The 144,179-nt window shown below is 34.6% G+C and overlaps 2 protein-coding genes and 1 long non-coding RNA gene across 5 annotated transcripts in view; 1 reads left to right on the forward strand and 2 right to left on the reverse strand.

Moving 5' to 3' along the window:
* Positions 1–3,940: 3,940 nt before the first annotated feature.
* LOC136025816 (uncharacterized) lies at positions 3,941–83,696 on the reverse strand. 2 transcript variants are annotated; one of them, XM_065701807.1, is made up of 13 exons: positions 83,521–83,696; positions 64,649–64,766; positions 59,711–59,752; positions 54,862–55,056; positions 53,235–53,371; positions 44,050–44,197; positions 41,151–41,411; positions 26,725–27,102; positions 17,415–23,267; positions 15,456–15,650; positions 12,978–13,172; positions 8,185–10,198; positions 3,941–5,279 (listed from the first exon to the last, which is right to left on the reverse strand). In XM_065701807.1, the coding sequence occupies exons 2-13, from the start codon at positions 64,758–64,760 to the stop codon at positions 5,111–5,113; spliced, it is 9,699 nt and encodes a 3,232-aa protein (XP_065557879.1). In that variant the 5' UTR covers positions 64,761–64,766; positions 83,521–83,696; the 3' UTR covers positions 3,941–5,110. The 2 variants fall into 2 exon arrangements, with proteins under 2 accessions (XP_065557879.1, XP_065557878.1); XM_065701806.1 differs by having other exon boundaries at positions 8,185–10,201.
* Positions 83,697–120,550: 36,854 nt separating this feature from the next.
* LOC136025819 (uncharacterized) lies at positions 120,551–129,875 on the forward strand. The gene is made up of 2 exons (XR_010617152.1): positions 120,551–121,271; positions 129,706–129,875. It is a non-coding gene; the product is annotated as an uncharacterized LOC136025819 (long non-coding RNA).
* Positions 123,115–144,179, reverse strand: part of LOC136025818 (telomerase-binding protein EST1A-like) — a 254,787-nt gene continuing 233,722 nt past the window's right edge. For both annotated transcript variants that reach the window (XM_065701809.1, XM_065701808.1), the window contains exons 24-25: positions 138,766–138,850; positions 123,115–126,842 (exon numbers count right to left, since the gene is read on the reverse strand). In XM_065701809.1, coding sequence (XP_065557881.1) covers positions 126,718–126,842; positions 138,766–138,850 — 210 coding nt within the window. In that variant the 3' untranslated portion in view covers positions 123,115–126,717. The remainder of the gene's footprint in view (positions 126,843–138,765; positions 138,851–144,179) is intronic.

Consider the following 144,179-nt stretch of genomic DNA (forward strand, 5'->3'; position numbering starts at 1 on the left):
TACACTATACATTTGATGAAAATCCCCGGGAGGAGTTTTCCGTGTGGGGGGGGGTATATTTCATGGAGATTGAGGCAGATTTACGGGTATTATTTGAAAAACGATCAAAAATTAAATAAATAAAACAAGATTTTTTTTTTACTGAAATTAAGCAGCAACACTAAAACTCAAACCGAACAGAAATTATTCTGTATATAAAGGGTTTCCCCCTTTTGAATGCAGCTATAACGTGCAGAGCAAGGTATTGAGGATAGGGCAATCCTTCATATATGGAATAATTTGTGCTCCCCAAATCACGCTCTTTACGTTAATGTTTGGATTTTATCCCAATTCATTAATAACGACTCCTAAAACACTTAATTAGTGATAAGGGTCACTTAATTAGACCATTAAAAAGATTTTTTAAGTAATAAATAATAATTTAGCATGAAGAGCATGGTGTTTAGGAGGGGGCAACAACCTTCATATAGCAGAAAGGGCTATAAGTTGCGGAATTTGCCCATATTGTTTTATACGTTGCATTAATAGCATTAAGTATAATTACATTTAAGTAACATTTGTATAAGTACATTAAGTACTAGGTAATAATCAAACAGTTCGTGGTAACGAACTGTAGTAAGGAGCGACCCGGCTCAATAGTAACCAAAACTCTAAAAAATGGAATTTTGATACCAATAGCTACATCAAAAGAATCGCATTTTAATGCTGGTTTTAAATATATAAGTTTCATCAAGTTTAGTCTTACCCATCAAAAGTTACGAGCCTGAGAAAATTTGCGTTATTTTAGAAAATAGGGGGAAACGCCCCCTAAAAGTCATAGAATCTTAACGAAAATCACACCATCAGATTCAGCGTATCAGAGAACCCTACTGTAGAAGTTTCGAGCTCCTATCTACAAAAATGTGGAATTCTGCATTTTTTGCCAGAAGGCAGATCACGGATGCGTGTTTATTTGTTTTTTTGTTTTTTTTTTGTTTTTTTTCCCAGGGGTGATCGTATCGACCCAGTTGTCCTAGAATGTTGCAAGAGGGTTCATTCTAACGGAAATGAAAAGTTCTAGTGCCCTTTTTAAGTGACCAAAAAAATTGGAGGGCACCTAGGCCCCCTCCCACGCTAATTATTTTCCCAAAGTCAACGGATCAAAATTCTGAGATAGCCATTTTATTCAGCGTAGTCGAAAAACCTTATAACTATGTCTTTGGGGACGACTTACTCCCCCACAGTCCCCGTGGGAGGGGCAACAAGTTACAAACTTTGACCTGTGCTTACATATAGTAATGGTTATTGGGAAGTATACAGGCGTTTTCAGGAGGATTTTTTTGGTTTGGGGGAGGGGTTGAGAAGAGGGAGATATGCTGGGCGAACTTTCCTTCGAGAATTTGTAATGGGAGAAGAAAATTTCCATGAAGGGAGAGCAGGATTTACTAGCATTATTTAAAAAAACAATTAAAAAAAAAGTGAAAAAGCTTTTTCAGCTCGAAGTAAGGAACAGCAATAAACTTAAAACAAACAGAAATTATTACCCATATGAGGGGCTCACCTCCTTCTAATACCTCGCTCTTTACGCTAAAGTATTTTCGGTAATTTCAACTACTTATTCTACGGCATTTGTGATTCAGGGGGTCATTCTTAATGAATTGGGATAAAATTTAAGCTTTATTGTAAAGAGCGAGGTACTGACGATGGGGCGAATCCCCTCATATATGTTATAAAAACATGAGAATACAAAAGTTCTTTACGTAAGCTAATTTATAAGTTACGTAAATCTTTTACCAATAAAAAGATTCGTAAAAAATTAAAAGTTCTAGTTGCCTTTTTAATTAACCAAAAAATCGGGGGGCAACTAGGCTTTGTCCCCCGCTCTTTTTTTCTCAAAATCATTCGATCAAAATTATGAGAAAGCCATTGAGCCAAAAAAAAAAAAATATGCAAATTTCGTTTTGATTATTCCTCTGCGGAGAGCCAAAATCAAAACATGCATTGATTCAAAAACGTTCAGAAATTAAATAAAAAAAACAAGTTTTTTCAACTGAAAGTAAGGAGTGACATCAAAACTTAAAACGCACAGAAATTACTTCGTATATGAAAGAGGCTGCTTCCTCATCAACGCCCCGCTCTTTACGCTAAAGTTTTTTACTGTTTTAGAAAGAAGAATTGAGAGAAAGAGTCAAACTTTAGCGTAAAGAGCGGGGCGTTGATGAGGAAGCAGCCTCTTTCATATACGAAGTAATTTCTGTGCGTTTTAAGTTTTGATGTCACTCCTTACTTTCAGTTGAAAAAACTTGTTTTTTTTATTTAATTTAGCGTGAAGAGCAAGGTGTTTAGGAAGGGGCAACACCCTTCATATACCAGCAAGACTTATAAATCGTGAAATTTGCCCATATCGCTTGTGCGTAGTATCAAAAATTTCGTGGTAACAAACTTGTACGTAAGGAGCGATCCGGCTCAATAGCAACCGAAACTCTAAAAAACGGAATTTGGATACCAATAGATACATTAAAAGAATCGGATTTTTATGCTGATTTTAAATATATAAATTTCATCAAGTTTAGTCTTACACATCAAAATAAAGATCACAGATGCGTGTTTAATTGTTTTTTTTTTGTTTTTTTTTTCTCCCAGGGGTGATCGTATCAACCCAGGTTTTTAGTGTTTTAAAAAGTAGAGTCGTGAGAAAGAGCCAAACTTTAGCGTAAAGAACGAGGCGTTGAGGAGGGGACAGCCCCTTTCATATACAGAATAATTTCTGTTCCGTTTTAAGTTTTAATGTCGCTCCTTACTTTCAGTTAAAAAAGACTTTTATTTGTTTATTTAATGAACAAGATAGGGCGATTCTTCAAGATATTAAATCCCCTTCAGTTAGTTCTGGATGCTGCTATGTGGCGAGCTTTACAATTAAGATCAATAAAAGCACTTTTGTATACTCTAGTGCCTTGTATCAATCCTTTCAGTCCTCTGTTTACAATAGAACTATCAATGAGCACGGCCATCTTACCATGATGCGAGTGTCATGTTAACCTAAGGGCCATTTAATGACCAAATTTCGTATCGGTTACAACCAAAATATAATTACACCTACAAAATTGTAGTAGTTTATTGACGCTGGTATTTTCCCTCCCGAATGTCAATTTACCTAAGCTAGGACATGACTTATTTCCTATTTGTACCACCCTGGGCACTAAAATCCTCCAATGAAAATGTAGTATTTCTGCCTGGGATTTGGCAATTTCATCATGTAGTGTAATATTAATCTCAGTTATTATCATCTCATCAGTGAGTTTTATAGGGAATTATAGCACCATGCACTGGTGTCAATTTGGGGGAGAGGCAGAAGAACAGGTGCCCCTGTATTTTTGCCTCTTCACTTAGATTAGAGAAATACATTTTTTTTGGAAAGTGTTTGCCCTGAAAAATGTATTTCTGGGGTATTTTTGTTTTAAGAAATCCAAGAAAAATTTCCACTCCTTGATTTGGAAAAATACATCCCCAAAAAATTTCGAACTGACGTCACTGCTACTATGACTGATACCTTACACTTTTTATACCTTCCCCTCCACTATTAATACCTTCCTAGTCTAAGCTAGACTTAAAAACTTTATTATTCTTTAAATACCCATTCCTTGTCCTCGAATTCCATCCTCCCAATCTGAACAAATAAATCTTGTATTAGTTTATGCTATATTTTCTAATCTTGAAAGATGGGTTTCTGAAACTCCTAAGAAGTCTAATTAAAAAAGTTCAAATTTGTCGGTCAAAATGTCAATACAATAGTTCTCTTTCAACGCCGTAACGTTATATGTCACAACTTTTATATTATTTAAACTACTGAAATTGTTATTGCCTCAAAAAACGATAGGATTTTTGAAAGGTTATTTTTTATTTCCTGATTAGAATCCTAGCAACGTATATCCTAGAAATTTTTTTTCTAAAATGCAAAAAATTATTTTTTATTTGATAACAAAATTTATTTGCTCTAAATATTGGCTACAGTAAAAATTGCACTAAAGAACATATATCACTGGTAATATTTAACAACAGACCTTCGTTTTGCGTCACTAATCAATCATCATAAAAGAAAATATTTCTAACATTCATCTTGATTCTACAATCCCACCGACAACCGTTACTACAGTCAGGTTTTCGCATTCGAATGACAGCAAATGACTAAGTTTACGGGGATTGTCAACCCTTGTCAATATGGCAAGGGTCAAGAAAAGGGAGTAAACTTAAACATTTGCTGCTTAAAGCTAACTTTGGTAGTTATTCAGGTTATTTGACATCTTGTTCTTCAGCAAGCACCCGCAAACCGGTGTTAACTTGCAAAAATTTGCAAACCGTTCATCAAAAGTCTAACAATACCTTTTTTTCTGTTTCTTCTTTATTCACGTTTTCAACTTTTTAATTTTGGCAGTTAGTCGCACCGTAGAGAAATAGAGAAATTAATTGTAAATAATGCTTTAGATTTTTCAAAAAAGAGCCAATCAAGTTTCAAAAAGGCACGGTTATTTGTCTCTCCAGAAAATGCAACCGTATTTGTCCTATTTTGTCGTTCAACAACCGTTCAACAATTAACCGTTGATGTTCAACAATTAACGTTCAACAAAAACGTTCAACAATTAACCGTTCAACAAAAACGTTCAATAAAAAAACGTTCAACAATTAACCGTTGATGGAAAAGCTAGCTGTTTTTTAATATGGCTATTGTAGATGGGTCACAAAAATATTTCGTATGAATTTACCACTAGAATTCAAGCACAACTTTAAACATGGAAATATGGGTCTGTAATCTCTCCATTTCTCTAGTTCTATATTCTTTCACAACAGTTAATGTAACACTTTCTAATTCAATCTTTTTTTGTTCAATCTGGTCAGAATTTGTCCCTTATTTTCACTGGTGTCATGGTGTAAAAACGGTTGAAAATCACTCTTGTAGCAAATGCTTTTTTTATATACTCTTAATTCCAGAACACTTTCTAAAAGCAGAATTTTCAAATTAAAAAATAATAAATACTGGGATTCATTCCACTCGTAAAAAATATCCGAACAAAAAATATGGCAAAATATCAACTATATAGACCGGGGCACTTTTTGATACTCAAGAAAAAACACACTATTCCATTATTAACCTATCACCGGATATGTGAAAGTGAATTTCCCTTCCTAGCCGCTTGCCCAGACTTCTTCTTCGACGTTTAACGGCAGCAGTCATCATTTTTCTTAACATCGGCTCAGGTTGACATGCCCTTGGGTCGCATTCCATCATACCATTCATACCACACCTAGAAGATATTTTATAAGTCAATAGCATATACGGAAAATATGACTAAGGGCCACTTTCTTGGATTAAGAAAAGCAAGATTAAGATGGTTACAGGGCCGTATACACAGGGGTTAGAAGATTTGCCCCCCCCCCCCACAAATGTTTGTAGGACTCGTAAAACATAATAAAAGTATATTAATATATTTTTATGCGTTTTTAGGTTTGATATACCCCCTCACTCCCCCTAAAAAAATCCTGGATAAAGCCTTGGGTGGTTAATTTATATGTTACGGATTAAAGTACCAATCACATAAAAAAAACACTCCCCCCCCTTCTCCCATCTTAGTTCTGTTAAAACCTGAAAATCAAGATTTTCTGAGATTTTTCTCTCTATTGTTTCAAAGTAATAAAGTTTTACGGAAGCGCCAAATTCTTGTCAATGTTGCCACGCTGACCCGTGAAAATAAATAAGCATAACTAATTAGCTAAGTTTGACAATGCCTTTCACCCACAAAAAAAAACAAACAATCATCTGATTCTAAAGACAGCTGCACCTCATAAAACAGCTACGCTTTTTTAAGCTGTTTGATATCATATATTTTTAGCCTTTTTACTGATTCTTTTACCGATTTTTTTTTCTTTTTTGTGCCCACTACAGCTAAAAACTGCATACCTGCATATAGATATCTTTTTTTTTCCAAAATTCAATTCCTGATTCCTCTAATTTTTAAGCATGATAACTTAAGTTTCCACTTAATCAATTAAAATAATAAAATTTCATTTTCTCCGGCCTTGGTACTTTAAGAATGGCAGGTTGCCAAAAAACTGTTTTATCGCAATTTAGCCGGGACGAAACATTAAGTAGCACCTCCTTGAATCTGTCACAGCAAAAAAAATTTAGTTAGTAAGAACTTCAATGGAAGGGGAAACGTATGAAGAAGAGTGGGATGGAGGAGGAATTCGCACAGGTGAGTGGGATTTGCACAGGGGGGATGGGACCTCTGACAGCACGGCACTTCAATGTAGTCTCGGTATTAATAGCAATAGGATCTTGTGTCGACGTAACAGTACTTTATGCATGGTGCATATATCCCCTTCAGCCGCTTGACAGGGATTAGAAATAAGTAACGATTTAAATCTAAAAAGAGAGTGTAAAAACTGTTTTGAAGAGTCGATTTCCTGAAGCAATAAGGTAAAATAAAAAATCCCAGAGTGAGTGTATAGTTCAATAGTAGCATACCTAAATCAAATTAGAAATTGATTGAAATTTTTAATAAATGGGCTGGATAAATCAAACAATATTACAACTTAATAAAAATAAATTAAATTAAATCGTACAATAAGATTAAAATATTAAATACATTAATATTAGAATCTAATGTTACATTGGCCAAGGATGAAAATTGAAAGTCAAACAAAATAAAAAAAAAAACAACAAAAGGAGCAAAATATCACAAATACTCTGAGATACACAAGAAAGAAAGGATTAGACCGTTCTCTTACGACAAAATACAAAATGTAGAAACATAAAATGGAAAAAATTTGGAAAGTAGAGAATAAAAATGAAAAGTCCATCCATGACAGACGAACTGATTTTCAAATGACAGAGAACAAACAAGAGAATTAACGAAGTGAAGACTTGTTAAAATCACAATTGAAACTTGGTATATAAACCTTATTTTCGACTTTTTTAAATATGTTTAATATTTCGGTTTTATATTGAATTTTAAACTTTCACTTCAACGTGATTAATTTTGAAATTTGTTTTGCAGCTTTCAAGGAAGCTTAGCAACCAAAACAATGATTACTTGATTATTAAATAGATATTGGAAAATAACATAAATTAATTGATAGCATTGAGATTGCCTTAGCATGATTATTAATTGAGATACAAATACTAAAGTTATTCGTAGAAACAAAAACGTCGGAAATGGATTAGAGGAACACACAAAAATTGGATATTGAAGAAAAAATGAAAATGTATATAAAATATAAAAAAAAACGTAAATCCAATGTAAAATAAAAAATAACAAATGTCACTAACAGCAGAGCGTTGCTTAGCTAAACAATACTAATTCACAATAAGCCGAATTTTAATTTATAAGAAATTGTATTTCAATTAAAATTCTAAATTCATTTAGATCTTGTCTGAAATTATATGAAACTATATTTTTACTTTTTTTAGATTATTTCTTATTCTAAAGTAGCCTATGTACGATCAGTATACATAATATAGACTGGTTTTATAAATGCAAATAATATATACATATATATATATATATATATATATATATATATATATATATATATATATATATATATATATATATATATATATATATATATATATATATATATATATATATATGTATATATATATATATATATATATATATATATATATATATATATATATATATATATATATATATATATATATGTACCTTTTTACTCATTTGTAAAAAGCTTATTTTCGGCCAAATATAAAGCAAGACTAAAAATTCATACCGTTATTATTTATACTCGGTACAAATATTGTATATATTGTTGTATATATTGTGAACGTTATCAATATTGTGAAAGCATATTGCAAAGTATTGTCCTACAATTATCTGTATTTATATTTATAGTCAGCTGCTATGTGTCACTGGATAGCATTGGCTGTTTCGTTTTTTCTCTCAAACGTAGACTTGAGTTTCCCCTCTTACAATATTCTCATGTTCTACGGTACAAAGTCTGATTTCTGTCAGCACAACAACGAATCACTGGTAAAACAGCAACATGTCTTCAAACCTGTGTTTTGTTATTCCCCTTAATATCGGCAAAAATTAAGCGATTTTTAAATTTCGGTATTTTAATACAAGATAAAAGTAACTATTATGAGTTATAAAGGGAAGACTAGAATAACATTGAATCAATACTCACTTGCACTCTAAGCACGGTCCAGACGCTCTTGGTATTATTTCACCTTGCTGGAAAAATTCTCCAAGAATTTCACAACCTTGAATCTGCACTTGGGTGAGCGGCAAGGCTATTGGCTGCGGGTTCCTCATGAGTACAGGCAGTGGAGGAATAGTAGGCTGAACTGTAATGTTTTGGAAAGCTTGTCTAACTGGACACTCGTATCTGGGGCAGCAGAATCCACCGATCGCCTCTTCAAAACAGCCTGGAATGGGGGGAGGACAGCTTTGCTGCAAGCATATAATGTCGCCTCGGAAGCAGAAACAGAAATCGCATGGATCATCGCGTGGGATTTGCTGCGCTGAGACAAATACTTTACCGTCAAATAAGCAAGCACCAGGACCAATTACAAGGTCTGGGGACTCTTCTTCGTCAAATTCTGAATCTTCATCAATTTCTTCAGGTTCTTGTGAATCTGAATCTAGTTCTTCTAGAAGGGAAACCTCAGCTGTACCAACTGCTGGGGTCAGATCTGAAGAGTCTAACTCTTCAATGGGTTGAATTTCAGTATCATCTGTCTCTGGTACAGGTTCTACTATAGTTTGTGGGTCTTCTCCAGATACACTAGGACCTTCAGCATTAGGGCTTTGAAGATCGGAGGATGCTTCTTCATCTTTGTCTTCTGCGTTTTCCCCTACTTCAGTCTCTTTATTTGGGCCTTGTTCAGTATCTTGAACAAAGTTTTCTTCAGCTGGTTTTTGTGCAATTTCCTCTTGAGGCAGAGTATCGAAGTCTTCAGAGTCAGGATCAAGTTTGTTGGTATCATTTTCATTCTCAGCTTGTTGTCCTTCAGTTTCAGCACCTATTTCTTCTTTGTTTTTTTCACTTGTGTTGTCTAATCCTACTTCTGGAGCCTGGGGCGAATCTCCTTCTTCTGCGCTATTATCAGATACCTCACTTTCACCCTCTATTTGTTCCGTCTGTTGTCCTGCATTTTCTTGAGATTCAGGCAGCTGAGAATCTTGGCCAGAAACTAGGTTATCAGTTGACTGTATTTCATTATTCCCTTGATCATTTTCATTTTTCTGTGTATTTTCTTGCGATTCCGACTGTCCGGGAGTTCCACTGTCTGGAAAACTGTTTTCAGTTTCGGTTTCATTTTCAGCTTCTGTTTCAAAATCTTCATCGTCTTTTCCTTCTTCGCCTTGTGATGGCTTATTATTACTTTCTGTCTCTTCAACCTGTTGTGCTTCAACATCACTGATTGACTCACCTTCTGGCTCTACATTGCTTTCTTCTCCTGGTTTTTCCTCATTCTCTGATTGTTCTTCTGGCATGTTAACAGATCCAATAGTTGTTTCTTTATTATCCACGATATTGTCTTCTACTTCTGAATTCTCTGGTGTTTCATTTTCAGGATTTGGGACGGATTCTAAGTCACTGTCAATTGCTAAGTTCTCAACATTAACTTCCTTTATTGGTTCTAAGGATTCGATTGTATCTTGATCATCAACTGCTTTCATATCTTCTCCCTTATCGCTACCATTGCTGTCTTTCTCAGATTCCACGTTCTCATTCGAGCCCGTGTCTCCCTCAGCTACTTCTTGAATTCCACTTCCATTGCTTTGGTTCGTCTCTTCGTCCATTACTTCTTCGTCAATTTTTTCCTCAAGAGAAACTGGCTTGTTGTTATTATCTTCTGCTGTCGTTTGAGGGGCGACAGTACTGTCACCAAGATTTGATGCAATGACTTGATGAGATCCTTGACCTTCACTCGTAACGTCATCTTTTCCAACTATTTCATCGAGATTTACAACCATACTATTTCCTCCTTGAAGGGGTTTCTGGGAATTCAAGGAAGAAGCAATATCTTCAGGGACTTCAGATTCCTGAGAAGGGGGGCCAGGGAATATTACAGCATCATCTGGTATGCTCTCTTGTTGAAGTTCACTAGTTTCTGGCAAGACTGTTGCTGATTGCTCCTCTTCACCAGCAAGCTGTGACTCAGATGGAGGGAAAACTGACCCACTTTCACCATCTTCTAAAATAGATAGACAAATTTAGGCATTGGGATTAATACAGTTATAATCATAGAGTTAATACATTTAAGCAGTTAATACATCAATATGATCAAGACGAAAAAGATCTATATAATATTGATTGAAGAAATCATACAAATATAATATTGTAATATAGTATTGATTTAAAAAATTAAACAAAAAACAATTAAGATATTTTGCTGCAAATTTCTGACTTTAAGCTTGAAAATACTATTTCTTTTTTCTCATTCAGCAACTAAATTAATGAAATACAGACATTGACTCCCATGAATAAATAAAGCTGTTTGTATAGCTAATGGTTTTTAAGCATTTCAACCGAAAAAAAATATGAATGGAATTTTAAAATTTAATTCGGCAAAGAATGCTGAAATATATAATTTTTAAACATAGCATTAAGTCTCAAATGTATATAAAACCTTCTGTTATTACGAATAATTGTCATAAGTGTCATTAATTTGGTTGTCACCAACTGTAAGCCAATGTCGTAATCATTTCAATTAAGGATCATTTACACGAAGTACAATAACCCGGATTTAAGCCGTAACTTTAACAGCTTGTATTTTAGGAACGATAGTCTAGCAACCGGACTAGGGGTATTCAGAAGGTGTTATGTTAAATATTCTGTTAAAGAAATAATTATGCTATAATATAATAATAATAATCTATCATTTTAACCTAATACGTTAGATCGACTGTTTGAACTGGCTTTCCTATTTCTTAATGGTTTCTCAGGCTCATTGGTGCACTGAATTTGGAATCCTCTGTTCGAAGTGCGAGGGTTCGAATCCTGGGATAGCCAATTATTTGGTTTAAGACGAGGGTCAATGGCGTGACTCTATAAGCTCAGGCAGAGTCGACCCAGCTCTAAATGGTTACCGAGAGAAATGTAGTGAAGGTATGCAGGAAGGGTGTGCAAAATCATAGGATGGCTGACCCCTATCCCCCCTATACACTTCCTGGCTGTAGGGCCTTACGACAGAGATCAATACTGCTGGTTTTGATCGGTTGGACTGCTGGTCTAGTGCCATATCCTTTACCTTTGCCTAACCTTACCTCAGGCTCATTAAAGATTTATATTTAAAGCTATGTTTTTCTATGTTTTATTCTCTATGTATATATATATATATATATATATATATATATATATATATATATATATATATATATATATATATATATATATATATATATATATGTATACATATTTACGTAATATTTTATGTCTTCAAAATTTAAGTATACCACATTAATATTACGATCGTATACTTTCAAAATTCGTTAAATTGGCTTTTCTAATATGCAAAAATAATTAGAATTTGGGATTTCTGACATCAGTCTCTTTTTTCTCAGGGAATTATTTGTTAATAACAATCCCAAAAAAGCCGAAATTTTTTTTCAGATTTTTCCTATCCTTTGAAGGTTGTGTTGGGTTTCCATTCTTAAAAGACTGCAGTAGCCAATGATGAGCCCAGAAATCTAACGTTCTGTATTTGTGAAATAAGGGTGGCTTTTGTAGCTCTCCTGTAGCGCACTTTATGATTAAGCATGAAAAGTTTATGATTAGCCTTTTGTTTCAAGAAAGGAATCAAAATCCTTATAATAGGGGTTTCTATCTATATAGGGGATTCTATCTTATATAGGGGTTCTAGGGGTTTCTTTATATAGGGGTTTCTATTTTTCCTTTATTGGTTCTATATAATAGGGCTTTCTATCACAAAGCAGAAAACTGTCCAACTCTGCTCTATCTAATCTAAGAGAGAATATCTTGGCAAATACACTACTCCAAATTAAAAATCTATTTATTTTTCTATTTTCTATTTAGCACATAAATAAGCAGACATAAATATTAAAATAAAGCCAACAGAGAGCTAAACTTGAATAAAAGGTCCACAGCCCAGGAAAAAAATTTTCAACCAATTTTTTTTTGTGAATCCAAGATTCCTCTTCTTGGAGCCGGGAATAACAACTATAGAGCGAGACTATCATATAAAAAAATCAGGTGACTCGCAAATACCAAAATGCTGCCAAGGCTGAAAGATTTGTAACCAAGGTTGCTGAAATTACCACTAAACTTCAACACCAAGGATAATCAAAATGAAGCTGATATTGGAGAGAAACACAACCCCATCAAGAATGGTAAATTTTATACCCTGTTTATTTTTTTTCTTTAAAAGAGAGTGGTAATTCAAATTTTTAAACTTAGTATTTAGTTCAAGCTTATTTGCTATCAAAGTGTTTCGCTTGAGCAGAAAATTTTACTTGTTCTTTGTTCAAAGAGGGGGTGACTACACAAGCACATTGTTCTCAACCCTTCCTATACTTTTTGAGACGTAATGACCAGACCTTCAACTTTTCATCCCAAAGAAATATTTTTGACGCATTGCAATTTACGTTGTATTTGAATTATTTACTAGGCATAAGCTGGTTATTTTAAAACTAAATATATAAAAGAAAAATGGCTTATTTACAGCTTTCTACGTAGAATGACTCAAAATAATTGGCTAAAAATAACTCCGTCAAAAATCAATGACAGGGTTTCAGCACGTAGCCCATGAAAGACGGGTATACAAAGTTTATAGACGAGCAACTATCGAAGACAAAAAGTATTTCAGAAAGGAAACCGTCTAGATAAGCCGTCTGTCAAAAATACTTTAAAATATTGTATTTTGTTACTAGAAAATAGCAAGAAACACTGCAGAGTACAACATTACTGACTGTTACGTCACCTGAAATCATAGCATACAGTAAGCTACTTACGCAAGCATTTCCAGCTTGGGCAACATTCACCAGGAACGTTAACCTTTACAAGGCGGCAGCCAAGTTCAGGTGGACGAGAGCACACAGGTGTGATGCATTCAAGTTGTGAGTTAATACAAAAACAGGATCGACATGAATCATTGGTGGGGACAGGTGAAAAGTTTTCATAAACTTCTCCTTCTACGAAACAAGATCCTGGAATTTGAGAAAAAAAATTTATTGACCTTGTTTCAACGACAAAATCGCATGCTAAACTGTTATGAAAGGAAGCTTTGGCATTAGGACATTTGGTTGTGACTTTAGTAGGATATAGCAAAATAAGATTTGACTTTAATTAAGCTACAAGTTTCAAGAATAATGCGTCGTTACAAAGCCAAACAAGACAAAGTCAAAACAACCTTAATGGCAAGTCATTCAAATTTTGGATTTCAATTAAAGGTATGAGTTCATTTGAATTCAAAATAAAATTTTCTTAATTTAGGAAGAGCCTCTTGCTATTAAACATTGACTATTGACTCATTGACTATTGACTATTGATATTGACGTTTACTCTTGTTGTTTTTATTGACTATGCCATGGTTAGATTGTAAATGGCATAATAGTTATTTTGAAATGACAAATATAGATATATCTATGGTGCTTTTCAGACAAAAATAGTTCTTTTGTCCTCAGGTGAATATAAAGCAAAAACATAAAAAAACTAATAAATCAATGCCCCTATTGCTTTCTTTTTTGTTTTTACTATGTAGTGTTAGATGGCATTGATAGTTTTTTCTCACAAACAAAATGAAATTTTGCCTTACCAGTTTCCCCCGTTCTCCATTAATGACCATCACGAGTAACCCCTCGCAAGACTTCAAATTTATTGGTGAGTTTAATTTAGTCCTAAATATCTTCAATCCCCTAAAAGCTAAGAAGGTAAAACCTAAATCATCTACTACTTTAGTTACTGCTAATAAGTCGCCGCAGAGCAAAGCCACACAGGCCACCGTGGTAAAAGCCTCATTAGTTTTTGACCATATTTACCTCAATTGTCGTCATTCCTTGAGGAGCAAGGACTTGTGACAGCAGTCCTCACGATTTTCAGGAGTGGCTTAAAAGAATTAGATTAAATGAATAATCTAAGTGAGTTAAAAATTAATTAAATGAAACTGAAAAGACAAATGAGAGCTAAATATCAGTCGGCTTTCCGAATCTTGTTTAGCACTGAAAACAATTCCATTTATTTTTGTTTTATTGATTTAAAGTACCGAGGACTGTGAAAAATGGAATCTGATTGTTGGGTTGGTTAAGTGGAAACTTACACTACCGTATAGATCTTCAGAAATAATTAAAAACTAAACACAAATTAATAGAATAGAATAAAACAGAATTAAAAAACTGTCCACTTAATTTAAAAAAAAATTGGGTGAATTGTGAAATCAGCCCAAAATTAGCTAAAATCACGTGGCACCAAACAGTGTGTCAAGTTATAACTTAATACATGTAATTATGTATATATAATATATAATGTAATATATAATACACAGTAATATATAATATATACAATATATAATAAATAGTAATATACAACATATACAATATATATGATATATAATATATGATATATATACATATATACTATATATATAATATATAGTTGGGAATCAACAAAATGCTAATGTTTAAACTTTTGCAGTCATTAAGCGTTTTAAGTTTTGTATTAGTTTTGTATTAGTATTAGTATTGTATTAGTATTAGTATTAGTATTTGTATAGTATTAGTTTTGTATTTTCACGGTTCATTGTAGCAACACTTGAAAAATGTCGTACTGTCACTATTACTGTCACTAAACCTCACCGTCACTAAACTTCAGTACTAAACTATACTTCAGTGCTGTCAGTACTGTCACTAAATTTCACTATTTTGTATCAGTCAAAAGGGAAATCTTAGAAAGTCACAATTTTTAAGCATAAACAAATCTAAGATGAGTCTAGGGGGGGGGGGGGGTAAATGTTTCGATATCTGCATTCTTAATCTATTTATGCATTAATCTTCCATATCTTTGGGTGACACATTTCTAGTATTTATTAGAAACCCTTTGAAAGTACTTATAGCAAATTTTGCTAAAACCAATATGGATATATAAAATTAATTAAATTATATATCAGTAGTATAATTTAGAATATAAGAAAGATAAAGGTTTTTTTAATAAAACTGGACATCCAAATCAGCTTTAGGAATGCTTAGATCTTGCCTTGAGAAACTGTTTTTCTGACTTTTACAATCACATTTATCGGTACACGTGCAATGTAGAGGGTAGTCTCCAAATTATTGCACTTGTCCTCAGCCCAATGGCTATTGTGGTGATGGGTATTTGGGGCCATGGTAGTTCCCGAATTCTTTTTACAGAGGAAAGAATATAAAGTCACTAGGTATCAGTTATATTTGTTACTATATTGGTTACCGGGTCACTTCTAAAAATACAGTTATATTTACCGGGACAAGCATACTGTGGACAACAGTCTCCAGATCTTTCCACCGGTGAGCAATTTAATGACTCTGGTGGAGACGGGCAGTTGGGGACAGAGCATGTTACAATAGAATCCTTGCAAACACAGTTAATCATACAGGAAGAGCTGCTTCTGACAAATCCTCCATTTGGGTACGTTATACCTTCCACAAAGCAGTTACCTAAGAAAAAAAGAATTTTCTTCATTTCAAAATATAGCTAAGAGTTTGTCTACTACTTTTTTCGGGGATTTGTGACAAAAGAGCTAGTTGTTTGATATACTTGTGATATTAATTTGTTACCAAACACTAAATCTTGTTATTTGACAATCTTACCAGATTTTAATTATAATGTATAGGCTTTACAAAATGGTCTTGTCTGCAAATTTACCAAATTTTGGTAATTTTACCGTGTTTTTATCTGTACTAAACCAAATTAAATATTACGAATTAAATTTTGTAAATCAAACAATAATCTTTGATGTATTTATTAAAATTGTAACAAGTTTGTTTTGCTAACGTTTAAGAAATCTTAGATATTACTATTGAGTTTGCAAAAAATTTAGGGGCCATGGTGACGCCAATTTTCTGTTTTAAAGTTACTATAAATTTATTGCAGAATATTTGACGTAAAGCTTACTTGGACATAAAATTGAAATAGAGCATAGGGGAATGCTTTCTTTTTTATTCATCAAAGGGCCCTTTTTGCAAGAAGTTCATATGAAAAAAAAATATTAAAAGATACGATATTCTAATATTTAAAAAAGCTGGAATAGATTCTATGATTCTCGATCAAAATTATTAGCTTTTTTCATTAAAGCAGCTTTTTGTATATTTAGGATATTAAATAATCAAACAATGGAAATGAATATTTACTCCCCATAGGTGTGATATCGTCCCCTCCCACCTACAGTTTCCCTTTCCAACCACCTATATTGTCATATTGTCATATCAATATCACATATGTGTGATATTGCCCCCTCACACCTACAGGTTTCTATGCAAATAATGGTTTGAATAATAGTCATAATGATTATGCGTCAGGTGAATCAAATAGTTTTAATTTTAAGGTAGGTTAAAAAATTAATACACATTAGTGTTTCAAAGATACAAGTAACATATATCAAGTCGCTTTCACACAGATTTTATTGCTAATTTAAAAATCATAAGTTAACCATAAGCGATGAGAAAATCGCAATTGAAGCCAAATAATGTGAGAAAATATAATTAATACAGACCCCAGGTTGTGTTTTCCAGTCTTTAAATTTTTTTTAAGTTTTTTTTAATTTTGGAAACGTTTAATTTTGATATGGACAAAGGATTTGACCAAAACAGAGCTTTTATTATTGCATAAACATTTAGAAGTGAACAGATGGAAATTTACAGTTAAAATTTGTTTCTGACATTAAAAATAATGGGTAATATCTGTCGCCTAATTTACCAATCTGGTGAATAAGCGTCAATCATCCTAATCCAAGACACATAATGCGAATAGCTGGTGGCTAGTTTGACTATAGTTGACTGTTGAAATAACAATATATTTTTCAGCCTTTCCCCGCTGTTTGGCCTTTACATTCTTCATTGTTTACCCCATTATGCACATTTTCTTACCGTTTAAAGCCCAATAAAGTGCCATCAAAAGTTTTCTTGAGCTTATTTCGCGAGGGAAATCTTGAGGAGGCCAAAATTTTGAAAAGACGACAAAACAGACGAAGAGTAGAGAAAATACACGAGATCGTGAAAAATCTATCAGAAAATCTGATTTTGGAGGTGCTAAGTCCGGAGATACCCCGCACCCTGTATCTGCTGGCAGTTTGGCATTTTCAAGCAAACCGTGATTGCTAAGATCAACTGTAAAGTCTTAGCAATTTAAATTTAGATGACTGATATGTAAATTAATAGTACCGAAAATTCAAGAAGTAAAGCTACGTAAGGAGTCTATCATACCTTCACCGGGTACTTCTTGAGGCAGCGTTTCAACAAGCGGGACTGACGTTGATGACATATCTACTTCTGCTTCTACAACAGTTGCTTCAAAAACAGGAGGTTTAGTTGCTTCCTCGTGTGGTGCAACATCTTCATTATCTGTGGTCAATAGCTCTTCTAGGGATTCGGGTGTTTTGTTGTCACTAGTTTCGGATATTTGCTGCTCACCTGTCGGAGAAACATCTTCAGGCACAGTATCACTGGTAGACGTGTTCTCAGAAGGCTCTTCAACTTTATCTTCAGCTGGTTTCTCAGTATCCACTGAGTTGCTCCCATCCGATTCTGTGCTATTGTCTAGTGATTCTTCTTGGGGAGAGCCTGTTGCTCCTGTTTCAGTGAGGGCCTCTCCAATGAACGACGGTGAAGTGCTTTCAGGTAAAGTATCTGATGATTTTGTAGTTACTTCAGTAAGGTCACTGTTATCCTCTAAATCTGAGTCAGTGCTTGTAATTGGAGTAATTTCTGTAGAATCTGCATCATAATCTAAACTGAACCCGTCTTGTGGGGATGTTTCTGATTCAGTTATCAAATTTGAAGATTCAGTAGCCGAAATATTGCTCAGATTCTCCGTGATTTCACTTCGATCTTTGTCTTCATTTAAGCTTAGCTCTGCAAGGGTTTCTTCAGTATTGTCTACAAAACTCTCATCAACTGACATAGCTGTTGCTTCCGCAACATCAGAATCGTCTGGACGGTCAGTATTGGAAGGAACCGGGGCAACATCACCAGTGTTAATTAGATTTTCTTCATCAGGTATGTTTACAATACTGTTTGCATTTTCATCAATCCTACGGGTTGTCATTTCATGAAGTGAAGGTTCAAAATTATCAGCTGTCAAATGAGTACTGCTTTCAACATTTTCACCAATTAAATCCTTGTCAGTAGTATCTGTTTCTTCAACAGCAGTGTCAACCTTGTCATCCGTTTCTTCAGTTAAAGAAATTCCAGTCAACATCTCCCCATTCGAAGTTGTTTCAAAAAGAGGGGTTGAAGTTGATAACATATCTGACTCAGTTTCTACGACAGTTGCTTCGAAGATAGGAGGTTTAGTCGCTTCCTCACTTTGTGCATCAGGTCTTTTATCTGTAGATAGTAGTTCTTCTAGAGATTCGGATGATCCTGAAACTTCAGATGTATTTTCAACATCTTCAGCTGATAGGGTTGTTTCGTTTTTTACTTCATCTGAAGGTGAATCTGTTGCTGTGGGTTCCAAAATTTGTATCTCTTCTTCAAGGATCTGAGAGCCTGAACCCATGTTTTCATCAACAGATATATCTGGAATAGTCCCTAATGGAACATCTGTAGAAATTTCTGAAGAATCAATTTCGTTGGTAATACTCTCTTCATCGGGGTTAATTGGTAACATACCAGAACCTTCTTCGCTGTTTAACTGAGATAATTCAGTTGTAATTTCAAGTCCCAAGCTTACGGTATTTTCGTCGTCTTCCATAACATTAGACTTTTCTGTATTGAAAAATTCTGCATTTTCAGGAACCTCAGTTATTTCAGAAGCTACATTTATATTATCTGTTAAACTTTCCAAGTTGAGCTCTTCGTCCTTGTTATTACTTTCTTCGGGCCCAGAAGCTGAAAGTTGATCGTTTGTATTAGATGGTAAACTTTCAGTTGGATCTTGGCCAATGATTTCATCTTTCTCTGTTGCAGCTTGATTTACTGTGTCTACAGCTTCATCTACAGTGACTTCCTGACCATTTTCAGTACTTTCTTGACCAAAGCTTTCTTCTTTTTCTGTGGCAGATTGAGTTTCATCATCTACGGTTGCATTTCCATTTTCATTCTCAGAGCCTTCTAAGATGCTTTCAGTTGACTCTTGCTCAATAGTTTCGCCATTCTCTGTAGTAACTTCCATTATTGTGCCTTTCTCTTCATTTCCAGGTTGATCCATGGAGCCTTCTTGTGCACTTTCAGTTGTCTGTGACTGGTCCATATCAGCTTTTTCTGTAGCTGTTTCTATTGAATTATCTACGACTTCATATTCACTTTCGTCTTTTGGTCCTCCTTCTTCGATTGAAGAGGATGGTTCAGAAGTTTGTGAAGATACAAGCTGATTCATGGGGGTAAGAGTTGCTTCTTCTATACCAGAATTGTCAGTCGATTCGGCTTCTGTTTGGCTAGAATCCTGATTTTCTTCTTCTTCGCCATTACTCAGAAGGGCGTCCCCATCTTCAGATTCGGGGGACTCAATTTCTGTGTTTCCAGCGTTTAGTTCAGTTTCAAAGCTACCAGATCCCTCTATAATTTGGCTTTCTTGAGTTTGAGGGAGAGAGTTGTCTCCAGATCCTTCAGAATCTATGCTATGTGAATTATCGGGTGTCAGTGTAGAATGACCAGAAAACTCCATCTCCTCCAGCCCTTCTAAGTCACTATCTATTTCTGAATGGCCAGATTGTTCAATTGATCCAACTGGCCACTCAGATTTCTCAGTAGAGCTGTCAGTTTCACTGCCTTGAGGAATTTCAGGATTTTGGGTTGGATCTTCAGTAAGTAAGAATCCAGAGCTTTCGAAATTGTTTTCTTCAGTACCCTCGGAAGTAGTAGAAAAAGGTGCACTGTCTTCCTTGTCTATTTGGTCATCGACTTTTTCATCAATTAATGGTTCACCAGAACTTTCAGGATCCTCAGCTCCCTCTTGGATTGGAATTATTGGACTTTCAGTTCCGAGAAGACTTCCTGGTTGATTTGTATTGATCTGAACCACTTCAGGCTTTGCAGACGTTACTATAATCTGCTGTTCAGTAACAATTTCTAGTACATCAGTCATAGCCAAATTATTTTCATTTTCTTCCTTTTCCAAATTTTCTCCACTGCCTAGGCCATCAGTGTCTTCATTACTAAGCTCTTCACCAGAACTTTCGACTTCCTCGGCTCCTTCTTGAATTGGAGCTATAGAACCTTGAGATCCCAGAAGGTTGCCTGGATCATTTGTGTTGATTTGAACCATTTCTGGTTTTGCAGAAGTCACTAAGACCTCTGACTCAGTTCCAATTTCAAGCACTTCAGTTACTGCTTCTATATTTTCCTTTTCTTCGTTATCTAATTTTTCTCCACTTCCTAGGCCATTGCTGCTTTCGTTAACTAGTCCTTCGCCCGAACTCTCAATATCCTCTGCTCCCTCTTGAATCGGAGCTACTGTGCTTTGAGCTTCAAGAAGATTTTCTGGTTTGTTAGTATTGATCAGAACCATTTCTGGTTTTGCAGATGCCACTAAAATCTCTGGCTCAAATGTGGCTTCAAGCAAATTAACCAAATCCTCATTATTTTCGTTGTCTTCCTTCTCTAAATTCTCTCCACTACCTAGATCATTATTACTTTCATTAATTTCTTGGCCAAGATCAATCATGGAAGTAGGAAATTCTGTCATGCCAGGAATATTATTATCTCCAATCAAGACAGGATCATCAGTAGATTCATCGAGATTATCCAACTTTTCTGAAGTTTCGGATTCAACATTTCCCACCTGTTCAGCGTTTACTGATCCAAAATCGTTTTCTTTTTCAGTTTCCATGACCTCTTTTTCTGTTAAATGAGTAGTCGTTTCAGATTCTGAAGTCTCGGTAACCGTTAACATGAAATCTAAATTTATCCCAGCACCTTCTGTATTTCCAACGACATCATTTTCAATAGAATTTACAGTTGTCACTTCAGGAGCTATGCTGTTGGCTTCATTAGTGTCTTCTTTACTGTTAAGTTCATTGTTGCCACTAAATTCATCTTCTATTTCTTGGACAATGCTAGGAACAAGAGATTCATCTCCAATTTGCCCGTCATTACCACTACTTTCAACCATAACAAGGCCAGAACCTTCCTCAAGGAGAATATTTGGCCGTGAAGTTCCTTCGGCACCAAATTGACTGACATTGTCGCCACTACCACTCTGGCTCTCTGGCTCCTTTTCACTTGTTAAATCAAGCATTTCTAAAAATACACCACTTCCTTGCTCATTAATATCTTGTTCTTTAATGGCATTGTCACTTGTAGATATCTCTTCTAAGGTACCAGAACCTTCATCAATATCTAATGAATTATTTTCCTCAGTTGATTGTTCAATTGGTGCTTCTGTCTGACTTTGATTTTCATCAATTTTTTCGCCAGAATCAGGGTTTTCAGCTCCAGTTTGTTCACTCGACCCTTCCTCATTGGAAGAAAACTCTTCCACATTTCCAGAACCTTCATCCATGTCTGTTAAGCTATTCTGCTCTATGAATTGTGAAGTTGTCATTTCAGGTTGGTTTTCTGTTTCATCATTTGTATCTATAGAATCAAGATTTTCAGCTTCAAGCTGTTCTCCAGACCCTACTTCATCTGTAGACGTCTCTCCTACACTACCAGAGCCATCTTCAATTTCTGTTGAACTATTATCCTCTACAAATTGTGTAGCTGGTGATTCAGTCTGGCTTTGCGCTATGTCATTTTCGTTTTTATTAACAGTGTCTGAATCTTCAGCTTCAAGTTGTTCTCCTGATCCTTCATTGTTTATAGATATTTCTTCACCGTCGCCAGAGACTGTTAAAGCATTCTGCTCAGTAGAATCTATAGTTGTAATTTCTGTCTGGCTTTGGATTTCTTCAGTTTTGTCAACAGAATCTAGATCTTCAACTTCAAGTTGTTCTCCGGACCCTTCATTTAACTCTGGTTCTTTGCCGGTTGTGATTTCTTCAGTTGATATGTTTCCAGAGCCCTCAGTCTCCAAAATATTGTCCTCTGTTATGGTCTCACTATTACCAGTACTATCAAATACTTCTCCAGATGCTTCTTTGATTTGGTCCACATCACTACCAGAATCCATTATTTGGACAGGAGTTGGATTAATTTCCATTGAATTTAAGGTTTCCGTTGAATGTTCCAATAGTTGATTATTTGTTTCAGAAATAGTGTCAGTTTTATCAGATAGACTATCCGAGGTTTCTGTTACACCTAATTCATGTTCAGATGAAAGAGAGCCACTTCCAGACTCAATCATCAAGTCAGTCGCGGGATTTTCATTTATTCCAGTAGCATTGTGATCCTCTGTAGATTGTATAGGCAGCAGATCATCATCTTTTTCATTACTCTGTTCATTTTCAACGTTATAATCTAAATTCAAAGAACTTTCTGTTACTGACTCTTCTCCTGAAAATTCAGCTGAGGAGCTAACAAGCCCTTGCATAAGAGATCCTTCGCCACTTCCAGTGTCTGTCTCTCCAGTCTGTTCAACTAAAAAGGCCCCAGATCCTAAATCTTGAGCTTCAGTTGTGGATTCCTCTTTCTCTGCTACTGATAAATCAGTTTCAAGAGAACTTTGCACTTCATTTTTATCACCTAGATCGGAAATGTCTTCAGGTATAGATGATTCAGTTTCTAAACCATCCGTGAAGTTACTCTGATCTTCCCCTTCAGAGAGGTTTGAGCCTGCTTGTGCTGATTCTTCCGCTAATTGTGCCAGAGTTGTTTCCTCTTCTTTTTCTGCCGTTGGCCCATTTTCCGCTGTTTCCGGAGTGCTTTCACCAAGACTTGAGGTAATTACTTGATGGGATCCTTGATCTTCACTTGTAATATCGTCTTTCCCAACAAGTTCATCGAGATTCACAGTCATGCTATTTTCTTCTTGAAGAGGCTTCTGAGAATCCAAGGAGGAAGCAATATCTTCAGGAACTTCTGATTCCTGAGAAGGTGGTCCTGGGAACACTACAGCATCATCGGGTATGGTTTCTGGTTGAGATTCACTTGTTTCTGGCAAGACTGTTACTAATTGATCCTCTTCGCCGGCAAGCTGTGACTCAGATGAGGGGAAGGTTGTTTCAGTCTCAACGTCTTCTAAAATAAAATGACGAATATAAGCAAAAGAATTAATCCACCTAATTACATAACAATATAATTAGCACATTTAAATACTTACTATCACATAACGAATTACGGAATATTTTTTTATGTTCTTCTATCGATGTTATTGAGTTAAATTTTTGCAAAAAACGGTTTTTACAAGTAACAATTCCATCGATACTCAAAAGATATACTATTATGTTATCTACATAATTTTATCGATTTTCTTAAGAAATTAGCAATCGGCATACTCGATCTTAGATGCCTGTAAATCTATTGGGTGCTAATGCTAACAAGCTGCTGTCCCAACTTTAAAACCATAGAGGCCCAAAGAACCATGGCACCAAAAAACCGACTTAGTTTTATTGACTGACCAAAAGCGTGATAAGACATCAGTGATGGTGAGTCAAAGATTGTCCAGTCTCTGAACCCAAAGAGGGCTATTTACACAAAATGAACAAAAGAATTCAAGCAGCTGTATTAGTATCACTTTTTACAGTAATATAATATAATCGTGATCAAGATATTGTTACGAGGTAACTTGTATTTTAACATACTACTTTTACTACTTACTATTTACTCGAGATAACTTGAACTTTATTCTAATGTATTATTTTTCATATTTGCATTAAAACATTTTAGACTAAAAGATTTTAAAATAAATAAATGTTATAATGTACAAATATATAATTAGAAAACAGTATAGAATTTGAACTGGGAAAAGAGAGGTTCTTGAGACCTGATTTCATCTTTTCTGACACCAAAAGAGGTGGCAGTAGCTAACGAGGGTTGATTCTCTCTATATATATTTACAATTTATGTAGTCACGATTAGTAGTTAATATACGCTAACAGAAAAACAAATAGGAGATTTTGAAAAAACTTAGCGAAGAGGCTGTTATTTCAATCAATAATGTTATTTCCTCTCCACTTTTCTTTCAGATGCTCATAGTAAGTTTAAGCAGTGTTGCGCAAGTTAAAACGTCATACAAGTCTCAAGGGCTATGTTTACACTGGCTTACGATTTCAAGAGCAACAATGCAAGGTGACGCAAGCACGAAAAATGTTTAGACTATTATACAATCGTTTGTTAATCAGACATTAAGTCATAAATTAGTAATATTAATGGTAAACCCTAACGATGTTACTACATTAATACATCACTGATTTTACTAATTAAGTCACTTGAAGATTAACAGCAATATCCTCTTGTGAATATACCTGCACACAAGGAAGAGGCATTTCCCTCAAGATAGCCTCAAAAGATATTCTAAGAAAAAGCTATGGCCGAAGAATCACTAATCTTTGTTTTTACACCCACCTCCTTGAGGCTCTGACTTAGGCGCATATATGGTCTAAATGTCTCCAATTATATTTTTTTTAAATAAAATATTTCGGCTGGGAACCATTTGTTAAAAAAGCTGAACTAAAGGTCATTACTTACAGGGCAGTATCAGGTATATACGCAGGAATTTTTTCAGAGGCAGGGGAGGGGGCAATAAAAAATTATTTAATCAGTGTATTAGTCAACATAGACTCAAAACCAGAGAAGAACTAAAAAGTGAAAAGTCATTGCATAAATACAGAAAGAGGGAACGACAGGGATTAGCTTTTTAATATTATTTATTAAAATTTATTTACATTTTACTTTACATTATATTTTTTAATTTATTTTATTTCAATCTTTATTATTTTATTTTTTTGTCAAAAGTGCGAGAGTATATTTCAAGTGACAGAAAATTCTGTTGATATATAGAAAGTGGGTCACTTTGGAAGAAGAACAATAAAAACATTGACCTTAATTCGTAGATGATCCGTGCTCCTTGCTCCACGGGATGAAAGTTACACTCTTTGGTTTAGTGCATACAGTCAAGGGATGTCAAGGGATGCATACAGTCAAGGGGTTTTGCATCCCTTAGTCAAGGGATGCAAATTTTTAATTTATTTGAACACTTGGAATATGAACAATATCCTAAAGACTGTTGAGCGTCAAATACTGTGTTAAAATTAGAAGTGACTGTCAAAGTTTGACAAAAAAAAATTAATGATGTAAGAGGAAAAAGGATAAATAAAGAAACAAAGATCTAATTGTAAAAGAGCAAAGACTGTTTTTTTAAGCGAAAGAAAAATCCAATAAGGGAATGGATTCCTTTTTAACAGTAAGCCTACTACAGCTAAATGTCATATTGATATAGTCCCAACACTTCCACTTTACTTATCCCTGCCCTTGCTCTATCTGTCTTGGGGATCCGTGAACCTTTAAATCGTAATTCAGAAAAGCTATTGACTACTCACTTTTGGCATAGGCTGAATCTTAAATAGTGACGAAGACCGCAATGCCTTTCCAGATCAAACCAACACAACTTAGAAACAATAAGGTAGCTTTCTCAAGACAGTGGAATTCAATTAAGTGAATATTTTGGCCCTAGGTCCAAGGGCCGTCTTAAGCACAACACCAAAAAAGAAATATATATATATATATATATATATATATATATATATATATATATATATATATATATATATATATATATATATAAATGTGTGTGTTGTGCTGAAGACGGCCCTTTGACATAGGGCTGAAACATTCACTGAATTAAATTCTACATTCTTGAGAAAATTTTCCCTATTGTTTCTAAGTTGTGTTGTTTTGAGGTTGAAGTTTGGGAAAAGGAAGACATAACAGAAATTTTTCTTGCGCTAAGGATAATATTGCAATTTCTCTCCCTATAACACATTCTCTGCTCTTCCTTTTTCTACAAAATTTATGTTGGGCAAAATGGCGCCTTGTGAGGTACCAAATCTAAAGCTCATCAGTAGATCGATATTACATATTAATAGTTTCAGTGTTTTAGCATATTAACATTATATGGAGAATATTATTATTAATATTTTATTATACAAGTATATATTAAGGCTATTGTATTTTTAACAAGTTATCAATATGTTTACATCAATATTACTTAAAGCATGATATTATTAATATAATATTAATACTACTTATAATTCTTTATTAATTTTGCTATTGCTATTCCTTACTAATAAATTGCCTACGGATTGTTCTGGGTACCCGGCCGACTGGCCGTATTTCAAACAGTAGGTTGTACAAAAAATGTGGCTCAATCCCGCTTTCTAGGGCTATAATGAAAGAAAGGTTGAGATTGCTAGGCCACGTTTTGCGGATGAAGGATGACAGATTGCCGAAGATTGTCATTTTTGGTCATCCGTCTGGGGCTAAACGGAAAGCAGGTCATCCTCGTCTGGGGTGGGAGGATGTCATAAATAAAGATTTAAAAGAAATGGGAACTTCCTGGGAGGTTGTAAAGAGAGAGGCACTTGAATAGATTGGGTTGGAGGAGCAGCGTGCGTAGCTTTGTCGGCCTCATGCGGCTTGGTGGTGCGGTGAGTTATTAATAGTAGCAGTAGTAATACTGCTAAACAATCTAACATACCTTCACTGTTTGTTTCCTGTGATAGACTCTCAACAGGTGGGGCCGAAGTTGATGACAAATCCTCTTCTGTTTCTACGACAGTTGCCTCAAAAACAGGAGGTCGAGTTGCCTCTTGTGATGTCACGGCTTCACTCTCTGTAGTAAGCAGCTCTTCTAGAGATTCGGGTGTTTTGTTGTCACTAGTTTCAGATAATTGCTGTTCACTTGTTGGAGGAACAACTTCAAGCACACTATCACCAGAAGACGTGTCTTCAGAGGACTCTTCAATTTTATCTTCAGCTGGTCTCTCAGTGTTCTGGGAATCACTTCCTTCGAAGTCACCATTTTCTTGCTGCTGCCCATCTGAAGGAACGATGTCTACCTCAGTGGATGTGGTGTCTAAAATAATCATGTTTTATATAAGAAAAAAAAAAAAAACAGATCATCTTGTCATTTAGTTCCAAGAACAATAAGTCACAAAGCAATAATTTTTATTTGCGTTAAGCTTTCAGAAAACAAAACGTCAGGAAAATGTAGCTATCCAATACTTTCCATTTATTTCTTCCGTACATGTATTAAGTGAGCTAAAGGAAAGGCCTTTTGGAAGAAAATACTTTCTGGAAAAATTAAATACAGCTAATTGAAGTTCGTTAACTCAGGTAAGACCACTATCAAACAGTTCATGGTAACGAACTGTAGTAAGGAGCGACCAGGCTCAGTAGTAACCGAAACTCTAAAAAACGGAATTTTAATACCAATAGTTACATCAAGAGAATTGCATTTTTATGCAGATTTTAAATATATAAGTTTTATCAAGTTTAGGCTTACCCATCAAAAGTTTCGAACTTGAGAAAATTTGCCTCATTTTAGAAAATAGGGGGAAATACCCCCTAAAAGTCCTTGAATCTTAACGAAAATCACACCATCACACTCTAAGTATCAGAGAACTCTACTGTAGAAGTTGCTCCTGTCTACAAAAATGGTTGTCCTCATTCTTTACGCTAAAGTTTTTTATTGTTTTAAAGAGAAGAATTGTGAGAAAGAGTCAAACTTTAGCGTAAAGACCCAGGCGTTGAGGAGGGACAACACCTTTCATATACGGAATAATTTCTGTTCGTTTTAAGTTTTAGTGTCGCTCCTACCTTGCAGTTAAAAAAACTTTTTTTTTTTATTTAATTGGATTAAGGGGCTATGTGTCGTTGCAGCGGCTGGTAAAGAGTTCTAGTCATTGGGAAGTAGGACTTCAAGTTAAAAAAGTACTTAGAGCTCAAAATAATCAAATTTTGAATCTGAATAATTAATGCCTCTTTTTATTTAACTTTATTTTTAGTCAAATTTTTATTTAGAGTCATTTTTATTTAAATAAGCTTCTCAGCAGAATTGGGGCATCGATACCATTGCCCGTGGTCCTTAGGACCTTAAATCGGATGAGCCTCTTGCAACCTTTTGGACCCAAAGGGATCTAAATGTGAGATAGCCACTTTTGACTTTTGATGCCCAAGAAAACACAATTAAGAAAAAAGATGGCATGGTAGTATGTGCCTACGTCTGAGGTAGAGTAACCATGGATTCTTTTTAGCAGAAATCAATCTTGCTCCATGATGACTTTTCATTTTTAGTTATCAGCTGATAGGGGGGGGGGGTTGTTTTTTTACAGTAATAGTTTGGTATGATCCCATTCTCTTTCAGGTTATAAACATTACTTTGTTAATATTTCTGAGAGCCCAAATTAGCAAACAGCATCCCCAACATTAGATGCATTTTAATTTAATGCTACCAAAATTAGCAATAAATATCCCAGCTGCAGATTCAAAGAGGCCCAACCCGGCACCAACAACCGAATTTTACCAGAAAAACAGAGCAAAAACAAATTTAAAGGGTTTGAAAGGGTTTCAATCTCCTTTTGTCTCTCATTCCTTTTATTAGTGCAGTGCCGGTGCCAGTTTTGTGCAGTGTAACAGATTTCAACACAACAAAGTCTGCAGTGATATAGACACAAATAAGGTGCAAAAAAGCAAAATAAATATTAAAAGACAAAACTCCCTTATGATAAATGTGCATTTGAAAAATAATTGATGTGCCTCGCTTTATGCGCATACGGGTAAAAAAAAATTGATATATGTTTCAACGTCATCATTTTTAATTTTAGAATATTGAGGTTAGGTTATGCTCAAAAGTATCAATGCAAACCCCTTCGAGAAACTTAGAACTGTTGCTCATACTTTGTAGTATGTTGTAGCTCTTGAGGATACCATGCCAGTCAGTGTCAATACATATTTTTTTTTTTTTTCTATATCAAGTTATGATCAAATTCAAGATTATCAGCTGAACCCCCTTCCGGAACACTTAAAAAAACCAAAGATAGAGATTCATCCCTATAGCCCTGTGCTGAAAAGGGCTCTTTAAGTCTAGTAGTTTATTTATATCATGTATTATTGTAAACCGTGTCATTACTCTTTACTTCTGGGGAGAGAGATTTCCCCGTCTCTTAAAAGCCTGATTAGTTTTAAAAATTCCTATTCAAAAATGCAGACGCTTCAGAAAGGTGGCTAATAGCATCAAACACGTTTCTTAGCTAATGTCATAGTTCGATCAATCCTGACTGTCTGTTTAATAGAGGAAAAAATTTGTGAGCCATAATGTTTTTTGCAAATAAACTCTCTATTTTTCTGTGCTAAAACTTGAGTCAGGGGCTCAAAATAACCTCAACAATTTCTTAGACCACATTGCCTTTCCATTTACAAAATTTCACAAAAAAAATATAGTGAAAACGGGTGTAATATTTTAACAAACCACTGGACAAAGTAAAGCAAAAAAGCAACAAAATTTAAATAATAAAGAAATCTGAATATTTTGGTTTCGCGTTTGGAACCCTTTATCAATGGGGCAAAATGATTTAGCTTAAACAACAGAATTTAAATTAATGAATTTTTTTGTTGTTTTTTTTTTGTTCTTATGTTGTTGTTTATTTTTCTTTTTTCGGACGGAAATTGAAATAGTCAGGTTTCTTTATTATTTAAATTTTGTGTTTTTGTTCTTATTTTATCCGCTATTTTGTTTAAAATATTATACCCGTCTTCACTATATTTTCATTTGTTAAATTCAGTCAAAATAACGTCCAAGTGCTATTCCTTAAAGTTTAAGCCGGACAAAAAAAATCAATATTATGAATTAAGTTTTAAGTGACACTTAATTTTATATAAATCTGGAAAGTTTTGTCTTTACCCGCCTAAGTTTGTACGATCAAGGTATTGCAACTTAATAAATTTTTACAAAAGATTAATTAAGAGTTAGAAAAATTTAACTATGAGGTTATACGAGAGTTTGAGCGTTTAAAATATTAATTAGTCTATTTCTACAAAAAATCACCCAATGCTAAACAAATTCTTAAAAATTCTATATTTTATAATTATGCCACATTAGTTCTAGTCCTTAAATATGAGGAACTGTGTTCTAAACTATTATGCCCTCCCCCCTATGGTGATACTCTCGAATAGTATGCATTACAAATCATTTAAAGGCTAACTATAAAAACCTTCGCATAATCGAGCATCAAAAGAACTTATTTCACGTGATCAAATATACGAAGTCTTAATAGCCCCAAATAGCACGAGAGTTATACCCTCCTACAATTCATGATTTTACCCGTAGCCCTTTATTTTTCACACAATTTTCCCATTTTTGTGCTTTTAATTTATCACTTCCGTAAAATATCCGCCTTCCATACCCATAGCAAATAACTGTGTAGGTGTCTATTATGCACATATAATCTTTCTATACTACTTAAACTGCAGAGACCCCCCGCCCCCCGTCCCAAGAAAAATTTGGCCCTTATTCAAATTCGGAGGACTGAAAGGAGGTTGTTTTTTTAACATTCTTGGGTACAATCTCGAAAAGCACATAAACACAAAGAAGTAGCCATGGGAGTTAAATCAGATCCCCCCCCCCGAAAATTTCAAAACCTATGAACAATTAAAGCACCTAGTGGTCCTGCCTTCAAAATTTATTCATGGTTTTTTTTAAACAGTCTTAGCATTTATGATATACAGCAAATAATAAAGAATTTTACCGAAGGTTACGTAAATCGTTAAATACAATTACAACTCTTAATTTATTTTGCAACTTTTATTTTCGACTGGTCGCTAAGCGGTATGGACCCTTTGCCACCGAAATACCCACAATTTTATCTACGGTTGAATTAATGAAATTTCTTAATAGATTAGTATTAAATTCTGCAGTCCCTATTCACATTCTCTCTAAGTGGCAAACTCAATCTTTGCCACCCTTAATACCCTTATGGCCACTTTTAAGCATACAGACAATAAACACATACACTTATCATATACCTTGGTTGTTGTCTCGTACTAGACTGCCCATTGTACGCTTTGATTTCTTTTTGGGAGCTAAAATAAATTAAACACGTCAATATTTAAAATTTAGTCAACAATATGTCTAACATATGGCATGTGAACTCCAACGTCACTATCCATTATTGTTACCATATTTACTCACTCTAAAACATGAAATCACACCTATGTTTGCTGGAGATACAGTTACTTATTTCGGAATGTTGGGAACCTGTTTGGGATGGAATCAAGGAGGCACACTCGTGCCTCTATAAAGAGGCGACACACGACAATGTTAAGCGATCTTCGGTTCCAGTGGTCGCAGAGGGATGCATTTCGTAGCCCGAGCTCCAACTAAGAAACCTGCAAAATTTCATCCCCCTCCAACTTTTCCTTCATGGGGAAAATCTGGCCGAAAGTTTCGACCAGTCAACCCCAGCCCCCCTTTAACGTTGTCTGATCGGGCTGAAATTCACAAGTTAAGGTCCCCTAGGGCCCAGGAGCTTATCCGCGAAATTTCAGCTTGATCCGATAACTCCTTCCCTGTTTTCCAGAAACCACGCATAGCCACTTAAAATTCATTTACTTTTTTTTCCTAGACGCCTACAGGTCACATCCGACATCGGATCTGGGTGTACGAAGACTCATTCGATGCGGAATTCTCCGAGTAATTTTCCTGGAAAGTTTCGTAGGAAAATCTTAACCCCCCGAAAGTTTCGACCCTCCAACCCCCCCCCCCCCTTTTAACGTTGTCCGATCGGGCTGAAATTCACAAGTTAAGGTCCCCTACGGCCCAGGAGCTTATCCGCGAAATTTCAGCTCGATCCGATAACTCCTTCCCTGTTTTCCAGAAACCACGCATTAGCTATTAATTAACGGATTTCTCTCCATAAGAGCCCATGTTAATTTGAAATTTTTAAAATTTATTGAGAAGTTATATTTACACACAAGCAAGTCATTAGCTCAGTTGGTAGAGCAGTGGACTTTTAATCCTCGGGTCAAGGGTTCAAGTCCCTTACGGGCGGTTTTTTTTCACAACATCAAAAAATTTTGATAACACCTGGACAGCTTATCATTTGAGAGATAACAGAATATTAGCTTCTTGTGAGCAACAATGATTTAAAAGCGGGGGGTTGGGGGGCGGCAGCCACCCAACTTCCTCTCCTAATTCCTCTACGAGGAGTACAGGAATTATTAAATTACATCCATCATGGATTGTAGAAAAACGTACAGAAATAATATGAAAAAAACTTCGTTTTCTTAAAGAGTTAAAGAGGCTGCGTCCCAAAGTCGAACCTTAAAAAGTACAGGAATTAGAAGAGGCAGTTGGGGGGCTGGCGCCCCCCAAACCCCCAGCTTTTAAAGACTCTTTTGTACAGGTTTTTTTTTATGGGGGGACTTCATTGTTACTAATTACTAGTTTCGGCGCAATGGTTCTCCTATCCTCTTGTGTTTAACATTTTTCGAAGTTATTCCATTATTCATTCATTTCAATTTTTTGTTAATTAAAAGAGGGCCTTTCCGAAGCCAAGAGCGGGGGGTTAGCAAAAAAACAAAAAACCTGTACAAAAGAGTCTTTAAAAGCTGGGGGTTTGGGGGGCGCCAGCCCCCCAACTGCCTCTTCTAATTCCTGTACGTTTTAAGGTTCGACTTTGGGACGCAGCCTCTTTAACTCTTTAAGAAAACGAAGTTTTTTTCATATTATTCAGTGAGCAATTATGTAGCTTTATAGATGCAGTGTTTATACTTTAAAACAAGGGTAAATACCCAAGGGGCGCCAATTCTTGAAAATGTAAGGATGGGGTAAGGATTTTTTAAGACAGATAAAAAAATCAAAATCCGGTGGAGGGGTAATTTCGTAGTTTTTTCTTTCCTTTTTTCATGAAATCTCCAAAGAAGATATTTGTCAAATCAGGGTGATCTAGGGGATATTTGTCATTCTCTATGAAATGGCGTTCCTGGTATGCTCTTCTGGGGGCACGAGACCGGATTTCTAGTTGGTGGAATAAGATATTATTCTTATAATATCATCTCATTTTACTTATATAACAGATGGCAGATTTACATCCGGGACTAGAAGAAAAGATAATCCCGAAGAAGAGGTCATAAGAAAGAAACTTAGTGGGAAGGGTAAAGGGTGAAGCTTTGAATAGATTGAGGTGGAGGAGGAGCATACTTAGCTCAGGTACCTTGGTACTGCAGCGAGCTGTTGGTATGCTGTTGTAGGTAGTAATAGTGTATTCGAGCAAAAATTGTAGCACTAATCATACATGTTTCTGCTAGTTCGAAGCAGTAATCTCGTTGAATTGTTTTTTTTTTATAAAAAAATATTTTTGGGAGGTTTTGCTTTTGGTTAAAATATTTGTGGAGGGAAAATCTCGAAATGGCGAGATACCATTATTTCTTATTATTTTCGCTACTAAATTCCACACAGTTACACGAATAAAGTTATATCGAAATATTTCTTCTTACACGTATAAAATACAACAAAACGATTGGCATAAGGTATTTCAATAGAGGAAAAGAACCAGGAATGGTAAAATGTATGCCTACTGGTAATAATAGAAGCAAATTCAGAATGCCTGAAATATTTTTTTTTTCTTTTATAAGTCTGCCTTCGGAATTAGCAAGTGATTTCCTGTCGTTCGAATTTAGATTTTGAGCAGCCAAGAACATCCCCCCCCCCTTGGATCCATCTTAGTTTTATTCATGCCTGAAAACCATGATTTTCTAAAATTTTAATTTTTTCAAAATTGTGAGTTTTAGAGGGAAATTTTGTGAAAGGAAATCGTGAAAGGAAACAAGCAAACTTTTTAGTTAAATTTGACCCACGTCTCCCCGTGAATCGCTACGATGAGCCATAAAAATAGGAAAGGGAACTAATTAGTTCAATTTGGCAACACTTTTCGTCAGTAAAATTCAATCGTTAGCAATTTGTTGATTTCCAGCAAATTCGAAACCCAACTGCACATTTAAACAATTTGTTGATTTCTAACAAATTGGAAATCCAACTACACATTTAAAGGAAAGCTACACTTTCTTAAAATGTTTGGAGTTATATGTCTTTAGCTTATTTATTTGTTATTAAATAAAAAAAACAAGTTTTTTCAACTTAAAGTAAGGAGTGACATCAAAACTTAAAACGCACAGAAATTACTTCGTATATGAAAGAGGCTGCTTCCTCATCAACGCCCCGCTCTTTACGCTAAAGTTTGACTCTTTCTCTCAATTCTTCTTTCTAAAACAGTAAAAAACTTTAGCGTAAAGAGCGGGGCGTTGATGAGGAAGCAGCCTCTTTCATATACGAAGTAATTTCTGTGCGTTTTAAGTTTTGATGTCACTCCTTACTTTCAGTTGAAAAAACTTGTTTTTTTTATTTAATTTCTGAACGTTTTTGAATCAATGCATGTTTTGATTTTGGCTCTCCGCAGAGGAATGATCAAAACGAAATTTGCATACTTTTTTTTTTGGCTCAATGTTTTTCTCATAATTTTGATCGAATGATTTTGAGAAAAAAAGAGCGGGGGACGAAGCCTAGTTGCCCCCCGATTTTTTGGTTAATTAAAAAGGCAACTAGAACTTTTAATTTTTACGAATCTTTTTATTGGTAAAAGATTTACGTAACTTATAAATTAGCTTACGTAAAGAACTTTTGTATTCTCATGTTTTTATTACATATATGAGGGGATTCGCCCCATCGTCAGTACCTCGCTCTTTACACTAAAGCTTAAATTTTATCCCAATTCATTAAGAATGACCCCCTGAATCACAAAAGCCGTAGAATAAGTAGTTGAAATTACCGAAAATACTTTAGCGTAAAGAGCGAGGTATTAGAAGGAGGTGAGCCCCTCATATGGGTAATAATTTCTGTTTGTTTTAAGTTTTATTGCTGTTCCTTACTTCCAGCTGAAAAAGCTTTTTCACTTTTATTTTTTAATTGTTTTTTTTTTTTTAATAATGCTAGTAAATCCTGCTCTCCCTTCATGGAAATTTTCTTCTCCCATTACAAATTCTCGAAGGAAAGTTCCCCCAGCATATCCCCCTCTTCTCAACCCCTCCCCAAAACCAAAAAAATCCTCCTGAAAACGCCTGTATACTTCCCAATAACCATTACTATATGTAAGCACAGGTCAAAGTTTGTAACTTGTTGCCCCTCCCACGGGGACTGTGGGGGAGTAAGTCGTCCCCAAAGACATAGTTATAAGGTTTTTCGACTACGCTGAATAAAATGGCTATCTCAGAATTTTGATCCGTAGACTTTGGGAAAATAATTAGCGTGGGAGGGGGCCTAGGTGCCCTCCAATTTTTTTGGTCACTTAAAAAGGGCACTAGAACTTTTCATTTCCGTTAGAATGAGCCCTCTTGCAACATTCTAGGACAACTGGGTCGATACGATCACCCCTGGGGAAAAAAAACAAACAAAAAAACAAAAAAACAAATAAACACGCATCCGTGATCTGCCTTCTGGCAAAAAATGCAAAATTCCACATTTTTGTAGATAGGAGCTCGAAACTTCTACAGTAGGGTTCTCTGATACGCTGAATCTGATGGTGTGATTTTCGTTAAGATTCTATGACTTTTAGGGGGCGTTTCCCCCTATTTTCTAAAATAACGCAAATTTTCTCAGGCTCGTAACTTTTGATGGGTAAGACTAAACTTGATGAAACTTATATATTTAAAACCAGCATTAAAATGCGATTCTTTTGATGAAGCTATTGGTATCAAAATTCCATTTTTTAGAGTTTTGGTTACTATTGAGCTGGGTCGCTCCTTACTACAGTTCGTTACCACGAACTGTTTGATTTTGTTGATTTTTTCCCCACATTTCTTTTTCTTTAAATTTGGCGGTCACTACTACCAAAAACTGCATAATCACATATGGGGATTTTTTTTTTTCATTAAAAATTAAATTCGCGATTTTTCCTATTTCTTAAGACATGTTTGGTATTGTAAGTTTCTACTTAACCAATTCAAACAACAAGATTTAATTTTCACTGATCTTGGTACTTTCAGCTGCCGTAAGCATTAAGCACTTGTCTCTTTCCAGCACTAAGAGGTGACCCCCTCCCTGTACGCGTGCCTTATTTACGTACTTTTGGTTCTGTCTAGCTTAATTTCAAGCTGAGGGGCTATACCAATTCCTTAACCTTTTGATTTTTTACAGTGCGCTAACTCTTGGGAAAGAAAAAGTTCATAGCTATGTTTTTAATCATTATACAAAAAATACAAATTACAAGCCAAACTCCTCCAAAACGGAAATTAAGCTTCCTAATTATTAGTTACTTAGTTTATTGAACTGAATAACCGTTTATAGTTCCTACAGGCGCGATTATTCTTCAACCTAAGTCAAGCCTTAAGGTTTGCAAGCGCTGTGCGGAAGCGATTTATTGACGCAACGATTTTCTCACGCAAGGACGTTAAATAACCTCTGGAATTTTCACCAAAATACTGTGAAAATCGATTGGTATTTTTTTAACCACAACCACGAATTTATTTCAGCTTCAAATCAGGACATACAGGAAGTGAAAAAAAATTCTAGAAAATATTTAGTTTATAACGCAATGTTTAATTAGTTAGAAAATAGGTTAACATTTAGACTGGACCACAAAATGACAAAATACGGACGCTTCCAACTATCAGTTCACTTGTATATCATAACATTGACACGCTTTTAAATTGGAAACTCAATGTTTTAGGCGTTATGCACTTACAGAACAAAAGTTTTACTTTTTTTAACTCTTCAAAATAATCATTAATGAGATTTATTATCTAATTTTTATGATATTACCTGCGGTGCACTGAGAATTTGGCGATATAAGGAGTCTCTGACACTAATTTAGTCAAATACTGGCCGACAGGAAGTGAAAATAAATTCTAGTAATGTTGAGTTTGAATGTGTATTTTAAATAGTTAGAAATTAGGTTAACTTTTAGGCTGGACCCCAAAAAGAGAAACCTAAACTATTCTTAAAATTCTAAAACATCACATCATTACATCATATTTTTTTTAATGACAATATTAGGAGACATTTAGAATGATAATTCCAGGATAATTTTTTTGACATTATAATTTTCTCAGAGTCTCTGACATTGACTTATTCAAATACTGGCCGACAGGAAGTGAAAATAAATTCTAGTAATGTTGAGTTTGTATGTGTATTTTAAATGGTTAGAAATTAGGTTAACTTTTAGGCTGGACCACAAAAAGAGAAACCTAAACTATTCTTAAAATTCTAAAACATCACATCATTACATCATATTTTTTAAATGACAATATTAGGAGACATTTAGAATGATAATTCCAGGATAATTTTTTTGACATTATAATTTTCTCAGAGTCTCTGACATTGACTTAGTCAAATACTGGCCGACAGGAAGTGAAAATAAATTCTAGTAATGTTGAGTTTGAATGTGTATTTTAAATATTTAGAAATTAGGTTAACTTTTAGGCTGGACCCCAAAAAGAGAAACCTAAACTATTCTTAAAATTCTAAAACATCACATCATTACATCATATTTTTTTTAATGACAATATTAGGAGACATTTAGAATGATAATTCCAGGATAATTTTTTTGACATTATAATTTTCTCAGAGTCTCTGACATTGACTTAGCCAAATACTGACCGGTAGTAAGTGAAAATAAATTCTAGTAATGTTGAGTTTGTATGTGTATTTTAAATGGTTAGAAATTAGGTTAATTTTTAGGCTAAACCCCAAAAAGAGAAACCTAAAGTATTCTTAAAATTCTAAAACATCATATCATTACATCATATTTTTTTTAATTACAAAATTAGGAGACATTTAGAATGATAATTCCAGGATAATTTTTTTGACATTATAGTTTCCTCAGAGTCTCTGACATTGACTTAGTCAAATACTGACCGGCAGGAAGTGAAAATAAATTCTAGTAATGTTGAGTTTGTATGTGTATTTTAAATGGTTAGAAATTAGGTTAACTTTTAGGCTGGACCACAAAAAGAGAAACCTAAACTATTCTTAAACTTCTAAAACATTTCATCATTACATCATATTTTTTAATTACAATATTAAGAGACATTTAGAATGATAATTCCATTATAATTTTGTTTCCGGCCTTACTATTAAATCAAAAAGAAAAAGAGCCAATCTTTGAATTGGTAGCAGTATTTAATGCCATCGCGGTTTTCCGCCACCTTTCAGGCTAGGTTACGTTAGGTTAAATTTGGTTACAAGTATCAGAAATGGGTGAAAAACCTAACCTATGCTAACCTAACCCCACCTACTCTTACTAAACTTAGTCTAACCTAATATTTGACCTTTTCGTACGACCAAAATAGTTCTCTTGATGATGCAAGATTTCCTGGGTGGCGGAAAACATACGGTGGCGGGAAAACCGCGGTGGCGTTAAAACACCCAATTCTTTGAATTTCTCTTCAATATTTGTCAATTCTAAAGCAAGTTTTAAATTGCACTTAAGATTAAGCTGTGAAAAAAAAACAACGAAAACGATACTAAGGCTAAAAGTAAAAACAATAATCGCAATATTGAGTTTAAACGATGGAATTAGCATTAGCAGCATTTACCGAGAAAACCATCATATTAGTTTCATTGCTAGCACAATATTATTGTTTACGCTGGTGATGCGAACAAAGAAAAAAAAAACTAATCGTAATTTTAATGTCGTTACCTGCGAAGAGTGAAAACCAGCATTAGTGTTGAAAAGAAAAATGAGTATCGCCATCTAGTATTTGGTGACTTTGTTTAGCCTTAAATTGTTGCGCTTCTCAGATAAGAATTGGATTTTTATGCTAATTTCAAATATATACGTTTCATCAAGTTTAGTCTTACCCATCAAAAGTTATGAGCCTGAGCCTTATTAGCATTATTTTTGAAAAACGGGAAAACCCCCCAAAAAGTCATAGAATTGTTTTATAAAAATAATTCTTAGAATGAAAATCACATGATCGGACTCAGCGTATCAGAATTTCTTACTGTAGAGGTTTCAAGCTCATACCTGCAAAAAATGTGGAATTTTGTATTTTTTTTCCAGAAGAAAGGTCACGGATGCGTGTTTATTTGTTTTTCCCCCAGGTGTGATCGTACCAACCCAGTAGTCCTATAATATCGCGAAAGGGCTTATTAAAATGGAAATTAAAGGCTCTAGTGCCCTTTTTAAATGACAAAAATTGGAGAGCAGCTAAGCCCCCTCCCAAGCTAATTTTTTCCCAAAGTAACCAAATAGGAATTTCGAGATAGCCATTTTGTTCAGCATAGTAAAAAAAGGTTATGAACTTTGCCCATTGTTTACATACAGTATTAGCTGTTTGGAGGTATATAGACAAGTTCAGGGGGATTTTTTTCTGGTAGGAGGGTCAGGGGAGTAGATTACGCGGGAGGATCTTTCCATAGAGGAATTTTACATGGGGGAAGAGAGTTTTCCACGAAGGGGGTGCCAGATTTCCATTAAACCATCAGAAATTAAATATAAAAAAACAAGTGTTTTCAACTCAAAGTAAGGAGCAACATTAAAACTTAAAACGAACAGCAATTATAACGTATATGAGGGGATTAGTCCCCTCGTTAATGCCTCGCTCTTTTCGCTAAAGTTATTTTTAGTTCTTTCAAAAGAGCTATCTATTCTAATTAGACGGCTTTTGTGATTCAGGGGTTATTCTTAAAAAATTCAAACTTTAGTGTACAGAGCGAGATAATACGAGGGGACGAACCCCCTCATATGCATAACAATTTCTATTCGTTTTAAATTTTAATGGTGCTCCTTACTTCAGTTGAAGCAACTGTTCTTTTTATATAATTATGAGTTATAGAGCAACAGGAGGTTCGGTCCTATAGCACTGTAGATTATATAATAATTAATCCATTTTTCCGTAAAATTACTTTCTTTCTGATGAAGTCGCTGTACGTTAAACTGTCAGTACCAGAAGTAGTTTTTAATCCTTATTGCTGGCGCTGGTGTCGTGGTTAGAAAATGATAAAAAAAAATCAGCAACGCCATCAAGCGTTAAGCAGCTTATTTTGAACCCTAAAAGTTTGAATACACAGGGTGTCCAGGGGGAGGGGGTCGGCTGAGGATTTGTCCACTTTAAATACATTTTTCTCTTTAATTCGCTTTTTTGCTTACATTTGATTTGGGGGAGAGATGCAGTAATTAATTTTTCCCTAGGCACCACCGACCCTAGTAACGGCTCTAAGAATACTTATCTTTTGATGCTCTTTAAATTGAAGGGGAGGTTGGAGAAATTTGAATTCCATCCTTTTTAGGTCTACCAGCTTCCTGTCAACTAGCCTACTCAGGCAATCGAGATTTTTCCAAAGCTAATCATGGCTTAATTTATGCAAACTGGATATTCCCTTAACTAATTCTTGAAAACAGAAAAATACTGATCAATTATCTCTCAAAGAGTAATTACCGCTTTAATGATATAACAATGCAGATTGACGATATCAGCTGACCAATTTTATGTCAAGTTGTCAAGTATTATATTCAGTCGTTAAAATATCAAAGATCTTGCTTTTACAGCTGTCAAAATCTCATTTGGTTTCTTGGAGCGTCGATTGTAAAAAAAAAAAAAAAAAAATCAGAAGAATTAGCCAAACTAAAGACCTTAGGGATCAGCGCGAACACTTACGAGGCCGAACCCTTAAGAGGCCTTCATAGACATCGGAGAAAATAGGACTCATGTTACTTGCAGATTACCACCCCAATGACCAATGGTATATCCAAATGGCAACTAAAAGTTTGTCAACTTATGACTGAGTTTGATCAGTATTGTCAAAAAATAAATTTATTTACAAGTAATAGTGCTAATACTTTATCTTTTTGTATAGAAAGGGAAGCTACTGCTGCAACCCGTTACGTTTTTTCTTTAAATAAAACTGCCTTTAATCTTCTCTCTTATGGGTTGGTCGTAACAAATGAACGTAGCACAACTCACCAAATTATATAAGACATGTTATGAAAGCCGTGTATATTCTTTTTTATGATCAAATATGAATGAAGCGTTGCATATACTTGCTTTACGCTATTATTGGTTTTAGCACGTAAAGTGTTCCTTGAAACTACAGGTTAAATGGACAAAAATATCAAATGCTTAACTACTTACAGCATTCGTAAGCTTCAGGACAACATTGCCCTTCCTTTGGAGCAATGGCAACACAGTTGTCCCCTAATGGCTGCATTGGTTTTCCACATTCTTGCACAGCGCAAACAATATCACCGTGCATGCAGTAACAATGCTCACAGGGGTCATCAGTAGGAACAAGCGCGCCATCTACAAAAGCTTCTCCATTTCTGAAACACATGCCACTGTTTGCAATTGCAGGGGGCTGGGTGGTTCCGATAACTTGCGGTATCTTATCTCGATCTAAAATAGATTTTATTTTGAAAATAAATAAAGGGTTTAAAAAATGACTGCACTATACCCCCTCTTCCCAACAAAAATCCTGGAGAGGCCTTTGGGTATTTATTTTGTATCATGCGATTGGGTAAATAAAACATTATAAAGTTTTACTGTATGCAAGATCAAAAACCAAAGTTTAAACAGTGTATATTTAGACAATATCTGTATAGATTCTATATTTTCCTTCTTGTTTTTCACCATGCATAGCATATTATTCCAGATTTCTGTTTAAATTTTAGAAGGATCAAAACGCTATTACGACTTAGTATTTCCAGGTTTCTGAAGAAACCGTCTTCAGTGACTTAAAAGAGTCATTCAAAGAGAAAAAGATAGATTACTTTATAGTAATTTCTCTTTAAGTTGTGTGTCTTAATTCCATTGGATCATTTATATGACGCGTTTCGTAAACCAATTACATTATTCCTTACTTTTGGAGAGACAAACAGCCCAGATAAAAGTCGAGCTCCCAGCTGAAGCTGATTTATTTCTTATTACCATTTTCATTATTAACGCTCAAGCAGCAATGATTTTAAAATTTCCTAGGTTCTTCTTACAGAGGATTAGGTACACTCAGCTTTTTTTCTTTTTTATTTTCTTTTTTTTTTTGATTCTGTAACGCCATAAATGTGTCGTGTCATCCATGTTTCATGTCACCTTTTGTCCATATTTGAATCCTAGACTCACCGCTAAATATAAACTTGAATATTTAGAGCTTTGATAAATGCCTTGGGATAGGGTTGCCATTTTGTAATCATCATCATCATTATTTTATTTAAAACCTATCACAAAAACTGGGCAGAAAGCCCAGAAAAAGACAGAGTAAAAATCTCGAAAAAAAAACAACAGAAATAAAAACACACATTGACAACTACAAATAAGGGACAAACAGAAATGACCAAAGATGAGAAGACTTCTGGAATTCAGTAGAGAAATCAGAAAAATCACAAATAATGTAAGGTGAGTTGAAGATAATGGAAGTTTTGGATTTGATTTCGGCATGCCACTTAAAAATATTTATTACGATCTTACGATACTTGAAGTAACAATATGTACTTTGCACCCACTACTACCAAAATCTGCACAGCTACATATGGAGGACTATTTTCATTTAAAACTGAATTACCATTTTTATTGATTTTTTTTACGGATAAATATGGTTTATAACCATGAGGGTCTTATAACCATTAGGATCCCCTGTGTAGCTTGATCAAAAATGACCCTTAAGCACGACGGCCACTAGGAATTTTCAATACTATAGCCCTCCCTCCTTTCCCCTCTTTCCACCCTGAATAGAAGGACATTATTACAGAAGAAAATCAATAGACTGAGGGGCAGATCTTCTGGCATATACATAGGAATTTTTTATATAACAGATCTTCTGGCATAAAATAACCGTGAGGGTTGTATAACCATGAGAATCCCCTTGTGTAGCTAGATTAAAAATGACCCTTAAGCACGACTGCCACTAGGAATTTTCCATACTTTAGCCCTCCCTCCTTTCCCCTCTTCAGTCCTGAATGGAAGGACATTATTACAGAAGAAACTCAATAGACTGAGGGGCAGATCTTCTGGCTTATACATAGGAATTTTTTATAACATTAAATTTAGACGTTATTTAAACTTATGGTTACTTTATTTTTAGGATTCCATTATTATCATTATATATAGTATTACATATGGCTATAATTGGTGGGCTATGGGCTATATGATGGGCTGTGCGAATATTTGAAGCTTTAAGTTAATCCGAACGAATTTTACTGAAAATTCGGTATCTCCCAATAGGATACTTGAGAGGTGGACGGGTTCATTGAAGGCTGAAGACCCTTGGCTTAGACAGCTATTCAAAATTCAATAATGAAAAATAATGAGAAATAAGAGAAGCTCATGGCTGCAATCTCAACTTAATCAATATAAAAGTTATTCATGAGAATCTTTAACATACAATGGCTAATCACTGATGTAATTTGATTTAAGTTTTTTCTTCAATTTTGGCATAGTCTCAGGTCTATTAAGATGGAAGCCAAATATTTTTAGCTGATGTCCGCACACAATCAAAATTTACAGAATAAAAACTCGATAGAGTGAAATTGGCACATTAACACGGGGCGAGTAGAATTGGAACTGCTAGCGCTACTGAAGGTGCAGTGTTAAGTGACAAAACTAAAAGGATTCCAAACAACCTTCTTCTAAGTTTAACTTTAATTCATTCGACTTAGACCAGATTATTACCAAAAATGTAAACTGGCAAGGTAAAGCCTAGTTAAATTAAGAAAACCACGAGCAACACAAAAGTAAAAAAGACGTTACGAAGGAATAAGAAAATCGATAAACAAAATAGACATAACTACTATATTTTTTTAACCGGCTTTATTTTTTGGCTCGGTAATGATTGACAGTAGTGGTCTATTTTCTCTTCATGACGAATTTGACTTCTTAAACTCAGTTTCCCTCACTTTTTGGCCTAAAGCCAACAAAGAGCAATCCAAAGATTTTGTCAACCCAAATTTAGCAGAAATACGGCTTATTTGGGACGTATGCTGACATTATCGAAGCGCAAAATAATTACTTTGTAATGTAAAGTTCAAACCAACTGTAAACTTACCACATTCGTATCGAACTGGGCAGCAAACACCCTCCTCAAAAACAGGGGCACATCCATCAACATAGAGGATACATTCTTGCATCACACAAGCAGTATGGTTCCTTATGCAATAGCACAAATCACATGGCTTACTGGGATCTGAAGGTACCTATAAAAATATACAAGTTCTAGATAAATCTTTACTCTTCAAGATTATTAAGATCGATTTAAATTGGTATAGTAAAGACAATAAGAATTTTAAAACTTAGGAAATTAATTCATTTACAAGACAACTAGAAGCCATCACGCCGGCTTTTCCTAATTATTCTCCACTTAGTAAATATAATACTATTGTAAGTAGTGACAGCATAACGCTTCCTACTGAAGTCCATCCACTTGAAATCGCGGTCAGGACACTCTTTTTAAACTTCTTCAAGACGGAGATGCTTGTTACGTAAATAGGGAATGTTTTCTAAAAGATGCAGGTGTTAACAACGTAATAGGGAGGTTTTTTTCTTTAATTACTCAAAACACTTCAGGGGTCCGCTAGTTGGAACATCCACGACTTCAGGCTCTAATGATCAATTCCACCAGGTCCCCTAGCAACAATTTCAACGGGGGTCCTAGACAGCAGTTCTAATAGGACCTCAGCAATCAATTTCACCATGCCGGCTATCCTAACCTAAGTACCGGTGTCCTAGAATCCAATTTCTATGGAGCCCCTAGTAACCTTTCTCCTCAGAGGGTCCCCTAGCCTAACCTAGCAACTTTTCCACCAGGAGACCTTAGCAGTCAATTCCACGGTAGGTCCCTAGCGAGCAATTCTAACGGTGGCCCCTAGCAAACAATTCCAGGGAGGCCCTAGCAGTCAATTCCAACGGGGGCCTAGCATCCAATTCCATTGGGGGGAAAGGGCATAGCAACCAATTTCATCGACAAGACGTTTTCCAAGACGTTTCAAGATTTCATTGGATGTTATGTAATAGGGGAATGTTTACTTGTCTTAAGGATGACGCAATCCCGCCTGGCATGCCATAATTTAAGGGACTGTGGGGATCGCCGATTGTAACTGAGGTGGGTGCACCCGAGGCGTAATTACAAAGCGCACGTGGGTTTTAACATAGCACTTTTACTTGGCAATACTTTGGTAATACTTTTTTGTAATACTTGGCAAGAATTGAAGAGTGTTGATTATAGCAGACATGATTTCATATTTCTACGTTAAAGTTTGGTAATAGTAGACATGATTTTGATGATACCATTTTAGATTTGGACAATACCAGAAACGTTTTGATAGTACCATAAAATATTTTGTTAATGCCAGGTTTGTTGATCATGTTAGATTTTGATAATTAGAATTGTGGAATCTTAAGGGAGCAGAAGTGGCGGAACCGGAACCGGAATCGAAATCTGGACTGGTGGGACTGGAATTGAATTCGGTGGAATCGTGAAATCAGGGACAGAAGTGGTGAAACCGGAACCGGACTGAGCCAGAATCGGCGGAACTGGGACTGGGACTGGTACTGATGGAGCTTGGAGTGGAATTGGTGGAACCAGAGCCGTGTTATCAGAGGACAGGGGTGGCAGAACTGGAACTGATAGTACCAGAACCGAAACTGGAACCGCTTGAGCCGGAGTGAAAGCCAGCAAAATAGGACATGGACCTGTTGTAACGGGGGAGGGCAGAAGTAGGAAAAGAGGAAACGGATATGCCTTTATTAAAAGAAAATAAATCTAAAAATGTTTTTAGAATGATGAGGGATGACAGAGGGAGCTTGAGGTTGAGCCATAGTGCGGCCTGGTGGGGTGAAATGACATGCTGTATCATTGAGGGTTGTCTTGCAAAGAATGAACCAAAGAATTTAGTACATGATTTTTAACGAAAAAATATCTGGAAAATGTCTTAAGAATGATGAGGGGTGCTGGAGGGTGCCAGAGGGCCAGTCATCGTGTGGCACGGTGGTGCGGAACGACATGGTGTATCACTTTGGGGGTTGCTTTCAAAAACATGAATCAATCGATTTTAAGCATGATTTTTTACAATAAAATTTCCAGATAAGGTCCTAGCAATTATGAGGAGTGCCAGAGGGTGCCAGTCATAGTGTGACACGGTGGTATGAATTGACATGGTTCATCACGGAGGGTTGCAAAAACATGAACCAATGGATTTAATGCATGACTTTTAGCAAGAAATTATATGAAAAATGTCTTAGGAATTATGAAAGGGCGCTAGAGCGTGCCAGAGGGCCAGTCATAGTGTGGCACAGTGGTGTGAATTGACATGGTGTATGACGTTGAGAGTGGCTTGAAAAAAAATGAATCAATGGATTTTAAGCATGATTTTTAACAAGAAAATACATCGAAAATGTCTTAGGAATGATGATTGATGTCAGTCATAATGTGACACGGTAGCATATGTTGAGATGGTTTATCCAAAGGAGGGGCCTTGTAGAAGCATGAACCAGTGGAGTCTAAGCATAATTTTATCAAGGAAATATCTTTAAAATGTCTTAGAGATGACGAGGGGTGTCCGAGGGTCAACCACATATTGCCATGGTGGCGTGAAGTGCCACGGGGTCTATTACGTTGGGGGTGGCATAGGAATGATTAGATTGTGCTACTGGGTGCCAAAGGGCCAGTCAGAGTTTGGCATGGTAGCATGAACTGAGATGGTGTATCACAAGGGAGGGGGCTTGTAAAAACACGAATCAGTGGGCTTTTTATCAAGTCAGAATCAGTTTTTTTATTAAATCAGTGGGCATAATTTTATCAAGAAAATATGTGAAAAGTCTCTATGAAATGATGAGGGGTTCCAGAAGGCCAACAAATATTGCCATGGTGGCTTGAATTGCCGTGGGGGCTACCACGATAGGGATTGCCTTGCAGGAACACGAATGCGTGGATTTTAAGCATAATTTTATCAAGAAAACATCCGGGAAACGTCTTAAAAATTATAACATGTACCGTAGGGATGTCACAAACCAACAACATATGTCATGGGGATGTGGATTGGCGTGGGGGATATCACGTGGGGGGGTTGGCTTGCAAAAACACGAACCAATGGACTTCAAGCATAATATTGTCAAGAAAATTTTTGAAAGTATCTTAGGAATGATGATATGTATCAAAGGGGTGGCTCAGGCCAGCCACATATTGCCAAGGTGGTGTGAATTGCTTAGACTAGCATGTTCTACAGCTTAAAGTTAAGGTGAGAGGAGTTAAAAGAATTTTTCGGTGAAGGGTGACTGAAATTCAACATCCAGTCAAAGAAACGAGGAATTTTCATTAAGACTTCTCTGAAACAGCTATTAATACTGTTTAAATTCATCTCTAATAGCTACCCTCATCTCCCCTCTGTAATCGCTTTCTAAGGGCTGGGCCAGCCACATATTGTCAGAGTGGCATGAAACAACATAGGCTTGGCAAAAGAATTGTATTTTCAGTAAAACCTCTCACAAATAGAAGAATGCAAAAATGTGTCTATTTTCCTTGCAGGTGTGTCTAAAGAGCAATAGAAACATTGCCTTTTCATAAATATCTCTCAGAAATAAATCTTAATGTGGTTTAAATTTATCTCTAATAACAACTCTCCCCCTGGAAATAGCTGTTAGGGTTCCCAAATTTTTTTCTTCGTGGTTCTTTTTGCTTATATTTTGTCCTTTATAAGCTTTTTCACGGTTCGGTTTTTCATTTGTTGTGTTTTAATTGTTTTTTTCTGTTTTAGTGATGGTTGTGTTTTGTTATTAATAAAATTTTCATGTTAAATAAAAAGTCTTCATTCTTTAGATTTCTTGTTCTAGAACGAATCTTCAATAAGTAATTATTTACGCCATGAAATATCTAAAGCCAATGCTATGTAACATCTCTCTGATTCATTAGCTAACTCAACCTGTCTATGTTACTTTAGAAAACTAATAACGCTGTAACATGCAGGTGCGTCTAATAGGAAGCCTAGTGAAATTGGTTGCTAGGACCCCTCTGGAATTGCTCTCTAGCAATTCCGCGGTTAAATGGCTTTTAGGGGGTCTGGTGGAACCGCTCTGTAGGGCCCGGCGTCGTGAAAGTTTTAAGTGCAAGCCCCTGAAGGTGTTTAAAATATTAAAGAAAAACCCTCCCCATTGAGTTATTAATACCTACAACTCTCAGAAAACATTCCCTATTGCATAACAAGCACCTGCTTCTTGAAGAAGTTTAAAAAAGTGTCCGGACCGGGCTTTGAAGGGGATAGGCTCCCGTTTGAAACACTACGTTGTCAATACTTTTGTAGAAGACATCTTATATACCTCCTCCGACACCAAAAGCCAATTCTGAATTTGGAAGCTGGGTATTATTTCAATAATAAGATTAATAAAAAATAAGAGAACGTCGCCCCACAGGAGAGTCATTAGCACTGTTTACGTTGTTTCTGCAATTGAAGCATTCTTATTGTCGTCATTTGCAAATAAGGACAAGCCACTATACTGGTTAAGACCTAAGGGATACATCTACACATGCCTTGCTCCAAGAGTACCAAGCGTCTTAGCAGCATACAGGTAGGTATAAGTTCAATTTTTTTCAAAGATTTACCCAATAACTACCAAAAGAATCATATATAACTATGAGAAAATTGGAAGCAAAAGACAAAGAAAAGCACACTTTGGTGTATAAGAACAAAAACCATTATTTTAAGCCACCTTACTATACCTCCCCTCCGCAGTAAAATAATCATTAATCATTTTAATTTACCAAAAAGGGTTATTTTTTGGCAGAATTTTTAGCCCTTTTATTTTACAGTCTGGAATCGTGAAAGCAAATAAAGTGCACTTTCCAGCCCATATTTTTAAAACTATTCAAAGACTTGATCATTAATCAGTGCAGCTTTTGTAACTACACTCCCTATTTCCCCACATAGAAAAGCTTAGCCTTCGAGGTCGTCTCATTTCTCCAGAACTATTGCATCCTTTATTTACAGTGGGACATCACCGAGAGTCCATTCACTGGCCGAAATTTGGCCTAAAACCAAATTGGCCGAAAACAATTCAAAATTTTGCAATTCAAAAGAATACTTGTTCCCTATAGGTGGCTTGTTTTCTTCCGATCGTTTGATAATATATACAAATATATATATATATATATATATATATATATATATATATATATATATATATATATATATATATATATATATATATATATATATATATATATATATATATATATATATATATATAGAAACGGAAAAAACGAGGCTGATCCTCAGGCAGTTGAAAAAAAGTGAAAGCAAAAAGACAAAGCAGACATTTTGGCAAGGACCTCCGCCAGGCCGTTCTCAGTGCTCAACGCAGGAAAAAAAAACAAAAAACAAAAATAATTTCCTTGCTGAAATGTCTGCTTTGTCTATTCATTTTTTTGTTAACGGGCTGAAGACACCCTATTTCTTGGTTTCTTACTTATTTCTATTTCTTTTTTTTTTAGCAAACGTTATGCATAGTCAGTGCGGTCTTAGAACGTGTTTTCTACCTAACCCTGGGTTAGGTAACTTTCCAACTATTTTGTGTCATTAAAACGATTCTTATAAATAAATTGTCCAGTAGTATTTATTGACACTAGCACCAATTCAAAAGAAATTTAAAAGGTGGGTGAAGGATTTTAAAACTTTGTGATGGAAATACTAAAAAAGGTATTTTTTTATTTACGATTAAGTTTTGCTTATTTTTTAAACGAAAGTACCAAAAAAATTAATATTAAAACTTTTAGGGCTAATTGACTGTCCACATGTTCCACTCCAACAGGGGTGCCCAATTGGCACCCCTGGTTGTACAATAGTAAATTATAAAGCAAAATGTAAAAAAAAACTGATCAGTAATGACATAAAAACCAAGACGGATGAAGGATTTTAAAAATTTTTGTAATGGAAATACTTAAAAAGGTATTTTTAAAATATTGCGATTAAGTTTAAAAAAAATGAACGGAAATACCAAAAAAAGTAATTTTAAAACTTTAAGGAATAAACGACTATCCATATGTTCCACTCAACTAGGGGTGCCCAATTGGTACCCCTGGTTGTGCAATAGTAAATTATAAATCAAAATGCCAAAAAAAGGAAAAAAAATGATCAGCAATGACCTAAAAACCAAGCTTGCGAAGACAGGCTGAAAAAAAATGAGAACAAAGTTTAAAAAATAAAAATAAACAGAACTGAATACGAGTATAAAAACAACTCGTAAATATGATGCTGCTAACTTTTCACTAACTGGCAGAACTGTGAATTATTTGATGCAGGGACGAAACTATGAAACAGATTAAACCAAAATAGTTCAAGACATTACATTTAATAGCCTGGAACAATATAACGATTTTTTATTCGTTTTTATTTATTATTTTTTTATAACAAAAAAATCAAATTAATCAAACAAAATATGAAAAGAAAACTAAATCATGCTAAATTAGCCCTTAAAATCAGCTCCAAATATATACTTATTCAGCAGCTACATTTGTAGCTCAGGTTGTAATTGATCAAAAAATAGATGCCTAAGGGTAAGAAGCGTAGCCAAAACTTTTATTTTAAACGGAAGATTGTCCATTCCATTCTGGGCAAGCTACAAGAACGTATTTTATATAATTTGAGCATTTGGGAGTTGATTAGAGCCTCCAGATCCTCCTCTGGCGGTATTCACGGGGACAGCGCATCTAAATTTAGCAAGATCTAAAAAATCTTCTTCGGCCTCGGGCCAAAATTCAATACAGATCCGTTACGGTATCTTCAATTAGCAACACTGTCAACAAGGTGTGGAAGACTTGGCGAAGTGTATCAAAAATGTTTAAGCATGAATTGCGCTTTTCTGAGCACGTCATCACGACTCTATTCTTGACCAAAAGCGAGTCATTGTTAATAGTTGAATTGCACGACGGTATGATCACTTGTCATCCATTAAATGACGGTTATATTAACCGGACACTTTAATCTTTTTTTAATGCTTCTTGAGTGGTATTCAAAGTAGGTTAGGTCAGGATAATATGTATGTCGTCAATATGTCTTGGGTTTTAGGGTATTGACATTCTTTGGTCCAACAGTTTCAGTCATGTTTCTAAGAAAGAAGCTTTTTAAGAAAGTCATTTCAAAGAAAGCAGCATGATAATTTAATCTTTATTTAATGCTTCATGAGTAGAGTTCAAAGTAGGTTATGTCAGTCCTCTAGTGTCTTGAGGTTTTGTGTGTTGGTATTCTTTTGTCCCACAGCTTATGTTACATTCTAAGGAATCAGTTCATTAAGAAAACTATTTCAAAGAGAACAACTAAACAATTTTTTTTTTTAATGCTTCAGGAGTGGTATTCAAGATAGGTTATGCCAGCATTATATGTAGGCCGTCTATATGTGTTAGGTTTAGGGTATTGATATTCTTTTGTCCCACAACATAGTCACATTTCTAAGAAAGTGAATTTTAAAATAGGCTACTTAAAAGAAAGCAACTGCAGAATATAATCGATTAAACCTGGAAAATTTAATCTTTTAATACTTCATGACTGGTATCCAAAGTAGGACTAAGTCAGTATCATATCTATGTCGCCTATATTTCTTGGGTTTTGAGTATTAAAACCCTTTTGTCCCACAATTTAGCCATATTTCTAAGAAAGTATATTTTTTTTAAGCTTGCTTCTAAGTAAATGCAGATCTAGAAGGGGCAATGTGACAAGGGTGCTAATATTTGACCAAATTGACAACTCTATTTGAAAAAAGAGAAAAAAATGAGAAAACGGAATGAGGGTGCCAAAAAATCTTGAGGGGAGCAGGGTCCCCCTCCCCCTGGATCCGCCTCTGCTTCAAAGAGAGTACCTAAACAATCTAGCCTTTTTAATCCTTCATAACTAGTATCTAAAGTAGGGCTAGGTCAATGTAATATATATGTCATCTGCATCTGTTGGGTTTTGGGTATTGATATTCTTTTGTCCCATAACGTTAGTCTTATTTCCAAGAAAGCAAACTTTTAAGGTCATTTCAAAGAGGGCACCTAGACAATTTAATTTTTTTTTAATGCTTTATGATTGGTGTCCAAGCAGGATTATGTCAGTATCATGTGTATGTCGTCTAAATAAATGGGGTTTTTGTGGCATCGATATAATTTGTCCTGTTTGTGTTTCTTTTCCATGTTGTCCTGTTTGGCAGGACTATTTGTCCTGTCGATATCATGTTTCAGGCAAAGCAAATATTTATGGCAGTCGTTCCTGAGAAAGCAGCTAAATAAATTAATTTTTCTTTAAGGCTTTATGAGTGGTATTCAAACTAGGCTAGGTCTATATCCTAGTTGTGTTGTCTATATTTCTTGAGTTGCTAAAGTATTGATATTTTTCGGCCCACAACTCCAGGCAAATTTTTAAGAATAAAATTTTAGTCACTTCAGAAAAGGTAATTAATCGCAAAATTTAATATTTTTTTAAGGCTTCATGTCTACTAGTCAAATTAAATTAGGTCAGGATGATATGCATGTCGCCTCTACATTTTGTGATTTGGGCATTTATACCCTTTTATCCCACAACTTCAATCGTATTAATAAGAAAAGATAGTTCCTTATAAAGTCATTTCAGGAATTGTACTGAACACTACCTTAATCTTCAGTTTCTGATAATATGGTTTACTGAAGCTAAAACCTAATGCATAATTTATCTAATTTGGCTTAGGACTGGGTATACATTTTAAACCGGGACTTACAAATTAGGACTAAGTAATATGTTAAAAAATAAAAATCCCTAATTTTTCTATTGTTGTCAGAAAGTCAAAATTACTTTCATTTTGTCTATTTCTAAACCTATGTGTATATTTTGGAACTGTGCATCTTTTCAATATATGGTTTTGCCACTTAAAAAACAAAAATAATGATCTTAGCATTTCTTTGATGGCAGAAGCCAAGTATGGAACATTTTCCTGCGATGAGGGTAGGGGATCTGCAAACCTTCGTTGCAATACCATTTAAAAAGAAGGCTCCTTCTTTCTAGGCTCCTACGCAAGTACGTAGGGGGGGACTTGAGGTTTTTATGATTTTTCCCTTCGTTTCTTATACGTAGTATGTTTTATGGTAACTTGCCTACTTCCGATAATTGCTCCAAATTTTTACCCTTTTCCCACTGAAATTTAGCTCTTCCTCCCAATGCAAATTTCTTCGTATGTGCCTATTCAAGTCGTAATAAATCTAATGATTTTCTCCAAATGTTAAACCAAAAAAAAAGTTACCTGAGCCCCATCTGGATAATATTTGTCATCTATAACGCAGCCTTCTTCGTCACTAAGGGTCGCCAAACCAGTGAAAGACGATGGAGTCACTGGGCGGGTTGTTGTACTCACAACTCCAATCATGAGAGGTACAGGGACTAAAATAAAATTAGAGCTTAGTATCAATAAAAAAAAGATAAGAAAAACTTTCTTGTTAATGCTGCAGTCTTCACTCGGAATTCTAAGAAAAACTTAAGCTAAAAGCTAAGCTTAAGCTAAAAATAAAGAATGTTGAGTTTCTAAGGGGAGGCTCACAAAAGAAGTTAAAGCAAGGCTCACCAATTGGCCATTTGGCCGCTTTTTCAAGGGCAACTTTGGTATAAACAAAAACTCTTTATAATAGTATAAAGAAAAAATGTGCGAAAGAAAGCAAGGAATACCTCCCTTTAAAACTCAAAGATAAAAAAAACGACAAAATTGAGTATTTGTTTACAAAATCAAGAGAAAATAGGGTTGTTTGAAGGCCTCTAAAATATGTTTCATTACTAGCACTACCTTTTCTGATGGACAACTGAGATGACATTTTTGGTAATAGTTTCCTTGTAGAAACATAAAAAAACAAAGATTAAGTTTGACATTTATAATTTAGGAACAATATAAGACGTGCATGATAAAGTTAAGTACCAAGGACAGTGAAATTGGAGTATGATCGTTTGAATTGGTTAAGTGGAATCACTCACAGCTATATATATCTTATAAAAATAAGGACAAATTGGGAATTTAGTTGCTAGTGAAATTGACCTAAGTGTGTATTTATGAAGTTTTTGATAGTAGCGATTCAACGATTCAACGTGGCAACGCTGACGTTCTGGTTCTATCTAAAAACAACATACTTTTAAGCAACAAAATTAGATTGCGGTTTTCAGGTACAAATATATCTAAGATTTGCTCCAATGGACAAAAAAATTTTACTTTTTGTACACTTGATACTTTAAGCAATACTTATCGATTATATAATAGACACTTGGGAAGTGAAGTTCGATTAATGCTAATGAAATGAAACAGCAAAAAATGATGAATAAATAATAGCTTAGAAAAAATTTGGGCTATATATTTGCACATTAGGAGGGGGGTAATATTAAATGCATAAACTAACCATTGCTATATTTAATATATGCTATGGAGCTTCCAATAATGTAGCTTCTCATAGGAGTACAAAGTCATGGTGTATCTATTGACGCATGTTTTTGTTTTGGGCAACAACCCCTTATCCTGGAAAAATATAACCGCATATTCTTCGGTCCCTGGCAAACCCAAATCTTAACTTGAACATCCATGGTGAGACACTATTTTCTATCACTAGTCAAAGTAAACTAACCGATTATTATCCCATCTGATCTTTGCCATCCAAATGATCGACAGTATAAAGAAGATACTTGACCAGTTTCTTGTGTCGAAATTTTATAGTGTCTATTATGTAACCGATAAGTATGCTTTATGTAAACGCTGGTTGTATGAAACGAAAAGCATTTATATTATTATTAAAATTAAAAAAACAGCTTTTATTATAGTTACTACCATAAGTTTTAATAAAAAAGTCATAATGAAATCAGTAAAATAAACCATCAAATATAGTAAAAATGCATACCTTCTGGGCAAGTAATAACAGGACAACATTGGTCAGGTCGCTTTTCTACAGTACAGTTTTGACCAATTGGTTTGGCAAATGGACAAACTTTCAAAAAACACATCAGCATCGAGTTTTGACAGGTACAGTTTAAACAGGGTTCGTTCGTAATAATTCTCTCTCCTTCTTCATAATGCTGCATCATATAAAAACATCCTGAAATTCAATGTGACAAATTTTATTGAAATTGGATAGATTATATTTTATTGTCTCGTCTTTGGTTTAATTCAGCTCTTTAGTTTTCTTTGAAAAAAAAGTTATTTTGGAAGAAGTTCCTGTTAATTAATAAATTTATTAATTATGTTAATTAATTAATTTATTCATTTATTAAGTTATTTTGGAAGAAGTTCTTGTTAATTAATTTCATTAAGATAAGACAAGAAATATTTTCCAACACAAGAACTAAAACTATGAAACACATATAACGCACTGATCCTTACAAAGGCTCCATAGCCTGTAAAGGGAGGGAAATGTATTCCTCCTTTAAATACAATTTATCCAAATTGTATTTAAAACCACATATGTTAAATTCCCAATTTTACGCTATTATCTTATAAAAAGCTTTTATTTAATTTAATCCGTCTAAGTCATAGAAAAAACATAATAAAGCCTGTTCTCGACTTCACTTCATTAATAAAAAGAGTTCTTTCAAGTGTGATTTAGAAAATTTATTTTCTAAAATAAATTTTTAATTTTAGGAATTTTTTTAAAATTAAATTTTTAATTTTATAAATTTTAAATTTATTTCCTAAATAAATTTTTAGGACTTGTGAAACTTTACACATATATATATATATATATATATTATCGGGTAAGGGTATTTTTAACGGTTAAGGTATTAATGGATAAATGATTTTAATTGGGCCTCGTTTACCAATTTATCGTTGTCCAAAGTTTAAAGTTGATCCCCAATCCGTTTCTGAGTCGTTGCAGATGCGCTATTTTGATAACCAGGGTGCCTATTTGGTGGTGTCTTATTTTACCTAGTTACTTTACGTGAGTAGATGCAAAGTTCTACTTCGGCTTATAGTGTGAAATTACATTAAAAAAACAAGTTTTTTTCACTGAAAGTAAGGAGCAACATTAAAACTTAAAACGAACAGAAATTATTACGTATGTGAGGGGATTTGCCCCTTCGTCAATACCTAACTCTGTACGCTAAAGTTCGGATTTTGTTCCAATTCTTTAAGAATTACTGAATCACAAAGGCTTTTAATTAGAATAAATATCTCTTTTGAAAGTAGGCTGCTAAAAAAAAAACAAAAAACTTTAGCGTAAAGAGCGAAATACTGACGAGGGGGTGAACCCCCTCATATACATAATAGTTTCTGTTCGTTTTAAGTTTTAATGTTGCTCCTTACTTTCAGTGAAAAAACTTGTTTTTTTAATTTAATCTCTGCTCGTTTTCTAAACAATGCTGGGAAACCCGGCACCCCCTACATGGATAATTCCTTCCCCTGGTGAAAATCCTTCCATTTAACCCCATACCACCAAAATCCCTCCTGAAATCGCCTGTGTACCTCCCAATAACCCATACTAGCCTATACGTAAAAAATGGACAAAGATCATAAATTACAACCCTTCCTCCAGGGAGTGTGGGGGATTAAGCCATCCTCAAAGATATAGTTACTAGACTTTTTGACTATGCTGAACAGAATGGCTATCTCAAAATTTCGATCGAGTGACTTTGTGAAAAAATGAGGTGGGAGGGGTTCTAGTTGCCCTCCAATTTTTTCGGTCACTTAAAATAAGGCAAATTTTCTTAGGCTCTTAACTTTATATCGGTAACAATAAACTTAATGAAACTCATATATTTGAAATCAGCATAAAAATCTAATTCTTTTGATGTATGTATTGGCATCAAGATTACGTTTTTTAGAGTTTCGATTACTATTGAGCTGGGTCGCTCCTTACTTACAGTTCGTTACCATGAATTGTTCGAAATTCCTTAAGCAAATTGGATACGAAAAGACTTCTGCTTTAATAATGTCCAAACGAATTGGGGCACTTTCTTGCAAAAACATCACAGCAAAATCTACGACATCAGACGTCTCGCGTAACCTAGACAACAATGTATGCAAGCTCTTCTCCAACTTATTAAAAAAAATCCCATAAATACCATACCGTTAAGTGCTATACGTATATTGAGGAAATCAAACCAGCTACCAAGTTATTTTTTAATGGGTTAGGGTAGTTCTATGAGGGTTCATTGACCAAGATTTCTTTGGGATGATCTACAACTTCCTTTCAGAGGTTTTAGTCTTCTCTGTGGTTTTTAGTGTTTTCTCATGGTTATTTATAACCTTAAATTAACCTAAACAGCCAGATCTGAATGTTTCGATGTTTTTTAAGTCTCATAGCTTCCTTTATGTGTCTAGTTCTCAAAGCTTAGCTTACAAGATAATTAATTTTCGTTGAAATGGGAGACGGTAATTGCAAAGGTGCTTTTTGTGTGGATTGAAGAAGTTGTTTTGGTAACAAACTAGAACAGGGGCTCCCATGCTTTTCCTAAGTTTGCGCACCTTCAAATCTTATATTATGATCTTCTACCGAATATAAATTGTGTGATAAGATTTTTGCTAAATTCCCCTTTATATACGTATAATACTATGTATCTGTCTATTAGCCCGTATTCAATATCTTAAAAAAAAAAATCCAGAACCCCTCAGGGATGGGTATACTTGTATTCTTCTCTGGTGGGTTAATAGGAGAGGGAGGCTATTTCTTCAGTTCCAACTTGGAGCTTAGCTCTACACTTGCTTTTGAAAATTCTGTTAATTGAGGGCAGTGAGTTTTCAGGGGGTGATGCCCATTCTAGATCCAAGGAAATACCCGGTGTCATGGCGGGAAGCCATTGAAGTACAAAAAATTGTAACTTTAAGAGAATACCATTTGAAGCTATGGCAAGCTCTTGGAAGGAATTATAAAAGATAATTAGAAACTGGACAAAACATTGAAGAATTTATACACAAGTTAGGCCTGTAATTTGAAAAAAGTTTTTCTTTTAAAATAAAACCCCTTTCCGTTTTCTGAATATTTTAAAAACTCCCCTCATATGTTATCCCGTTTTCCAGATAGTATGTTTGCATTTTTGTTTTTTTTTCAAATTTTGCGTTTCGAGATGTTGCCTTTCTCCAATTTCTACTCGCTTTAAGTTTTAATGTTTTATTAGTTAATTTTTTAGTATGACTCCTTAGATTTAAATAAAAATAATTATAATTATAACCCCTTAAAATGATTAAGACTGCGTGTAAGTAAAGCTAAACTAATGCGTTTGTTGAATTTATTTTTTAAAAGAAAAATCAGTTAATATTGGAGAGTAATTGCAGAACAACATATTTGACACAGATATTCAAAATACTGTCATCTGTTTTGGCTAATCAAGGCGCTTTGCAAATTATTAGACCGGTTAATGACAGCGTTTTTTTAAACAGCATGGAAGTAAATAGCAAAACGAAAAAAATGGTCGTGAGAATGGGTTTCAGAGAGTACAAAAAGTCAACCGCTGGCTTATAGCCAAGTCGGACATACTTGGTATGTTTCGATGGCTTTCCAGCACATCAAATACGGTCGCTGATTAGTGTCGTAAAACAATAATTGCCAAATGTTGATAATTCTAACACCAACAAATAATTTATAAAAGCTTAGAGAGCTAGTAAAAGATTACAAATATATCGATTTAAAAAAAAAGAAACGCTGCCCACTAGATACCGGGGCTGTATCCAGAGTTTTTGTTCGAGGGAGGGGAGATTTCACCGAAAAAGATTCTGTTTTAGGGGGGGGTTGGGTTTTATTTTTTAAGTCGGATGATTTTTTGCGTTTTAACAGAATAAGTCTTTTTTACCTGCATTTTTAAGACTAATTTAGGAGCCGGAGAAATATTTTTTGGTGGTGTGGGTAGGAGGGGTTGCAAGCCGGTACCCCCATTTAAGTGGATGCACCCCTGCTAGATACAAACAATTGCAAAGTAAGATATGGGAAAAAAGTACTAACGAGAAAAATTCGAATTAATATTTTACCAGAAATATTTCAACTTCCAGGGCTGAATTCCATATTATTTTTTTACGGTTTGCAATTGTACAATTTATCAAATTTGTTCTTAGGAGCTGAAATTATTAATTTATCGACCCCACAGGAACCGACTCGCTTTCCAACTCGCTCACCGACTCCGATCACCGACTCGCTTTCCTCTGGATAGCGAGTGAACAGCTGATTTGTTTCCACGTCGGATATAATCGACATGCTTCGATGGCTTCCTAGCACATAAAATAGGGTCATTAATTAGGGTTGTCAAACGGAATTTGTCGAATTTTGAAAATTCCACCACCAAACAAAAAAATTATTTTAGTGAAAGCTTCGCAAGTCCTGTCAAATTGAAATATATCAAGAAAGAAAAGAAGACACGCTACCCACTAGGAATATTTCAAAATTATAAGTTAACATTTTGGAAAAATATGCGCGATTACAAGTAAACATAAAAAAATATATTTTTAAGAAAATTTCTTAAATTAATATAGCATTTTTCTGTAAATGTTTTAGCTTCCACGCTTAATTTTGGTATTTTTTTCCGTTACGTAATACGTAATAATTTCATAAGTTACATAAATATATTGTTTTTTTTTTGCAATTGCCATTAAAACGCTCCGCAACTCTGCAAAGGAAGCTAGAGTTCATATTTCAAAGCTAAGATTTAAAGATCTTTAAGTTTAAGAAGCATTTTAGAAATTTCAATACTTCACTTCAAAAAAAGTTTAGTCTGAAAGTACGACTTTGAATTAGTGAATAACACCAGCAATAAAATAACACTTACCTTCGCTATAGTCCAGCGTTGCAACATCATTGGTTACAGGAGCTAAAAAGGAAAGAAAAATTAATTCCGAGAAAGATGATTTTAGAAACTAATTAGCAATGAAATCTTGCATGAAACATTTAATAGAATTGGTAATACAGACTGGTTTAGAAAAACTTATCTTTTAGAAAAAGAATGTTTCAACTAACAGTAAACAAAATGATAATGTAGCCCTAAAAAAATTTGAAACTATATAAAAACAATTCTTCGTAAATTTGAATAGTTCAACCAATAATTCATATCTACAGCTAAAAAGAAAAAAAAAATACTAATGACTTTATTAAAGATGCACCAAAGATGCAATGATAGTTCATGGTAGAATAACTGGAAAGACAGTATGTAGTAAAAATACAAAACTGAATTTAATTTAAATTTAGACTTGACGGGTGAAAGAGAGATAATTTAAATATAGACTAGAAATCTATAGACTAAAAATATAAAGTATAAAATATAAATAAAAATATAATATATAATATAAAAATATATAATTATGTATAAATATAAAAATATAATATAAATAAAAATATAAATATAAAATATAGACTAAAAAATATAGACGGAAAAAATATAGACTAAAAATCATTGAATAAAAATATGGTTGCACTGATTCTTAGTCTGAAGCGTTCCTTTTTATGTAGGCAATGTAGACTATATTGAATATGTAGGTGATTTTTTCATATAATATCTAGTCATTGTGGGGTTTCTAAGATTTGACCATTATAGTCACTAGTCCTTTATTTATTTGGCATTGGTCATTTATTTATTTAGCATTTTTATTTAGTATTGCTAGTTGATCTTATATAGAAAGCACTTCAAAGTGGAGAAAAATATAATATTCTGTCTTATAGAATATTAATAGAATATTAATTATAGAATATTAATATATAGAATATTGTAGAATATTAATTATGTATATATATAATATTAATTATAGAATATTAATAATGTTTTACTGAACATATATAATATTCCAATTATAGAGAATAATAATGAGTCATCTGTATGACTTTTTGAAAATTATAGAACATAATGAACATATTTATATAACATAATAACTATTATAGAACATAATGAATAAAGTGATACAGATGACTTTTTATACAGATGCCTTAAAAATATACGAATAAAAATAAAGAAGAACACTAAACAATAAACAGAACGCATTTATAAAACCATTTCAAGAATTATATATAAAAAGAGGGGGTAACGCAGTCTGTAATTGTTTTTTTGTCCGTGTCTCTAGTCCCGACTCTTCATCTCTGGGATATATAAGTAAACTGTAGTTTTAGTAAAATCTTTCTTTTTCCAGGTAATGGTTTTCCGATAGGAAGAAAAAATGGGTGCAAACCACCTGAAATTGTTTTGTTTTGTGTCCATTGTATTAAGTTTAATTTAATTAAGTATGACTGCAAAATGTAATACTGTAAGAATGTAAACTAACTATGTGACATAACGGACAATGGACCTGCAATGTGGACCTGTCTCTTTTTTAGTGGATGATGTATTGCCTTGATATTTATTGCCACCTTTAACTTAGGTGCCAGTCTTTTTGCTTTGGTGTATCTTCAATTTAAGATACATCGATTTGCTTCGATTTTCTTGTTGCTTCGATTTGAAGATTCAATATTTCCGCACAAACAAATTATAAAATATTTTTCAGCAGTACCTGATCCAGCTGCAAACGTCAGTAGTAAAGATATTTCTAACTGTATTCAATATTTAAAAGAGGATTACAATTTGTGGTCGACAGAAAAATTATGTCGGAAAAATTACTGTTCGACGGTCCAGCCATCCAGCCATGAATATTTTATAAGCCATATGATTGGAGAGGATTGCGACTGAATTCATCATCACATTTATCAGCTTATTTTAATTATTTCGTGTCATCAAAAATAACAAGGAGAATCACATATCGAATTTAGGACGACTATATTAAGCTTACTATATTTAATTGAAGATGTGAGCAAAATAAAATCTTCAAAACCTTTACACAAGCTTATATTATAAGGTTGGATTTGTGAAAAATGTTCTTTTCGTGTAGATCTGATAGACTTTGCTTAGTTACATGAATTAAAAAAAAATATAGTTTTTCGAGGGAAGTAAAGAACAAAGTTCAAACTTAAAACAGAAAGAAATTATTGCTTCACAGCCTATCTAATATAAAACAATAAAATCAGTACAAATAAACCAACTAATTAGGTTTCCCTTTGTTTCTAGGATTATAAAAGAAACTAGTGCTTTACTGAAAACATAAAAGTCAAGCATAAAAAACAGGAATATTTATTATGGAGTCAAAAGTGAATATGTAGCCCGACAACAATACACTTTATCATCAGCATTTTATCGGCTTATTTTAACTATTTCGTGTGATCAAAAATAACAAGGAGAATCACATATCGAATTTAGGACGACTATATTAAGTTTTTTATATTTATTTGAAGATGTCAGCAAAATAAAATCTTCAAAACCTTTACACAAGCTTATATTATAAGGTCGGATTTGTGAGAAATGTTCTTTTCGTGTGAATCTGATAGACTTTGCTTAGTTAAATTAATTTTAAAAAAAATAGTTTTTCGAGGGAAGTAAAGAATGAAGTTGAAACTTAAAATGGAAAAAAATTATTGCTTCATAGCCTATCTAATATAATTCAATAAAATCAGTACAAATAAACCAACTAATTAGGTTTTCCTATGTTTCTAGTATCATACAAAACTAGGCGCTGTACTGAAAACACAAAAGTCAAGCATAAAACGATTTGGGAGTCAAAAGTGAGTATGTAGCCTGACAACAATAAACTAATCTATAAAGCTTTTCAGTCTTACACCAGTTGTGGCATCAGACTTTTAGCATACAATTAAAATTACCTTAAAAATTTAAGCGTAAAATGAAATATTTTCTAATAACCGCAAAGTAATGAAACAGCATAGAGAAATATTGGATTGATTTATCAGGTAGTATTTTGGTCTCGCTAGCTATAATACCAATAGTGAGTAACATAGAATCTTAAATTGTAAGAAATATGTTTTAGTATTACTTGAAATGAAGATCAAATAAGACATAATATGATTCGGCTATTTCTCTCTGTACAATAGTGAATTTCAAGCTATGATACAAATTGTATAGCTAGCCTATAGTAAATATAAGCAAGCTTTTAATTGAGCCATTAAACATCTATCTACGATGGTGTGGTAGCCTGCTAGTGTTTCAGTAGCTTACTGATGAGCACATGATTTATAAAACTTACTAAGGGAGCTGGGAGGGGGAGTGTATGGGAGGAGTTCTTGTAAACCGCCAGTTAAGGGTATTGGAACATAACTATTACAATAGTACGTGCTTTGTACTTCAGAACTTTTCCACTTAAGAAGTGGCACCAAAAGTGCTGTTTTCAGTGCTATATCGCACTTACGAATGACAAAATTGATAAAAAGAAAACACGTAGATATGAGGAATAGTTTTCGAACGAGCCATTAAACATAACTCTTATAAGTTATGCTAGCCCAACAGCCACAGCTTTTCCATTTGAGGCATGGCACCAAAAGTGCCATTTTTAGTGGCATTTGGGACTTGTAGATGGTGGAATTTATAAGAAGAACGTAGATATAAGCAATATATTTTATATGAGCAATAAACAATCTGTCTGCGATTGTCTAGTAGCCTGCTAGTGCCACCCCTTGAGAAATGGCACTAAAAGTACCATTTTAGTGCCATATGGCGTTTGCAGATGGCGAAATTTATGAAAAGTACGTAGGTGTGAGAAATAGTTTTAAAATGAGCTATTAAGCATCTCTCTATAATGTTCTGGTAGCCCGCTAGGCCTGGAAAAAAAGAAAAAAACGGGAGACAGATCAGCGCTACCGATACAAACAGTGATTTTCCTTGTTGTTCAAGGAGGAGGACTGTAATTTACCTGTATAAGATTCTAGACTATGATGATTCCAACGGTGCAGCATTCATTTTGATCCGATGCCATTGTCAAGGGGTTTCAGGCTTTTTTTTAAATCCTCTTAAATTTCTTTTCGCAATAAACTTTTACTTTTAACATGAACCGAAATAACAGTTATTATTACTGAAATCAGTGTCAGATGGGTTTTTTTTTCACTGGGCAGTTTTTTTTTTTAAACATGTTGTTCAACTTTTGGTTACTTCGGTCTGGTGTTTGCTCTTTACCAGGTTGCAGATACTGCTGCAACCATGATAACAGAAGAACGACAAAAATTGGAATTGGTGTTGAATCTCATAACTAGTATTGAGCAAGATGATAACATATACGATGGGTCGCTCTCTCTCAGGTGGCATGTTCCAAGTGCGGCAGAATGGTGCCAAGCGCTTTGGGGACTGTGTCAAGCGTGACAAACTTTTTAAAAGACGTAGCCTTCTGAGATGTACACAAGATGGTGAGAAGTCAGAACCTCCGGTACATCTACGGACCATAGTGCTGCCTGTCAGAACTTCCCACAGCAGGGAACTTCCTGTCAGAAGTACCGAAAAAGAACTGGCTAGAAGTAATCAGTTGTGTCAATTTAGAAAAATTTAGAGTGTATCAAATTTCATTTTTTAATTTCTAGGGGTGGAGGATGAGAATTTACTGTTTATTCAATTTTGTCAACAAAAGTCTCAAAAAGGACATTTTCAAATAAAATACAACAAAAAGAATCTGTTTTTTCTCCTAATTCATGGGGGAAAAAACTGGGAGCCACATTCCCGCTTTTACCGCATCCCCCCTAAATGATACTTCTCAGTAGAGGTTTTCTCAAGGAACCTTCCCTTAATTGTCCCAAATAAAGGTATAGCATTATATAGAAAAAAAAAGATGACAAGACTAGCGGTACATTGTCTGGTGACAACACCGTGAATTTGGATATATAAAAAGAATCATACATTAAGTGAAACTAAACTTACCTGAATAGGAACAAGATAAATTGAGTATTAAAATAAAGGCCACCAAATGAGATACACCGGTTTTCACTAGGCCGGGAACATACGGCCCCAAATTGGGCCTTTTATGTGTCATCTGCACCTAAAAGAAAAGAATATCTTTATTGACTGGTAAAACGACGTCCTACATCGCAAATACAAATTGTGAGCTACGCCCATTGTTAGCATGAGAAAAAAGTTTAATTAGCCGTAAGTGCTTGATGTTTACTATGTCAGTAATATTATTTCTCGTTGCTAAGGGATAAAATGTTGCGCCGTTAGATTAAGGTCCACTTCTATATTAGTCTTTTTTCTTACGCAGACTGTTTAAAGTAAGTAAATATTTACTATGAAGAAAATGTAAAAATAAGTGAAGCGTTGAAAGGATAGCAAAGCCAGCTAACCCAAAATTTTGTTAATGTCTTTTTACGTGAAAAAAAAAAAACACACCAGAAACTATACTGAAGATATAAGTGATTAGTAGGAAAAAAATCGATATGGGCTGTATTTCGAGCTGGGACATAATTTCCTCAAAATCCTGGGAGTGGGGAGGGAGGCAAAGAAGGAACCGATTTTCCGAATTCAAGTGAAAATGACCAAATGAAAAATGAAAATTGAGTCATTTAGTAGCATAAAGGCATAGGTATACTAAAGAAAAATGGTCTATTTCTGTGGATGCTTGAATTACATTGGCCTATCTTAGTCTTGATAAGATTTTTGAAGATACTAAATTTAAGCAGGGAGGGGGGCAAAGTGGAGTAGGGGGGGGTAGTTATCTCCCTTTGTCCTATAGCAAACTAGACCCTAGGTTTCGGACATGGAGATTCAAAAACCGCTACGATTGTGTTTGCTCAAGAATAAGAAGAACCCATAGACACAATTTGACAATTACCCTCGTTGAATAAATAAATGCGATTGATTGTAACCAACTGCAATATTCTCTGTTGAACACGGAGAGTCTTCAAAGTACGGATTTATTTGCATCTCTGGAAATGTACCATTTGCATGAAGATACAAACACAGCGCAGGAGGTCTAAGGACCCAGGAGGTCTAACGACTTACGCGCGCGGGGGAGCTTGGCGGGGGCGCGAAGCGCCACCCCAACAGCTAGTATATATATATATATATATATATATATATATATATATATATATATATATATATATATATATATATATATATATATATATATATATATATATATATATATATATATATATATATATATATATATATATATATATATATATATATATATATATATATATATATATATATATATATATATATATATATATATATATATATATATATATACATATATATATATATATATATATATATATATATATATATAGTATATATATATATAAATATATATATATAAGTACCCAGGCCTCATACCAGGACCCAGGCCTCCACCTCCGAAGTTCCATCTTTTCCCAATTTTTTGTAAATTGTATTCAACTTATCGAACAGACTTGTTTTTATTATTGACCCCTCCTGAAAAAAAACCTGCATAGTTCTCTGCTCTTAGCCATGGTGGAATGCTCACCAAACTGTTCCAAGTACAATAACCTCAGAACTACCTTTGTTTAATTTAGCATTCAAAAGTTACGGGTAAATTATCCAAATTTTATTTACCAAGTTTGAAGTTGTCTAGCCTGTACTTATTTATTAAGGAAACAGTGGGCCTTGAGGAGTTGCCCACTTCCAAAAAATGCACAAATGGTTCACACTATGTGTTTCAGGAGAGTGCCACGCGTGGAGTATTTCTTCCATGTGTGGCGTAAAGAGATGTGGTGTGGCAAAAATCGTGTATCTTACATTGCCAAAAGAGTTGCAATCCAAGATTTCTACTAGCTTGGAGAGAGTGGACAGCCCCCTGGCAATAAGTGTGTACGTTTAAGAATAGACAGTTTGCACATACATTACGGAATATTATGTAAAATCGGAATATAATAACAAATAGAAGTTATTAGTTTTTTTTCTGTGCCCGTATGAACAATGCAAACAAATTTTCCAAAATAATATCTTAGTTTTAAATATGGGATCAAATAGCATAGTAGAGAAAGTATGATATCAAATTCAAGAAAATCACTTCTGAATAACCTCGAGGGATTAGGATAAGGGCTAGTAAGGGTCCAAAATCATCCTTTCTTTCTTTAAGACATCCGGCCGTGCCGAAATAAGTTGTCTAGGACTAGATAAATGTTTTAATTACCTCAAAATTAAAAAGTGGGGTTGGATACTCTTTCCCTTAAGTTCCCACCTTTCGTTACCCCTAAGTAAACTTTAGCCCCTAGCTACAACACAGTATCTCCTTGTTTAAACAGAGCTCAAGCGCAGCTCATTTGCAACACTCAATAAAACAAAAAGAAGAAACTACTCCCCCTCCTTGAATAATTCCTAAAAAATAATCATTTAGTGTTTAATTGTTAGAATTAAAGTATAGATCAGATGCATCAGTGTGGAGCCAATTTAAAGATTATTTAAAAATCCATAAAAAAAAATCCGCAAAGCTGATTATGGGTTAGCCTGAGGATCATCTTCAGGGGAAATAAAAGCAGCCAGAGCCATCAAGCACCACCCAGGAAAATCCTAAACTTAATTATAAAACTATAATACTATTTCTTTTGCATTTATTCGTTAACTTCCTTCTAATTTTGATTTAGATTAAGCTAAGCATACGAGAACCATTTTAGCCAGAATCCCAATTCACTATTTTTTTGGGGGTGGGGGTGTAATAATTTTTTTCTTTTTAGTTAAATTGCAACAAATGATAATTTTAGAAACCTAAATGGAGGAAAAATGTTGGAGTTTTTTAATGAATGTACCAATAAAAAGGCTCCCTGCTCCCCTTACTAGCACCCGTAATATTAATAAGATTTATGTTGATTTTGCTTTACTTTTTCCTTTATTATACTTAAACCCAATCTAGATTTCAATATATTGCTTAAATCTAAGGCTCACTTGGTTTTTTAGCTGTGGTATATTTTCATTTCCTAAAGCACCAACAATAAAATCTACCCAGTTTCTTATTTTCATTGGCTTTTTATATTTTCTTTTTTATTCTGTTTTTTATTAAGCGTTATTCATTTCCGTCGATTTTTCTCAGTAACTGATTCAGAAACATTCGGAAAAAATTATGCCTTTTCTCTATCATATCTATTCTAAATATTTTATATTTGTACCTGAACGTGAAACTAAGTCCCATTGGAGAAAAAACAAAAACGAAAGAGCAAGAAAGAAAAATTCTACTTCAAATAGCCGGGTTGAATTTGAAGCCTCCCTTATGGTCAATTTTGATATCACCTTCACAAAAAAGTTAAAGAAAAGAAAAAAAAAAGCTAAATTCAAGGATAATAAATGGTGGCATTCCAAACAGAACCACAAGTTTTTTGTGTGAGTAACTGAATCAAAGAGACGTGGAATGAAATGTACGTGAAGTATTTTAATTACCCAGGACCATTTAAAATGACAAACTACAAATATTAATAATTATTACCATGATTATAGGCATATTGCTATTTAGGAAAAAAGGCCTCTAAAAATAGAATTCCAAAAGAAAAACATTTACAGCACTCCAAAAACATAAATATTTTATTCTAAGGGAGCAGGGGGTTCAAACATTTCTTTTAGTGCCAATCTACAGTTTTTGGAGCTTTAGATGATAAATACCGGGTTTCTGGCTCAATCACTAATAAAGTATCTATCTTCCTAGGGGGTGCAAATTCGGCAGGAATAAATTCATTATTTATCCTCATTTACAAAGACAATAGTAGTAATAATGATAATAATAACAATAATAATAATAGTAATTATAATGATAATAATAATAGTATAAATAATAATAACATTAAGAATTATGCTGCTACCACAAAGAAACAGGGAGTTTGTTTCTAAACAATCTTGTGGCTCAAAAACTCTTCATTCTCTCTAATAGCTTGACACAAGAGGCAATCAGTTTTTAGAAAGGAGGGGCTAGTTTTTTCGTTCCTGGCATACAAAAGAGGAATGGTGTGATTGGCTTCGGAGATACATCTCAGTAAACTAATGGAATCAAGGCATAATTCTTACCGTGGAATTATAGGAATTTTTCTCTTGAATAGGAATTACAATTTCTTTTTAATAGAATAGAAATTACAAAATTAAAGCCAATGAACAAACAAAAAATTTAACACTTTTATATTTGGTGAATTTTAAGGTTTTATTTGTGTATGCCTTTATTTATTCAATGTCAAACTCAATCCTAAATGATAAATAAAAAAAACAAGTTTTTTTAACTGAAAGTAAGGAGCGACATTAAAACTTAAAACGCACAGAAATTACTTCGTATATGAAAGAGGCTGTTTCCTCATCAACGCCCCGTTCTTTACGCTAAAGTTTGACTCTTTCTCTCAATTCTTCTTTTTAAAACAGTAAAAAACTTTAGCGTAAAGAACGGGGCGTTGATGAGGAAGCAGCCTCTTTCATATACGAAGTAATTTCTGTTCGTTTTAAGTTTTAATGTCGCTCCTTACTTTCAGTTAAAAAAACTTGTTTTTTTATTTAATTTCTGAACGTTTTTGAATCAATGCATGTTTTGATTTTGGCTCTCCGCAGAGGAATAATCAAAACGAAATTTGCATATTGGCTTTCTCATATTGGCTTTTTTGGCTCAATGGCTTTCTCATAATTTTGATCGAATGATTTTGAGAAAAAAAGAGCGGGGGACGAAGCCTAGTTGCCCCCCGATTTTTTGGTTAATTAAAAAGGCAACTAGAATTTTAAATTTTTTACGAATCTTTTTATTGGTAAAAGATTTACGTAACTTATAAATTAGCTTACGTGAAGAACTTTTGTATTCTTATGTTTTTATTACATATATGAGGGGATTCGCCCCATCGTCAGTACCTCGCTCTTTACACTAAAGCTTAAATTTTATACCGATTCATTAAGAATGACCCCCTGAATCACAAAAGCCGTAGAATAAGTAGTTGAAATTACTGAAAATACTTTAGCGTAAAGAGCGAGGTATTAGAAGGAGGTGAGCCCCTCATATGGGTAATAATTTCTGTTTGTTTTAAGTTTTATTGCTATTCCTTACTTCCAGCTGAACAAGCTTTTTCACTTTTATTTTTTAATTGTTTTTTTTTTTTAATAATGCTAGTAAATCCTGCTCTCCCTTTATGGAAATTTTCTTCTCCCATTACAAATTCTCGAAGGAAAGCTCCCCCAGCATATCCCCCTCTTCTCAACCCCTCCCCCAAACCAAAAAAATCCTCCTGAAAACGCCTGTATACTTCCCAATAACCATTACTATATGTAAGCACAGGTCAAAGTTTGTAACTTGTTGCCCTCCCACGGGGACTGTGGGGAGTAAGTCGTCCCCAAAGACATAGTTATAAGGTTTTTCGACTACGTTGAATAAAATGGCTATCTCAGAATTTTGATCCGTTGACTTTGGGAAAATAATTAGCGTGGGAGGGGGCCTAGCTGCCCTCCAATTTTTTTGGTCACTTAAAAAGGGCACTAGAACTTTTCATTTCCGTTAGAATGAGCCCTCTTGCAACATTCTAGGACAACTGGGTCGATACGATCACCCCTGGGGGAAAAAAACAACAACAAAAAAACAAATTAACACGCATCCGTGATCTGCCTTCTGGCAAAAAATGCAAAATTCCACATTTTTGTAGATAGGAGCTCGAAACTTCTACAGTAGGGTTCTCTGATACGCTGAATCTGATGGTGTGATTTTCGTTAAGATTCTATGACTTTTAGGGGGCGTTTCCCCCTATTTTCTAAAATAACGCAAATTTTCTCAGGCTCGTAACTTTTGATGGGTAAAACTAAACTTGATGAAACTTATATATTTAAAACCAGCATTAAAATGCGATTCTTTTGATGTAGCTATTGGTATCAAAATTCCATTTTTTAGAGTTTTGGTTACTATTGAGCCGGGTCGCTCCTTACTACAGTTCGTTACCACGAACCGTTTGAAAGAGAAAGAACTGATAGTTGCATTTCAAATAGTATCACAAATATTTTTTTTTTCTCAAATGATTGCATTTGAATTAAATACACCATTTAGCTCCATCCGAAATAACTAGAACAGATAATAAAAGCTGTAAGTTATTTCTTGGAAACCATCTTTTAGACTAAAGATTAAAAAAAAATGGCTGGATTAACAACAGAATCATTAATAAACAGTATTTAAACCATCAATAAATAAATACATAATTTAACTTCACTAAGTATCATTTGAACAAAGAACCTAATATAGAATGTGCCTCTCTTTTGCATCCAGTTTTAAATGTCATTTTCAGATTAGAAAAATAAATTCAATTTCAAAGTCGGAAAATGGCGGCATTCCAAATAGAATCATAAATAATGTAATTTTTTCTTCTACAAATACTTGAATCAAGTGTAATGACCGAATCAGACAATTATGACATCATAGTTACTCTTCAAAATCGCTCATGAAGATGAGCTAATACCAAATTATAGATTTACTTCCGCTAACTTATGCCTAATCACCTTTAAGTCCAAACAACTCCTTACACAGGTTCAAGTTCAAGTTCTATTTGATTTTTTTTTACGGCCGAAAATTTTTTGCCAAGTAATAAAGTAATTATTGAGGCAGATTTGAACAGCGTATATAATGCCTTGTTTTGCTTAAAATAACCTTGCAGACGCTTTAAAGGTAAAAAAAAACTCTGCCAATTCCAGGGATGTAGCCTACCGAGGGAGAAGAGAAGGTGCTCTGGGGCCTATTTCGTCCCAGATCTTGAATTTTACCGAATTCCTGGACACTTAATCGTATTCTAAAAATTTGATTATTGGACCTCCCCCCCCCCGACAAAAATTGTACATTTATGCCTGAGGTATTGCCCAATTTCCAGAAATACATATTTTCTAGTATTTGTAGGCGTGTATTCATGTTTTTAGAGGAATCTCCTTCCAAAGGATCCTCCACAAAATTTTGAGAAACTCGGGCCTAAAATTAAAACTTTTATTGATTGACCCCCCTCCTTTTCTTAGAAAAATAGATAAATTGTGGTGGAACATATTTTGAAGGTGTTTCAAAGAAGAAAACAATAGAGCTTGTTTCTATTCAATAGCCTTTAGAAATATTGTAAGTATGGTTGTATATCTAAACTGAGGTGATTTCCCTCAAGATCGGTGAGAACGAACTTTCACGAGGATTTGAAAAATATCAGCTAATAGTAGCATTATTTATGGGATTAGGCCCTTCTCCCATTTTTAAGGAACTAAAAGATAACTTTGCAAATGTATCAAAGAAGAAAATAAACCCATACTCATACCAATTAAATTGTAATTATGATAAATTAACCCCCCCCTCCTTTTTTACACAAATAGATAAATTATGGTGGAACGTATTTTAAGGGTGTTTTAAAGAAGAAAAACTGGACCTCTTTCTATTCAATAATCTTTACAAATAGTTATGTATGCATGCCTAAACTGAGGTATTTCTCCCAAGATCCGTCAGAAAGATCTTTCACGGGGATTTGAAAAATATCAGCCAATAGCAGCATTATTTAGGGGATTAATTCCTATTTTCAAGCAACTAAAATAGTTATGGTGGCACATTTGAACAACTTGAGGCAACCTTGCAGATGTTTCAAGAAGAATAAAAGATCCGTACCAGTTCAGTAGTCCAAAAGACCCTTCGTAAGAATTTGAAAAATACGGGTGGTATTTGAGGGATCAGCCCCCTTCTTGCATAAAGAAATTTTAAGAGAATTAAAAGAAGTATTTTGTGGCACAATTGGACAGTGTATATTTGATTTAATTAACTTAGCATAATTTTGCTAGAATGATTTAAAGAAAAAAGAATTAAAGCTGTACTTGCAATAATTAGTGCACAAATTAGTGCTCAATTACAAGACTGAGTGATATTTTAAGCTAGCTTCATGGGTTTTAATAGAATATCTACTTAAAAATATTCACATAGGTTTCATTTATATTTAAAACAAAAAATTAGGAACAATAAAAAAAAACTCAATGAAAATAAATCTAAAAATCTATCGCTTCAGTCCGCTAAATGAAATAATTGTCAGTAGGCTTTCAGTGTAGGCCTTGAAAGTTTTCAACTCAATTATCAGCTTTACTAAAAAAGAAAGAATAAAACGTGAGAAATTAAGGATAACAGTTTCAACAAAGTGATTGAAAAAAAAATTACACGTTCCATTCTCCCTCCAAAAAATAACAAGATAATTACGAACACGTTTTACTATACACTTTTCTATAGGTTATACACTCGCAAACACTTTCGCTGAAACACTAAAAATGAAACACATGCAAATGACAGGCAGGCTATAGCTCAAATTTTACACTCTTCATTTCATTCATTGAGACAGTTTTACTATCTTTATTAATTATTTCCACTTTCATGATTTTAAATCTTTTATTCTAATTATATTCTGGTTGAATAAATTAATACCATTTTGCAAGTATTTCCTTCCTATTCAAGAACTCTCAGAATTTAAATTTAACTTTCGAAAAATAACTAAACTATAATAAATGGACGAAGCTACTAATTATTTGCTCAAGGTCTGCAGAAGGGGATTTACGAATGGAAAAGGGAGCTATAGGCCATCCCCTCTGAGGTAATTAGTTTTCCTTGAATAGCTTGGAACTTCTTATTCGAATTATCAGGTTAAGGTAGTTTTTATCATTTCCCCCGCCCAGGTTCGTATCCAGGATTTTGTTTGGGGGAGTTTGAAAAAGTGTTTCTTATACAATTTTTTTTAAACTCATCAAAAACTTGTTTATATTTATTTTCGTTACGTTTTTACGAGTCGAACAATCGTTTTTGTCCCTCCTCCTCCGGGATACAGCCTTGCCCATATCCTTAAAAAGTTCGACATGCGTGGCTATCTGTAGGGTAGCTAAATTTTCGTCTTTTTTTTGGGAATTTATGTCTCGTCTAATCTCCCTTCGGCGTTCATCTCAATCGACTGCGACCCTCTTTTACGCGAAGGCCGGACATGAATCTTCGTTCTAAGAGCCCCTTACAACGGAGCTCGATAACCTCTCCGTAGACCCTACAGGAACTATTCCAGAGGATCCAAGATAGGGCCTTAAGGGCGAATTGTAGCAACGTTTAACTACCTTATTAGCTTTTTTCCAAGCAAAAGCGGTGAACACAAAGGAACATAGTACAGTTGGATTACTTAGAAGAGAAGACATTACTTAAGGAAAAGTCTGGTAAGGCACTGCCCTTCAATTTAGACGAATCTCTCGAGGGAGTTTATCCCTGAAAAATGTGGTGTCCCACTCCCCAAATTTTTCCAGATTCTGGGTACCTTTTATTTAAATTATAAAATAGAATCTGTTTTAATTGCTCCTCCCTACCCCACAAAAAATCCATATGTACGTGCCAGAACTTTACTATTCTACGCAACACAAAAGTTATGCTGGAAGTACTTCAGAAACTAATCAACCAGAATTATTCAAAAAGTAAGTTCTTGCAACCACAGTTCGATTCTTTAAAACTAAATTGTCAAAATACTATGGTTAAAAAATTAATAAATATTAAAACATAAATACTGTAAAAAATTACACAAAAATCAAAATGAAATAAATTAAACAAAACTAAACTATTAAATTATTTAAAAATAATAACAAATAAACATTAATAAATAAATCTAACAGGCAAATCAAAAAATAAAAAATCAATAAATAAAAATTGATTTTTAAGACCAAAGCCAAAAGAAAGTAACGTTAAAATAAGATTGAATAGCTATAAAAAAGCCATTTTTTTACGCAACATTAAGCCCTACCCATTTGTCTCAATTGAAAATGAATTATACCTTGCCGTGACAAGGTATCTGAGCTAAAAGGGCAACAACCCGAAAAACTGTAATTTATGCATTTTGAGATATTTAGTGGGTTTAAGGGTGAAGATTCCCAGCCGTGAGCCATTAATTGGATCACTGTGCCACAATGGAAGGATATTCCAACGTGGGTGGGTTTATTTTTTATGATTGCAAAATTGAATTAATCTATTTGAATCGCATTCCTTTTGATGTCAAAAATAAGCGAACGTGTTTGAAAAAAAGCATCGCTTTAAATTTTCTTATCTTTGACGAGCAAGTTGCAGGGGCAATATATACGGGTACGGTTCAGTCGTCAATTTGAATGCAATAATGTTTTTTATAATAACAATGTAAAATGGGGTTTTAACTTTTTTAAACATTATACAGTATTATAATTATTACTAGAAGCCATTTAAACATTTTACAAATGAATAGTTAGCTAGGTCATTGTTATTATTATTAGTATTATTATTGTTATTATTTATCATTGTTAATATTATTAATGTGACCATGTTTTTCACTCAATATATAGAAACGGCTTACATCTTCAGATGGATAATGAAATGATGCAGCAATCATGATTCCCTAGATATAGGTGATATGATAAGTAAGCTGTATTGGCGGTAATCAATGCTCAATTCGTAAAATATTTTTTTAGGGTTTAGGGTATCTGATATCGCCTACAAAAATAACCTTTTTCTGTTATGGAGGAAAGCCCAATTCGAAAAATAGAGTAAATCTCACAAAAAAAAGACAATACGGAACTCATTGCCAAAATAGTTAATTTTGTAAAATTTAAAATAATCGTAAAAGCACAAGAATTCAGGAGGGGGGGGGGCACAGAAAAGGGCAAAACCCCTTCCTCTAATTTATAAATCCGGGTTCAATGCGTAGACATCATGCTTTTTTTTTAGTTCAGATACTTTAAATTTTGTCAAACTGCTCTAACGATCACCTTTTAAAAGAAAAATCTCGAATAATCCCCTTTTTAAGAAATATATATAAGAAAGTTTAGCGTAATTTTGCTAAACGCATGCTAATTTAGTTCATCTAGCTAGTTTAATACAGAACCCATCGCCAGTATTGTAAATTACAGAAATAATCATAAAAGCACAAGAATTCAAGGGAGGGAAGACACGGAAAAGGGCCAAAACCTCTTCATCTAATTTAGATGTCCGGGTTCAATGCATAAGAACCATGTTTTTTTTTTTTTTTTAGTTCAAATACTTTACTTTTTGTCAAGCTACTCTAACCATCACCTTTTTAAAGAAAAATATAAAAAATCCCCCTTTTTAAGAAATAAATCTAGAAAAGTTTAGCGTAATTTCGCTTTCATGACTGAACCATAGGACCTGATACGCTAGCCTAACTTGAGAATTTAGGTTTCGTTATGTAATTTGCACTAAACCGTAGGACCTAACACGCTAGCCTAACTTGAGAATTTAGGTTTCGTTATGTAATATCAAGGAATTTCTTACGATTTTTTTTTAATTTTTTTTTTTTTTATGGGAATGCTTATGACGATGGTGATAAATAAAAAAAAAAATATTGTGGTGTTCGGTCACATTTTTTCATATTAGCCCGGTAAAGAAAACGCTTCTGCAAGTCTAAAAAAAATTATTTCTACGTAGCGTAACTTACATAACAAAATTATGTATCTAGTGTGAAAGTCGCTTAAGGCATTATATGAAATGTAAGGGTAATAATCTACGAAAAAATTAATCAAACTGGGTCCTGGGCTCCTCTGAACCTCCAAATCCAGGTATTGCCTTCTTCCTGCATCTTTTGTTTTCCTTAGGCCTAATAGTAGGCTAAATAGTGCACAAAACTGTGTAATTCTTTTAATTTTGACAATTTATAGATATTAAACAGTTTACATTCTTTAAAAACCTGTACATCCTGCATTACCTTTTACTTTTTTATTTCTGATTTTACTAATTTAAACTTCATTTCATTTCCCTTTTCATTTTGAATAAAATACCATTTCATTTTCATTTGTGAATTTCATTTTCATTGAAATTTTACTTTCTGCCTAGAATCAAAAATAAAACAAGCTCAAAGCATTATAAAGCATGAATAGAATTTCAATATTTTGTTATTCAATATTTTTATTTTACTTTATTTTATTTGTTTTAGTGGCTTGATATTTTTAATTTTTTCTTATTTTTTAATAATGTTTTTGCTTTTGCTTATTTTTTGATGAAGCAGATCTAAAGAACAGCAATAAGAAATAAAAGAAAAAAATTAAAACTAAAAGTAGAATAGCTTAATCTTTTCTGTCAGAAGAAAGCCTAAACTTATGGTTTATATTCGCTAAAAATTGCATTTTCAAACAGTTCGTGGTAACGAACTGTAGTAAGGAGCGACCCGGCTCAATAGTAACCAAAACTCTAAAAAATGGAATTTTGATACAAATAGCTACATCAAAAGAATCGCATTTTAATGCTGGTTTTAAATATATAAGTTTCATCAAGTTTAGTCTTACCCATCAAAAGTTACGAGCCTGAGAAAATTTGCGTTATTTTAGAAAATAGGGGGAAACGTCCCCTAAAAGTAATAGAATCTTAACGAAAATCACACCATCAGATTCAGCGTATCGGAGAACCCTACTGTAGAAGTTTCGAGCTCCTATCTACAAAAATGTGGAATTTTGCATTTTTTGCCAGAAGGCAGATCACGGATGCGTGTTTATTCGTTTTTTTGTTTTTTTTTGTTTTTTTTTCTTTTTCCCAGGGGTGATCGTATCGACCCAGTTGTCCTAGAATGTTGCAAGAGGGCTCATTCTAACGGAAATGAAAAGTTCTAGTGCCCTTTTTAAGTGACCAAAAAAATTGGAGGGCACCTAGGCCCCCTCCCACGCTAATTATTTTCCCAAAGTCAACGGATCAAAATTCTGAGATAGCCATTTTATTCAACGTAGTTGAAAAACCTTATAACTATGTCTTTGGGGACGACTTACTCCCCCACAGTCCCCGTGGGAGGGGCGACAAGTTACAAACTTTGACCTGTGCTTACATATAGTAATGGTTATTGGGAAGTATACAGGCGTTTTCAGGAGGATTTTTTTGGTTTGGGGGAGGGGTTGAGAAGAGGGGGATATGCTGGGGGAACTTTCCTTCGAGAATTTGTAATGGGAGAAGAAAATTTCCATGAAGGGAGAGCAGGATTTACTAGCATTATTTAAAAAAAAAAACAATTAAAAAATAAAAGTTAAAAAGCTTTTTCAGCTGGAAGTAAGGAACAGAAATAAAACTTAAAACAAACAGAAATTATTACCCATATGAGGGGCTCACCTCCTTCTAATACCTCGCTCTTTACGCTAAAGTATTTTCAGTGATTTCAACTACTTATTCTACGGCTTTTGTGATTCAGGGGGTCATTCTTAATGAATTGGGATAAAATTTAAGCTTTAGTGTAAAGAGTGAGGTACTGACGATGGGGCGAATCCCCTCATATATGTAATAAAAACAAGAGAATACAAAAGTTCTTTACGTAAGCTAATTTATAAGTTACGTAAATCTTTTACCAATAAAAAGATTCGTAAAAAATTAAAAGTTCTAGTTGCCTTTTTAATTAACCAAAAAATCGGGGGGCAACTAGGCTTCGTCCCCCGCTCTTTTTTTCTCAAAATCATTCGATCAAAATTATGAGAAAGCCATTGAGCCAAAAAAAAAAAAAAAAAAAAAAAAAATCCAAATTTCGTTTTGATTATTCCTCTGCGGAGAGCCAAAATCAAAACATGCATTTGATTCAAAAACGTTCAGAAATTAAATAAAAAAAACAAGTTTTTTTAACTGAAAGTAAGGAGCGACATTAAAACTTAAAACGCACAGAAATTACTTCGTATATGAAAGAGGGTGCTTCCTCATCAGCGCCCCGCTCTTTACGCTAAAGTTTTTTACTGTTTTAAAAAGAAGAATTGAGAGAAAGTCAAACTTTAGCGTAAAGAGCGGGGCGTTGGTGAGGAAGCAGCCTCTTTCATATACGAAGTAATTTCTGTGCGTTTTAAGTTTTAATGTCGCTCCTTACTTTCAGTTAAAAAAAACTTGTTTTTTTAAATTAATAAGTAACAGAAACTGGACTGTATCACTACAACGCAATAAATTCATAAACATGTCTAATGTCTTTCAACGGCAAATTATTTCTGCTAAGAAACTAAAAAAAGACAAAAAAGAAGCTCGCCAAGAATATGTCAAATTACGCAGCTTTTTGTTTCCTGGGAAAACTTTTTTGTAAAATTGTTAACTATTGTTATTAACATCACCTGTTCAAAACCAGGATTTAATTTAATTTGAGTTTTCAGACTTTGTTACTTTATCGACAGGTCAATGATCCTAGGCTGTTAACAATGTTTAATGTTAAGGAGGGTCCTATACAAAGGACAACCAGCAAGAAACAAAAAGAAGAATAAGCGTTGCTCAAGGGGTTGTCCACTGAAAAAAAAATCGGGCGGACCAGATGGCGTGTGCCGAGCAAGGCGTGAAGAGTACTACGCATGGTGGAACATGTGCCATCCTAATATATACAACAGAAGATTGGAAGTGAACAACCAATTGGAACCGCTAATACTGAAGACAGATCTTCATTGCTATTGATATATTCTTAGGAACACGCAACTACGCAAGGGGAGGGGTAGGATCCCGGCACCCCTGAGATCCTAAGCTTTTCCCATATTTCTGATACTTGATGCTAAAGTTGTTAAATAAATTTGTAGTTACCATTTTTGACAGTACTAATTTGGGTAATTACACGGTTACTTTAGAAAAGTACATATACTAAGTGGCTTTCAATCCTCCGTCCCCCCTAAAATGGCTGAAAAAATTTGTGTTTTATTGGTAGGGTTGTATGTTATGCGCGAAAATTTTTTCAAGAGAGAGAAGAAAAAACTGAAAAAAACGTTTCAGCTATTCGAATGCAATTGAAGAACATTATCATTCCTAGTCGTCAAAATATCGAAATTTCAACGATTTCTGCATTTAAGAAAAGGAGAGATTTTATAAAAAGCGGACACTTTAAATTAGCTGGAGACCCCAATAAGATATAGGAATGCAAATTAGACCAATTGATGCTGTTTATTTTGTTTGATAGGGGGAGGGCATACTTGCCTTCTAAATAAAGTGTCACATAAAAACTTTGGAATCGCCGCGCTTCACATTCATGGGGTCTGACATTCGCTTCTTAAACCATGAACGCACATACTAATGAATGCAAGATACAATAATACTGTATATACTAAAAATCCGATTCCGGTTTATTTTGAATAAACTAAAAACCTAGTTTAATTATTCAGACATTCCAAAATCCTTAGAATTTTTCTCCGAATAATGTTTATAATTCCAAGGATTCTGAAAATGTCTAAATGGCTATATGCTCTATTTTCGGTTTATTGGAAATAAAGAAATCCGAAACCAGATTTTTCGTGGATACGAAACTTTGGAAGATGGGTGACGTTGTTCACAATTTTTTGGCTTGCCACATCATATATCTAGTAGCTTACATTTTTTGCTATGTTTCTGGACTTATACCCAAAAGACAATATTTGACAATAATTTTACAAAAAGCAAAAAAAAGTTGAATGCTTAAATGCATCTCAAATTTGACAACGCTGTCGAAAGCTACTAAGCCCAGTTCCAGCAATTGCTCAGGAATTTATATTCCAATTCTGCGCAAGGGAGTACGACCATTCATGCAGGAAGATTTTTCTTCAGGGGGAGGATAATAAAAACAAAATTAATTTGATAATTTGAATAAGAGTTTCCGAGAATTTCAGAAGGATTCAGGATTTCAGGGCAGACCAGCCAGACGAGAAAGTTCATTGATCGGCCCTTTAAAATTTTTTGTCAGTTACGCCTCTGGGTGTAACAGGGATTCTCCGTTTCCCCATGACTGTACTAGTTGTATTGCAGTAAAAGTGACACTGCACTCTACAAACAAAATATACAAAATCAAGTAGCTAGTTTTTAGAGCCAAAATTTCTTGAATTACTCGATTCACGACTTAATGAACTGAAAAGAGACTTTGCCAAATCATCAATCAACTGCAAAAATGCTATTATAGCGAAAGATAGACGTACAGTGTTACTAAGTGTAATCAATAAGTAAAACAGGAGTTGGAATAGTGATCTACTGAACCCTTAGAAAATTTTCGAAAAAACAGTGAAATCCTCAAAATTTGTATTTTAGCCAAATGATTTATTTTTTACGCACATTTACCCCTTTTCTCAGCTTGCGAATCCTTCGTGTCTAGGTATGCACGCGAAAGAGTATCACAGGGAGACGAAGCTTGTCAAAAGAGCAACAAAGAAGGGGTAATCTAGGGACTTTTTAATGAATTTTTAAGAGTTTCTTTGGGGATTTTTAAGCAATTTTTGAGGAATTTTTAAGATATTTTTAAGGTTTTTTTTAAGACTGGTCTCTCTCTCCAAGAGCCTACCTTAATCCCTAGAGTTTGTCTTACTTGGGGAGTATTACTTTTACTTTCTTAGAATTCATCTTTTAAGTTTTGGGTGATAATTCTAAACATCGTTGCACTTCTCATTTTTGTCAGAATTTAAAAGACAACCTCATAGATATTTGAACCCTCATTGGGCTTATATAAATTCTAATCATTCTTAAGGTACATAAATAAAATTCTTAAATAAATAAGAGATAAAATATTAAATAAATAAAATAATAAATAATTTAAAAAAATAAATAAATTCTTAAGGCACATAAATAAGAAATCGGGGGAATATGCAGGATTTCCTTTTTAAGGAAAATCCTTAAAAAGGAAATCCAAAATTTAAATAAAATGGATAAATCATATGGGATTATGTAAGAAATCATAGGAAAAATGGAGAAAATATTGTTATTTCCAGAAAATACGGGTCCAAGTGACCCCTCCTCCGTCTACTCGCCTATAAGAACTTAAATTGTATATAAACCAATATGAATAAGCGCTAGAGAACCTTCAATAAATTCCTACAGTTTAAATTTTACAAGGTGACCATTATTTAATTCAATTTTATTAATAATTTAATTTTATTAATATTATTGGGAATACAACTAGGAAAATATTGATAGTTCGAGGAAATACGGTTCCAAACGATCCCCCCTCCCCCTCCTCCCTTTAAAGCACCTATAAGAACTTAATTGACAAAAAAGCAATATGAATAAGGGCTAAAGAAAATAAGTTCCCCCAGTTTTTTTTTTCAAAAAATTCTACAATTTAAATTTTACAAGGTAGACTAATATTTAATTTGATTTTATTAATAATTTTATTCTATTAATTTACTATTATTTAATTTAATCAATTGGTCATTCTGTTTGTTATTTTGTTTAGAATCGTGATAATTAAGTTTACCTATTTGAGAATAAATTTCACAGTATTAAAATGATATAAGTTGGATTAGCTAAAATTGCAATTGAATTTAACAACATCAGTAACTATATACTTGAATAAATTAGCAGTTGTAGTTACCTTAACAACTATTCATTGAAATTGTCTTGTCGTAAACTAATTGCAGATTATTTTTCAACAATTCATTATTTAAATTGCCGCTTTGAAACTTATTGTTTCTCCTGTCAAGTTGAGCAAAAAAAATATATTTATATAAAATAATTTTTCACAAACATTAAGGTGAAAGGGAGCTTTGGGGTTTTTGAAAGTTGAACTAATTTATAATTGCGGCAATATAGTCAATTATTTAGATCTTCGTGTGAATTTGAAAATAATTTAAAATATGATAGTCCATTGTTACTCAGTGAGACATTATTGAGCTCAGTTCACATTTGTGCATATTCAGGATTTTGGATATGCATCCTCCAGGATATGGATTTTGGATTATGCCCACATCCAGGATTTTTTTCGGGGAGAGGGGTACAAAAAAAACACATCAAAAATGTATTTTTATGCATTTTATTGCACTTTTATGAGCTGGACAAACATTTGGGGTGGGGTGGGGGTTAAAAGCCCTGTAATTGCGATGACCTTGGTATGGGTTCAATTTGTCGATGCATGTATCTTTATATATGTTGTATTTCACTTGTTGTATTTGACCTTACTTATCATTTTGGCAAACGGAGCCTATGGCATGCGCTAACTACGAAGTTTTGATTTGAGTACAGTTCGTTGCCCTTAATATGGGGGCTCTTTTTAGGGGGAGGATTGATCTTTTCGGTGTCTTGAAATCTACCTAGTTAATGCAGAGTCCTGAGGTTTGAGACCCCTCTAACTTGAGTTTGAGACCAACCGCGTGGATTCAGAAGGGGATTTGTAACACATTATTGCGTTCTTCTATTGAGAGGATTTTCGTCTTTTAGGACATTTTGAATCAAAGGCGTACGTAAAGCATAAACTCAGCCCCCTTCCGCCAGCCCCTAATTTTACAATGACTGCAGCTTTAAATATAATAATTTTTAGTTTTAGCAAATTTTACTGAATATCATAAAACTGTCAATAGTGCTAAAAGGTTACTAAATCAAAAATTAACTTGAAAATTAGAAACCTGGTGAAGGATTTTAATAAATTAGATTTAATAAAATTAGAGATTTTATTTAATAGATTAAAATTTGTTTATGAGATTTATTGATAAGATTTAAGAGGTTACGAAAATTATTTTATACAAGAGATTAAATGTGTGCCACGGCCAGTGCCATCTGACTCAAGAAGGCTGAGGATGACATGGCACACATCCTATATAATATATCATTTTTAATTTATATCGTATAGCGTAAAATTTCATAACTAAAGTCAAGCCCCCTTTATTATGTTGAATACCCAGGATTTTCTTGGGTATTAGGAGGCTATCTTGGGTATCTCTCCCATTAGGAGAGAGGGACGGGCCACGATAGCGATTACTTTATTAGGAATGAGCATTGAATGAAGAACTTAAAGGTATGACTCTTGGGTATACCAAAATTGGTATACCCAAAAACGGATACTAATAAAAAGAAGCTAACTCGGACAAGTATGTTGAACAGTTGAAGTTTCCCAAGTTTTGGAAACCAAAAATGAAGAGGCACTCTTGATTTTTGAAACAAAGCAGACACTTACGGGTAGAGATTATCCGTTTTGGGTATTAATCCTCCTTGTCGAGCAGCTCGGCTGCAAGTGTATTTTGAACCGACTGAGTATTCACTGGTAATTAGATTTTATTGAGCTTGCGGCTAAAAGAAACGCACGATTTTCTCCATTCGCGATGAAGCTTAACACTCGACTCTTCGAAGGAGGTGACTGAATTGGGTATTATATACCAGTGCTTCAGGCGATGTTGAAGATTTAACTTCTAGCTGTTTGTTGCACAATTAAAGCTTAAGGGTTGGCGCCTTCATGAAAAAGTTGGGTCTTTTTGTTTTGCGTAGTTCCCTCAACCCAATGGAGGCTGGTCTAGTTTTTATGCTGATTTAAAATTTCATGATAATGATTGAAGGACGAGTTGTTTTTTCTGGGTTAGCTTCATGATATAAATGCTACTTGTGAAGCTACCTGAAAAAAAAATACCGGTTCAGCTGTTTATTAACTAGATTATGGTAAGGTCGTTTGAAGGACGAATTCACTGTTGATTTTTTTCTTCCTGGACCTTCTCCATATGAAGTTATTCACGTGAATTTTAACGGTTTGTATGTGTTTATTGTGTTGCGAGAGTAACACTTTGGTTTTGTCGTGGTTTTTTTTTTTTTTTTTTTTTTTTGTTCCTAGCACCCCGATTTCAGCTTATTGCTAGAAAGTGGTAAGGGTCTAACCTCTGCGGTTTTTACGGAAAGTGTGGACCTTAGGCCGGATTGATGAATATGACTTTACATTTTGGAAAGCTTCGTAGAACTCTTGCCTGGGGCCAAAAAGGATGGTTTTTGCTTGTCCTTGAGCCAGAGCCTATAGTGTGTGAAGTGAAGAGGAGTTGTATAGCCTATGTCAGAGAGGACTATCTGAAGTTATGCAGCCAAGCTTTCGTTTCATCAAACCATGTTTCTGCTTTCGAGTGGAAAGCTCCGTTCTAGCAGGCAAGCAGGCAGGCACCAGTTTCAAATTGAAGATGGACTAAAATCTATAAGTGTTAAATATATGCGACAGTTACCCTGCCCCACAGCCAATATATCTTGTTTGAGTGATAAATAGAAAAATTTAGAGAAGCAAAAAAGCGGCATTTTCCCACGGGTCCGAAAGTGCTGCCGTGATTTCGGCTGAGTTTATCATTCGGTTTTTCGCACTTGCGATTGCGGTAGAGAAATGGTATCAGATGTGCCTCTTAAAATTTAAAAGTTCTCTCATTGCTAAAGAAATTAGAGTTTATCCTTTGCTTCTTTCTAAGTGTTGACGTTAGAAAGTGGGCCTACGGCGAAAAAGTCAACTTTTGAACTAAGACAGATAGATTTTTTTTTTCGACGGCAGTCGATAGCTTTTGATGAGCTGATCAAAGTATATGTCATCCATTTTTTTGTACAAAAATTCCTTCATGAGATATACCAGTTTGAAAGTTTAAAGGGGTTGACAACTTCAGTAGTAAGGTACACACTGAAACCAAAAATAGGTCGATACCAATTGTGAGACATATAGGGGAGTTGTGAGCAACAGTCGGCTGTTAGCTCATAATCATCCTCGGCAATGAGGGGTTCGCAACTCTTACTAGTTGGTGTACCTATTTTTTGTTTCCGTTGTATTTGATGGTAAGACCAATTTGGTTCCAGTGGTAAGACATGTAGGGGACTTGTAAGTAATAATCGGCTGTAAGGCTACAATCATCTTTAGCAATGAGGAGTTTGCAACTTTTGCGAGTTGGTGTACCTAGTATGTATTTTAGCGTCCTTACAGATTAACAACTTCAGCGTTTAGTCGCAGCGAGGAAACAAAACCAAAGTGTTGTTCTCGCAACACTTTACTCGGCGAAGCCGAGCAAAAGTTGCCGCAACACCTCACGTTGCCCATGCAACGTAGATCTAGTTTATGTTTTATTCGGTACATGGTTCATTCATATTTCTTTTGTAGTATGCTCTTGCAAGCTTAACTTTTGATGTGCTGCTGAATGACTTTTTGTGTTTGATTTATACTATATTAGCCTACCACTATTCGGGGCCACAAATTCACAAAAATTTCAGGGTAGAGGGATGGAGGAGTTTCCAATTTATTATATGAAGGCACAAAGAAAAGGCGTTTTAATAATCTAGGGTGAATATTTGTTTTAATGGAAAACAAATTTTTTTACACGATAAGTGGTTACGTTGCGTTGCGTTAAGTATAAATTTTGCACTTGTCTTTTGCACTAGGATCACCACAACCCTCACCAGAAACTGTTAAAAAGTAAGAAAGAAAAATGGAGATTCAACTGGTAGTCAAGTTTGAATGACTTTCTAGGAAAAGTCTCATAGCTTGTTTTCAAAGTTTATTACCTGCTCATCCAGAGATTCTACTTAGCCCCTGCCATGTTGAACTTTTCCTTATGTAACAAAGCGTAACCTGTAAGAACTCGAGTTTAATTAAAGCTGCTTACGGTATTGACAGAACTTACTGAATAGAATTACATAACGTAACTTAAGGTATTAAGTTTTGCTAGTTTGAATGGTTTTACGTCGTAGTCTGAAAGCACCATTATGGTCTACGATAGTTCAAGTATAAATCATGAAATACAGCAAATATAGTGTTTATAGCAACGGGGTGATTATAGGGACTATTTGGTCTTTCTTCCTTGGGGGGTGACTGTTGATTTGGCTGTAGCTGAGAGAAAATAGTTTCTGTGTCTTGGCCATGGCATTTTGGTCAAAGCTAAGGCAAAGGACATCACACTAGTATGCTAAATGCTATTAAAAGAATAATATAAAAGTATACCAATAGATAGTATCATGATAATATATAATAGTAAATAATAAATAATAAATAATAAGATAATAAAATAATAAATAGGATAACAGGATAATAGGATAGTAAGATAATAAGATAATAAGTAAGATAATAGTAATAATAATAATAGTAATAATAAGTAATAATAAGATAATAATAAGTAATAATAAGTAATAAGTAGTAATAAGTAGTGATGAGCAGGTAATAATAAGATAATATTAAGTAATAATAAGATAATAGTAATAATAAATATGATAATAGTAACATAATAAGATAATAAGATAATAAAAAGAAAATAAGATAATAAATAATATTTAAATGTATGGGAAAGAATAATATAAAAGTATACCAATAGATAGTATTATGATAATATATAATAGTAAATAATAAATAATAAATAATAAGATAATAAAATAATAAATAGGATAACAGGATAATAGGATAGTAAGATAATAAGATAATAAGTAAGATAATAGTAATAATAATAATAGTAATAATAAGTAATAATAAGATAATAATAAGTAATAAGTAGTAATAAGTAGTGATGAGCAGGTAATAATAAGATAATATTAAGTAATAATAAGATAATAGTAATAATAAATATGATAATAGTAACATAATAAGATAATAAGATAATAAAAAGAAAATAAGATAATAAATAATATTTAAATGTATGGGCTACTTTGATTCATATGCATCCGTAATCTAATCAGCAAAATACTGTGTCAAGGAATTGTTGACCACTTTACGATGAATTTGTCAAACATTGGAAATATACACAAAGAGTATGTTAATGGCAAATAAAAACGACTTCCGTTTCATAACTTGTTTACAAAGGCTTTGAACTCTTTAATAGGTATGACCGTGGTAAATCAAAAAGTTGCATGTTACATAATTTAAAACGCACTTTGTGTGTATCTTTCTTTAAAAAGTTTTATTTTAACTTATCTTTGATACATAAAAAACAATGGATGCCCACTTTCAGAAATCACAATGTGGCACCAAGTGACACATACCAAGCGTGGCAGAAGTGTGCCAAATGTGGAGGGAAATGGAAAACGCAGCGGAATTGTGCCAAGTATGGCAGAAACTTTGCCAAGCACGGCAGAAACTTTGCCAAGCACGGCAGAAACTTTGCCAAGCACGGCAGAAACTTTGCCAAGCACGGCAGAAACTTTGCCAAGCACGGCAGAACTATGCGTTAGACTTTGCCTTTTGAGATTTACACCAGGTGGTCGGAAGTGTGTGCCCTCTCGATGTTAAAGTCAAAAGCTTTAATTTCCTTCTATAACTTGAAGCGAGACAGGAGGACAGGCGACATTGTGGGAGAAAGAGAAACTTCTAATAATCTTGAGAAGTAAATAAGAAAGAAAGAAAAAGACTGAACTAATTATTCTGAAGTCCCTTTACTAAGGGGGTAAAATTTGAATCTAAGTCTGTGAAAAATTTAAGTATATCAGTAAATATGCCTATTTCATATATATATTCAATGCCTATTTCATATATTCAATTAGTTATATCATAATCAATAATTAATACATAAAGTCCCTTTATTAAGGGGGTAAAGGTTAAATCTAAGTTTGGCAAAAACTTAATTATACCGGTAGAGATGCATATTTACATCAGTAAATTAGTTATATAATAATTGTAATTAATACATAAGGTTCCTTTACTGAGGGGTAATATTTAAATCTAGGTCTGTGAGAAACTTAATTTATATCAGTAAATGCTGAATATTTTCATCAGTAAATTAATTCTATCAGTAAATTAATTATATCGTATAATATAAATATGCAAAGGCAAGGGCATTTACGTCCTTATTCCCCCCCCCCCAAAAAAAAACAACTAAAGTTCATAGTGCGAGATGATCTACATCTGGGTGCTCTAGTATAATCTTTTATAAAGAAAGTAAATTTCCAATGTTTTTTTTTACCATTTTTTTTTACTATTTTACTATTTTTTACTATTTACTTACTATTTTTTACTATTTTTTTCTACTAGGCAAATTTTCGAAGTTTTTAAGTTTTTTAATGGTAAAACAAAGCTTAATGAATCTTATACATTTTGAACTGACAAAATAAGCCAATGAAATGTCGATTGATAACAAAATTCCGTTTCTAGAGTTTTCGGTTACTATTGTCGCTCCATTCTTACAGTTCGTTACCACAAACTTTTTGATATATTAGCAAATAAATCCAAAATCTTAAGGAATAGGAAGTTAAAAGCAAATTAAAAATTTTTAACTTTTAAAGCGAATTTAACTTTGGAAGTTAAAAATTAAAATAAACAACAAAGTTTATAGTGCGAGATCATGTGCATTTGGGTGCTCTAGCATAATCATTTATAAAGCAAGTTAATTTCCAATGTTTTTTTACTTTTAGTTTTTTTTTGCTCACTTATCTATTATCGACAGGTCGATTTCTTCATTGAAAATTTAAGTTTATATTTAAGTATATATTTAAGTTTAAATTTAAGTTTATATTTAAGTATATATTCAAGTCTCAGAAAAGCTAAACACTTCTCGCGTTATAATACATTTCATTGAGAATCATATAGCATAGCAAAATAAAGTATAAAGAGCTATTTAACGAGATAGAATAAGTTGTTGCTACAGAATAATATAGAATTATAGAATAACATAGAATTGTTATAGAATTATAGAATAAGTTGTTGCTTCACATTTTCACATGCTTAGCAAAAAAAAAAAAAAAAAAACAACAACAAAAAACAACAAGAATGTAAAGCAGTATATTGTAATTTTTCCCAAAAAAGCAATAGACAATTTGTGAAAAGGCAACAAAGACAGTTGAAAAGAACTATAAAAAGGGATATTTTAAATTCTTTAGTTCCAATGAGTTAGGCAAAGTACTAAAAATCTTGCTTTTAGAAATACTTACAAAAATGAATTCACAGAAATTCAAAAACAAATATTCTTCAAATAACGTATTAGTAAAAAAATAGATAAGAAATCTTGTAGCAAAGTTATTCGGTTTCGTCGAAACTTTTAATCCTGAATTTTTTTTTTATTTTATCTGTCTGTTACGTTTGAGGATTAAACGTGCTGTTTGGTTTCTCGGCTTTCTTTTAATTTTTATATACCGCTTTTTTCTGTTTGCTTTACATGTTGTTTGTTTTATCCGGTTTGTTCCGTTTACATTTTCGGTCAGAAAAAGTGCTGTGTTTCCTTCTAACTTCCTTTTATATTGCTAAAAAAGTGAGGGGGTTGTCTTTCAAAATAATTCTTTTGTTTAGTCCAGTCCTGTCTTTCGCCTATAAACCTCATTCTCGTTTTACTTTTCTTTAAGTATTTTTATTTTTTGGTGGAGCTTGGCCCTATTGAAATCTACAATTGGAGAGCATAAGAAAATTGATTGCCAAAGTGCCCATTAGCAACGTGACAACAATACGATACGATACTTTATTAATACACACAATTATAACCCCTTTACATTACACATCTACTGCACTGATGGAAAAACATACGTTTTTATTGGCGTCCAGTAGTAAAAATTAACCGTTTTCTAAACACACCAAAAAATAAAGTAATAAACAGCTAATAAAAAAAAAAATAAAAAAAACATACCACACAAAAGAAAGATCAATCTCCATCACAATATCCTCTCAAAAAAGAGAAAAAGAAAAAAATCCCAACAACCCTACTTCCTCAGTACACAAATAAATATTGGCCATTCTTCACCAATGCTACGCAATCAAAATAAAAAGTAACAAATCTAAATCATCACACTTTTCTAAATTTTACATGATGTTATATTAAATTATGTACTATACTACATATTAAATAATATTATAGTAATATTAAATTTTAGATATTAAATTATATTATGTTAGATTGAATTGTATTATTAACTTAATTAAATTAAGTATATATTTAGTTATGTATTATACTAAATCATGTATATAAAGTATGAACCCATGCCTAAATAATAACATTATCTTGTTTAGAAAAAATATTTCAAATTTAATAATTCATGAGCTTTCATAACTCTGAACAAAAGCTATATGGAATCGATAACCCCTCATAAGAGCTTTCTCTATGCTTTATTCTTTCATATTTACCTATGCCTGTGTCAATCCTTACTGTCGGGCTTAAAAGTCCTCCACTTGAAGTTACAGCCCTAAAAATGACGACGCATATGCGGCACACTGTAATTTAGAATTTTGCGAATCACCAACATTGTCGAACCCTCCTAAACATTCTGACCAAGTTATAAACAAGTTCTCTTACTGTCATTTTGTCACCCAAAACATTATTCCTGTATAAATAATAGCATTGCGTTGAGTGATATTTTAACCATTCGAAAAGATTTGACAGTTGTCAGAGTTGTTTCAACCCTCCTAGATACACCCTCTAGTTATATTAATACCCAAAGGTGTCTGCAAAACTTTTCACTCTCAATTCTGTATAGATTTTTATACCTTCTATTTTCTACACATCTATGTAGATATTTAAATATCTTTGTAGGTAGCAATACAGATAGATACATCCTCTAATTTCAAAAAGTTGTCTCAACAAGCTTTTATAGATTTTTATACCGTCTACTTTCCGTATATCTATGTACATCCCTATCTATCAATATATCTGTCTATCTAAATAGGTATTAAATAAAAAAACTAGTTTTTTTACTGAAAGTAAGGAGCGACATTAAAAATTAAAACGAACAGACATTACTCCGTATATTAAAGGGGCTGTTCCTTTCTCAACGCCCTTCTCTTTATGCTGAAGTTTGACTCTTTCCCTCAATTCTACTTTATTAAACAGCAAAAAACTTTAGCATAAAGAGCGGGGCGTAGAGAAGGGAACAGCCTCTTTCATACACGGAGTAATTTCTGTTCGTTTTAAGTTTTAATGTCGCTCCTTACTTTCAGTTAAAAAAAACTAGTTTTTTTATTTAATTTCTGAACGTTTTCGTTCAGTAATGCACATTTGATTTTGGCTCTCCGAACATAAATTATCAAAATGAAATTTGCATATCAATTTTTTTTTATTGGCTAAATGGCTTTCTCTTAGTTTTGATCAGACGATTTTGAGAAATAAGGGGTGGGGAAGGAGGCCTAGTTGCCTTCCAATTTTTCGGATACTTAAAAAGGCAACTAGAACTTTTAATTTTTAACGAACATTTTTATTAGTAAAAAATACACGTAACTTAAGAATTAACTTACGTAACAAACTTCTATATTCTTATATTTTTATTATGTATATGAGGGGGCTTGTCCCCTCGTTAATACCTCGCTCTTTACACTAAAGCTTAAGTTTTGTCCCAATTCTTTAAGAATGACCCCCCGAATCAGAAAGGCCGTAGAATAAATAGTTGAAATTACTAAAAATACTTTAGCATAAAGAGCGAGGTATTGAGGAGGGGAAGAACCCTTCATATGCGTAATGATTTCTGTTTGCTTCAATTTTTAATGCTACTCCTTGCTTTCAATTGAAAAAAAAAACTTTTTCATGTTTGTTTTTTCATTGTTTTTTTATAGTAATGCTAGAAAATCAGGCGCCCCCTTCATGGAATTTCTCTTACCCCATGACATATTCCTTCAAGGAAAGATCCTACCACATAGCAACCTCCCCTCGACCCCCCAATCAAAAAAATTCCCCTGAAAACGTCTGTACACTTCCCAATAACCATTACTGTATGTAAACACTGGTCAAAGTTTGTAACTTGCAGCCCCTCCCCCTGGGACTGTGGGGGATTAAGTCATTCCAAAGACATAGTTTTTATGGTTTTCGACTATGCAGAACAAAATGGTCATCTCAAAATTTTGATCCGTTGACTTTAGGAAAAAGTAAGCGTGGGAGGGGACCTAGGTGCCCTCCAATTTTTTGGTCACTTAGAATTGGCACTAGAACTTTTCATTTCTGTTAGAACGAGCCCTCTTGCGACATTATAGGACCAATTGATCGATACGATGAACCCTGGAAAAAAAAATAAAAAAATAAATAAACACGCACCCGCGATCGGTCTTCTGGCAAAAAATATGAAGTTCCACATTTTTGTAGATAGGAGCTTGAAACTTTTGCAACAGGGTTCTCTGATACGCTGAATGCGATGGTGTGATTTTCGTTAAGATTCTATGACTTTTAGGGGGTGTTTCTCCCTATTTTCCAAAATAAGGCAAATTTTCTCAGGCTCGTAACTTTTGATAACAAAGACTAAATTTGATGAACCTTATATATTTAAAATCAGCATAAAAATACAATTCTTTTTATGTATCTTTTAGTGTCGAAATTCCGTTTTTTAAAGTTTCGTTTACTATTGAGCCGCGTCGCTCCTATTTACAGTTCGTTACCACGAACTATTTGATATAGGAGTGCTGTTATTGATGTTAAAAGCAAAATTCACCATCTAGTAGTGTCTGGGATAAACCTAAAGCTAAAATTTAGAAAGGGTTAACTATCTTCTGGGATGTTACGACGATGGTAGATTCCAACATCAGAATTTGAGAAAAATTCCAGGAACAGTTGAATAATAAACTGGACAGTTTAAAATTTGGCCATGTTGAACATGGATGGCATAATTTTGGAAAAATAGTCAGTAAAGAAACTGATAGTGTATTAGTGAAGAAAGTTAGAAACACAGCTAGGAATATTAGTGAAAATGCTTTATGTTTAATAGAGAGGAGGGGTGACTTGTACTAAAATTTTCTTTTAGTGAAAGATCATATGAGAATAAAATCAATCTTAAGAAAGTGTAGAATGTATTAAAATATGATTTAAGTTCGTGTGAAGTGGAGGCCATGGATGAAATTGCTGAAGATCTGAAAGATGCAGCCAGACGGCATAATAGTAAAATATTGTGCTGCCATGTTAATAAGTTGAGACGGACCTGTCAATGTAAACTTGTCCCAGTTAAAGATAGGTACAGGTTTGCAGCTAATGAAAAAAAGTGGTTCAGTTCCACCTAAAGTTTTTTTATTGTTTAAAAAGAAGAGTTGAGAGAAAGAGTCAAACTTTAGCACAAGGAGCGGGGTGTTGATGAGGAAGCAGCCCCTTTCGTATACGAAGTAATTTCTGTTCGTTTTAAGTTTTAATGTCACTCCTTACTTTCAGTTAAAAAAACTTGTTTTTTTAAATTTAATTTCATAAATGACGGAGGTGGTACATATTGGCAAGAAGATATTTTGTAATAACCAATTAATTTGATATATGAAACCCAGGACAACCCAACATTCAAACATAATATCTAATAATAACAACAAAATAGTGCAATATAATAGCATTATAACAAAAAAGGAATATAAGCAGTATAATAATAACAAAATCATCTAATTTTTACCAAAGAGAACAATTTTCAATAACTCTGACCATAATTATGGCAAGAGTGTAAATTTAAGTCAATTTAAAAATTGAAATTTATAGCCTGTCTGAATTTTGCTCTTTTGGGTTTTGTCACTTAGCATGCAAAATAATCATCACCAATCTAATAGCAAATTTCAATAGAAATTAAATTTATTGCATTCTACAAATTTTCAAAATTCAGCTTTGATCACCGCCAAGTATGAACATAGGGGGAGGGGGAGGGGTAGAGCCTCACCCTTTCAAACTGAATCTCAAGATTCTAACCTACGCTATTTTTACTATAATTTCTAATATTTTCATTTACCCTAGGAGTTTTTTTACCTTTTTTTTACCCGTTTTTGTTTATCCTAGACCCAGGATTTTTTAACCAAGGGTAGTTTTTAGTAGTTTTTAGTGAGGTTTTAGAAAGATCAAGTAGTTTTTATTCCATCTGCTGGAATAAATGGATGCTCTGTTCTTTAGGTGGTAATTACTCTAAATTTTCCCTCAAAGAAAATTGTTTGAAGATATGATGGCCAATTGTGACAAGCAAGTAGGGTTGTCAGTTCCCGAAACTTTAGGGCGGGGGGGGGGGGGGGTAAAATGTAATTTTCAGAACCTAGGAAGGGAAAAAATTGTATTTTTTTAATTTTTCAGTGAAAAGATTCAGAATAGATATTTTCAAAATCTAGGGAACGGCAAAAATCTATGGAACACATATCTCCCTGCTTCCCTCAATTGACACCACCACAAGAAAGTATAAATTCAAAAAGTATTATTTGACAGAAATCTTAGATTTACTATCCATCCCCTCAAAAAGCACATCTTAATAATTAGTTCAGTCTATTTTTGCTATCTTATTTAGTTTCCAAGATGTTATTCATTTTGTTCATGAAAACACATAGAAAATGAATCTTCCAAAATCTAGGAGGAGGCTAGTATTTTACGATACATAGGAGGGGGTAATAAACCAAAGCGGTAAAAACGCCCTCTTTTCAATTGGTAACCGTACAACTGCCCGCACTTACAAAGGTACATCTACTTTAAAAAAGGTAGTGGGCCACAAATTGAACCCAAAATTTTATGGTGTCATTATTTTAAAAATGCCTAACAAAATTGTATATGCGTATATTATATTATAAACATAATAATATTATATGAAAAAAACTTCGTTTTCTTAAAGAGTTAAAGAGGCTGCGTCCCAAAGTCGAACCTTAAAACGTACAGGAATTAGGAGAGGCAGTTGGGGGGCTGCCGCCCCCCAAACCCCCCGCTTTTAAAGACTCTTTTGTACAGGTTTTTTGTTGTGGGGGGACTTCATTGTTACTAATTACTAGTTTCGGCGCAATGGTTCTACTGTCCTCTTGTGCTTAACATTTTTCGAAGTTATTCCATTATTCATTCATTTCAATTTTTTGTTAATTAAAAGAGGGCCTTTCCGAAGCCAAGAGCGGGGGATTAGGGGGGCGGCAGCCCTCCTCAACAAAAAACCTGTACAAAAGAGTCTTTAAAAGCGGGGGGTTTGGGGGGCGGCAGCCCCCCAACTGCCTCTCCTAATTCCTGTACGTTTTAAGGTTGACTTTGGGACGCAGCCTCTTTAACTCTTTAAGAAAACGAAGTTTTTTTCATATAATTTCTGTACGTTTTTCTACAATCCATGGTGGATGTAATTTAATAATTCCTCTACTCCTCGTACAGGAATTAGGAGAGGAAGTTGGGGGGCTGCCGCCCCCCAACCCCCCCGCTTTTAAATCATTGTATAACATAGAAAAAAATAGATAGAATGACCGAAATGTTTCTTTTGCTCATAAGAAGCTAATATTCTGTTATCTCTCAAATGATAAGTAGTCCAGGTGTTATCAAAATTATACACTTTTATTTTGATCTTGTGAAAAAAAAACCGCCCGATAAGGGACTTGAACCCTTGACTTTAGGATTTAAAGTCCCACGCTCTACCGACTGAGCTAAATACCTAATATAAATATAACTTTTAAATAACTTTTAAGAATTTCAAAAATTAACATGGGCTCTTATGGGAAAATGAGTTTTTCTAAGCTAGAAAATCGGGGGGTTAAGATTTTCCGACGAAACTTTCATGGGCACTTACTCGGAGAATTCCGCGTCGAATGAGTCTTCGTACACCCAGATCCGATGTCGGCTGTGACCTGTAGGCGTCGAGGAAAAAAAAAGAAAATGAACATTAAGTGGTTATGCGTGGTTTCTGGAAAACAGGGAAGGAGTTATCGGATCGAGATGAAATTTCGCGAATAAGCTTCTGGGCCCTAGGGGATCTTAACTTGTGAATTTCAGCCCGATCGTACAACGTTAAGGGGGGCTGGGGTTGACGGGTCGAAATTTCGGCCAGATTTTCCCCATGAAGGAAAAGTCGGAGGGGGATGAAATTTGGCAGGTTTCTTAGTTGGAGCTCGGGCTACGAAATACATCCCTCCCCATCCCTCTGCGACCACTGGAACCGAAGATCGCTTAACATTGTCGTGGTTTGCCTCTTTAAAGAGGCACGAGTGTGCCTCCTTGATCATTATTATAAAGGCTATGTTTTTTTCAGAACTAACACAGAATTTATAATAATAATATTGATATCATAATATCTACAGTTGATTATGTCACAATCATTAAATATCATCTAAATTATTAAAATTATGCAGGAATTATTATACTTTGTAATGTATATGCAATTATTTTCTTTATTGTATAAAAAAACTCATTTTTCAGTTAAACCTCAATTTTTTCTGTTACAAACAACTGGTTTTAAATAAGAGTAGAAAAAAACAAGCCAATTTTTATTTTTTCCACTCTCCTTTAAAATCAATAGTGTCAATGGGGATTGACTGGGGGAGGGGCTCCGATGATTGATCCGCCTGTATTAAAAAATTCCCTTTTCGGTAATTTAATTCAAAAAATGGAAAAAATTGTCCCCCCCTGTATATTGAAAAATATGTTTTGCCCACCCCCGCGGTTTTTCTTAAACTGACGCTATCGTTTAAAATGTAGGCGGTGTAACATATCGCCTTTTGCATTGTTGTAGCCACACTTGCAGTCAAATTCAGAAAATTGTATAGTTTATATTTTGCAAAGTTGATCAACCTGAAGATGAGGCAATAGGTCTGCTGATGTAATTATTTACGTATAACCCATTTCGCAAATCTCAAGAATGTTTTAAAACAGACAGACAGCTAAATTGCAGATGATGATGTATTATCGTTAAAGGGTTGCCGGCCACTGCTCCAGAAACATATCTTTGGAGTCTGGGTCAATGCTACATAATGGTGGTAATTTAATTGTTGTTGTACTAAGAGCAAATTGAGTTTATCTGCACAGAACTAGCTAAATGTTCTGGAGTATTTGGTAAAAAAAAAGCGGACCTGTCGAATTTTTTGGGCTGAAATCTGTAAAAGTTCTGGCAAATAACTTTTTTGCCTGAACTTGTCAGGACTTGCCGATAGCTATTGCCGATTGGCAGGACTTGCCGATAGCTATTGGCCAGACATTGGTACCAAAGGAATTTGCAGAAACATTTTCCCACAGTTTAGCAAAGCCCAACTTTTAGCAACTTCCCTGAAACCCCACAATATTTTCATACCCCCTCCCACCCCCTCAACGAATTTCTACATCTGTCCTGTAAATTATATTATTTATTTTGTTGTTGTTGTTGTTTCCATAAATCCATTTCCTTCAAGAAAGGACAATATATTCTTGCATTTTTGCGTGATTATAATGTCCTCTCTCCAAATCAAGATTATATTTAATTAAATGTTTGTTTTCAATTGTTGATATTATCATTAATATTATTATTGCTATGATTGTTATTGTTATTATTATTACTATTCTTTTTAATATAATTATTATTGTTATTATAATCAGTAGTAATGTCATTATTATGGAGCATCTTTCATTTATTTACTAATTTTTAGTCAAAATTTGCTAAAAGAACTTTTTCCAAAGAGCTTTTTATTTTATATTGATGTATATTTTTCTTCGCGCTTTTTTGGTATACAAAATTTGGGCTAAAGCAAAAACTGTCACAGAAATTTCAGGGGCTCTTAGGGGGATAAAAGTTGAAGTAATTAAGGAATGTTTGAAAGTCACCCATTTTCGATTTTTTTTTTTTTTTTTATTAATAGAATTCAATGCACAGATGCACTAATGCACAGATACCGGCATATATTCCAATTATTTTAATAGTTCTGTTTTGTGAACAATCCTCCTTCCCTGAAAAATTCCTTCGTACTTAGCCGAGCAGAGTTAAATCAAAAATTCTAAATTAAAGCTTTAGTTTTTACAACTCTCCTGACAGTGACGTAGCCAAGATTTCCTTTTGAGAGGGGTCCGTCTTTTTTCAGAATGGTAGGTGGGGGTACAGCTAAGAATAAAAATATAAATTCACAATTTTTTTTAGTATTTCAGTTTTGGGTGTCTGAAATGCCAAACACGCCCTTCCCCTCTAATTCGATGCACCTTCCCTGGAAAAATTCTTAAGTATTCCCTAGGGGGTTAAGACCATAACAAAGCCGAAAATATTTTCAACAGGGAAATAAAGGGAAATAATTAGGGAAATAAAGCAGTATCAATCGATATTGTGAAAACCCCACTTACCGGCACTATCCTTTTTGATCATTGCTGAAAGTAGCAATGACGTAAAAATAAAAAAAAATTTCCACCCAAGACTGATCTTAGATGGTTTAATGCCCGAAAACCACAATTTTCTAAGAATGGTCTTTTGTGTGTTTCATAATTATAAGTTGCTAGGGCAGTAAACAAACTCTGTCAGTGTTGCACATTGAGCCATGAAACTAAACAAGTAAACGGAGCTGATTAATTCGACAGTGGTTTTTGTCTGTAAAAAGTCAAGCTTTTGTTTTGTTCTTTGCTCTTTTGCTGTTTGTTTTTCCCTTTGTCCGTAAAAAGTCAAGTCACATTATGTTGTCTTAAGATGTACAAAGTACATTGTCTTAAGATGTTTTCCGTCGTATATTTTAACTGATTTTTCGCTCATTTTTTACCCATGTTTCTCTTTTTTAATTTGATGCCCTTTTTTATGCCCTAATTTGATGCCCTTTTTTAATTTGATTTTAATTTTTTTATTGCAAAAAAAATAAAAGCTGTGTATTATTGAAGCTGTGCATTATTGGTTATAAGTTGATTTCTTGATTATTCCAATTTTTTAAAGATTTTTTTAGATGTTCTGTAAGTTTACACTCTACTAATTCCAAAAATTAAAATTTTATTGGAACCTTAAAAATAAAACCCCTACCCCCTCTATACTTTTTATAGTCTATCTTCAAGTTCTATTTTAGTCTTTTAAATGTAATATAAAGGGATAAGCAATTAACACCCATTCAACTGTAAATGAGAATTAAAAAGTGACTGATAGTGAAAATTTTGTCGTGAATAACAAGCTTTAAATATTACAAAAAGGAAGTACGCTAATAACAATACCAATGACGTTTTGTAAATTGATTCACTTCTAATTTTTAAAAGTTCAAAATCCCAACGATCAGAAGTTCAAATGTCAAAGTTAAAATGAGCACAATCTTTGGCTAAAAAAACATGAAGGAGCAGGTAAATCATTATAAGCTGCCAATATTTTTGTTTCTTTGTCTTTTTATGCGAAAAACGTGGCATCTTCAGAAAAGTTGGTCAGTTACAGGATCATCAGTTACTAACACTCGAATACCAATATTTAGTGTTGCACCAACTTATTTGCACAATGTAGCACCGACACCCTTTTTTTTTGTAGTACCGACAACGATAGCCTACATGAGATGAGGACATACAGTGAAGTCGACCCATGCGTTTTGTCGCATAAGTGGAGCCCTCTGGAATGGGCTCCTGGATATCATTAGGGGCTCAGAATGGGTTTCTTCAATTAAATTCCAGGTCAAAGGCTCGAGAAACAAGAAGCAGGGTGAGGCCAGGTCCCATGTGACTATCAAATAAAAAACAAGTTTTTCAACTGAAAGTAAGGAGCGACATTAAAACTTAAAACGAACAGAAGCTATTAGTTCTGTGAGGGGGCTATCCCCTCCTCAAAATCCCGCTCTTCACGCTTAAGTTTTTCGGCCCTTTTAAAAAAAGTTACTTATTGTTCTAATTATTCGACCCTTGTGTTTCAGGAGTCGTTTTTAGAGAATTGGGGCAAACTTTAAACTTTAGCGTAAAGACAGAGTAGTTGAGGAGGGGGAAATCCACCTCATATACGTAATAATTTCTGTCCGTTTTAAGTTTTAATGTTGCTCCTTACTTTCAGTTGGAAAAACTTCTTTTTTTTATTTATTTTCTGATCGTTTTTTTATATAGCGCCAGGAAATTTAGATCCAACTCAACGTAAAAACCCCCTCCCTTAGCACTTCCACGCGTAAAACTGAGTCGGTAAAGAGAAATCAAGACATGAAGAAATTTCGTATAACAATTTCGGCAAATTCTCCCAGTATAAAATTTACCCTGAAAATTTCCACTTCCTGAAAACTTCCCTCTCCATGTAAAATTTTCCCCGTGCAAAATCCCCTCAGCAGAAAGTTCGTCCTCCCCTCACCACCCAAAGAATGTATGCATACTACCCAATAACAAATACTATACGCAAAAAATGGGCAAACTTTAAAACTCAAAGACCTTTCCCCAGGGGCTGTGGGGGTCAAGTTTTCTCCAAAGACATAGTTGTTGGGTCTTTCGACTATGCTGAATAAAATAGCTATCTACGAATTTCGATCAGACGATTTTAGGAAAACAAGTGGCATGGGTTGCCACTTTCTTAGTCACTTAAAAAGGGCACTAGATTTTTTAATTTCCGTTATAATGAGCCCTCTCCCGATGTTCTAGGCCCGCTGGGTCAATAAAATCACCCCTGGAATAAATAAACACGCATCCGTGATCTTTCTTCTAGCAAAAAACACAAAAGTCCACATTTTTTGCAGATAGGAGCTTGAAATCTCTACAGTAGGGTTCTCTGATAGCTGAATCTGATGGTGCGGTTTTCAATAGGATTCTATGACGTTTAGGGGGTGCTTCCTACTTTTTTCTAAAATCAAGCAATTTTTCTCAGGCTCGTAACATTTGATGGGTAAGACTAAACTTAATAAAACTTATAAATTTAAAATCAGCATAAAAATCCAGTTCTTTGCTATTGGTATTGAAATACCGTTTTTTAGAATTTCGGTTACTATTGAGCCAGGTCGCTCTTCACTAACAGTTCGTTACCACGAACTGTTTGATTCCGCGTGTAACTATTTGTTTTTTACTTTTATGCTCTTTTTTCGTCTTTTGATTACGTGACCTGATCCACCGTGCACAGGTCATTTGGGCTTCTACTAATGGTTTGGTTTAATTTATTAATTTATTATTATTTGAATTTCTGACAATAAAGGCATCAATCAATCAAAATCAGCCTTTAATTTTAGTCAAATTGAAATCACTTGATAAACTTGAAATAAACTTGAAATCAAGACTCCTCCTTAACATGTCCCCGACGATATCAGACTCGAAACTTGACTCAAATTTGAATCAATCAAACAGTTCGTGGTAACGAATTGTAGTAAGGGGCGACCCGGCACAATAGTAACCGACTCTCTGAAAAATAGAAATTTCCAATTTTAAAAATGGAAAGTTTAAAAAATGCAAAACTCTAAAAATTTTGATACCAATAGTTAGATCAAAAGAATTACATTTTAATGCTGAATTTAAATATATAAGATTCATCAAGTTTAGTCTTATCCATCAAAAGTTACGAGCCTAAGAAAATTTGCCTTACTTTAGAAAATAGGGAGGAAAAACCCCTAGGAGTCATACATTCTTAACAAAAAGCACACCATCAGGTTCAGCGTATCAGAAAACGATAATGTAGAAGTTTCAAGCTCCTATCTAAAAAATGTGGAATTTTGCATTTTTTGCCAGAAGACAGATCACGGATGCGCGTTTATTTGTTTTTTTGTTTGTTTTTTTTCCCATGGGTAATCGCATCGACTCAGTGGTCCTAGAATGTCGCGAGAGGGATCTTTCTAACGGAAATCAAAAGTTTAATTGCCCTTTTTAAGTGACAAAAAAAGGAGGACACCTAGGCCCCCTCCCACGCTCATTTTCCCCCAAAGTCACCGGATCAAAATTCTTATATAGCCATTTTATTCACCATAGTCAGTAAACCTATTAACTATGTCTTTGGGACCGACTTACTCCCCCACAGTCCCCGTGGGAGGGGCTGCAAGTTACAAACTTCGACTAGCGTTTACATGTAGTAATGGTTATTGGGAAGTGTACAGACGTTTTCACAGGGATTTTTTGGTTTGGGGGGGGGGAGGAGTTCAAGGGGGGTTACGTGGGAGGATCTTTCCATGGAGGAATCTGTCATGGGGAAAGAGAATTTTAGTGAAAGGGGCGCAGGATTTTCTAGCATTATTAAAAAAAATGATGAAAAATAAATATGAAAAGTTTATTCAACTGAAAGTGAGAAGCAGCATTAAAAAATAAAACGAACAGAAATATTACGCATATGAGGGGTTTACCTCCTCGTAGTACCTCGCTCTTTACGCTAAAGTATTTTATTAATTTCAACTATTTATTCTACGGCCTTTGGGATTCAGGGGTCATTCTTAAGGAATCGGAACAAAATTTAAGCTTTAGTGTAAAGAGCGAGGTATTGACAAAGGGGTGAACCCCCTCATATAAAAAAAATACGAATATGGAAGTTCACTACGTAAGTCAATTCGTAAACTACGTATATTTTTTAATAATGAAAACGTTCGTAAAAATTAAAAGGTCTAGTTGGCTTTTTAAGTAATCAAAAAATTGGAGGGCAACTAGGCCTCCTCCCCCGCTACTTTTTTCTCAAAATCTTCAAATTAATGCTATGAGAAAGCCATTTAGCCAAAAAAAAATAATATTCAAATTTAGTTTTAATTATTTATGTGAAGTGTCAAAATAAAAACATGCATTAATTCAAAAAGTTCAGAAATTAAATAAAAATAAAACAAGTTTTTTAACTGAAAGTAAGGAGCGACATTAAAACTTAAAAAGAACAGAAATTATTCCGTATAGTAAAGGGGTTGTCCCCTCCTCAACACCTTGCTCTTTACGCTAAAGTTTTTTTATGGTTTTAAAAAGTAGAGTTGTGACAAAGAGTCTTGTGACTTGTGACTCAAGTTTCATTTTACTTCTTTTTTATACTATTTGGGATGCTTGAAAAAAAAGGATGATATTCATTGCTGATATGCTTTAATATCTTATAAAATTTCAAGTTTTAGACTTAATTCGAATATCAAACTATATATTTTCCAGACTGAGACTAAAAGTGAAAGGCGAGAGTTTAAGCTTTGTTTGAAATTAAATAAAAAAAAAAACAAGTTTTTCTAACTGAAAGTAAGAAGCGACATTTAAACATAAAACGCACAGAAATTATTCCGTATAGTAAAGGGGTTGTCCCCTCCTCAACACCTTGCTCTTTACGCTAAAGTTTTTTTATGGTTTTAAAAAGTAGAGTTGTGACAAAGAGTCAAACTTTAGTGTAAAGAGTGAGGTGTGGAGGAGGGACAACCCCTTTACTATACGGAATAATTTCTGTGCGTTTTATGTTTAAATGTCGCTTCTTACTTTCAGTTAGAAAAACTTGTTTTTTTTTTTTATTTAATTTCAAACAAAGCTCAAACTCTTACGTCAAAGCTCAAACCTAAACGTGATGAAAAGCAAAAGCTTGTGTCTCAGTTTCTGATTTTGGTGAGTTTGGGTCTAATCTAACCCTCTAAAGGGGGAGGAGAGGGAGGGAGTTCCTAAACTCTTGTCATAAGACATTTATTAGACAAGACTTCCGAGCATAGCCAGACTTGGTTGGAGCAACGAAATAGAATACCAGTTTTGTCTTTTGGGGGGAACTCGGTCCAGCCTTTGTGTGGGGATGGAAAAGGGGGAAGACCCCACGTTTTTGTCATGAAGATTAACAATGGAAATAGCGGTTTCATTCAAAATTGGCAAAAAGAAAAAGTAAGCAGTCTTAGTTGTATTTGTGAGAGTCAATACTCCATTTGACCTCTGCCAGAGTTGGCTTCGCTATGTTTTGTCATGAGAAAATCTAGCAAAAGATGTTATTGGAATCTCAGTTAAACTTTATCAGCAGCAAGATTGAGCGTCCTAAATGAGCTATCTGGGAGGTCCTTAGCTAACCCAATTTCTGTTCGGGAGTGGGAGGGGTAGCTAAATTTGCCTTCAGACCATCTACAAAAACTAATGGTTTGTCAGGTCTCAACCAAACTAGGTGAGAATAAGATTAAAAATAAAGCGTACATGCATTGAACGATAAAATGGCTCGGAAAACACTCGAGCCTACTCCAAAAACGTCCTTAACTGAAGTATATTTTGTCACTTGTTTCAACTCCTCCGACTATTAGTAGTTGGAATATGTCTTAAGTGATGTAACAGAACCGCTGAGGTAACTTAAAACAATTCTTTATTATTAGACATAATCTATGTTCCTATTATTATTTGAGTCTCCAGATATATTGGAGTTTATAATTTTTTCGACCAGCTCAACGCATCTCTTTTTTAAAAATACGGAAGCATTCAGAATTTTGAGTTTTGACATCAATATTGTATTTTTCTAACTTTGAAGGCTAGGTAAAAACTGACCTTGGATGATTAACTATTTCTCAAGAATAATCAAAAATTCAAAACGCTCGTTAGCTCTCTAACGAAGATATTTAATATGTTAAACATCTATATTTAATATTTAATGTGTCTAATATTTAATGTTTAATATCTAATTAATATTTATTTAATATTTAATAATTTAATATTTAATATCTAATATTTAATGTGTAACATACTTTAATGTACTTTGACTTAATGTCTCCTGTCAGGCTTTGCTCAGCGTATAGAGTGATGTCAGCCAACTCCAACTGGTGCAATCAGCCGCTAACGTTCGTGGACATCGATATTTGCCAACTTCAAGTATTTGAAAAACTATCGGACCCTGGATGTTTCGGTCTCCCCCGGGGTCGTTTCCAGCCGGCTTTTGCGGGGTTAAAGTCCAGCACGATTTTCGTAGGTAGGATGTGTAACATACAGCTTTTTGAATTACAGCTGGCGAAAAACTGTCAGTAGCTTTGAAACAAAAGACAGAGGATGATACTTGTTGATAAAAACACAAGCATCTTCATATTAATATACGTCACGCATGTTTTTGTATAATTTTTTTTTCAAAGTTCAATCCATCATTCTTGTCAAAGTTTTGTCATTTCATTTTTAGTTTTTTGTCCTAACAACGAATTTTTTTTTAAGCGGATTCATCCTCATGTAATTTGGACCCGGATAAATCTCAATGCTTCAGGTTGCTACCCAGATAACATACCTTTTTCTTTTTTTGCTATTTCAACATTGGACAAGGCATACAGCTAAGCAAATAGTAATTTAAATAAAATTAACAAATAAAATAATTAAAAAGTATATCTTGAATTTGGACTTTTTCAGCTTGTTTAAACCTTCAGACTTTTACTGCTGCTACCACAACTACTGAACCACAGCTAACAGCTCACTGCTCCCCTAAACCACCTGAGGCCCACGTAGTTGATCACACTCTTCATTTCAATATATTCAAGGTTTCACTTTTTACCCTACCCCCCATGAAATTTCAATTTCGTTAAAGCCCTTCCTTGTGGCCCCATTCCAAACTGTTTGGTGGCGACCTGTTTATTCTGTCCCTAGATGGACTGCCAAAAAGCATAATATTCTGTAATCTGTCATCCTTGATCTGTAAAACTTGGGGAACAATAATAACTACTTTCGTTACAGTCTAAAAAGCAGGATTGAACCAAATCCAACCACATCAGTCTGTTTAGCCCTAGAAAGTGGTAACGGACCAAATTTTTCACGAGGCTAAATATTTCAAATACAGTCAATAAAGCAAACACTTTAGAAAATGCCCCGAAAAAAAAAACACTTAACAAATTTTTCTTAGTCTTTCGAAGCACCCACTTGCTAGAGCCATACGTGACCAATGACGTGAACGATCTAGCTAGCGTCCAGAGCTGGATCGAGTAACACCGAAGTTCCATCGATTTGAATTTAATCAAGGCCAAGCCAATCGGAATAATTATAGGGTTTTTCATTGAATAATGCCCAAAAACTTACCCAGATAGAGAAAAAATCACTAAGAGCGAAAAAAAAGAACAATAAATGGAAAACTAGAATGAGAGAAAGTCTGGAGCTTTGGAGCTCGTCAGAGTCCGAGAAGGTTTTAACAACAAGAGAAACAAGAACTATATTAGACCTCAGGTAAAGACATATATTTCATAAATATATGAATATTTACAGTATTAGTTGATTTTTGTGTTTAAATTCTTCATTGTGAATAGTAAGATCTGATTACTAGCATTAGCTAACACAATTGGAGACAGCTAAATTTCAGCATTAGTAAAATTTCATTGTGAAAGGGCCTTAACATAGCTAACCGAAAAATGCTCCTTTTTTATTTTCTTGACTGGACAGATTATAGAAATACACTAATATGGATTTAAATAGAACCGTTAAATAAATCTAATCCATTCTGTGGAAATTTTTTTTTGAAGCTTTTGTTTCTTTAACAGCTCTTTATACCCTCAAACTTTTAGTAGAGGGTTTTTTTTTATTGATATATCAGCCACTAATGTTTATTCTCTCCTACTCTTCTTACTATTATGTTCTTCTGCAGGCTCGAACCTTTCGCATTTTTTTTTTCTTTCTGCCTCTTAGTTTTGTTAAGGTTTGATGTCAGTTTCTTTTAAGAATTCCAGTGAATCTGCTAATGTACGGTGGTCGTTTTCAATTCAATCCATCTTTGATGTCAAAACTTCGTCATGCAATTTGAATTTTTTTAAAAAAACTGAGAATTTTCAACGGATTCAGCCTCCAATACTTTAGGCTTGTTTTTAACTGAGCACGTGTTGATCTTTTGAAGTAGCAAAAACGTTGAAAAGGAAATTTGATTATCGAATTGGTGAAGTGGATGCTTACACAGCCATTTATATTTTAAAAAATTAGTAAAAATTGGGGATTCAGTTTTTAACGAAAAAGGTGTCCATGTGCAGTTATACAGTGCAGTTTTTGTTGGCAGCAGTTACAAAACCAATAAAAAAAAAGAAACTTGGGCTAAAAGTCAGCAAAAAATAAGCCAAAAATATATGCAAGTTATTAAAAGCTATAAAACAAAAATAAAATTATTTTCAGATTTGAACAGAGCTAGGGGGATAGTGTGTTTAGCGCTTTAATTCCTATTTTTAATTGCCTTTTTCAGGCAAAGTTGGCCAAGGGCCAATCAAAGCAGGTCTTAATGATGAAAGGGCTGGAAGCACTAAATATGGCACGCTTATTTTGGTTCGTCCTCAGACGTCTAAACTGACGGAAAATAATTTAAGAAGAAAGGGAGTCACATTACAGGGCTACACGTAAGACAAAGATTTTGTTATTTTTAACGCAGGACAAATCGTCTAAATAAGCAAACACGAATTAAGTAAAACAGTAAAATAAATTGTTTGAAAACAGATGCGAAAAGGGCAATAAAGGTGGCGGTAGTCACTCATCAAAAGGATCATACAAAAATATAATATTACTTTGGAAAGGTACATTTATTAAAATTTTATTTAAGTTTTTGCTTTGCCCTTTGAATAAATCCAGAGAATTTTTTTGTTAATTAAAGTTAATTGTGTAAAACGTGAATTATTAATTGTGTAAACGTCAATTAACTGTGCATTTGGCAGGTTTTATGAGTATTATATTAATTGATATAAAAATTCATTTGTATCACAAAATCAATTTTTAGAGCTTCACAAAATCACAAAATCAAAGTTTTGTCATTAGTAATAATAGTGATAATCAATTAACGATTTATATACAAATAAACACCGTCATGAGCATAGAAAACATAACTAGCAACCGAAATTAACACACATACAAAATCAATTATCTATAAAGTGGATCATTGCCTTAGTTTAAACAAACATTTGAAATTATGTATTTCTTTTAAAAAATTTCAAATTTTGCAAGGTTTTTTGCAAATTTTGATGCGCTCTCACAGTAATCTCTGCAACCACTCTCATTTATTATTGTTGATTGTCTAAGACTTTCAGATCTTCCCGCAAGTTACCCAGATTACGTGCTTTTCAAATGCTACCAACAGCCAGATTACGTACTTTTCAAATTCGACAATTAGCAAGGAACCTTTGTCTCCCCTACCCAACGAATTATCGGGTTCAGTTTCTTTCTGTACTTTGAATATTCTCATATATAAAAAATTAAACTTTTATCCGTCTTTCATTGTAGCCAGCCTGAAACTCCTTCAAAAATAAACTCGAACTGGAACAAATAGTAGGCTACATCATTGAAACTGCCTCTAACTGGAAGTTTAGGCTACAGTCCCGAACCTTGATGAAGAAGGATATCCATGCTATTAAATTAAAAGATTATAATGTGGGTGAATATTTGGTCCATTTCTGCGGTGTTGGTCCTATTCTGATGCCCTAAGTATTCTATTCTAATAGAAATTAAATAAAATAAAAAACAAGTTTTTTTTTAACTGAAAGTAAGGAGCGACATTAAAACTTAAAACAAACAGAAATTACTTCGTATATGAAAGGGGCTTCTTCCTCATCAACGCCCCGCTCTTTACGCTAAAGTTTGACTCTTTCTCTCAACTCTACTTTTTAAAACAGTAAAAAACTTTAGCGTAAAGAGCGGGACGTTGATTGATCACACGAAGTAACTAAATAGACCACGAAAAAAACATTGGCATGAACTTGGGATTTTCTTTTCACTACCAAGACAAAATAAAATAAATAAAAATAAAAGAAATTGGAATACAAAGCAGTATCAGGCTGTGTTAGTTTCTTGGCTAAAATTATCTCGTGGGGTGCCACTCCCTGAGCGACTTGCGACAGCAGGTTTGGACTACGTGCAGTTTTGACTTGGTTCCCGAGTGCAGTTTTACTACCTGCAGAGGCAACCAAACTACCATTTATAAACGTTTTGACTTTATAGCCAACAACCAGCAGCAAAAATAAAAATCATGAAAAAACTGGTAGCCTAGTTACAAACGGGATGATGAAAAAAAAACGATAATTTAAAAACTTTAGTTAATTATTCTGATGACGCTTTTACGTTTCAACTGAGGGCAGCTATGTTTTGCTGCATTTACATTTTTTGATTTTGCTTTACATTTTTGCTTTTACATTTTGCATTTACACTTTGCATTTACATTTTGCTGCATTTACATTTTTGCATTTACATTTTTTGATTGTCACAGTCCGAGTAACAAAATAACCTCCTTTTCTTCGATTTATCGACTCTAATATTATTCATCGCTTAGGGCAGGCATGTAGGCAAGAAGGTATCAATTCTCTCCCTACTATTTTCCCAATGGCTTTTAATATTTTTCGATGCATTTTGCCTATTTTCATGGGCACCCATAAGCTGAATTTTAGGTGAGGGGGGTTACCTGGTCTGACCAACATCTCCAATGCTGTGTAATAGAAATCTCAAACAAAATTTAAAAATATAAGGCAGCATCATTCAGCCAGAGGGGGGGGGGGGCTGGTGCCGCCCCTTATGGGTGCTCATGCCTGTTTTGGATGCTTTCTTTGAACTTAAACCACCCTCCCTCGAGAAAATGGCTCTGCAAATGTCTGGTGTAGAGGCTAATTTAATTGGCATATGTTCAATTTTAATTCTTATATACTATTACTGCAAAGTTGTATTTCTTTATTGATTCAAAAACCCTCTTTGTTTTGCCTGAATTGCCAAACAAAGAAAAGTTACTTTTTAATCTATTTTGTGTGCTATTAGTATCTAATGTTTGTAATTTTGTAGTCTCCTTAAGACAAAGGCCTAAGGCTTCCAGCCCGTAGGTAGAAAATACAACTTGTAAATTTGAAGAAAACTGAGTAACGGTACCTATATTCGAAGAAATTTATGAAAGGAAGCATTAAAAGAAGATTTATGCTTTTTTTTTTTTTTATTTACTGGCATTGACCAATATAAATAATGAACAACGTGATGTTGAAATGCAATTGGTACATTTGAGACGTGCTTGTTGTGGCTGTTGGGTTGCCAGGGGTTGCGCATTCTCTGACACGGGTTGTAATTAAGCTGCAGTAATTCTAAAGACAGCAAGTAAACTTAACTCATTATGAAAAAAGGTCAAGCTTTTTAAAGTCTAGAGAGGGTGATGTCTCCCCTCCTAGATTTTGGAAAAATTATTGTATATTATATTTTCAATTTTTTAATCGAATAACAACAAACCCTAATTTATGGAAACTGCTTTTTTTTCAAATTTGGTCTGAAAACTCAAAATATACTTGCCCCCCAACATCTTTGTGAATTGGTACCGCTGCTTTTTTGGATGTTTGTTTTGCCCCTCCCTTTCTGAAAACTGGCTGAGTGTATAGCACTCATTCCGCTGTGGTTGTTTATATGCCAGGGGTTACGCAGTATCCGCACCAGAGTATACCTAGCTACGGTGATTCGAAAGGCACCATGTTGACATAGCATAGGGGGGCATGTCCCCCCTAAAGTTTTAAAAATTACCTTTTTTATATTTTCATTTTTTAAAACGAAATAAACAAGCACTAGATTGCGAAAAATGCCCTTTCTTGCAATTTCACTTAAAAATTCGAAAAAAAACTTGCCCCACCACATTTTCGCAAATTGGTGCCACTTGAACAGATTTCCTCTTTCCAAAAATTAGTCAAAAGATCAAATTTGCGAAAACAAACAGGTACTAGATTTCAAAAAGTGCCTCTTCTCGTTTCATTAATAAGATTAAATAAAAAAAACTAATTTTTTTAGCTGAAAGTAAGGAGCGACATTAAAACTTAAAACGAACAGAAATTACTCCGTATATGAAATGGGTTGTCCCCTCCGCAATCCCTCACTCTTTACGCTAAAGCTTTTAATTGTTTTAAAAAGTAGAATTGTGGCAAAGAGTCAAACTTTAGCGTAAAGAGCGAGGGATTGCGGAGGGGACAACCCATTTCATATACGGAGTAATTTCTGTTCGTTTTAAGTTTTAATGTCACTCCTTACTTTCAGCTAAAAAAATGAGTTTTTTTTATTTAATTTCTGAACGTTTTTGAATTAATGCATGTTTGGTTTTGGCTCTCCGCACATAAATTATTAAAATGAAATTTGTATATTAATTCTTTTTTGGCTAAATGGCTTTCTCTTAGTTTTGATCAGACGATTTTGAGAAATAAGGGGTGGAGAAGGAGGCCTAGTTGCCCTCCAACTTTTCGGTTACTTAAAAAGGCAACTAGAACTTTTAATTTTTAAGGAACGTTTTTATTAGTAAAAAATATACGTAACTTAAGAATTAACTTACGTAACAAACTTTCATAACCTTATATTTTTATTATGTATACGAGGGGGTTTGTACCCTCGTTAATACCTCGCTCTTTACACTAAATCGTAAGTTTTGTCCCAATTCTTTAAGAATGACACCTGAATCAGAAAGGCCGTAGAATAAATAGTTGAAATTACTAAAAATACTTTAGCATAAAGAGCGAGGTATTTATCTCCTCCTAAATACCTCGCTCTTTATGCTAAAGTATTATTAGAACCCATCATATTCGTAATAATATCTGTTCGTTTTAAGTTTCAATGCTACTCCTTCCTATCATTTGAAAAAAGTTTTCATGTTTATTTTTCATTGTTTTCTTATAGTAATGCTAGAAAATCCTGCGCCCTTTTCATTGAATTTTTCTTCCCCCATGACAGATTCCTCCAAGGAAAGATCCTCCAACATAGCCCCCTCTCCTCAGCCCCACCCCCAAACAAAATAAAATCCCCCTGAAAACGTCTGTACACTTCCCAATAACCATTACTATATGTAAACACTGGTCAAAGTTTGTAACTTGCAGCCCCTCCCCCAGGGATTGTGGGGGAGTAAGTCATTCCCAAAGACATAGTTGTTATGATTGTCGACTATGTTGAACAAAATGACTATCTCAAAATTTTGATCCGTTGACTTTGGGAAAAAAATGAGCGTGGGAGGGGGCCTAGATGCCCTCCAATTTTTTTGGTCACTTAAAAAGGGCACTAGAACTTTTCATTTCCGTGAGAATGAGCCCTCTTGCGACATTCTAGGACCACTTGGTCGATAAGATATCCCCTGGGAAAAAGAAAAAAAAAACAACAAATAAACACGCACCCGTGATTTGTCTTCTGGCAAAAAATGCAAAATTCCACATTTTTGTAGGTAGGAGCTTGAGACTTCTACAGTAGGGTTCTCTGATACGCTGAATCTGATGGTGTCATTTTCGTTAAGATCCTACGACTTTTAGGGGGTGTTTCCCCCTATTTTCCTAAATAAGGCATATATTTAAAATCAGCATTAAAATGCGATTCTTTTGATGTAGCTATTCATATCAAAATTCAATTTTTTAGAGTTTTGGTTACTATTGAGCCGGGTCGCTCCTTACTACAGTTCGTTACCACGAACTGTTTGAAATCGAAAAAATTGAGAAAACTTATCACCCCTCTCTATATTTTCATGAATGGGCACCACAACTTTTTTGGATGATTTTTTTTCCAATTCGCTCCCCCTCTTCCCGGAAAATGGTTGCGTATGTACACGATGTAGAGGCGACATAAATTACAACTGAATCTGCTGTACCTTTTTATGTGTCTGTTTATTTACATATTCTCTACTACAGGACATACCTAGGCTATGGTAATTCTAAAGACATAACATAACACATATTTTACAGGAAAACCAAAAAAGTGCCTGTTTTTTTATTTACTCATCCTAAAAAACAGTTGTTTCTAAAAACAAATTTGAGGCTTTACTGAGAAATGAAGATTCATCTTTGTTACATAGTACACACGATTTTGTCAGGCTAAAAAAAAAAAAAAATAGAGACGCAAAAAAGATTTTTTATCGGGGTTATGACCCACTTCCTTTCCCTCCTTTGAAGTATACATGACTTTGTAAGCGCGAATAGTGAGTTTGTAGCGTCTAAGGAATCTTTTGGGTCACTTCGGGCCCACTCCTATTCTAAAGCTTCATGAGTATTTATTTTTATGGTTGAATTTCGATTTTTAATTGATTGTTGATTTTCAATCAATAAATATTAACATTTATGCTAAGGCTTCAGTGGTTTAAAACAAGGATGTTTCACTATAACTGGACTTTTTTGGCCTTAAAAAAAAACTCGTAAAACAAAAATAAATTTCCCATCATCCTTCATAAAGCAAAAACTATGATGGTATCAAAATATCTATTCCTTCAATTCTGTGAGCGAGACATGAGGACATAATTCATTCTGGAAAGAAAAAAAAAGTGAAAAGAGAAAAAAAAATAGAAACCGAATAGGATAGAAGAAAATGTAATTAACTAAATTATAAAACGTTTTTTATTTGAGGGGATGGAATGTAAATGTGTTTTTTGACGAAGGTCGCATTAAGCCCTTTGGATCACAGCAGCTGACTTCAACACTCCATTATTCCAAAACTCGCGGGAGTCTCTACGCCATGCTTAGGGGTAATACGGGCAACGTGTGGTGCAGACTCCATATTATAGACAACTTTTGAAAGTGGGCAACCCCTGGATTGATTGCTATCGAAAATCTTGACACACTTCTAATACAACAAGATTTGGAGTCGATACGGCTATTGGCTGAATCTAGCAAGAAAGAAGTTGGCACACTTCAACAAGCGTGGCACACGCCATTGGGTGTACATGACTTTTGAAAGGGGATAGCTCCTTGGTTAGTTGCAATCGAAGATTATAACAGATTCCTATCACGATAGAGATTCAGAGTAAAACACATCACATACGAACATCAGCAATGCTTTACCGATGAATGGCGGCTGCAAAATCGTTAGATGTCTTCTTTTTTTTTAATAAATAAAAAAACAAGTTTTTTTAACTGAAAGTAAGGAGAGACTTTAAAACTTAAAAAGAACAGAAATCACTTCGTATATGAAAGGGGCTGCTTCCCCATCAACGCCCCGCTCTTTACGCTAAAGTTTGACTCTTTCTCTCAACTCTTCTTTTTAAAACAGTAAAAAACTTTAGCGTAAAGAGCGTGGCGTTGATGAGGAAGCAGCCCCTAAAAACTTCATAGTTTTAAAACAAAAAAAGAAAAATTTAGGAAAATCTCGGTTTTCATATATGAAAAGACCTAGAAAGGGCTCTGGGGATGAAAATATTTTATTTTATTGTCCATGGTTCTTCAAAGACAAGAACTGGGTCTCGGTAAAGAGAGTTTGAAAAAGAGATGCACTATTCAAGATTGTGTTAAACAATGGACAATGACAGAGAATTACTACGAAATCGTCTATATTGTAGCAGTAATACAAGATTTATTTATTGGGATATTATTTTAAAATGTTAATAACCACCCATTTTCAACCACCAAATATTCTAAGCTGCCAAAGGAATGACGGTGAGGGCCACAACTGGAAGTGTATTCCATAGTCTTGAAGGTACCACTCAAGATGCGTGATAAGGGCCATTATGCTGTCAGATCATAGTGAGTAATAACACGAGCTCTCGGATGCAAAAGTAAGAAAACGGGAGACAATTGAAGGACTAGTCTGATAACTAAGATAATTATGTTAGAAGCCACAGTACTGGCAGTGGTCAAGTATGGCTCTGAATTGTGGTGGCTTCGAAAGGCAGAGTAAAATATGCCCTATATGGCTATATATGGGCTTTGGATTGGACACTTATTCCCCTTTGCAATTTCAGCCTAACTTGGTCTTCAACTAAAATTAAGTGAAGTGAAGGAAGTGAAGGAATTGTATATCGTTTTTATGAAAGTATATCGAGCCAAAAGTTTTAAGAAAATAGATATAGGGTGTCTAAACATTTCCAAACGATTGCCAAAAACATTCCCAAGAAATCGCACTTTTTGGTCATCCAGCTGGGGCCAAATGAAAACTAGGATGTCTTTAAACTAGGCTTGGTGAATACATTAGAAAACATTTAAAGGGGGTACATGGGAGTGCTGAAGAGTGAAACTTTAAATAGAGTGAAGTGAAGGAGGAGCGTTCACGGCCATTTAGTTGGTATGGTGCTCCAGTTAATACCTGTGTGAGTAGTAGTAGTAGCATGGTGCTTTTTAGCATTGTGCAATTTGCCCTTTCGCACTAAAAATGAGGACGTAAGAGTGCTTTTTCAACATTCTACGACCACTGTTTTGATGCAATCAACCTTAATGAAGAGAGAGAGAGAAAAAAAAAACAACAACAAATAAACACAAATTCGAACAGGTATGTTTTAAGTGTGTTTTAAGTTTAACAGGTTTGTTTTAAATATATTTTAAATGTTCTAGCATAACTTGAAGAAGTGTGACTTTACTCAAGCATGTTTTAACTTCAATAAAAAAAATATAATTGGGCTGGTGTAGGCGTAAAAGTCTTGATCTAACTTAAAATCAACTTTAATTAAGTCAGACAAAAATTGATGACACAAAGATATTAGCATAAAAAATCATTTATGGGTCCATTTGCAATTCAAATAATTAGCGCAAAAACTCAAAAATATTAGCCAAGTCATCTGACAGCGTGACAAATATCTGAAGTTATATCTAGAGGGTAATAATCTTAAAACAGCCGGTTAAAACAACTACTATAAATCCGTCAATACGAAAAAACTCCTTAGTGCGAAGACTCACCATTGTCCGTACCCCATCTTACTTTTTATACGAAGGGTTCTATTGCTCCAATGTGGGTTGACCCCTTGCCTTGACTAACCTCGCAAAAGGATCACCATGAGCATCTCGTCAACACGGATTTATAGATCCCCTTTTTAATTTAAATAACTAGCATTCAAAGTTAAAGTTATCATTCAAGTCATATGACAGTAAGAAAAATATAGCAATAGTTGTATAGAGGGAACAAAAATCAAATCCTAAGCACAAGCACTCCAGCGTTTATGAAATTCAATAAAAAGAGTAGAGGATGACCTGCTTTGTTCCAATATGGGTTCAGCCCTTTGCCTGACCGGCGGATCTAGAGAAAAATCTTGAGGGAGATACCTTGCCTCTTCTACTTTTGTAGAATTCGCAAGTTGAATAATTAGCACGAAAATACTCAAAATATCCTTGCCATCTGATAGCATGACAAATAGCTGAAATTAAACAGTTTGTGGTAACCAAAACTCTAAAAAAAGGAATTTTGACAACAATTAATGTATAAAAAAAAAATATACTGATTGTTAATTGCAAGTATATAAAATGCACTGAGTTGAATATTACTCATCAAAACTATGATCTTGAAAAAATTTGCCTGATTTTCGGGAAAGGGTGTCTGATCATCCTCAAAAGTTCCAGTAATCTTAATGACAATCAAAGTACCCATGCAACATGTCAGAGACTTTTTCTGTAAAATGTTCAAGCTCCTTTCTACAAAATGTGAATTTTGTATTTTTTTTATTATTGTTTATTGCAGGGGTGATCATATCGAACCAATGGTCCCAAAAGACGGGAGAGGGTTCAATAAAACAGAAACCAAAAGCTATAGTGCCCATTTAGAGTGATCAAAAAGATTGTAAGGCAACTAATTCCCTACCCTGCCCCCTTCCCCCAAAATGCATCCGGTCAAAATTTTGAGATAACTATTTGATTAAGCATAGTTAATAGGTTCAGTAGCTATAAGGATGGCATGATTTCCAACAGCCCCTGGGGAAAGAGATGTAAGTTATCCGTTTTTCATTGTTTTCATGTAGTATTTGTTTTTGGGAAATCATACGGAATTTTTTTCAACAGGAGATTTTCTGCAGGGAAAGGATTTTCCACAAGGAGAATTTTTCACGAGGAGGAAAGTTTCCGGGAAGAATTTTATCGGGAAATTCTTTTACGAGGGAGAGGATTTCCTGGCAAGATTTGAAAACATCGTCAGAAATTATATCCACTGATTTTTGCACTCAAAGTAAGGAGAAACATTATAGCTTTTAACGAATGAATTTTATTCCAAATGTGAACGGGACTGCCCCCTCGTAAGTCCTCACTCTTTACATTAAAGTAACTTTTTATCCCAATCCTTTAAAAACTACTCTTGAAACACAAGGGCTTTTGAATTTGAAGCAAAAGTATGTCTAAAGAACTTCAAGACTTCAGCGTAAACAGCAAGCGGTAGGGAAGGGCACCCCCCTCACTTTCTGAATAATTTCTGTTCGTTTTGTATTTCAATGTTGCTCCTTACTTTCGGTTGAAAAAACTTATTTTTTTTTATTTAATTATAGACAGAGGGCAATAGTCTTACAACAACCTGTTAAGATTAATCTTTCATCTTGTTGACCCTCGTCGTAACTCATCTTTTTGCATCATCATCACCACTTATTAGTTTTGTTCATTGTACTAAGACTAAAAACAGTGTTGCAGATTCTTTGAAACTGACATAACAAAATCTTCTTAGACATTGTTTGATCAATTTATTACTTTTTTCCAATGTCTTACAATATGTTTTTTAAGATCATAGAAAAAAAAAGTTATTGTATGTTTCGTCACTCCAGCTTCACTTATTAAACTGCCTCTAAATAAATGGCAGGAAACCCAAATAGCGGGACATTCAATTTAAAAATAATAATTTATCACTGTTTAGATAACGAAGTAACTTGAAGTTCCACTTAAAAACCAAGATGACAGCACTAAGTTCCATAGGATTTTCCACGATATTCAGAGGAACAGAAATTTAATCATAGGATTAATATTTGGAACATGATCGAAGTGCTTACTAGCTTGTACCAATGGTATGACATAAGCTCCATCAGCTTCCAAATATTATATACGATGAGAGAACTCACCGTATATGCCTTGCTAACCACCCAATATATCATTCCAGTAACAATAACTAAACCTGGGTGCATGGGGGGTTGTGCAATTTTTATTCTTTTAACCATTTTGTGCTTACTTTATCGCACCTGTAACAGGATACGAGCTCCATCACCTCTTTCTTAGAGAACTCACCTTTATGCCTTTCCAACCACCCGATATCACATTCTAGTAACAAAAGGTAAACTTGAGTGTCTGATAATAGGGGTTGCGCAACTCTTTTTCTTTTAACTATGCTGTACTTACTTACTCGCGCCTGTAGCAGGACACAATCTCCATCAGCTCTTTCTTAGAGAACTCAACTTATATGCCTTGCTAACCACCCGATATCCGACTCTAGTAACGACAGCTAAACTTGGATGTCTGAAAATAGGGGTTGTGCAACTCTTATTCTTTTAACTATGCTGTACTTACTTACTCTTGTAGCTGGACACAATCTCCATCACCTGTTTCTTAGAGAACTCGCCTTTTATGCCTTGCTTATCACCCGATATCTCATTCCAATAACAATAGCTAAACTTGGGTGTCTGATAATAGGGGATGTATAACTCTTATTCTCTTAACTATGCTGTACTCACTTGCTCGTACAAGCAGGAAACAAGCTCCATTGGTTCTTTCTGGTGCTTAGAAGCTAATGGGTTTTTTACTTGCGCCGTGGTTCTGTTTTCGATCAAAGGTTTGACAATCCGTAGTAATGACAAGTCCAGCTATCTTAAATATCATTGAAACCCAATCAATGGCTTCAGATCTATCTTGATCGTGACAATTTAGGTTTTGCGTTAATCACCAAAGCGCTTTTCAAAGACCCCAGTGGTTAACGATAACTTCAAAAAACTTTTTTTTTGTTTGTCAAGGGACATGCTTGAGCAAAGTGAGCATATCTGTCTTTATAATCCCCGTTATGCCACAATTCTAAAAGTTCAGACACTTTCTGCGGTTACATGTGTAGATCGTTGGTTGGGTTCACTGGGTGCCATATAATTTTCCAGTGTTGTTCAAAAGGCTAAGTAGGTGCGTGAATTTTGAAAGCGTAGCAAAACACGTTCAACATCGTTTTGCAGTCATAAAGTATATGTCTTGACCTTTAATAATCTTTTCTGCCGGTTTAGATGCTCTTTCTACTGCTTCTCTTTGTAGCTTATACAGTACTTGAATTCTCCCAAATTTCTACCAATGATTTTTGTTTCAGTGGCTTACATTGCATAGAGGCTCATTATATGACATCAATTTCTTTTAACTTGGTTTCTTATAGCCTAAAAATGACGGAGCTTCTTCCTTACAAGCCCAGCTACTGCCTACTTTTTTCCTTTTCGAAAGCTGAACCACCTGATTCTAGAGGTGGGAATCAGTTTGATAGCTGGATTTGAATTCTTTAAGAAGGCGAGGTCTTCCGGTTTGTATACAGTTTTACCACTAAGGATCTTACCCATGAATACAAGCAGGCAGCCAATATGGAATCTTTATCTTCCATTCCTAGGACACCCGCAAAGATGTTAAATGACCTATTATGGTGTAATGAGTTTGTTACACCTAGTTTAGGGTTTGTGTCGAACTTCCCCAGACCAGATTATCTTGGGCATTTGATTCAAATTGCAAATGGCCCAGCCAATCTATCATTCGAAGACAGCTTTTTTCTTCTGTGTGTTCTAAAATTACCGCCAATTGTGATCGGGCCTCTTTCCGACAAAGCCTTTAAAGGATTCTAAAACTTTGAAGCAACTCGTTTCTTATGTCATAAGGCGCGTGGCTAGCACTGACATAGGCTACAATTAAGCTCATGTTGTTAAGCTTTCCCCTGAATTTCACTCTTGCAAGTCCCGGCACATGGGCTTCCACTTAAGCAGTATGCTTTCAGATTCCAGGGTAAGCGTGAATTCAGATTCAGCCGATTATACTTTCAACGGACAAGTCCTTAGCCTGCCATCAGTTAATGGGGCTTGCCAGGGTTAATATTTTCTAGGAACAAATAGCTATTGCCATGTCTTTACTGCAGTAATACCGACGCAGTTGTATTTCTCCGAAGGTTCAGAGGCATCAAATATGACTTACCGCAGGACCCACAACCCTCTAAATAATGGTTAAAGTTGACGGGTTAATACTAGGATAATGCCTGTAAGGGATTTCCGCAAGTTTTTTCTACTTTATTCAGGTTTTCTTACATTATCAAATCAGAAGCAACAATTAGGGATATGAGGATGATATTTCGTTGCAACCTGACTTATAGGCGGCCACCTGAGGTGCGATAATTGTAAATAAATCTTAATTAAAAGCTTCAAATTATTCTTGTCGGAAATCATAACGAATTTGCCTTTGAATTCCACCTAAAAAATCAAACGGGTAGATCTCCTCCATGCAAGGATTAGAGTCATGTTTCTTTCTTTCTTCTTCAATATTCCATAGCGTTTTGAAAAATTTAACTCTGAGAGAAGAATTTAGAAGATTAACTAAATATATACAACTTTCGGCCAATCCTATAAGTTTGTTCAATTTTCACTTTTCACGAAGCACCCTTAGCAAAACTCATGACGAAGTTGTATTGGAATTCCACCTTACAAGTCTATATGTAAATACCCGTATACTAGCTGCAGAGACTTTTTACCATACTCAGACAGTGTTAATAAAACAAAACTAGGGTAATTAGGAGTTTAAAATTTTAATGTCGTATAGTTGTAAGCACAAAAAAATGAGCTGTTCTGGGTTTCTAAATGAAAAACTTGTGGCCTTTTGGCATGGAACGTCGACATAGTTCAAACCACAGAATTGATGTCTTTTGTAGCTCCATGTAGATATATTTATTGAGAGAGAAGGGGCTTCGGGCCACCTACCCAAATCCCAAAATTTGTCCGATGCGTCCTAAATTTTCCTATATTTTAACATACAGTTGTTTCCCCCTTTCCAAAATATCCCCCCTAAGTTAATATATTGTGGCCCCTCCATATTCTTCGTGATTCACCATCGGGGACAATACCTGGATCAAAACGAAAGAAGTTCGATATAGACTCGATAGTGCTCAATAATAATGAATGTAATAGTCTACTTGTTATAACTATGACACATTTCGTCGATGTCGCACCTAACAGTCATATCTAACACATCTGTAATAACTGCCAAGAATCATTCGCTAAGCTGTTTTCAAAAGGGGGATGTGCTGGATCAAAGGGTGACTGACTACATTATCGCGCTGATCTTCCCTTCGAGAAAGGCTTACAGACGCTTTTTGGACATAATCTTAGAAGTGTGGAAATTTCAAACATAATTTTAAGCGTGAATGTAAAGATTTATATACGATATTTGAACATCTGCTTAATCTCCACGCACTTAAAAAAGGTAGTTAAATAAAGAGGTGTAATTTGCTATAGGGTAGGGGGCTACTACCCCTTCCACCCCAGCTTGCCCCCATCCCAACTGAAATTCAGTGTCTTCAAACATCTTGTCAAAACTAAGATAGGCCTGTATAATTCAAGCATCTTTAGAAACAGATCAGTTCTCTTTAGTTTATCTTTACCTTTATCATCATCATCATCATCATTTTATTTATAACCTATCACAAAAAAACTGGGCAGAAAGCCCAGAAACGACAGAGTAAAAATCAAGAAAAAAAAAAGAGACAACAAAAATAAAAACACACTTTGATAACTACAAACAAGGGACAAATAGAAATGACCAAAGATGGGAAGACTTTTGGCATTCGGTAGTGAAATCACAAATACGCTTATCAGTAACTCCAGTCGGGTTTACCAAATACTTTCTTTGCAGAAAACAGTTACTTGTCCAAGTTAGAAGTTCCATTAAATACTTTGCAAATTTAAAGTAAAGGATATGAACTTGCTTTATTTTGCCACAATTAAGGAAAGACCAAACAGGAGCAAGGGCAAGTAAGTGAGGAACTGTTAGGCTATTATATAAGTGAGAACGGTGAACTCTAGTTAGATACGAAACGTTTGAAGACAGGGAGGCATACGCAGCCCGGATCTTGCTGACATAATTTTTACAGTATTATATGGTTGATTTTTTTAGTTTTCACTTGACTTGAGAAAATCAGCTCCTACTTTGCCCCGCCCCCTCCTCCCAGAAAGATTTTGACAAAATTACGCCCCTGGTTAAATGTCTATAGTTCCAAATTTTTGACAAAGGTGACTCATTTGTGAGAAATTCCTCATCTTCAGTGGACTGTTTCCAAGTAAACTGAGCGTTGAAGCGTTGATGAATTACACGCAGATGCGCTTCAAGACGTCCTCTGGTGACCCCGACGTCAGATTGCAGTTGCTGGACATGTTTTAACGGAGAATTTGCTGTTGGTGCAATGACGTTGGTTATCTGCCATCCTCATTGATAGCACTTACAATACAACGAGTTAATATTTTATGGTCAATAATCTTGAGTGATGAGAATAACAAAAGGTGAAAATTTCGTATTGGCGTGACTTGACCTTACTTTGATAACGACTTACCCTTTTCTCGCAGTTTTATTTCAGTGACTGTGAAGGCATTAATAAGTGGACAAAACATTTGCTTTCCTTTCATTCAGCATAGCAATACGGAGTCAAGTTCTATTAGGTTATTCTTAAAGTTTGTTAGAGATTAAAAAAAAGAAGAAAATACTACTACACTATGCAATTCATGTCTTTCTATAAATCTAAACAACCTAGTAGAGCTTGCAGGGGCCCCGATTCACGAAAATGCAGAGGGGGCAGAATTTTTCTTCTCTTTCTTTTTAACGAAGATATAAAAATACTTTTAAAATTCTAGGGGAAGGGCAATTTTGATTTTTTTGTGATCTTCTGTTAAAAATGAAAACACCAAAGAAAGGCACTTTACAAAATCTAGGGGGCAAATGCCTCCCTCTGTCAATCACATAATCAGCGCCCTTGAGAGCTTCTAAATGTGTTGATAATGCAAACGAATATTTTTTAACGTATGATTTATGGTGAAGTATGTGCAGATGGTGGCACGTGCGTTTGGTGGCACGAACGTATGAAAGATGGTTTTTCGTGCCGACTTCTATGTTAGACCTAACTTAAGCCCTGTTCACACCTGTGCTTAGATAAGTTACTTTTTAGTCATCATCACTTTGGACCAGTCAAGTCTGCTTACAAAAGAGGGACCTCTACATGATAAGTAGATAAGATTATGACTGACTAGACATGGATGTCTGACTAACTGTGCATGTGATCTGGACTTTAAGATTAGTCAAAACTGGAAACACGTTTTTCAGATTTTTAGCTCTCTTGTGAAATCTATAATACGTAGCATATCGCCTTTTGAATTTACAGAAAAACATCAGACACTTAGACTTTAGATTCTTCAGAGCCAGTATGAACATACTAAGTCATCGAAAAATCCCCGCTCGTCCCAAAGCTGTGTTGCTGGGGGTCGATTCGGATATTAGAGATGCCCCAGCCGTCCCTATATCTCCGTCATAAGTATGCTTTAGACGACCTCGTCTTCTTAGGCCATCCGTTATCCAATGAAAAATTGTCTAAGGAAGGAGGCTTTTTTTTGTATATGGAGGATGTGTCAAAAATATGTCCACCTCTTCTTCCTTAGAACAGAATTATTAGCAAGATGGCCCCTTCTGCTACAAATTTTCTGAATTACTGACTCTTTATTATCAGCTTAAATTTAGAATTCTCTCTTGGACAGTGGTATCACCCATAATTTTTTAATCATTAAGAGAAACAATAAAAACCTAAAGTCGAAACCATCGTCAGATCTTCACTTTCAAAACATGATTAGTTTATTTTTTTTTTTAATGACAGAAATTACAAAAAATACAGCACAGATCTAATTGATAATTATATACGCATAACACAGATAAAGCAAATTTAATCACTATGAGACGCTCTGAAATACACAAATCATTTAGGGATAAGTGGGGTGCGGGGCAAGGTTTATTATCACCTTTGATATACAAAAAGTAACACCTTTAATTAATATATTTCTGATGAACTACTCCCCTCCTCTGACCAAATAAAGTGCTATTAGGAGATAAGAATTTTAATTTAATTTATTTTTACCCTTTTTAATTTATTCATTCAGTCTACTTTTTTAGTCTTTAGTCTATTAATCTATTTATTTAGTCTATTACATTACTAGGCTATTCTTTTTAATTTATCTCATCCCAAAATTTCATAATTTATACTAACAAATATTACTTATGTTTCTTCATGCCGAGACTACGCCTACATCTCCTTCAACAAACAATAGTCATAGCATTATTTGTAAACGACAGATGGTATGCGCGTAAACAGGATTTAGATTTTCTGAAGAATTGCTCCTTTAAACAAGGTAATAACTATTTTTCCATTTGAAGGGGGAGGGGTTGGATAAATTCTGCATAACTACCTTCCACTAGAGAACATGTATTCACATTTCAGAATTTGACAGAAATTACAAGTACTAAAGCACGGATCTAAATAACATTAATAAACGCACTATACGGATATACAAAATATCATTAATATGGAACACACTAAAATAAATGCAAATCGTCATTTTAGAACATTGTTTTAATGGACATGCCTAGGGTGTGGTGGTATTAATGGCTTATAGCCAACCAGTGGCACCATTTCAGGAAAATATAGGTAAGGGGCAAGGACTATTTCCTATTTTTTTTTTAAAAGAAAATAAAAGAAATTACTTTCAAAATTAAGGATTTCTGTTTTTTGTTCGTTTTCTTATGATTAATGGGGAAAAAATTCCAGAATTGTGGGCTATTGTCCCTTAACCGCCTGTCCTAATTGGCACACCTAATAGATTTTAAGGGACTCAAAAAATTGTAAATAAAGGGCTTAAAAGGTTTAATAGTCTTTAATTTACGAAAGATCATAATTTTGATAAATAGAATTTTGATGCCATCGTTCCTACCCAACCCTTTTCCAAAACACAATCTTGAACTGGCCTTATAGCAATGAATTGTTCGAAGGAGTCATTGGCTAATGCAGAATTAATGTTTAGAGGGTTATGTTTCGCCCCTCCAACCCTGTAATTAGTACAGGTTGCAACCGGGGGACAGGGACCCGTGCCCCTAAAACTACCCTATAGATATGCCCTGGAAGTAGTAGTAGTATAACAGGCACACAGTTTGAATCGCAAAAATTTCATCTGGTCTTCAGAAAATCGTTAGAACACCATGGAAAACAGCCATTTTATGAAAAGGGACAAAGCCAGGACGCATTGCATCCCGAAGAGTTTTCATCTGCTTCATGATCAAAAGGTTTCTTGAATCAGTGGCAATGTGGCACTTAAAACTACGACCATTAAAAAAAAGTATGGAAAAAGTAGGTACACGGAAGAAAAAAGGAGAAAATACGAATAATAAATGAATAAACGATTGTAAATAGGGTTCCAGATACCGGTTTCCTTTTTACAACATCACGATGGGCTCAGACACACTGTGGCTGCAAAAATTTAAAAAAGCTTAAAACTCCACCCGTTTCTGCATAACGAATTTTGAAAAAATTAACAAACTCCAAATTATGTTGAAACCTAAACAGAAATAGACAACAGACAACATCAATCGATTGAATGTATTTTGCTTAATGGGTGAGTTACGTGCACCCACGTTTACACGTTGCAACCTGCTTACCGGGGTTTCGACAAACAGAGGTCCCTTGGAAACACTTTGAGATACATAGGTGAAATTTGATTTGTGGAGATTAAGTGAAAATTAAATGACGACCTATTTAAACGAAAATGTACAGATAATTTTTGGGACACTTTGACTTACAGAGGTAAAATATAATCGCAAAATTATTTCGAGTTATACATGGTTTTTTCTTCGACTTATACAGGTTTTTCAAAGGGGATTGAAAATGTTTCGAGATATCGAAGATTTTGATTTATCTATGTTCGAGTTATCGAGAGTCGACGGCACTATATATATTGAAACGTTTTTTTTCCTACTTAGATCGATTTCATACTCTGTCTACTTTACATTTCTTTTATCCAATCTTGTTATTTTTACTTAATTGGGTGAGTCATGTGCACCCACGATTGCACCGATATGTGCACTTATACTGCCTTTTGGTTTACCGCCACGTAAAGCAGTCTATCGTCTTGCATAAATGGCGAGAACAAAGGGTTGATAATAAGAATAATCAAATAATAATGTAAATTATGAAAAATAAAATAAGACGTTTCAACTTCGTTAAGTAATAATAAAATTAGGTCCCACCCACTATTACTTACTTTTCATGATGACAAAATAATAAATTATTTCAACTCTCGAATTAATTAAGAGATACAAGTTGTGATGAAGTGCAAAGTCGCCTTTTTAATCAATACTTGAATCAGCGTGAATTAGGGCACCGAGAATACCTAGGTTGACAAGAACACCAAAAATTAGTATACAAAAACACCGAGGTTAGGCCTAAATTTCAGATTTCAAAACAATATAATCGTAAAGAACAACAGAGAAGAGACAGGATAGTAGTATTCAAGCAAATTTATGCATATTATAAAGACAGGACTGTAACTCTAGCATTGTTTTGAAGGGTTTTTCTACTGAGCAGGAGAGTCAACCATTACAAATATTTCGACTTACAATTTCATAGCCAAAAAGTACAAATTTAAACGAAATTTTTACAGTTCAGGAGGGTAGAAAGGACCGAGTCTTGCATACCCTACCGCTTGTAATTTTTTGGTTTTAATTTGAAAACCCCTTGACTACAGATATTTTTATGATTTACACCACTATTTGTAATACCAAATCATCCTGATGGCCATCACTTATGCCTTATCAATTAAGCATCATTCAGGTCATAGCAGGTCACATCCCTAAACTAATGTAAGTGTGAAATTATTAGCTATGACAAAATTTAACTAATTTACTGTTAAACAGAATTATAAAAGCAAAGGCGTAATTTTAAAGGGATAGGAATCTCCTAACGTGAAGAATTACATTAGGATGTATGCGTTTTGGTCATTTAGTAAGAAAAATTACCCTTTCCGTATCTGGTAGATCTTCTTACACCAAATTTAGATCCATTTAATTCCGGAATATCAATTTTTTTTTTTTTTGGGGGGGGGGATAGTAAAAAATAAAAAAATATTATTTGACAATTTGAATAAAAAATGCTCAGAATTTCTGAAAATTTTTGAACTTCAAGGACCCGGATCCTGAAGACCACCGTCGTACATCCCTGGCATAGTTAATTTTACGAAGTGCATACTAGACGATACTAGAGTTGTAAATATAACTTTACAAATGATTTTCATCAAATCATTTGATGATTGATGGGTGCTATGTTATTCATTACTTACGCTAATATAACTATTGTAGCGAATATAACGAACGCAATGTTGTTAACGTAATATAACGTTACTGATCCATTGCCCATTTATAAAATCCGTGGACATCACGCACCGGAAGATCCGAAGCCAGAGCTTTGACTCTCAAATTCCGGTCATCAGTCAGCAGCACAACTTGACGTACCAATTTTCTACCTAAAAAAAGATTGGAAGAAAAGTTTTTCTAGCTAGAAAAAAAGGTAAAGAAGTAGGAAATCCGATGTATTTATAGAACGCGAACAGATAATATAAAAAAAAGAATAATTATACACACTTGGGAGTGAGAAAAACTCCTAAAGCTTGCCCCTCACGATGAATAATTATCAAAAATAATCTACGGAAATTTAGTAACTAAACCGAAATATTAACAAAAAGACCCAGAAAAAAATTGATAAAAATAAACAACTCGGTAAGCCAACAGAAGAAATAAAAAATAAAACCAAGCATTTTAAAGCCAAAAACAAAACCTAATTTTTAAAGCGAGCTACTCACCAATAATTACGATTAACAAAAACAGCGCTACTCGTCTGATACTAAATAAGAGTAGTATGCAGTCAACAGGGAAAAGTGACCAGTACCCCTACCATACAAGCGGCCAGTACTCCCACCATACAGAAGGCCAGTACATCTACCATACAGGCGACAAGTACTCCCATCATACAAGCGGCCAGTACCCCCACCATATAAGCGACCAGTACCCTAGGGACTCAACGTACACAAGCGGCCAGTACCCCCAGATGCCTATACAGATACAAGCAGCCAGTGCCCCAGGGTCCCTTATGCAAATTAAGCGGCCAGTACCCGTGGAGGTCCCTCCTACACTTTAAGCGGCCAGTACTCCCACCGTTTCTACGACACACATAGCGTTATCTCATCTTTCAGTGATAAGAATATTTCCTGGAAACATTGCATGCCCAGTTTATTTTGTCGGTGAAATAATTCCATGAGAATAAGCGGCCAGCACCCCAGTTATCTCAGCTTCTGGTGATAAGAAAATTCCTGGAAAAACATCGTGAATGTCAAAATATTTGGTATAAAGAATGGGGATTGGGGCTAGTTATTATCGTTTGATAAATAAGCTTGGTCAAGCAGGATGTCTAAAAGGAATTTTAACAAGGACTGTAATATACAAGAGGTTCGTGGTCTATACATATTTTTGATTTATGCTTAGTGGACGGGGAATGTTTCTCAAACAGTTTTGGTTTATCAAATAACATTTACAATCTCCTTCAGTTACCGAATTGTATGTATATCATCTATAGTTTTAAAATCGCCCCTCCCTACTAGCCATTCTTGAGCTATTGAATTCAATCCGTGGAATATTTTGAATCTGGACCTTCAGAGGACGATAAAGAGCAATATGAAATCTAAAAAGAGCTTTTACCGAATTTTATGTGTTTGTGTATCATATATAATCATTAGTTTTCAAAACATCCATTTCTACAAATTATTCTCAAACTTTTGAATTCAGTCCGTGGATTATTTTTGAACCCGAGCCTTAACATGATTATTAGTAGAATACGTATTATGAGTAAGACAGAGTCCATCTCCCATTAAAATATTTCTGCTGATTGTAAACGAGAAATAAATAGGCTCAGTATCATAATGAACATATCAGGGCTCCAAAACCCTCAGAGATGAGAGGGGGAGGGGGAGGAGGTTATATTTTTAAGGGGGTAGCATCTATTTTTGTTGGGGAGGGGCTTTGATTTTTTGGGACATAAAATTTTTGAGACTAAGACTAATATTTTTGAGACTAACATATTTTTTGAACTTTTTGGACTTAGTTCTTTAACTTAGAATTTTTATGGGGACTTCAAAAGCTTTTGCATATATTTTTTTGGATTTTTTTTAACTCGAAAATTTTTTTTAACTTGAATATTTTTTCATGTCTTAAAATGATACTTAATTAAGTACATTACATGTACTTTTAACAGAGTTCAGAGTAATAATATTGTGAATAAAGATTTTTTTGCTAATAGAAACATATGACTATTTCTACTATGTCAAAAGTTGAAGATGGTAGAGGCAGTGAAATCAAGCCAAGAGTACCAACTGTTGCTGTTGCCAAGGGGACACCGGTTAGCCCTTAATTGGGATGAGTAGGTTCTTTAGGCATTGAATACCATTGAGAGTAAGAGGATTTTTCTAATACCTAGTACCTAACAATTCAATGAAGACACTTTTGAGTACAGCAAACTCGACTAGTCGGTAATTTCCAAGTGTTTTAGTTGCTGACTGAATTAAAAAAAAGAACTTTTGACTACAGCAAACTCAGGTAGTTGATAAAGTCCGTGTATTTTAGTTGCATGCTTAGTACCAAAAATTTAATACAAGCACTCTTGAGTAGAACAATCTAAGCTCGTTGATAAATTCTGTGTATTTTACTTACATGTGGAGTACGAAAAATCTAACAAAAGCACCTTTGAGCACAACCAATTAAGCTAGTTGATAAATTTCGAGTGTTGTAGTTACCGACTGGGCAAAAAAATTAATAGAAGCAGATTTGAGAACAAAAAACTCAGCTGGTTGGTAAAATCCGAATGGTTTAGCTGCGGACTAAGAAACAAAATATAACGAAAGCCCTTTTTGTACAACAAACTCGGCTAATTGATACGTTTTGAGTTGCGGAGTACCAAAGAAGTTAATGAAAGCACTTTTGAGTACAAACTCAGCTAATTGGTAATTTCAAAGTGTCTTACTTGCCGAATGAACATGAAAAAATTAATAAAAGCAATTTTGAGTACAACAACTACCCTAGTTTATAAATTGCGTGAGGTCAGCCATCTATTCATTTACAGCCGTATATGGCGCTATTTTTGACTACTCCAAGTGCTGCCATTTGTTCCACTATATTTATAGATGGTAGCACAACTGATTTTTCTGCTTAGGTTATATTATGTTAACTGATTTTAAGCTAGGTTCGTTTGGGTTCAGTAAGCGTGCAGGGTCGCATACTGAACCCAAACGAACCAGTCAAACATATTATATTTCACTTCTTCTTCTTCTTCTGTTTCAGCAAACGAGGACTTTTCTGCCGAATTTATTCAGCCCATTTCCTTTTGATTCACTCCGTGAGATGACCAGAGCTACTGAATTGGTTTCTTCTTATTTATCTTGAATCTGCTTAGATTTCTTTCGTTAAATCTTTTGATTATATGAGTTGAAATATAAGAGGATAAACATTAAGTTCTGAGCTCTGTCTACAGGCACAGTCAGATAGACACTTAGCCGATAGTGAGATTTTGTGGTGTTTAAAAACTCTGACAGTTTACATTGCTGGGTATACTGTGCAGGTGTCACCATATTACATTAGAGGGAACTGAGCCACTTGAATTAGGGAACTGATATGAAAATGCCTGAAAATTTAGAAAAATTTAACCAGATTGAATTCTATGATAAATTTTAGAAAGGTAATTATTGGGGAACTGAGGTAAAACTGGATTATTTTTATTTAACAATACCTATAGGCTTGACAAAGAGTCAGCATAGACTGTAATATTTTGTAAATGACCAATCAAAGGTTTATGATCCATGAGGTGCTCTAAGTCCATGATTGTGGCATCTAACTCTGAAGATATTATAGACACATTATCATTCATTTTGGACCCATAAACAAAAATTTGTAAATGGTTTTTATATGTAAATTTATTTAGTTCAGCAAATTTACTCGGTACTGTCGATGGTCAGCCGCAGAATACCACGGAAGCAGCTGCATAGAAAAGAGATTCAAAACAAAAAGTTCACCAACGATTACACAATGATACCCGTCAAATATGTCTGTCTGTCTCTCTCTCTCTCTCTCTCTCTCTCTCTCCCCTGTGTGTGTGTGTGTGTGTGTGTGTGTGTGTGTGAGTGTGTGTGAGTGTGTCTGTGTGTTTGTGTGTCTTTGTGTGTACGTATCTGTGTGTTAATGCGTCTGTGAGTGTGTGTGTGTGTGTCTGTGTGGTGTGTGTGTGTCTGTTTGGTGTTTCTGTGTGGTATATCTCTGTGTATGTGTGTGTTTATGTGTGTTTGTGCGCGAGTGTGCGTGTGTGTGTATGTGTGTGTGTTTGTGTGTACGCATCTATGTGTTAGTGTGTCTGCGTGGTGTGTCTGTCTCTCTCTCTCTCTCTCTGTGTGTGTGTGTGTGTGTGTGTGTGTGTGTGTGTGTCTATGTGTTTGTGTGTGTTTACGTATGTTTGTACGTGTATGTGCGTGTGTGTGTGTGTCTTTATTTGTGTGTGTATGTCTCTCTCTCTGTATGTGCGTGTGTCCCTGTGTGTGTCTGTGTTTGTTTGTGTTTCTGTGTCTGTAAGCGTGTGTATGTGCATGTATCTGTTTGTGTCTGATTATATATGTACCTGTGTGTGTGTGTGTGCGTGTGTGTGTGTGTGTGTGTGTCTGATTATATATGTACCTGTGTGTTTGTTTGTGTGTGTGTGTATGCGTGTGTGTGTATGTGTCTGTTTGTGTATGTATGTATGTGTATGTGTTTGTGTGTGCGTGTGTGTGTGTGTCTGTGTGGTTTCTCTATCTCTCTCTCTCTTTCTCTATCTCTCTCTCTCTCTCTCTCTCTCTCTCAGTGTGTGTGTGTGTGTGTGTGTATTGTGTCTGTTTGGTGTGTCTCTCTCTCTGTGTGTGAGTCTCTGTGTTTGTGTGTGTTTGTGCGGGCGTGTGCATGAGTCTGTGTCTTTATTTGTGTGTGTATGTCTCTCTCTCTCTCTCTCTCTACATGCGTATGTCTCTCTCTCTCTCTCTCTCTCTCTCTCTCTCTCTCTCTCTCTCTCTCTCTCTCTCTCTCTCTCTCTCTCTCTCTCTCTCTCTCTCTCTCTCTCTCTCTCTCTCTGTGTGTCTGATTGTATCTGATTGTATCTGTGCCTGTGTGTTTTGTGTGTGTGTGTGTGTCCGTCTGTCTGTCCGGTGCGTCCGTGTAGTGTGTCTGTGTAGTGTATCAGTGTGGTTTCTGTGTGGTGTCTCTGCTGTGTCTATGTGGTGTGTCAGTAGTGTGTCTGCGTTGTGTGTGTGTGTGTATGTGTGTCCGTCTGTCTGTCCGGTGCGTCCGTGTAGTGTGGTTTCTGTGTGGTGTCTATGTGGTGTGTCAGTAGTGTGTCTGTGTTTTTGTGTATGTGTGTGTGTCTGTGCGTGTGTTTCTGTGCATGTGTGTGTGTGTCTGTGTGCCTGTGTGTGTGTGTGTGTGTGTGTGTGTGTGTGTGTGTGTGTGTGTGTGTGTGTGTGTGTGTCTGTCTGTCTGTGTGTCTGTGTATGTTTATGTGTGTGTCATTATACTTTACAAACAATGAAACTAAACTCGGCAAATTTTACACGACGTTAATTTCTGGCAAAGGGATTAATCCGTATAGCCAATAATATATTTAATTATTTTGCTTTGAATGACTAAGTGTATCAAAAGTAGGAATCGTTTTATAAACAAGTTTCCTTCTGGACCGAGTAATCACTAAAGACGAACCGTATTATTTTATAATTTCCTGCATTTCTGACAATTCTGAACGTTTCTGACAATCCTATGATGTCCTATGATGGCGCAGAGTGGGGATGCCCCAAGAACCTTAGTAACCAAGAATCATCGTTAGTACAATACATACATATATACCAAAGGAACGTAAACAACGTTTACGTTCCATACGTTCCAGTAGCCATACGTTTTAATTTCCTGCGTTTCTGACAATTCTGATACGTTTTCTGACAATTAGCAGCCACTTTTTTTTTAATATAATCCTTTTTCTTTCCATGAGCCAAAAGAAAATTGTAAGCTAACATATTCAAGGATGTTGCTCGGGGGCAGGAAAGCAAAGCCAGATTAGCTTTCGAAGCGATCATCGTAAAGCTGTCAAATCGTTACTCGCGACAAGTCAAGAATTGGCTTGAACTGGAAAGCCAATCGAGCCTATTAATGTAAAGTCTTGCAGCTAGCAGTAATCACCAAACCCAAATATTTAACCATAATTTTATTATGGTTATAGCCAATCGAGCCTATTATTTCTGACAATGGAGCCTATATGGCTAAGCCAATCGAGCCTATTAATGTAAAGTCTTGCAGCTAGCAGTAATCACCAAACCCTAATTTTATTATGGTTATAGCCAATCGAGCCTATTAATGTAAAGTCTTGCAGCTAGCAGTAATCACCAAACCCTAATATTTAACCATAATTTTATTATGGTTATAGCCAATCGAGCCTATTATTTCTGACAATGGAGCCTATATGGCTAAGCCAATCGAGCCTATTAATGTAAAGTCTTGCAGCTAGCAGTAATCATCAAATCCTAATTATTAACCATAATTTTATTATGGTTATAGCCAATTGAGCCTATTATATCTATTATATCAAGTTTAAGAAATTAATTCTTAAACAAAAAACGTAAAACTAAGAATACCCATAAACCTTCGAAAGAATATTGTCTCTTCTGCGCATTACTGAAACCAAATATATTCTAAACGGTTTTGTACTATTCTTATAATACTGACATACCATCCTGTAGTGGTGCAATAGGATTGGTCTCAGCTCGAAATGAACTTAAAACCCTTGCTTCCAGGTTCTGGGGTGTTGTGTCAATCCTAGAGGCATTATTATATGATCTTTGAACTATTTTGAACAAAATGGCTATCTTCAAAATTCCGATTGGATATATTTGGGGAAAAGAGGGTATGGGGGAGGGGCTAGTCACCCTCCAATCGATTTTGGCTCTTGAACAGGGCACTAAAACATCCAATTTCCAATATAATGAACCCCCTCCTAAGTTTAAACGACCATCCCTTCCATAAGAACCTTGTATGTTAACAGCGGGCAACTAGCATATCTTATAGCCCTAAGGGCTGTGGGGGGACATCCCAAAGACATAATTACTGGACCTTTCAACTACGCTGAACAAAATGGCTATATCAAAATTTTGGTCAGATGTATTTGGCGAAATGATGGGTGTGGGGGGGGGGGGCTGGTTGTCCTCCAGTCACTTGTGACTATTTACTTTTTACTGTGCTTGGCACTCTAACGATTAATTCTAAAGCACAATAAAATTCTTAGCGTCAAACATGCTTTTTAGAGGATATTTGCTAGGGTATATTTGTATATTTTAGAATATATATATATATATATATATATATAAAACCTTTTGACTCGAGCTAGCTTTTTATTACCGTTAATGAAACGTGTAAACAATCCTACAAAGAGTCCTTAAGCTACTTAAGCTTACTTAGAAAGCTACTTAAGACTGCGTAAGGTACCTGATGTAAGAATGTAATGGTATTTTTACACTACAACGTAGAAGTTTTAACACTAGCGTAATTTAATACTTTAATGTATGTTATGTAATACCGCGATTCGTCATTAATGTTACGTAATTTTGCGTTACGTAACTTTGTATCACTTTTGGGAAATTAGTATGGAAGCAAGAAACCGAAATTCTTTAACGAGCTTTTAATAATCTTATAAAAGAAAAACTTTCCTAGAAAGCCTTTCACGCTTGATCAAAGCTTGTATCACAAAGTACATTTTATATTTTTAATTTTTGACTAGCTAGCTCACTATGATTGTGATGACTTAGTATGATGATTTTGATGTTTTTTTTTATATTTATGTTGGACTACTGTGAAAGGATTTGTGTAAGTTCGAAAGTCTATATTTAACGTAACTTAGCCTACCACTTTGCAAAGAAAATTACGTAGGCAGTGTGAAAGCTACTTGAAAGGGTCATCTAAGAATAATCAGCCAATTAGAAACATCTTTGCATTTTTTATGGCCCTTATGCAATAACTGCGATAAGTCTGATTACGGAATACGAAACCACTATTATGCTTTGTAAGTAGCATTAGCAGAAAGCAAAATGGGGAATAATTTCATGGTACTTCCAGATGACAAATAGATTAATTTGCTCAAACTATATTTGACAGTAACAAATCTGGCAATTTGTTTAACGCATAATTTGCAAAAGAAATATTTGCATTATGTCCTCCTTATAATGACTAAATAGAGGCACTTACTGATGTTCATAGAATGACGTAAGTCACAGTCCAAAGATAAGTACATTGATGAGGTGGAACGTATCCGGCTTATAATAACATCGATGCTTATAAATAAAAACAAAAACAAAAAACAACTCCTGGATTTTGGAAAATACCCTTTCTTTTTATCTTCGTTAAAAAATTGACAAAGGATCACTATCCCCTCCTAAAATTATAACTGAGTGATTTTTTTTCTTAACAAAAACGGGACTGTGGTGATTCATGCTCAAAGTGCCAGTTGCACTCAGTCGCCGCGCTCTCTATTCTCAGAAGTGATTTTGAAGCAACCCAGGAATTCCGTGGCCACTTATAAACAGTCAGACGTGTCCTAAGAATGGCAGCTGAGAGTTCAGTGTCATCTCTCTCTTTCAATGCAATCGGTTCACCTGTTGCGTTCTATTCAGTGCTTCGCCTATCTCCGAATCTTTCAGGATTTTCCCGAAAATATCGCAAAAACGGTGTTGCAAAAACACTTCGGCCTAGAAGCGTCAAAGCTTTAAATTTGGCCCTGCATGAGAACTATAAATAAAATAAAATCATTCCATTCTTCACACAGAATCATTTCACCATACATACGAAGTTTTTTCAAAGGGGGGTGGGTCCAATAAGAATTATACAATTTGAAACATAAGGGCCCAAATAATTGAGAAAAACTGAATTTTCTGGGGGGGAGAGGAATAGGCCACCTCTGCGTACGTCCTTGGAAAGGGGTACCTTATTAAAAAACGAAAATATTCCTTATTCTGCGGATATTTTCTCAGAGCAAAAGGACGCCCCTTTAAATAACTGTTATTTATAACTGTAAATAACTTATTTATAACAGTAAATAACTGTTATTAAATAACATATATATACATATATATATATTATGTATGGATGAAACTGTAATTGTGTCGTATAGCCAACACACTCAAGTTCTGTCGAGAAGTGAGGTTTGGTTAATGCTAATGAAATAACCGGTTTTTCAGACCGTGGGGTGGAATTCATTCAGTTTGCGATCTGTGTTTATAGGAAATAGTGCCTGAACATGGATGTTAAAATGATAATTTGGGATTTGCCAAGGACTGAAGAAGAGGAAATTAGACTTTTCCAGGATAAGGGGGTGATGCCCAAAACAAAACAGTGCGGGTCAATGGACACAGCCCTAACCTAATCATACTTTGTTTTATTTCATTAGCATTAACCAAACTTCACTTCTCGACAGACTTGAGTGTGATGGCTATAAGACACAAGTACCGAAAAGGTACTATTAAAAAGGTTTTTTTTAGCTTTAGGGTCGAAATTTTTCTAAAAAATGTGTAGGGAGATTTATGGTCAGGCTGTTCGGCATTTAAGTCAACAAGAGAGGTAGTCATAGGGTTGAAATCTAATCTGGATTGTATTATCCATCACTGGTTTTCTAGCTATGAAAATGGTTTCTTGAGATGTAACCTAAGCATAATTCTCGAATGTGTTTCCAATAACCGACAAGTAACATAAAAACCAATCACAAGACGTTAATCCCCACAAAAGTTCCCCTGCGGTTTGTAAAAAGTGGCAAGAGGGTAAACATTACTTAAACACTAACTAAAAAACTATGAAGAGAGGAAAAACGACTGGGTGAAATATGGCAAAGGAAAAAGCCACACTAAAACCTGTCATACGCCACAATCTATGAATCAAATAATTAAGCTGCTTCACTAATAAATTGATGCATCTGTTAATCAGGCTGCAGACTCTAATCTATAAACTGGAACTCATGGAACCTGTCCGACCTGCAAAGAGGAGCCAAGAGAGTACATTTCACAGGCCAAGCGATTAGTGTTTGGTGTTTGTGCATGAAAAAAAATCTGACTTATCTGACTGTACAATGACAAATAATCGCTTCAGGTACCGGTTGAGATTTGTTCCAGTAAGCTGAGAAGTACGGAACCGAATCGAACAAATTATATTAATAGATGTGGAAAACGACATTTAGAGCCATTACTAGCCAAAATATTTGGGGGGGGGGGTTAGATTTTACCAACAGGCTGATCCTTTTTACTAACTGATTTGGGCAGTATTACTATTAAAATGACTTCTTTTCTTAATAGCCGAGACCGATCTTTTTTCATTGATTTTACGTCATTTGTTTCCATATGCCCATTTCCCTAATAAAACAAAAAATGACCCAGTAAAATAGCGGGGCTACGTAAGAACGACTGACTGATAACGTTGGGGTAGGGGGTCACCACATACGTGACGCCCCTGACTACTGTGGTAATCAAATTTCTATTTAAGGTTACAAGGTTGGAGCCCTGAGTGTAACCCAGAAAAGAGTGAACCACAGCCCATGGCAACCAAAAGTTAAAAAAGCGCTTTGTAATAAAATTTTCAACTTTATCCTGAACGAATTAAGGGCTAGAGAGATATAGCATATTCTTCAAGCAATTTAAGAGTGTACACGTGCGAATGATGAGCTGGTTTTTCACCAAAAATGTAGCGTGTTCTTGGCAAATTAATTTAAATTTCGAAAACATGGACATTGAACCAATTCAATTTGTTTAGCCAAGTCATCAAGTAGCATATTAAGTGAGCTAGTCAGCAACTCAACAGCTGTTATATTGAAAATATACCACCATAGTGAAAAAAATCTCTCGAACTTAAAAGTCACCCGGAAAACACTTAAAATGAAAGCTAGCCTAGAAAGAAATCTTACGTCGACAGTTGACGTAAAATACACCCGTATTGAGTAGTTAACGTAACTCTTCATTTTGCGATTGCTGCTGTAGGGACATGCGCACCCCCCCACCGAAGGTCAAAGGTTGTACTAATTACAAAGGTGAATAACGAAAATACCAATGGGGGAGGTCAAGTTTCGTTCGTCCTCCACTCAAACATGAATTCTGTATCCGCCCCTGGATACATTGCCATAAATAGGAATTAGGCTATTATAAGTATGATGAATATAATTATATTAATGGTTACATAACATATAGGGTAAAGGCACCGATGATTCAACAGTGCAACTTTGGAACCACTGTCGAAATTTTCCTTCAAAACTCTGCTTAGTCGTGACTTGGAACACCATCTCTAGAAGCCGTCGTGATATTTTGACAATGCAAAACGTGGATACTAGCCTAATTATATTTTGTAATATAGTAATTAATTATAATTACAACACTCAACACAGTCTTCAATTAAGCGCAAAGGAAGCGTCAAAAGTGGGCGGGTTGAACGCAACTTCAGCCCTACAGTGGTAATTTCAACTTGTTCTAGGAGTATATTTTTATGTCTAACAGAAGAACAGAAATATCACTATACTTAAGATGATACTATATCTTAAAGAATCGCCCTATACCGTCCATTGTTAACTATTTTAGATTGTTTGGCGAAACTATTTAGAATGGATTGGACAATCTCGCCATAACTTGTGAGCTTGGAAAATAGATCCGATTAAACGACAGAGAACTAAAAACCGACACCTACTTTCCCGGAAATCTTAGAAAAATCATTTAATTTACCTTGTTTATTTTCCGAAGATATTCTGTTTTAATGAAACTTACATCAACAGAAAGTGTGATTTTTTTTTCAGTGAGACGCAGCAGTTTTTTTTTAAGTTTAGAAGTTTTGACCGCTTTAGAAGTTCCTTGCCGTACCACCCGCTTTGATTGTCATACTCTCCAGCAACAGGGAAGTAGAAATGACTGTCTGTTTCACAATCAAACCACAAATTATCGACATATTTCAATCATAGCTTAGATAATTCACTAATGGAACCTTTTTCTTTGAGACAGTCAGCCGACACCGAGGCTCCCAAAATGGTTTTTTAAGGTATCTCGTTGCCTTAAAAGTGTTTTTTTTTCGAATAATATTATAAACAAACAGTTAGCAGCAGATATGCTATAACCTAGCAGCAAATACGCAGTAAAGCATTCATTTCGGAAAGGGGAAGGGGGTGTTTTAAACTTTTAGGAGAGTGGCCAATTCAAAAGAAAAAGAATAAATAGCAAAAACCTTGTAATCTTGGGGGAGGAGCATCCCTTATATATGTGCCTTGTAATGTATCAAAATCCGTGGAATGACATAGGCCCTATCTACGAGAAAGAAATCTAAACTTACCTTTGTCCTTTGATGGCCCTGAATATGAATCTTCTTTAAGCAGGTTCAAACAACAGCTCAAAATACGATCATCATTATTAAGAGCCTGCAAAAAAATTAGAAACCGGTTTAAGCAGGTTCAAACAACAGCTCAAAATACGATTATCATTGTTGAGAGCCTGCAAAATATTAAAAACCGCTTTAAGCAGGTTCAAACAACAGCTCAAAATACGATCATAATTGTTAAGAGCCTGCAAAAAAATTAAAAACCGGTTTAAGCAGGTTCAAACAACAGCTCAAAATACGATCATCATTGTTAAGAGCCTGCAAAAAAATTAAAAACCGGTTTAAGCAGGTTCAAAAACAGCTCAAACTAATGTCTTTTTTTTTTTTTTTGTGTTTGTGCTATTGCATTGGTGATTTCTCTTTTCATGATATATATATATATTTATATATTTCTGATATCAAGTCCATGCTACCTTTTTTTAAAGCCATTCTGGAAGCTTCTTAACCCCATCCCTTGCCTATAAAATGTCCCCTGTCATTCCTCTCTTAGAAATCTGAATCAAGAACCAGAATTTCCATTTTATCGTTTTTAACCGTTTGCCTTGTTTGGCTGGTACCCACCCAATGAAGTCCAAGAAAATAATCTTAAGCAATTTTCAACACAACGGCTTGAAAGGAAAAGACTATCAAAACAATTAAGTGGAGTCAAAACTCTCGATTGGATCAGACATATCACTTGACAGGATTAACACAGTGCACGTAGAGTTGAGCTTCTGGTGATTAGTGTTCAATCAAATCTGGCACTTTTGAAAAAATACAGGGTTATTCTGAAACAAGTGGGAATGCTGGAAAAAATATTGAAAGTATTGTTTTCCATTGTTTGGCTGGTACACACCCAACGAAGTCCAAAAAATAATCTGAACCAATTTTTTTTTTTTTTTTGTGCTGTTGCATTGGTGATTTCTCTTTTCATGATATATATATATATATATATATATATATATATATATATATATATATATATATATATATATATATATATATATATATATATATATATATATATATATATATATATATTCTGATATCAAGTCCATGCTACCTTTTTTTAAAGCCATTCTGGAAGCTTCTTAACCCCATCCCTTGCCTATAAAATGTCCCCTGTCATTCCTCTCTTAGAAATCTGAATCAAGAACCAGAATTTCCATTTTATCGTTTTTAACCGTTTGCCTTGTTTGGCTGGTACCCACCCAATGAAGTCCAAGAAAATAATCTTAAGCAATTTTCAACACAATGGCTTCAAAGCAAAACACTTTCAAGACAATTAAGTGCAGTTAAAAAACTCCTGATCGGATCAGACATATCACTTGACAGGATTAACACAGTGCACGCAGAATTGAACTTCTGGAGATTAATGTTCAATCAAATCTGGCACGTTTGAAAAAATACACGGTTATTCTGAAACATGTGGGAATGATAAAAAAAATATCATTGTTAAGAGCCTGCAAAAAATGGTAAGGAAGGTGATCATACTTTTCCGGTTGAAGTCACATTCAAAATTCCCTTACTTGCAAGGGAAATAATAAGATTTAATCAGCACTATTGTTAATCAAAGTACATTGTCAAGAGCCTGCAAAAAAATTAAAAACCAATTAAATAACTTTCGCTTACGGTATCGTAAGCGAAAATACTTGTTTATTCTGGACTAATTATCCTAATGTATATAAAGGATAGCTACTATACTTTAATTTTGCAAATCACTTTATTCCACCTTATTTATTTAGCTTTTCTACTTGAATATATATGTTGCAATGACGTCAACAGGGAGAGGACTTGTCCTCTAAATTTTTTGCCCCCACCCCATGTATTTTAAAAAACAACTTTTTCAATGTATTTTTATTAAAAAAGTCTATTTTTATATTTTTATTGACAAAATTGAAAAACAACAAATTTGCTCAACCCCTGGATTTGATGTACACTGTCGAAGATACTTAAAGTGGTCATTACCGTGCTACACAGCGACAGAGAATTTCTCACCACACATTCAGGTGGGGATGTACAAAAAGAACGAGCAATAAGAAAGAGATGAAGCCTGGACTTAAAAAAAATTAAAGCAAAAGATAGAAAAACTGCAAAAACGTAAGAGACAAAACAAGTATGAGCTAATAGTTAAAAAAAATATATTAGCCAACTCATAAAAAAAATAATTGAAATACAGTTCTAATATGCCATGGGGCATCCGAGTCTGCACATCCTTCTACAACGAAGGAGAGAGGGGGAGGGAGAGAGAAAGTGGTAAAGCGGAGAGCTTTCGGCCTGTTCTCTCTCCAAGAATCTCAGCATTTTCATGATTTGTCCAACATTTTTCATAATTTCTATTCAATTCACTTATTTTTGGTGTCTTTGCCGAAGTTACACTACTCCCCCCAGAAATTCACACATCAATGGCTAAAATTACAAAAATAATCCTTTAGAAAAACAAAATTTAGGTTAATTAGCCACTACACACACATATATATATATATATATATATATATATATATATATATATATATATATATATATATATATATATATATATATATATATATATATATATATATATATATATATATATATATATCCTTTAAGCATAGCGCTTCATGCTTATACAACAACAGCATATTATCTATGGGAATTCACTGTAAGCCGCAGTGTTTTTATTGTTAAAAAAATGATATAATGTAGCAAAAAAAAACAAAAAACAAGAGCTAAGAGATCGTATGGCACTTGTGAAGAGGTCGAAAGATCCAACATCCAAGAGCTCATATGTCATGAGCTCTAGCAAAATTCTACGAATCAATAGATTGATTTAAAAGGAAAATCAGAGGCTTAATGCCGGTCGGGATTTAAAATAACAGCTCTGAGACACAAGGTCCTTCTAAATATAAAAATTCCTTAAGATCCGATCATCCACTCGTATGTTAAAAATACCTCATTTTTTTCAAATTTTTCCTCTCCTTTCAGCCCTCCAGATGGTCAAATCGGGGAAAACAGCTTTATCAAATCAATTTGTGCAGGTCCCTGACACGACTACCAAATTTCATCGTCCTAGCACATCCAGAAGCATCAAAATCGCCAAAGCACTGGATCCCCCTAACTCCCCCAAAGAGAGCGGATCCAGTCCGGTTACGTCAATCACGTATCTACGACATTTGCTTATTCTACCCATCAAGTTTCATTCCGATCTCTCCACTCTAAGCGTTTTCCAAGATTTATGGTTTTCCCTCCGACTCCCCCCAATATCACCAGATCTGTTCGGAATTTAAAAAAAAAACTCTAAGACATGAGTTCCAGCTAAATATCAAATTTCATTAAGATCTGTCACCCGTTCTTAAGTTAAAAATACCTCAATTTTTCTAATTTTTCCGAATGAATCCCCCTCCCCAACTCCCCCAAATAGAGCAGATCCGTTCCAATTATGTCAGCCATGTATTTGTGCTTATTCTTCCCATCAAGTTTCATCCCGATCTCTCCACTCTAAGCGTTTTCCAAGATTTCCGGTTTCCAAGATTTCTGTTTCCCCCCTTCAGACCCCTATGTTCCCGGATCCGATTAGAATTGAAAATGGAGCATCTGAGACATAAGATCTTTCTATATATCAAGTTTCATTAAAATCCGGTTACCCATTTGTAAGATAAAGATACCTCAATTTTGACGTTTCCCCACTCAAACTCCCCCCAATGTCACTGGATCTGGTCGGGATTTAAAATGAGAGCTTAGAAGCACAAGATCCTTCTAAATAGCTAATTACATTAGGATCTGATTACCCGTTCGTAATTTAAAAATACCTCATTTTTCCTAATTTTTCCGAATTACACCCCCCCCCCCTCCCCCCTCCCAACTCCCCCAAAGAGAGCGGATCCGGTCTGGTTTTGTCAGTCACGTATCTTGGACTTGTGCTTATTCGTCCCACCAAGTTTCATCCTAATTTTTCTACTCTAAGCTTTTTCCAAGATTTCAGGTTCCCCCCCCAAAAGAAAAAATCCCCCAAAGACACTGGATCCAGTCGGGATTTAAAATAAGAGATCTCACTTACGAGGTCCTTCTAAATATGAAATTTCATCAAGATCCGATCACTCCTTCGTAAGTTAGAACTCATTTTTTCTAATTTTCATGATTTACCCTCCCCCCAACTCTCCCAAAGAGAGCGGATCCGTTCTGGTTATGTCAATATCGTATCTAGGACTTTTGCATAGTTTTTCCACCAAGTTTCATCCCAATCCCTCCACTCTAAGCGTTTTCCAAGATTTTAGGCTTCCCTCTCTAACTCCCCCCAATGTCACCGGATCCAGCCGGGATTTAATAAAAGAGCTCTGAGACACGGTATCCTTCTAAATATCAAATTTCATTAAGATCCAATCGCCCATTCGTACGTCGAAAATACCTCAATTTTTCTACTTTTCCAAATTAACCGTCCCCCCACTCGCTCCCAGATGGTTGAATCGGGAAAATGACTATTTCTAATTTAATCTGGTCTGGTCCCTGATACGCCAGCCAAATTTCATCGTCTTATCTTATCCGGAAGTGCCTAAACTAGCAAAACCGGGATAGACAGACCGACAGACCAACAGAATTTGCGATCGCTTTATGTCACTTGGTTTATCCCAAATGCCATTAAAAAAAAAAACATTTTGCCATCGAATGGTAACTACATTTTTAAAGCCAATTTGACTAAATATATTCCAAAAGGAACTTTAGAAGCTTGTTTATAATGAAAGAGAAATAACCAATGCAACAGCACAAACACATAAAAAAAGGACAGAAGGAGAAAAGGAAGACTGTTTTCCTGCATTAGTAATTAATATAGATCAGTAGTTGAATGAGGCCTTAACCCTGCTCATCAATACAATCACAATCACATAGGTCAAACAGCATAGCCAAACACAATCAACCATAAAGAATAATCCATGGACAGGCAGTCGTGTCGTAAGTAAGTATAAGTCGTCATTTACCAAAAAAAGACAAGTAAATCAGAGGCAACAACCCAACACAAGGGCTCATCAGGAGAATACACACTTGCCTATAGGGTTTCGGCACTTTAAATTCCCTACCCAGGCAAGTGGCGTGCCTACCATAAATTCGCTATAGTGCAACCACGCAACCACGATTCTTCTTTTTTCTCCATAGTTTTATGGACTTGATCATAATGCCAAAGCCTTATTTAAATTGAAAACAAGTTTAATAGTTGGAGGTCAAGTCGATAATGTAAGAATTTAAACTTTGAGTGGAGTAGCTACAAGCAGGTAGGAACATTTTTGGCCGAAAATTCGGCCTAAACGTGGTTGAAAACTTAATTAGCATTAAAAATTAAGACCAATCAATTTAATTACACATTTCATATTTGTCATAAATAGTAAGACCGTAAACTAAAATAGTAAACTAGCAAT

The sequence above is a fragment of the Artemia franciscana genome, chromosome 4 (genome assembly GCF_032884065.1).
Source record: "Artemia franciscana chromosome 4, ASM3288406v1, whole genome shotgun sequence".
In the NCBI taxonomy this organism is placed as follows: domain Eukaryota; kingdom Metazoa; phylum Arthropoda; class Branchiopoda; order Anostraca; family Artemiidae; genus Artemia; species Artemia franciscana.

Bases quoted from the DNA above. Each gene is read 5' to 3' on its own strand.
- LOC136025816 (XM_065701806.1), bottom strand. From the start codon at position 64,760: ATGACACATAAAAGGCCCAATTTGGGGCCGTATGTTCCCGGCCTAGTG. The intron at 23,268-26,724 runs GTATGTTAGATT...ATTTTATTTTAG, and splicing joins ACAGGAAACAAACAGTGAAG to AAGACGTTGAGACTGAAACA. The intron at 10,202-12,977 runs GTAAGTAGCTTA...TATCTATTTTAG, and splicing joins CCCAAGCTGGAAATGCTTGC to AAGATGGTGAAAGTGGGTCA.